General features: G+C 44.1%; 1 protein-coding gene across 4 annotated transcripts; it reads right to left on the bottom strand.

Moving 5' to 3' along the window:
• Positions 1-11347: 11347 nt before the first annotated feature.
• On the bottom strand, positions 11348-98479 carry LOC122946141 (glutamate receptor ionotropic, NMDA 1). 4 transcript variants are annotated; one of them, XM_044305525.1, is made up of 21 exons: positions 98222-98479; positions 73534-73668; positions 73267-73443; positions 59807-59869; positions 58867-58967; positions 54465-54586; positions 54160-54334; positions 51860-52004; positions 51131-51214; positions 50546-50687; positions 50339-50466; positions 48945-49109; positions 46465-46583; positions 46030-46142; positions 44854-45002; positions 33621-33778; positions 32724-32885; positions 28838-28947; positions 26190-26335; positions 21313-21423; positions 11348-11416 (listed from the first exon to the last, which is right to left on the bottom strand). In XM_044305525.1, the coding sequence occupies exons 1-21, from the start codon at positions 98477-98479 to the stop codon at positions 11348-11350; spliced, it is 2832 nt and encodes a 943-aa protein (XP_044161460.1). The 4 variants fall into 4 exon arrangements, with proteins under 4 accessions (XP_044161460.1, XP_044161462.1, XP_044161461.1 ...); XM_044305527.1 differs by lacking the exon at positions 21313-21423; XM_044305526.1 differs by lacking the exon at positions 59807-59869.
• Between the last annotated feature and the right edge of the window lie 11850 nt (positions 98480-110329).

The raw sequence follows: 110329 nt of genomic DNA, 5'->3' as shown, positions 1-110329 counted from the left end.
TTTTAAAACAGGGGTGTGCAGCCTGGGGACCACATGCGGTCCATGATGCTGTTACATCTAGACACAGAAAAGCATGTTTTTTTTTTCCACCCTTGTAATACAACCACAGATTTTATGTTTCTAGGCCTCCTACATGCGGCACCTAGAATTGTTGTCCCAGACTGTCTGAAAGGCCATTTAAATGAGCATTGATCAACTTGTATATTGCCGATCACTGCTCCTTATGGACCCGGCATCGGCTTGTGTAAGAGGAACCTGAGCTTTGGCAGCATAGACTAGGACTGTGATGCCTTACAACTCCCAAGATGTACACTTGCTTGGCTGTTCTCCTAAGAAATGAATGGAGCATACTGGGAGTCGTAGTCTTACCACAACTGGAGTGCCATAACTTGACTAGGGTGTCAAAAATGAATAGGGACATTATAATTGTTTTCTATTCCTTTTTTTTATTATTTCATTTTCCCCATAGTTTAAGATATCATTTATGTAAAAGAAATCGGTACAGGAAATAAATACATGAAAAATAATATTTTACAAGAACTTTATTTATAAATATCCTTTAAATAATTTCACACTGAGCGGCTTATACAGAAACGCTTACCCAGAGAATCGAATGACCGAGCACTCAAGAAGATCAATTTGTAAAAACAAATTATAGCAATATATATATTTATATCTGAAATATTTAGAAACGTATATCTGACATCACCCCTCTTACCAGAAACTCAAGCCTGGACTGATGGCCTACTACTACCTGTGGCTTGCCAGCAGTTATGGAACCACAAGACCCATCATGTCCTTCCACACAAGGACAGGAAGTGGCTTGTGGTTCTACCACAACTGACAAGTCAGAGGTTGAAGAAGCCCGATTTAGTGTAAATCTTCTCACCTCAGGGAAAATGACCCATCATTTACAGATTTACATGCCCTAAACCATCCATAGAGTGTATCTGCAATGTATGTAATTACACATATGGTAGATGACAATACTGCGCATGCACACATGTATATTGTATGTAGTTCAGTGCATCATCACATGTCATTTCCTAGTAAAAAAAATAAAAAAAATATTTTGAGTTTTTTTGGCTTCATTATATTTCTCACAGACTAATCTATAGTTAATTATAGAGAGGAAATGAGGCATATGATGGTAACACATACAATATAGTATACAGTGTAGATAAATAATGCAATAACTTAGCATATCTTAAGAAAAACATCAGCAAACTAATATAACGTATTTAATCAATAAATACAATAGAAGGGACTAAAAGCATCAATAATATCGATACGGCGATCAGTACGTGTATCGTTATGACTGATGACAGGAACGTATGATTTAGAAAACCCTTAGGAAGTCCAAGCACCGGTCAGTGGCCACAAAGAGTGTCTCTTGCTCTGGAGGACACGGCATGTCTCTGAATTACACGGACAGCCTATTGATTTCATTAAGAACTGTGCAATACTTCATTTCACCAGTGGTGGCACTGCAGGGAAATTGAGCACTTGTGGGCAGTTCTCCTGTAGATCCCAGCTGATGGCTGAAGGTCTCAAAAGCAGGACGCCATGTAATTGGCTTAAAGGGGCATTCTTGTTATATTAAGCTACTATTAGATCAGTGGGTCACCACGGGGTACAGTGCTCCCTATCTAGCGATCGGTGGAGGGTCCTACCACTAATAGTTATTTCCTATTCTGTGGATAGGGGATAACTTTATATAACCGGAATACCCCTTTAAGTCCTTCCAACAAAACCGGTCTGTCCAAAGCAGTAAACCCCTTTTACTGAAACACAACTGGTCACGGCGCAGGAAGTCTCCTGGTCCGACCCTCTGGACTACATATAGTATTTTATTCACTGCACCGTCAACCGGATTTGCATGTAAATGAATCATATCTTAAAAAAATTGTCAAAACAGGCCGGACATTTGTGTATAGCACAGATCCGAATCTCCAGTACAAAGAAACTGTCATAATGGAAGGACCTGCCTCCAGGAAAAATGGTTATCTTTTGGACCAATTGTATAGTACTCAGGTATATAGCAGTGCTCGGCTCGATCTACCACAGTTCCATAGATGTGAATGGGGTGGTGGTGAAGCATGAACACTACCACTCCATTCTCATGGGGACCTCAGGTGCTGAGATCTCCGGGGGAAAGTGTTCTTTGTAGGAGACCCTCCCTTTAATTTTCTTGCCGAGTGCTTTATTCATAATTTATCACTACCATTTACCTAATGTACATTACAGTCCGACCAAAAGATGAGCACTTTGTCCCGGTTTAGAAAAAAAATAATCTGCTCTTGATTGAGGGAAAAGTTGCAATACCGGACCTAGCCCATGGACAGACGTGGCACTGTTTCTGGGAAACCCCTTAAAAAAAATTAGGAGTAAGGGAGTTTTTCGGGATTCTTATATTGATGGCCTATCCTCAGGATAGGTAATCAATGTCTGATCGGTGGGGGTCTGACTGCTGTCACCCCTGCCAAACAGCTGTTTGATAAGAATGTGGCCCTCGGTGAGCGTTACAGCCTCTTCCTAGGTCCGTGACGTCATCTTACATAGGTCACATGACCTAGTGAACAGGACTGAGCAGCAGTACAAAGCACAGCCACTATACGACGTTCGGCGCTGTGAGGAGGGAGCAGCGCTCAATGAAGAGTGCTGATCGGCAGGGGTGTCGTGAGTCGGACCCTCACCAATCAGATATTGATGGGCCATCAATATAAAAATCATAGTAAACCCCTGTAACGAAAAGGATCAATATTCAGGGGGAAAGCTTTTTTTTATCGATGTCTAATTGCCTAGGAGTAAAGGGACAGACTTAATAGAAACTATTAAAGCTACCAGATTGAACATTTAAAAAAATGTTGTATCGCCTTTTGACCCTTTTTATGCAAAATCTAGAGGAGGAATAATGTAATAAATGCTATTTAAAATATATAGGTAAATGCACCTGTGGCATCATCTGCTTTGTGAGCTATGGTATGCAAGAAAGCCAGTCAGGAGATGAAAGGGTGAGCATACTAATACTGGGTCAGATGATGAAGTGACTGAAAAATAAAATTTTTAACCTCCCGATAAATGAAAGCTGTTATACAGACATCAAATGGGTGAGTACAAGTTATAACACTTATGTCGTGAAAAGTTAGACATACATGACCGTCTTCTTCCTGCAACAGCGCCACAGGCTGTGTGTGGTATTGCAGCTCAACTCCGTTCACTTCAAATGGAGCTAAGCTGCAATACCAGACATGGCCTGTACACAGGTGAGGCGCTGTTTCTGGAAGAAAGCAAACATCTTTTTTTCTATTTCTGTACAAACCCTTTAAAAACATATCTATATAATAACAGTAATATTAATATAATTAGTCAGACATGTTGACGTGCACTTGTATAGGTTATATTACACATCAAATGACCATAATGTTACAGAAAATGGCTTCTAACAAATCAAATACATTAAAAAAAAAAAAATAATAATTAAAGGGACTGGCCCGCAAACACCATCCAAGCACAGTGCTCATCTATCTCCGGAATAGGGAATGGAGCAGTGGTCATGAATGAACACTCTACCGATATATTAAGGGGTGCAGGGACTCTTCAATCAGTCAGACCCCCCCAGCGATTAAAGATTTATCAGATAAATGTTTGTGGGCCAACCCTCCAATATTAAACACTTCATTGGAATTGGACTGTTATATGCCAGATTATCCGAATCAGATGCAAAAATATTTCACTGGAAAAATATCCATACAGTCCGGCTTTCCCTGAAATTGTCATACTGTTCTGTTACAGTGCAATGGAGATGAATCCTATATACTTATGAATTGCATTCCCGAGCTGAAAAGATGTGGAGATGAACCAAAACATGGAGGACCTCATGTATCAAAATAGCCAAAAAGTTGCTCTAAGCAAAAAGTCCATGAGTATTTCATTTTTCCAATGTAATCCAAATGCCATCTGGTTCACGTTTCTTCTTTTGATACATGAGGCCCATTGATGGTTTTATATCTGAATATATTTGGGTCCAAACACCTTCCAAAAAATTACATACGATCTAGGGATGAGCAAATCGATTTGTCTCAATGGCAAGAGCTCTTCACCTGTCCCCAAGTCGAAGAAGCACCCACCTGCCCGTTGATTGACTGGGCCTTACACGTAGCTCGACCCTGTCCTGCTCAGAGTAGCGACACAGGCACCAAAGCTCAAAATTTAGCTTCGAAAGCAGAGACTGCCCAGAAGTTTAGTGGCGCATGCGCAGTCGGTGAGCTGGTGGAAAGCTTTGGCTAAAGAGACAGATCAATTTGTTAGAATTGATTCGCTCATCTATAATAATGGCCTAACCCGACGGTTGGGTTATATTAAAATTGTGGAGTATGTAATTCAATGGAGATGGCCCACTAAAGGACAAGACGATCCCCCAGTGACACACTAGTGGGGGCCCTTAAAGTCCAGCAAAAGGCAACCTCATTTGGAGGTGACTTTGGAGCCAATCACTTCCCTTCCATTCGGACGTGTTGGTTCGTAAATAACTTTTTGGACCTTATGGTTGCTACGTCCTGTGTGTAATGATAACAATAAAGATTATGATGTCATTCAAATGAGTACGTGATGGAAAGTGGCTCAATCATGTCCTCTGGTGGGTCTAAGGAACCCTAGTCCATTTTTAACAACATTTCCATTGGTAAATTGGGGGCATTTAAGGCCCACCGCTGAGAAAAGCTCAAACCTGCCCTGGAATGCCCATTTCTGGCCTGGGTTTACAAAGGCCTGGGGCAGGACGAATTTAGTGACAATCATGGCAAATTTGGGACTATGTATATTATTTAATACTACACATGGTTGCACTGGCCCACCAACGGACTTGAAGGACCTCTAAAAAGTTCTGATATAATAAGGCCCTGGCAAAAATGAGGGTCCAGCAGTAGACAACCCCATCAAGGCTGGGCTGTTATGTTGTGACCACAGCAGAAACCATGCTGACCTAAAAATTTGAGCCATTTTCAAATTAATCTCCACCTCTGGCTATCTCCGTCAGTCCCATAGAGACTGAGTGGAGTTGCAGTGGGCATGCTCGACCATCGTTCCATTGGAACCCCCCGTTTTCGTGATCAGTTGAGCCCCCGCAATCAGACACTTACCCCCTCTCCTGTGGCACAACCCCTTTACCAATTTAAACCCCCCTTTTGCCACAACACAAGAACCCAGCCTAAAACATAACAATGGAACTGACCTGTAAGAAGTAACCTATTAGTCCCTATGGATTATATGACCCAGAGGGTCTTAGGTAATTCATTGCGGGCAGGCAAAAATTTTGGTTAAAGCATGACTTGGCGCCTAGAATCATATCCACCAGTGGAGCTAGGTCTGACATGGTTTGCTGAATCCAACCCAAAATGCACAATATTGAGGTTCACCACACAAAGTCATTGATTTTTTAAAAAATTTCACTAATTTTATGAATGGCTGTGAAGCCTATATATATGTATTAGAGATGAGCGAATCGAAGTTGACGAAGTGGAATTTGATCCAAATTTCAGGAAAAATTTGATACGCAGTTATATGTTCTAAAGCCTTTTTGAAGTGTATAAGTAAAAAAAAGAAAATATATTTGCCGTTCAGTGGTGCAGTTATATATTCTAAAGCCTTTTCTGTTGTATATAAGTGGAAAAAAAATAATAATATATATTTGCTGTTCAGCGGTGCAGTTATATGTTCTAAAGCCCTTTTTTGTGTTTATTAGTGGCACAAAAAAAAGTATTTCCGTTGTGTGGTGAAGTGAGAAAATGACAGCCCTTTTTGGCATGTATTAGTGGGAAAAAAGGGCTGATTAGCCGTTGTGTGGTAAAGTGAGACTTTTTTGGGGTGTTTTAATTTCCTTTTTATTTATTTATTTGATCTAACAGTATGTCAGACAGATAGTGCCAGGCCCTGCCCAGGGGAGTGGCAGAGGCCTAAGTGTTTCTGGCGCAGGCAGAGGTCGCAGCAGAGTAAAGGGGCGTGGCAGCATGAGTCACAGCGAGAGGCCTGAGCTCCTGGTGTCATCTAGCGGTTGTGTCTTGACCAGCAACCCAGCGGTTCTTGAATGGTTGACTTGGTCATCCACTTCGTCCCAAGTGACATCAGACACTCCCAGCCAACAGTCATGGGTTCGTCAGACAATTTTATCCTTTTTGAGACATTTAATAAATACTTTTTTGTTTTCATTTTAACATCCCCAATTTACATTTAATGAAATACTAATTTAAGGGTGACGCATTCCTGTATTGGCGTGTTCTGCCTAGTGTGAATTTCGTCAGACACAACCCTTAGTTGGCATGGCCCGGAAGGGGGCCCTGTGCCCTCACCTGTCCTCAACCTTCCTCTGTCCTTTTCTGTTCCCTCAGCCAGAGAAGTATTATATGCTGTGGGCTCAGCTCCACTATACAGCGAGGACGAGCTACTAGAGGACAGTCAGCAGCTACTGCCTAGCCAAGATATGGAGGAGAAATCCGCTGCTTCCTCCGCTAGGCGGGCAAGTAGTGGTGAGGAGAGTGGCGTGGGAGCTGGTGTTGCGAGCGGTGAGGCTCCTGACCCAGAGACCGTTGAGGAGGACATCAGTGACATGCAGACAGTACTCGATGATGATGATGTAGCTGATCGCACTTGGGAGCTGGGTATATTAGGGGTTTCATTATCATCGGGAGAAGAGGGTGGCAGCTTGCCCGTGAGGCAGCTGCAGAGCCAGCAAGTCGCTAGCATAGCCGGGAGTCAGCAGGGTGGCAGCAGTGGGAGGTTGGTAGCCAGACGTGCTCGGGGTAGACCACCCGCTTCGCAGGAGCCTAACTGCCCGGAAAGTAGTGGTGCAGGAGTTCACAGAGGCAGCGGTGGTAGCAGTCAGTCAGTGTGTAGTGTTGGGGGTAAAATCACCTACTTGGTGGTGTGGCGGTTTTTTGTTAAGCCGCCGGAGGAGTTGAACATGGCCATATGTAGAATCTGTGGGCAAAAGGTGAAGCGTGGCCAGGGTGCCAATGTTGGCACCACGGCCCTGCGTCAACATATGCAGCGTCACCATAAAGTGGCCTGGGAGAACCGTGGCTCCGATGTGGTGGTCCAGCCTGCCGCAGCAACCGCTGCATCACCCAGTGGCACGCACCCGGTATCAGGCAGTCAAGGCTTCACCACCTCAGCCAAAGGGAGCTGTCTGTCCTTCCCATCATCTGCTGGTCCTGAAGCTCCTGCTCCTCCTCATCAGTTATTCCATCAGCAATCGATCACTGAAGCGATTGCCAAGAGACAACAGTATGCGTGCACTTATCCAACGGCGCAGAAGCTGAATTTGCTCCTGTCCAAGTTGCTGGTGCTGCAGTCTCTCCCTTTCCAAGTGGGGGACTCTGCACCTTTCAGAGAACTGATGGCTTGTGCCGAGCTGAGGTGGAGAGTCCCAAGCCATCATTTCTTTGCCAAAAAGGCAGTACCAGCCCTTCACACACTTGTAGAACAGAAAGTGGGCCAGTCCTTGAGCCTGTCAGTGTCTGCCAAAGTGCACGGCAGCGCTGACGTGTGGAGCTGTAACTACGGTCAGGGTCAATACATGTCCTTTACGGCCCACTGGGTGAATGTGGTTCCTGCACAGCCACACCAGCAACTTGGCCAGGTGATGCCGCTTCTGCCTCCACGTTGTCACGCACGCCGTTGGTTCTGCGACAATGTCCGCCTCTGCCTCCTCATCCTCCACCATGTCCTCAGCCTCCACTGCAGGGACAAGTCACAGTGCTCCTCCAGCATACCACGTTTCCACCCGTTGGAATTCCATCCTCCATATGTTGGACCGATAACACGAACAGAGAAAGGCCATAAACGATTTCTTGATGATCCAAACGGACAGGAGTACTCCTCTCTGTAACTTCGATGTCAGCCAGTGGCAGCTCATGCGTGACACCTGCCGTTTGCTCAGGCCCTTTGAGGAGGCCACGTTATTTGTCAGACGCCAGGACTACGGGATGAACAACATCATTCCACTGCTTCATGTCCTGGAACAGATGCTGGTAAATCTGGCTTGTCAGGGGAATGGAGATGTGGCGCCTAGATCGCAAGGCCACATGAGCCCTGTGGGGGCTGAACAGGAGGAGGAAGAGGACATTGGAGCACAAGCAATGTGTAGCCAAATGGGTGGTTTTTCTACTCAGCTGACAGGAGAGGAGGAGCAGCCAGGGGAGATACAGGGCGATGAGGAAGACGAGGCAGAGGACCTAGACACACAGTGGCATTATGCAGTGGAGATGGAGGCAGCGAGTCCCCTCCGAGTCACTAGCACAAATGGCCCAATGCATGCTCACTTGCGTAGTGACAGCCGAATTGTCACCATTCGGCCGAGGGATGACTTCTGGCTCTCCACCTTGTTGGACCCTCACTACCGGTCCAAAATGGGGGCCTTTTTTACACCCACTGAGAGGGAGGATAAACTGAACTACTATAGAGACATCCTGTGTAGTGAGTTGGCCGCTGCATATCTGCACCATTGTCCATCCTCTCGCAGATCTGACCGGGGGGCCCTCTGCGCTCACGTTCCTCTGCCATGGCTGCTGTGGCAGGGCGGGGGGGTAGGAGCAGTTCCAGCTCCATCAGCAGCAACTTGAGTCTAGAGTCGCTGATGAGCAGCTTTCTTCACCCGCCTAGTGAATAAACTACTCACCAGCAGCAGCAGCTAGACCTGGAGCAGGACCTGAACCAGCAGGTGGTGGCATACTGGGACAGTACCCTGCCACCCCACATTGAAGATCCGCTAGACTACTGGGCAGCCAAACTGCGGCGGGGGCCATAGTTACCCCAAGAAGAACTCGTCTGTCCACCCAAAATGTGGAGAGACTGACCTTTGTCAACATGAATCAGGCGTGGATCAGCCAGGATTTCCAACCACCAATGCCTGATGCATCAGACTAGATCATCCATGGTGCCACACCAACACTTTGACAAAAGGGACCGGTTTCTTCTGGCTACCTGCCTCAGCTACTATTCTGATTCTGCCACCCGCCTGATGCCACACATCTGATGCCAAGTGCTCCTTTTTTCACCCACTATCTTCAGCTGGTAATCGTATTGCCACCCACCTCCCCACTCTGTCACCAGGTCAATGAGTGGTCTCCTGATGCTGCTGCCACCTCCTCACTATGTCACCGGGTTACTCTGGGGTGTCCTGATGCTGCTGCCACCTCCACACTATGTCACCTTGCCACTCTGTGGTCTCCTGAAGCTGCTGCCACCTCCACACTGTCATTGTGCCATTCTGTGGCCTCTTGATGCTGCCGCCACCTCCACACTGACATTGTGCCACTCTGTGGCCTCCTCATGCTGCTTCCACCTCCCCACTATGTCATAGGGCCACTCTGTGGACTTCTCATGCTGTTCCCACCCTCCGCACTTCATGACTGGGCCACTATTTTGCCTTTCGACCTGGCTGACATCATTTATTTGACCTTTTCTTCTGATCTGTCGAAAGGAAAAATGAGACGCACAACGGATCCTGTCTGTGTAGCAGCTGTAAGGCCTGTATGGTCCCATCAGAATTGGTTTATGATTTGGTAGCCAAAAGCAGGAGTGGATACAAAACACAGAAGACATGCAAATATTCCATTCATGTGTCATTTCTGTTTTGGATCCACTCCTGTATTTTTGGGCATTAGCAATACTGTTGAATTACTGACCAAATGCTGATCGAGTGAAAGTGGATGCTCCACAGACAGGATCCATTTTTTGTGGGTTATTGTTCTGACGGATCAGAGGAAGGGCAAAATAATCAGTGACGTCACCCCAACCTTACTGCTGACCCCCTCTCCACTCTGTCGGGGGGCTCTACTTGTATAAGCGTTTAATATGACAGGTTCTGGAGACGTCTATGTGGAATCAGCTGACGACGGTGTAAAAGGAGTGCGCTTCTTCTTGACGCTAACATCGACCTGAGGTATTTTGTCAGTTTTGGCCCCGTGACTGCCCAAATAAGTGAAATGTGCAGTGATTCTAAGAGCGACGCCTGTCATCTGCATGTCATACGGACTCGCATTGTTATTTCACTACCACAGCAGACTCCCTATGCGTGTTACTGCAAGGCACAGTGTTCTACACCACTATACAGGCTCTCTGTAGCCCTGAAATAGCAGTTTTTATAACGATTCGCCGCAAATAAATTCGGATCAAAACAAATTCGGCAAACCAGCCGACTCAATTTTTTTTAAAAAATTTGCTCATCTCTAATATGTATTAAAAGATATATTAAGTGAAATGGAAAAATTTCTGTTATAATATGGCAATATTCCAGCTCATGTTTACAGGTAATCAATGGAGGTCGCCATGTTGTAGTCTGGACTAATACTTTATGCAGAGAGTGAGACAAGTGAATCAATTGGTAGCCTTCCCGTACACCTATAAATACAAATGGCTGCCACCAGCGTGGGCGCCTGCAGATTGGATTTAAATTTATTTGCAAAAGAAAAAGAATGTACTACTTAAAGGAAACAAAAAAAAATGGCTGCTTTCGTCCAAAACCAGCGCCACATCTGTCCACAGGTTGTGTATAGTATTGCAACTCATCCCCATTCACTTCAATGGACCTGAGCCGCGATACCAGGCATAACCCTGGTGTGGGGCTGTTTTTTTGAATAATGCAGCCATGTTTTTCTAATCCTGTACAACCCCTATTGAAGGGATTGTTCATAATTTTTTTTAGAACCAGTGCCACCATATCCATGGGTGACGTTTGGCATTGCAGCTAGGCCCCTATTCAAGTAAATAGGACTGAGTTGCAATTCCAGAAACAGCCCATGGACATGATGTGCGCTGCTTCCGGAGAACCCAAAAATGTTAAGACGCAAAATAAAAACCTAAAAGATAATAGAAAGCATTCACATTTCGAATAATACATGTGCAGAAATACACATTCCATGCATATTGAAGACATTTTTGTTGTTGATGGAATAAAAAAAGAGGCAGATGATGATAAGCAGTACGATAATAACACAGATTTAGCAGCAAAAAGGAAATAAAAAAATAAATAAAAATGTTTGAATATTGTTCAACTGTCCAATTTTTCATGTACAGAAAAATAATTAGGAAAAAGGGCAGAGAGAAGGGTTCATTTATTAGGTTGGGGGGGGAATGAGTTCATTTCTCTCCAGCAAATGTTTGAAGTGTAAAATCCAACCATCGAGCCAGGTGTAGTGGGCAGAGGGGGGTGGGATATTTGGAGAACATGCAGTCCCAGAGTCCTGTTGTGGCCTCGTTCTTACCAGTTATGCAAATGTGAATTGCGTTGCTCTTAGGTCCATTATATACCATCCACAAGCCAGAACAGTCACTGTCTCTCTTCTTTGTACTACACCACAGTGCTAACAGAGGGATCGGACAGATTTAGCTGACCCGTGATGTCAGTTGGATGGTATTGCTGTAAAATACAAATATACAGAAAGGAAAGGTGAGGATCAACCTGGGCCAAGCCTGGACTCTGCCGTTGCAGCTTCTGTTTCATTCTGCAGAGTTTTATGTCTGTAAAAATGACAATATGTTGGGCCAGTTATATATTCAGGTGGCTTACTGGCTGCTGAGAACATTTGTTACACTGATAACGATATACAGGACACACATTGGAGTTTACGGTCATATATTTGATCTGTATTACAGCTGGAAGATGTAGGTGTAGTAATGTATGGAGGGTGCAGGATGTTGTCATAGAAATTAGGGTACTTTTACAGTAGCGTTTAAGTTTTCCGGAATTGAGTTCCGTCATAGGGGCTCAATACTGGAAAAAAAATGCTTCAGTTTTGTCCCCATTTATTGTCAATGGGGACAAAACTGAATTAAACGGAATGCTCCAAAATGCATTCCATTCCGTTTAGTTGCGTTCCCATACTGAAGAGCAAACCGCAACATGGATTTTGCTTTCCGTCCTGGGGACGGATCCGTTTTCTCTGACACAATAGGAAACGGATCCATCCCCCATTGACTTTCAATGGAGTTTATGACGGATCTGTTAAAGATAAAACAACCGGATCTGTTCATAACGAATGCAGACGATTGTATTATCAGTAACAAAAGCGTTTTTGCTGAACCCTGTCGGATCCAGAAAAAATGCTAGTGGGAAAGTAGCCTTACAGAGTGTATCCAACCCTGGTACTGCCTAAAATGTCGACTCCTCCCAATCCCAAAGCTGAATACTAAAAACAGATTATGCTTTCTCAAAACTTCAAGAACATTGAGAATAGTCCTTATAAATAAGAAGTTTAAATATATTATTCAGTAGTCTCAACAAAACAACAATGTTTTCATAAGATAATTGGGTGCTTTATGGCCTATAAATGCTGTAAAATAACACAAATATAACTACTAATTTACTACTGCTATGTACAAGAATATGACTACTATAATACCGCTCCTATGTACAAGAATATAACTACTATAATACTGCCTCCTATGTACAAGAATATAACTACTATAATACTGCTCCTATGTACAAGAATATGACTACTATAATACCGCTCCTATGTACAAGAATATAACTACTATAATACTGCCTCCTATGTACAAGAATATAACTACTATAATACTGCCTCCTATGTACAAGAATATAACTACTATAATACTGCTCCTATGTACAAGAATATAACTACTATAATACTGCTCCTATGTACAGGAATATAACTACTATAATACTGCTCCTATGTACAAGAATATAACTACTATAATACTGCTCCTATGTACAAGAATATAACTACTATAATACTGCCTCCTATGTACAAGAATATAACTACTATAATACTGCCTCCTATGTACAGGAATATAACTACTATAATACTGCCTCCTATGTACCAGAATATAACTACTATAATACTGCTCCTATGTACAAGAATATAACCACTATAATACTGCTCCTATGTAGAAGAATATAACTACTATAATACTGCTCCTATGTACAAGGATATAACTACTATAATACTGCTCCTATGTACCAGAATATATCTACTATAATACTGCTCCTATGTACAGGAATATAACTAGTATAATACTGCTCCTATGTACAAGAATATAACTACTATAATACTGCTCCTATGTACAAGATTATAACTACTATAATACTGCTCCTATGTACAAGACTATAACTACTATAATACTGCCTCCTATGTACAAGAATATAACTACTATAATACTGCTCCTATGTACAGGAATATAACTACTATAATACTGCTCCTATGTACAAGAATATAACTACTATAATACTGCTCCTATGTACAAGAATATAACTACTATAATACTGCTCCTATGTACAAGGATATAACTACTATAATACTGCTCCTATGTACCAGAATATATCTACTATAATACTGCTCCTATGTACAGGAATATAACTAGTATAATACTGCCTCCTATGTACAAGAATATAACTACTATAATACTGCCTCCTATGTACAAGAATATAACTACTATAATACTGCCCCTATGTACAGGAATATAACTGCTATAATACTGCTCCAATGTACAAGACTATAACTACTATAATACTGCCTCCTATGTACAAGAATATAACTACTATAATACTGCCTCCTATGTACAAGAATATAACTGCTATAATACTGCCTCCTATGTACAGGAATATAACTACTATAATACTGCTCCTATGTACAGGAATATAACTAGTATAATACTGCTCCTACAGTGGGGGAAATAATTATTTGACCCCTCACTGATTTTGTAAGTTTGTCCAATGACAAAGAAATGAAAAGTCTCAGAACAGTATCATTTCAATGGTAGGTTTATTGTAACAGTGGCAGATAGCACATCAAAAGGAAAATCGAAAAAATAACTTTAAATAAAAGATAGCAACTGATTTGCATTTCATTGAGTGAAATAAGTATTTGAACCCCTACCAACCATTAAGAGTTCTGGCTCCCACAGAGTGGTTAGACACTTCTACTCAATTAGTCACCCTCATTAAGGACACCTGTCTTAACTAGTCACCTGTATAAAAGACACCTGTCCACAGAATCAATCAATCAAGCAGACTCCAAACTCTCCAACATGGGAAAGACCAAAGAGCTGTCCAAGGATGTCAGAGACAAAATTGTAGACCTGCACAAGGCTGGAATGGGCTACAAAACCATTAGCAAGAAGCTGGGAGAGAAGGTGACAACTGTTGGTGCGATTGTTCGAAAATGGAAGGAGCACAAAATGACCATCAATCGACCTCGCTCTGGGGCTCCACGCAAGATCTCACCTCGTGGGGTGTCAATGGTTCTGAGAAAGGTGAAAAAGCATCCTAGAACTACACGGGAGGAGTTAGTTAATGACCTCAAATTAGCAGGGACCACAGTCACCAAGAAAACCATTGGAAACACATTACACCGCAATGGATTAAAATCCTGCAGGGCTCGCAAGGTCCCCCTGCTCAGGAAGGCACATGTGCAGGCCCGTCTGAAGTTTGCCAATGAACACCTGAATGATTCAGAGAGTGACTGGGAGAAGGTGCTGTGGTCTGATGAGACCAAAATAGAGCTCTTTGGCATTAACTCAACTCGCTGTGTTTGGAGGAAGAAAAATGCTGCCTATGACCCCCAAAACACCGTCCCCACCGTCAAGCATGGGGGTGGAAACATTTTGCTTTGGGGGTGTTTTTCTGCTAAGGGCACAGGACAACTTATTCGCATAAACGGGAAAATGGACGGAGCCATGTATCGTGAAATCCTGAGCGACAACCTCCTTCCCTCTGCCAGGAAACTGAAAATGGGTCGTGGATGGGTGTTCCAGCACGACAATGACCCAAAACATACAGCAAAGGCAACAAAGGAGTGGCTCAAGAAGAAGCACATTAAGGTCATGGAGTGGCCTAGTCAGTCTCCGGACCTTAATCCAATCGAAAACCTATGGAGGGAGCTCAAGCTCAGAGTTGCACAGAGACAGCCTCGAAACCTTAGGGATTTAGAGATGATCTGCAAAGAGGAGTGGACCAACATTCCTCCTAAAATGTGCGCAAACTTGGTCATCAATTACAAGAAACGTTTGACCTCTGTGCTTGCAAACAAGGGTTTTTCCACCAAGTATTAAGTCTTTTTTTGTTAGAGGGTTCAAATACTTATTTCACTCAATGAAATGCAAATCAGTTGCTATCTTTTATTTAAAGTTATTTTTTCGATTTTCCTTTTGATGTGCTATCTGCCACTGTTACAATAAACCTACCATTGAAATGATACTGTTCTGAGACTTTTCATTTCTTTGTCATTGGACAAACTTACAAAATCAGTGAGGGGTCAAATAATTATTTCCGCCACTGTATGTACAAGAATATAACTACTATAATACTGCTCCTATGTACAAGAATATAACTACTATAATACTGCTCCTATGTACAAGATTATAACTACTATAATACTGCTCCTATGTACAAGAATATAACTACATTTCCATAAGATGTAAGTGTGTAATGTCTAACATACTTGTTGGATGGTTCCTCAGAGTGATAGATAAGATGTCTATACACACTAGATCTATGTCGACCAAACTCTCTGATTTCGGTGAGTTTTCCTACCATCTAATGTGTATTGGGGCCTCCTGACTCTTCTCTGACTGCTGATGTCAGGGAGATGAGCGTCACTGTTTGGGGCGGCAGAAACTGATGATGGTAAATAGCACTCTGAATCTCTATTGGGTAATCTTCCAATTGACAGAATAGAAATGACTTTTCCGTGGAGGACCTGTTTCCTTTGTGCCTTGAAGTGTGAACAAAGACTGTCTTAAAGGCGGCTTTACACGTCCTGATGTTAAAGCCAATTCCTTCCCGACAGTCGGCTGCTCGTTCAGTGGAGGTGATCGCTGTATTTACCTGCGGTGATCTCCTTCACAGTATGAGGACAAGCGGTCGCTATTGATACCCCTCGTCCTCGTATAGCTGCATTGTTTCTGGTCAGCGGATCGCTGTTTAGACCGCACGATGATTAATGTGCCTGCACGAATGACAGGATCACCCACGAACCGTTTCTGCGGCACATTTAGATGGACAGATTGTTGGGAACGAGCGTTCGTAGGTACGATCGTTCCCGATAATATGCCCAAATATTGGGCAGTCTAGAAGGTACAGTGGAGCCACTGTAAATGTGTTTTCAAGGTGCATCTTCCTGGAAGGGTTTATTTAATGGATGTCAAAGTCCATTGCTCTTGAGCAGCTCCAGGCAAATCTTGGTATGTATTAGGGGTCTCCTAAAATCTACCATTGATGCTTATTTGACAGGTAGATTTTGATTCCTGTCTATTGTACACTTTTATAGTAATAAGATATCTATTTTTTATTTTGCTCCCCTGCTTGTTATCTTGTGTTTTACCGTGTTTTTTTATACTCCATTTACCTCCAGAGCAGCATTCCTAATTCTGCTGTTTTTTGTACAGTACAATGAAGAATGGAAGCTCAGATGACCATTTAGACAAGGGTGACTGCAACCATCGACATTGCCCCGATGTATCTTAAAAGGTAAAGTAACTTTTTCACATAGTCTTATTCATTAATATCTACAGTTCGTTTACAGATGCATTTCTCTCCGTAGTAACAGACTACAAACAAACCCTGTGCAGTCTGATATTGCAGTCTTGTGTCACCTCCTTCCACCTGCCTCCTCATTTACTGTCTGAGCTTTTCAAGAGGAGATCAGACTACACCGGGTTTGTTTGTAGTCTGTAACCATGTCAACACGGTAGATTTTTAATTCCGATGATTTTTTTAAATGTTATTTTAAATAGATTGAAACAATCAAGAAATACACATGGCCTGTTATATATTATGTCACATCCAAGTGTGGATGCAGAAGAAGGTCGAATGCAGCTTTGAAGGTGAATAGAGCAGCATTTTCCTGAGGTGTGTACGCAGATTTAACTGAAATGCTATATGTTGAGGAATGCACTTTGATTAATCTTTTTATTTTATTAATTTTGATGGACTTAGGGCTATTTGTGAGGTCTCTGTGTGGTAGAAGTTACAGGGAGACTTGGATATTCAGCATCTGCCTTCCAGTTCTTTTCTTATTTCTATCTAAAATAGAAGGTTAAAAATACAACCGTCCTTCATTGTGCCGCCTCGGCAGGGGAGGCTTTGTCCTGCCATCTCAGCGCAAGGCGAGAAAAAAGCTGCAATGTGTTAGAAGATAAAGCGCCATTGTGTGCCGGTCTGATCTGTGCACGGTGTGTGCCGTGTACGCTCTGCGGCCCTCAAAGCACACGCTCAGTATGTGGTTGTGTTGCTGCCGCCTCTGCCTGACTATGTGTAAGAACTACAAGGTGACACTGACCTGGCAGTAATAGATATGGAATCAGGATTAAAGGGAGTCTGTCACCAGCTCAGCTGAATGTAATGATACCTTTCACTTAGCGAAAAGTGCTTTTAATTAATATGCAAATGAGCAGTTAAGTGCACAGAGGGTGGGACCAAGCCTTGCTCCTCCTGCTTTTTCTGACAGCCCCTCCCCCTGTTTCTTGATTATGCGGTTCTCACCAAGCTCAACGGCCCTAATGCTCTGCCATTTCTATGTGGTAATGAGCTGCATTATGGTGGACATATGTTGAGTGAAAGATCTACCCTTCCTCAGGTGTCCTACATATTGCTGCAAAACCTCATATATCTTGCACACAATGAGAGTGAAAGATAAATAATCTATGCTATGAGGCAGTGGTCTCCAACCTGTGGGTGGTTCTCTACAACTCCCAACATACTATGTCAAAGAGTTTCACCACAGTGAAACAGTCACAGGTTGGAGCCAAAGGAAGGATCATATTGATTGGACTGAGGTTTTTCCAATATGGTGGAAGATCTCAATGTGTAGTTGGCCATCAGAAGTGACCCTTATCTCTTCTTGGGATATTTTTTTTATCACAAGTTACAAGGGTGTCCAACCATGACATGCACAGTGTTCATATGACCCATTTTACAATGCATTCGGAAAGTCTTCAGACCCTTTCACTTTTTTCTCACATTTTGTTATGTTGCTCCTTGTGCTAAAATGTAAAAAATAAATCAAGTTTCCCCCATCATTCTGCACTTAATGCCCCATAATAAGAAGGTGAAAAAGAGAATTTTAGAAATTTTTAGCAAATTTGTTAAATAGGAAAAACTCAAATTTCGCCTGGACATAAGTATTCAGACCTTTTGCTCTAACTCTTGACATTTAGCTCTGGGGCCTCCCATTTCTCTGGATCATCTTTGAGATGTTTCTCCACCTTGATTGGAGTCACCTGTGGTAAATTCAGCGGATTGGACATGATTTGAAAGACACAGCACTGTCTATATAAGGTCTCACAGCAAAAATCAAGCCATGAGGCGGAAAGAACTGCCCGCAGAGCTCAGAAACATGATCTTCCTGAGGTACACATCTGGGGAATGGGATGAAAGCATTTCTGCTGCACTGAAAGTTCCCAAGAGCACAGTGGCCTTCATCAGGACCCAACTGCCCATAGACTGTACAGGGAAATTTACCAGTGGGCTGATGCTTACGCTGCCGACCAGGTACATTCATTAATGCTAGGAGCATCAGACGCCCTCCTGAATTCAAGTACTCAGCACAATGATACAGTTGAATACTGCAGCGGGGTGGCAGTATTTTTTGCTGCACTGCAATATTGCTGGCCTCATCTACTTCTGTTGTCCTTTCCTACTTGCATTGCTCCAACTTCTTTTCAGTTTGGACCCACCTACAACATTAGGCTACTTTATTTTTTATTTTTTTTCAGGGTCTCTTTTAAGTTCTCAGTCCATCCCTGGCCTTCATAATTCTTAAATGGAAGAAGTTTGCAACAACCAGGATTCTTCCTAGAGCTGGCAGCCCCACCAAACTAAGTAATCAGAGGAGAAGGGCCTTGGTAAGAGAGGTGGCCAGGAACCCAATGGTCACTAGCTTAGCTACAAAGATTCTGTGTGCAGATGGGAGAAACTTCCAGAAGGTCGACAATCACTGCAGTCCCCACCAATCTGGGGGACTGAATACTTATGTCCTCAGTAAAGGATTTTTTTCTGTTTAAATAAATGAAACTTGAACATTTTATCACCTTCTCATTATGAGGAATCGGGTGCAGAATGAAGGTGGAAAACTGGATTTATTTTTTATTTTAACACAAGGCCAAATCATAACAAAATGTGAAAAAGTGAGAGTCTGAAAACTTTCCAAATGCACTGTTTGTTGTCTTTGTACTTATCTGAGGATAAAAATCCTTGAACCGCTGAACCACGAGATAAAATAATAGATTCATTTACTGCGCTGATTTATCTTTAGCCTTAAAACTGGATATCTTTAGATAAGCCATATATACATGACATGTCAGTTAGTTATTTTTATCTAGATATTCTAAACTCTCTGGGACATCAGAAATCATTAACATGGCCATACATATTAGATAGAACTATGTTGATGGTTGAAAAACCATTGATGCTTCTACACCTTCAACATCTCATGTATATGGCCACCTTTAAAAGATGTGATTCCCGTCAATGTGCCCATATGCCTGTCAATAGCTGCCACTCAGCCAATAGCTTTTCTTCCTGACTCCCAAATACACCATGGGCTCAGCAAACCATGCATGTATTCTTAATGGAGAGAGATAGTACAACTGACAACTCTGGCGGTGGCGGCTTATCTATCTCTTGAGAACAAATGATTGGAAGCTGAAATCCCACATGCCTGATCCTTCTGTCCTCCAACATCATCTGTCAGGGTGAATCAGCACATCCCCATACAAATTAAATGGAATGATTTAGAAGAACAGTCCTGGACAGTTGATGTCTGTTGTAAGCCTTGTTCCGGGCCTAAAAGAGTGGAGCACAAAAGGGAAAATCCTGGTCTCATGCTCCGCCCCTGTAGAACCACAAAAGGGAGAATCCTGGTCTCATGCTCCGCCCCTGTAGAACCACAAAAGGGAGAATCCTGGTCTCATGCCCCGCCCCTGCAGAACTTGTACTAGGTATAATATATAACTTTTTGCCCAAGTCTTCCCGTAATAATAAGTCACTCATCGGTGACCAGATATCTACATAACTTTAGGGTTGGATGAGACCTCCACTACCCTCTCTCAATATCCACCTATTAATTACAACAGTCGATGTCTACAGTCTATTGTATCCAATGGAGGATGGGGAAAAATTAACGTGAGATATCAGTAATAGATGTAACTGTAGAATATGTTGGAACGTTTTGCAAAATTATGTTCTAATGGTGCAGCCTACATCAGCGCCTGGTTACCCATTGCCTAAGGTGATTTTTATGGTAGGTAGGTTTAGACAGTATGTCATAGTGTGTGTATGTATATGATGTATACAAATTGATTAAACTGTGACGATATACAAGGTATACAAACCTAGCACATGGTACATCCACACAAAAAAAATTAACATTGGTTTTAGAAACAAATTTACCCTAACGAACTGACATTTATAAAAACACAGTAAAAACCAGTAACATACAGTTTGACAATTCTGATTTTGTACAGTATTTTTGTGTTGGTATTAATTACCCTATAAAAATAGTTTTCTTAATCAAGCAAATTGTTGCATTTGGAATTAATGGAACACATCTGGAAGGGGTTGAGAGTTAAAGGGGGGGGTCGATTTTGGGGTGTGTGGGTGGGGGGGGGGGGGGTCTCTTCAGCAAGGTGCTGTCATCACAAACAAAAAGAGTACACAAACTTGTGACACAAACATGACCCTTAGTGATGTGAAACTTTGCCAAAATAACAAAAATATAGTGTGTGTCCAGAAAGCTTACAACAACGAACAGGAAGGAACACGTAAAAAAATCATAAAAATAAAAGTAAACACCAAAAAGTCTCGGTAAAAGATCGGCACCAATAAACGCAAAGAATTTTCTTAAATTTTTTAGTTTTTTTTTAAGAATTAAAAAAATTATGCCATTAGCGGTGTCTTCAGACTGACAAAAAATTTATAGATCGGCTCCATGTTTGATGATGGAGCCCAGAAAATTTAAATTTCCTTAGATTTCGATGACTGACTCTTGACAAAAACATGGGGCTGGAATGTACTTGCATGTACAATGCACAGCTTCTGGATGGGCATTTGGCAACCAATGAAATGGTAGAAGGAATTAAGAAACAGAGAGAGAGAGAGAGCCAGAGACAAAGACGAAGAATTAGAAGAGAAGATTAAGAGGTTGAGCCATATAGAAAAGAGAGCAAGCAAGAGACAGAAAGTAAGAGAAAGCAAAGCTCTTCCTCTGAGAGTGCAAGCAAGAGAGAGAGATAGAGAGAGTAAGAGCGAGAGAGTAAGTCAGAGAGAGAGAGAAAGAGAGCTGAATTCTTCTTCCTTACCGTGTCTTTGCAGGACCTACGTCTCTTGAAGCTGGAGGCCAGGGTTGAGGTGATGGACCTAAAAGAGGCTTTCTTTTTAGGGTCAGGTTCTGCTCTACCACTTTTTCTATCCTAAAATGAATATGTATAAGCAATTAGATACCTAATGTGCCTCTCTTTCAACTACCTCTATACCGAATATAGTCCAAGGTGACAAGAGGTTGGCCTATCTCTTAAGACTCTGTATGGACTATGGTCTAAGGATTATTGTCACCTAGCTACGGTGGATTCATGGTCAAGGAGGACATGTCAACAAAATGGTCACCAGTTATATAGTAGAAGGTTTACTAGTTGTACTGGGTAAGATCCACCAATGTCTTCTACAGAACTTGGAGTCAAAGAAGGAGTTGTGTATCTACATCTACTTTGCTTAAACATGGGCTTTGTTAATTAGGGGAAAAAATTCCTGAATTACATACATAATGCTCTACTGGGCGATAGTTAAATGCCAATTTAAGTTACGGTGACCATGGACAGTGGCAGTGGACTCTAAGTGCATCTATTAGGGGGTATAAGGACTGTGTGGGTGTCTAGAGAAGGTTAGGCTCTTTAAGCTGGAGGCAATGTCACAAGAAAGATAGAAGACGGCATTAGAAAGCAGCCATTGTATGAGATTTCTGTAAAAAATGTAGTCAAAAATTTTAATGGTGCATTGGCGCAAAGCGTTTTTGTTTGTTGTTTTTTGTCCAAAAGCAAAAATAAATAAAAAGAAAGAAAAATGAAAATAATACTTTCTAAAAAAAAAAAAAAAAAATAGCAAATGAAATAAGAGAAGCATTAGCTATTTTTGACATTGCATAAGAAAATGTTGTGAAATCATAAAAGGTGGGAGAGAAAAGAAAAAGATGAGGCTTGTTCTGTTATACCAACACTGAGTATAACAAAAATTTATTCCATAGGTGCCCAGGCACCATCAATGGGATAAATTTTGGGATTTGTTGTTTTCCTTTTCGATAGGCATGCACAAATGGGGTTTAAGCGGGATGGATGGCATGGAATGACTATATTTTGCTCCATGTATTATCCCAAATCCAAATTTTTGCTTAAACAAATAGATTTTTTCCACTTGCCTTCCTTCTAGTAACGTGACAGACTTTTGTTTTCTGAAGTTCCCACCTGTGGAAAGGTCTCAGATTGTAAGATTGTTTTTATTAATTTTTTTTCACAGTCCCCACAGAGTGACATGCACACGTAACATGTACAAAAAAAAAATTTCCCCTACGTTGACACGGGGCGCAGGGGATTTCTAGAAGGTTGGCAAGTGAAAATTGTGGTGCTCGTGACAGTCTAGTGCCCCTGGCTGGCAGACTTCTCCCCGAACGAACACGAAGGGAGAGAGTTCCCGAGAGACCAGACACCAGAAATTAAGCTCTTACCATCTGTAGTTAACAAGCTGAAATTTTTGGGGGGGAGGGGTGCAACAAAATTGAAAAAATATATATATCTGAGAAACGTTCCGTATCGGGATTGAAAAATAACATGTACACCTATAAATCTATATTGTTTTTGCTGTTTTTGGATTTTTCACCATGATCTGACCCCCAAGTTTCTGGAAAAATATAGCTCGTGTTTCTTGTACAACTTACAAGATTGATTAAGACATTATAAAGGATCTACGGCACTAATTAATTTTCTCTTCGTCTGTATTTTAAGGGCAAGGCTCCTTCATACAGGATCCAATGGGAAGTTTTTTTTTATCTTGCTAGATTTCGATCAACTTGAATGCCATTTCTCTTGGATCCTACTCTGTTCTGAAAGCAATATATGCTATATCTAACAAGCAAAGGCTAAAAAACAAAAAAAAAAAAATTACAAAAATTCTGGAATTTCACATACGGAGTCCTGACCCTCAGGTTGTGAACCTCCATCCAGATGTCACAGGGGTGCGTTCTTTAGTAAAGCATGGAAACTAGAGAGAACCATTTGTTTTGATGGCGGCTCCCCCCTGAGGACAAAAGGATCAGGCATGTTAAAATCCAACTATCTGATCCTTGTCTCCCTCGACAGCGTATGTCAGGAGGACCTCATATACATGAGATGGTTGGTTGGTCCTGCTGAAATCAGAAGCTCCAGCCAACATACATCTAATGTGTATGGCAAGCTGACATTTTTATGACTGTCCCCCAATTGTTTTCTCAGACAATACTATGTTTTTTTTTAAATATTTACCCAGTTGTTATAACCCCCTCCCACCTCTAAATCATTGTCTAGGTCTCCCAGGTCTGCAGGACCTCACAGAAAGAGCACATGCACCACAATAATTTATATGAATTCATCTTGATTATGTAGATTGCAACTGCACTTTAGTTTTTTTATAGTATTTTTTTATGTTTTTTTCACAAACCTGTTTTGTTTATTCATTCATATAAACTTTTTTTTTTTATAACCAGCATCTGTCTTCAAATTTTTTTTACCAGTAGATTAACAGCAACATGGCAACTAATCATCATGTATCATACTACAGGACAGACATGGGTTCGTTATCCATTTGTCACCAACATATGGGGAGGTACTGGTGGACTGCGCGGACTGTTGGTGTTTGACGAGCCTCAATATCTTGGTGACTCAGACACATGGTTATGTGATAGCCATGGGGCTTGTGTTTCAGTGTGGAACATGGAGGTTGTATGGAAAATATATGAAGTTGTATGAAATAGTAAAGAACCCATGTGGATGCTGTAGACCATCAGGAAAGTGCAGTCCAATATAACATCAATGAAATGGATTCACTTGGTCACGTTTCTTTGTTGCCCCGGCTGAAAGGGAAGGGTTAGTCCAACATCACATTCAACAGAATATGACTTCCTGTATACGCACACATATATAAATAGTATTTCCTGCTGATACAAAAGACAAAAACTAAAACTGCAGTATTGCATTTTAACAATAATTTTTTTTTATTGAATATTTTGGGCTTTTTGCCATACATGTAATATTATAAGATATAAGATTATCCAAAGGTTGCCTTTAGTAAATCTAATAGGGTCTCTGATAATCATGACTTCCATCCAAGCCCCTCAGAAATTGTGTCCCCCTGCGATGTAACATTTTATCACCCTATATTCAATATGCAAAAACAGATGGCGATCAGGGTGCCCCAATTTATGGGGTTTCTCGGCGGGAATGGATGCATACATGCTTTTGCTAGGACTACCTTGAAAACCAAACCACAAACTTCGAGTGGCTTATGTAAATTCCACCCAAAAGTAGGCTTTCCCAAGCTGAGTTTAAAGGCTATGTACACCTTTTGGGGGCAATTTGTTTTATTATTATTGCATTGTACTTATTTTGAGGTAAAACATTTTTTTTCAATTGATCTTTACTAAAAATATGGAATTCTTTTTTGTGTACAGAGCTGAGATGCTCTAGTAGCAGCCTGTGGATTTTCTGTCCTTTTCGTCATTTGGGGAGCTGACAGGCTCCTTATCACTGCTCTCTGACATTATAAACACTCATTAGAGCTCAGTTTGTATCTTACTGATAAGAATGTGGCTTAAATAAGTGTTTATGACCTCTTAGTAGTTTAGAGATAAGGTTTATTAGATGACCGGCACTATGTGAAAGTACCAGTCACACAGCTAGAAAAACTGTTAAATCTTTGTGACAGAATGGCTCAATATTTTTTAATAAAGGCCAATTGAAAATATGATTTTTATCCAAAAATTTTAAAAATGCAATCATACACAAATATTGCCTCTGAAGGTATACATAGCCTTTTAAATTTCTTTATTTTTGCAATTCAAATTTTGGCAACAGTGAGGATGGTACTAAAGAGATTCTGTCAAGATGTTTCCACCTACATTTTCCAAGCTCTTTCCATTCCCCCTATTCATTAGCAGAATGGGAACAAACCAACTTTCAGCTGACAATCTTGTTGCTATGGATCTACTGCCCAGCAACAAGATCATTTTGTAGAAGGTTGTCAAACAACATCTCCCTAGAAACCAGTCTGGCTTAGTTCACTAAGTTCTTCAAAAAGGCCAGAGATGGAGAAGTAAGAATTTACAGTGTTCACAGATATGTTCCTCTTAAGGTGGCCAAACACATTCAATAGCTGTTGCCTGAACAATGGTTCAGCCAACAGCCATCTCTAATGGCTCCCTCAGAAACACATACACGTTCAGCTCAGCCGAAGGGGGGAGTGGAGAAGGCCTCAGCCAGACACCTCTGGTGGCAACTTATCTCCCAGGAGAACAGAGGGATCATCAGGCAAATATATTCACTTTGCCTGGACCTTCTGTCCCCCAACGATATCCGTCGGGAGCTCCAATTAGATTGTCAGACAAACCTGCCGTTCTTTGGGGGGGTTCGGCTGCTAAATGTATTTAGGTGAAGAGATCCTCCTCTCAAGGTTTGGGAAGTTTTTGATTTATGTCAAAGATTAGAGCAATAAAAAAATGTAGGGCGTAATATAAGACAGTCTGGTTGTTAGGGAACAGCTGCTTGGCAACTTCATATAAAATATTGTTGTTATTTGGCAGTAGGTCCATAGCAACCAGTCTGACTAACAAAACCCACTGCAGTTTTAGTATCTTGTTTACACAATGGTCAACAAATGCCATTTCAGAACAGAAGAAATGGACGACAAGAATGACCCGCTCAGTGTTAAGAAGATTCCATTGTCAGCCATCTTCTGACACTGACCCAGTCATCCCACACGCAAAATATGGCGAGAGAACCAAGACATAGAAGAATGGTCACACCTGAGAATACACAGTGAGATGGAGAAGGCTTAATGTAGACTGGACGAGACGTGGACTATGGTGAAGAGTCTGCTCTCTGACAACGAAACGGCAAACGCACCTGTTGGTTAAGTTCTCTAAAACGTTTTGTCATACCTGCAGGTTTTTTCGCCAAACGTTAACGGCGGCAAAAGCGAGCTGCATCTGCTTCCTCCGAGCATCCTTGTGTCGTTTGTAGGCAATCTCAATAAATATCAGGAAGATCCCGGCAACAATACCGCCAGCAACAAGCATGAAGACACCTGGGGGGTGGAATCACAGATAAGGGAAAAATTATTTGATAAAATTAGAAGAAAAAAAAATGTTCAGAATAAAATACAAAAGTATTACTAATTTACTATTTTTTTTTTTTTATTTCTTCGAATTTTCTGGTATTCAGCTATTTTTTGTTAGTTCTAGGATAAATTACGAATTGTTACTAATTTTTACACTCACTTTTTCTTGGTAATTTTCATATTTAGTCCGCTTTTTGAGGGTGGATACGAATTGTCTGATCGGTAAACTTTTATGGGGTCATTTATCAAACTGGTGTATAGTATAACTGGTTTAGTTGCCCATAGCAACCAATCGGATTCCAACTTTAATTTTTGACAGCTCCTTTGGAAAATGAAAGTTGGAATCTGGTTGCTATGAGCAACTAAGCCAGTTCTACTTTACACCAGTTTTATAAATGATCCAATAATTTTTTTTTACATCCTCGTTGCTCCCGTTCTGATGCTTCGTCTTAGTCTCTACTAGGGCTGCAGTAAACGAATATTTTTGTAATCGAGTATTCTATCGATTATATTTCTCGATTCATCGAGTAATCTAATAAGAAAAAGCTACTTAAAAAAACGTACGTAATTAGGTATGTATAAAGTTATTGGTTTGAAGGGGTTAATAACTTTATACATGCCTAATGCCAAGGTGCTTCCATTAACCCCTCCAAACCAATAACTTTATACATGCCCATTGGGTTTGGAGGGGTTAATGGAAGCACCTTGGCATTAGGCATGTATACAGTTATTGGTCTGAAGAGGTTAATGAAAGCACCTTGGAGGTGCCTTCATTAACCCCTCTCTAAACCAATAACTTTATACATGCCAAGGTGGTGCTTGCAGCCTCCATTAACCACTCTCTCTCCATCTGCCTCCCCCCAGCCTCTGATCTGCTTGCCCCCAGCCTCTGATCTGTTTGCCCCAGCCTCTGATCTGGCTCCCCCCCCCCCCCAGCCTCTGATCTGCCTCCCCCCCCAGCCTCTGATCTGCCTCCTCCCCCAGCCTCTGATCTGCCTCCCCCCCAGCCTCTGATCTGCCTCCCCCCCAGCCTCTGATCTGCCTGCCCCCCAGCCTCTGATCTGCCTGCCCCCAGCCTCTGATCTGCCTGCCCCCAGCCTCTGATCTGCCTGCCCCAGCCTCTGATCTGCCTCCCACCCTCCCCCCAGCCTCTGATCTGCCTCCCCCCAGCCTCTGATCTGCCTCCCCCCTCCCCCCAGCCTCTGATCTGCCCCCCTCCCTCCAGCCTCTGATCTGCCCCCCCTCCCTCCAGCCTCTGATCTGCCTCCCCCCAGCCTCTGATCTGCCTCCCCCCAGCCTCTGATCTGCCTCCTTCCAGCCTCTGATCTGCCCCCTCTGGTAACGCAACCCCCCCCCCAGTATTAATCATTGGTGGCAGTGGCCACAGGGTCCCCCTCCTCCCCCCCATCATTGGTGGCAGTGTCAGTTCCGATCGGAGCCCCAGCAGTGTAATGCTGGGGCTCCGATCGGTTACCATGGCAGCCAGGAGTCACGCTACTGAAGCCCTGGCTGCCATGGTATGTTAGTGAGCAGAGAGCAGCGCATTATACTCACGTGCGCTGTGGCCGCCGGTCGCTCCTTCTTCTGTCTGTGCGGCGCATTGCTAATGCTTACAGCATTAGCAATGTGCCGCACAGACCTATGAGAAGGAGCGACCGCCGGCCACAGCGCACGTGAGTATAATGCGCTGCTCTCTGCTCACTAACATACCATGGCAGCCAGGACTTCAGTAGCGTCCTGGCTGCCATGGTAACCGATCGGAGCCCCAGCATTACACTGCTGGGGCTCCGATCGGAACTGACACCAATGATTGGGGGGAGGAGGAGGACCCTGTGGGATATGGCCGGCACATTCATTGGTGGCGCAGTGGCCACAGTCCCTCCCCTCCCCTCCTCCTCCTCCTACTTGGTCTTCAGCGGCAGCCGCGCACAGTGGGGAGGCAGAGACTCCCTCCTCCTCCTCCTCCTCCGCTGTGCCGGCCGGCTCAGTCCTGCCTCTCTGGCCTCCGGAGGACACGGAAGCGGTGAGTGAGACGCTTAATTTCACTCCCGCTCCGTGATCACGTGATCTAAACGATTCCTCGATGCAGGGAAACTGCATCGATGAATTTTTTGACTCGATATAATCGAGTTATTCGAATAATCGTTTCAGCCCTAGTCTCTACTAACTGCTGGTCCCTCTTGACACAGAAATGGGATGGCTCAGCCAATCACTGTCATAGGAGGGTCATCGCTTCGGCCAGTAATTGTCCGGCAGTCTCATATCCTGTGTCAGGAGGGACCAAAAAGTAGAGACCAGTAGGGGACCCAAAAAGCATCAGAACAAGAGTGGCGGGGGATCTGAGCCTTTATTTTTATTTTTTTATTCCTGCTGTACTGTAAAACCTTCCTGCTCCTTGTCTGGCCGGTTGACCGAAAGCCTAGCTAGGACTCTGCCTTATGGTTATCCTCCTCCCAGCATATCACTTGCCTGCCATGTTCTCAAAGGTGAGTGTAGCTGGGGCATTGCTGCGAGAGTCACATTCCTGATACCTGACCCATGTCTTATCAAGATCTTCCATAAATCCATTCTCATGTGATCTAGAAAAGGAAATTAATAGACAGTGAGAAACCGCTACCATTTATTACTAGTAGATGACGGACACAAACCATAAAGTGCTGCCATATTATCTGTACTGGATGCATAAAGACCTGTGAAAGAAATCCCTAAAATGTTATTTGGTCCAACTAAATATTAAAATGCAACACATATCACAGTAAGAAAATTGTACAATGTCAGGTTCTGCGTGGTATACAGTATTACAGTAATTATAGTATTTTATAGTATAGTAGTAGTTGTATATAGCAGACAGTATTATAGTAGTTATATTGTTGTACAGAGGGCAGTATTATAGTAGTTATATCCTTGTGCATAGGAGCAGTATTATAGTAGTTATATTCTTGTACATAGGAACAGTATTATAGTAGTTATATTCTTGTACATAGGAGCAGTATTATAGTAGTTATATTCTTGTGCATAGGAGGCAGTATTATAGTAGTTATATTCTTGTACATAGGAACAGTATTATAGTAGTTATATTCTTGTACATAGGAGCAGTATTATAGTAGTTATATTCTTGTGCATAGGAGGCAGTATTATAGTAGTTATATTCTTAACCAAATCTCTTTTTATTGAGAAAGCAAATAGTTAAATAGTGCAATAGTATGACAAACGCCATACGCAGATGACTACAGACAAATGCATCAAATACAATCGTATTCAAAACATATGAGGGGGAATGAACACAGATAAACAAACGAGAGTAACAGACAGGAATAAGAAAACAAACATGAGAAGGAGGGGGGGGGGGAGGGGGGTAGCTACAATACTGGAGAAATCGCTCAATACGTGGTGGGGTCGCTCAGTTCGCCGGGTGGCGATAGCCCTTACAGGGACTCCATACGTCTAGATAGTAGTTATATTCTTGTACATAGGAACAGTATTATAGTAGTTATATTCTTGTATATAGGAGCAGTATTATAGTAGTTATATTCTTGTTCATAGGAGCAGTATTATAGTAGTTATATTCTTGTACATAGGAGCAGTATTATAGTAGTTATATTCTTGTACATAGGAGGCAGTATTATAGTAGTTATATTCTTGTGCATAGGGGGCAGTATTATAGTAGTTATATTCTTGTACATAGGAGCAGTATTATAGTAGTTATATTCTTGTACATAGGAGGCAGTATTATAATAGTTATATTCTTGTACATAGGAGGCAGTATTATAGTAGTTATATTCTTGTACATAGGAGCAGTATTATAGTAGTTATATTCTTGTACATAGGAGGCAGTATTATAGTAGTTATATTCCTGTACATAGGAGCAGTATTATAGTAGTTATATTCTTGTACATAGGAGCAGTATTATAGTAGTTATATTCTTGTACATAGGTGCAGTATTATAGTAGTTATAGTCTTGTACATAGGAGGCAGTATTATAGTAGTTAAATTCTTGTACATAGGAGCCAGTATTATAGTAGTTATATTCTTGTACATAGGAGCAGTATTATAGCAGTTATATTCTTGTACATAGGAGGCAGTATTATAGTAGTTATATTCTTGTACATAGGAGGCAGTATTATAGTAGTTATATTCTTGTACATAGGAGGTAGTATTATAGTAGTTATATTCCTGTACATAGGAGGCAGTATTATAGTAGTTATATTCTTGTACATAGGAACAGTATTATAGTAGTTATATTCTTGTATATAGGAGCAGTATTATAGTAGTTATATTCTTGTTCATAGGAGCAGTATTATAGTAGTTATATTCTTGTACATAGGAGCAGTATTATAGTAGTTATATTCTTGTACATAGGAGGCAGTATTATAGTAGTTATATTCTTGTGCATAGGGGGCAGTATTATAGTAGTTATATTCTTGTACATAGGAGCAGTATTATAGTAGTTATATTCTTGTACATAGGAGGCAGTATTATAATAGTTATATTCTTGTACATAGGAGGCAGTATTATAGTAGTTATATTCTTGTACATAGGAGCAGTATTATAGTAGTTATATTCTTGTACATAGGAGGCAGTATTATAGTAGTTATATTCCTGTACATAGGAGCAGTATTATAGTAGTTATATTCTTGTACATAGGAGCAGTATTATAGTAGTTATATTCTTGTACATAGGTGCAGTATTATAGTAGTTATAGTCTTGTACATAGGAGGCAGTATTATAGTAGTTAAATTCTTGTACATAGGAGCCAGTATTATAGTAGTTATATTCTTGTACATAGGAGCAGTATTATAGCAGTTATATTCTTGTACATAGGAGGCAGTATTATAGTAGTTATATTCTTGTACATAGGAGGCAGTATTATAGTAGTTATATTCTTGTACATAGGAGGTAGTATTATAGTAGTTATATTCCTGTACATAGGAGGCAGTATTATAGTAGTTATATTCTTGTACATAGGAGCAGTATTATAGTAGTTATATTCTTGTACATAGGAGGCAGTATTATAGTAGTTATATTCTTGTACATAGGAGGCAGTATTATAGTAGTTATATTCTTGTACATAGGAGCAGTATTATAGTAGTTATATTCTTGTACATAGGAGCAGTATTATAGTAGTTATATTCTTGTACATAGGAGGCAGTATTATAGTAGTTAAATTCTTGTACATAGGAGCAGTATTATAGTAGTTATATTCTTGTACATAGGAGCAGTATTATAGTAGTTATATTCTTGTACATAGAGCAGTATTATAGTAGTTATATTCTTGTACATAGGAGCAGTATTATAGTAGTTATAGTCTTGTACATAGGAGGCAGTATTATAGTAGTTATATTCTTGTACATAGGAGGCAGTATTATAGTAGTTATATTCTTGTACATAGGAGCAGTATTATAGTAGTTATATTCTTGTACATAGAGCAGTATTATAGTAGGTATATTTTTGTACATAGGAGCAGTATTATAGTAGTTATATTCTTGTTTATAGAAATAGATAAATATGCTTCTTGCTGAAGAACAGTGATGATAAGTGACATTTAGGCGAACAAGGGTAGACAAACCTGTTTTGAACAAATCAGATAATGCAGAACTTGCTTGACTGGTCTAAGGAATCTATTTCAATTCCTAGGAAATTTTAATACTGTCCCCTCCCTTGTTCATTCAGTGCTCCCTATTTTTCCATTCCAGGACACTTATTAAAATCAATAGAATTTTCACTTCACAGATCTGCTGCAAATTGAAAATTTAGAGGGGGCTCTAGGCAGAGGTCTGTCACCTCAGTGTAAATAAGTTGTCAATGTAAATGAGTTGTCCAGTCTTAGAAGTATTAACATCTCTCTGAATTTTGGAAAATGTGCTTGCTTTGTTCAAATTTTTGCCTAATTTACATAATTTTGATATGGACATTGACATCCTGTGATTAATTAAAGGCGACTGATCTAAAATGGTTTTACTATCCCATTGTCCTGCAGTCAATCTGTTACACGGGCCTAGACCCCCCCCCCCCCCCCTCAAGAGTCTGACTGGTTGAAAGCTCTCATTGGAGAAGCTCATAGTTGTGAACCCATCGGCATCTGGGGTGTGGGGCTTTAATGTGTGCAAGTGAGATTAAGCAGGGATTAAAATGGGGACCCATTTTATGGCAATTGCCTCATCCCCACACCGTTATTCGATAACACTGCAAGGTCTATGGAGAGGGGTGTCCTTCAAAAATTCACAATATTCAATAATAAAGGTGACACCATAGCATCCATACAGGCTGCCCCAAAATCAAGTGTCGTGTATTGTAAACTCAACATCACATCTGAAACGCCCCCATTTTTAAAAATAAAATCCAGTCTGGAACATACTTGAGAATATTGAGGGACACGTTCTGCTTCCAAGGACTGTCCTTCCTCATACCGATACCAAAACCAGAACGGAAGAACAGTTCTCCGGTAGTGACGAGATCGCACTTCTGAGAAGCCTCAAATTCCAGCACGGCAGAATCCCAGATGAAAGCATGGAGTTTACTGAGAGAGATAAGAAGGATGACGTTCAAGGATAACTCCAGGCAGAACATCTTGATACCCCATTTTTTTTTTTTTAGAGGTCCCCATAAATGGTTGTGAGGACCATTTGTGCATGCTGGGACTGGACTAAGACTATGAAATGAAGACATAAGTAAAAAGGAATAACAACAGAGACTGAAGTTAAAATTTTGGACCCCGATGAAAAATGCATCCCATCCCCACCAAGTACCATTCATAATACTGGTGTCTATGTGGTAGAGGGGCCTTTGGGCTGGGTGTGACGGCTAGGCCACTGGATAGCAGATGTTTTGGCCTTATAGACTTGAGCTATCCAATATTATTCCGCAGGGTATGTATTTCCTCATATAATCTTACCAGGGGTGAACATTTGCTTTAGATTATCAAAATCCAACATACGCCTTATTATATAACATCCCATGACATTAAATCACAATTTCATCAAGAACCGTCAACGAGATAAACATCTAAGTAGGTGGAGTGGCGTTTCAAGGGCACTAAACGGGAATCCTGGAGCACTGCGCCCACTGGAGGACACACACAGACATTACGTGATGAAATGACATCGTGGTAATGTCTAACATTTCTGTAAGCGGCCTGTTATAAACCTTAGCGAGAAATGCAGTTAGGTTACATTCCTCTGTGACACAGAGAGCCGGAGTGGCTGCAGTTTGTCTGTGCAGCAGTTGTTGTTTTTTTCCAGAGAGGGCTACTTACTTATCCCGCACGGCCTGTATGGCTTCGGCCGCACTCTCGTAGTTATGTTTCTCCATGTGCCGATACATTGTGCTCAGCTCCACCTGCCTCCTGAAGTAAATGTCCACAGAGCTCTGCTTGACCGTGGCATAGATGAACTTGTCACTGGGGTTCCGAAGCTGCAGAAATAATAATTAATATGAAAAGCCGAAATGGCTGCCGTATACTAAACAAAAAAAAAACATGGAGCTGCTCCATTTAACTTTATGGACTTCAGGAGGTGGACATGTGTACGGAGCGAGACGGGTGTATGGAGAAGTCAGGAGGAACAGACAAGCGTTCAGGCAACAACTGTCTGTAGTATATGGCTAGCTATATACTGCCCATACACATGCCTGATTCTTCTGTACTCAGTGATGATACTATTTCTTCTTATGGAGAACCCCTAGTAGGCGTAAGGAACCTTATAGGCAGTGTCGGACTGGGGTACCTAGGGCCCATCAGTAATATGTATTTTGGGGGCGCACCATATGGATACATTCAAATATAAATAATTTAACAAGTTTTTTTTATATGAACATAGGCTGGTTGAATATATGTATGTAGTGCAGTAAGTCTACTGTGTTATGTGCCACTTGTGTAGGGGGTGGGAGACTAGGGGCCCACCTTGCTCAAGGGCCCACCGGGGGATTCCCCTGTACCCCTGTGGGCCAGTCCGAGCCTGCTTATAGGCCAGGCCATGCTCCTCTGAGAAAAATATATGCAAATTACCTCTGTTTTCAAAAATAAAAAAAGATATCTGAGCCTCTAATGCCATCAGATGTATCCTATAAATCAATTTTCGACTTTTTAAACAGGCCTTGAGACATAACTTAGAATTATAGCTAAACCAGCACCTCTTCTGCAGACAGCTGTTTCTGAGTGACTGCCACTCATCAGTGCAGAGCAGAGGGAACTGGCTTAAAGGGGTTGGCTCATCTCGCACTTTTCGCTAGGATATGCTACTAATGTCTGATAGGTGCAGGTACCACCTTTTGGGATCCACATCTATCTCTAGAACGGAGCCCCCAAAGTGAAGGAGAGTGCTCCCTGCATGCCCTTCTATGGGAGTCCCCCAAAAAAAAAAAACAGTTAGTGCGCTCGGCTATTTTCTGAACTCCCATAGAAGAGAATAGAGAATGCACCGCACAAACGCACCCTCTCCATTCACTTTTATGTGAGTTCCACAAAAGAACAAGCGAGTGCGCTCATCTATTTTCGCAACTCCCATCGAAGGGAACGGAGAATGCACAGCGCAAGCGCAGCCACCTCTCCTTTCTCTTCTATGGGAGTTCTGTAAATAGCCGAGCAGGGATTTCCGCATTCCCATAAAAGTAATTGGAGGTGTGCCACGCTTGCGCGATGTGCACTCCTTCACTTTCGGGGCCCCGTTCTAGAGATAGATGCAGGTCCCAGAGGAGGGACCCACACCTCCTAGCGATATGCCACCAAAAGTGTGAGTTGAGCCAACCACTTGGATCCTGACGAAGAGCTGTTAAGCCAGTTACCTCTGCACTGATGAGGAGCAATCACCCAGAAACCTCTATCTGCAGACCAGGTTCTGGCTTAGCTAGAATCCTAAATTACTGTGTGTCTCAAGGGTGGATTAAAAGGTCGAACATTATTTATAGGATAGCCACCTTGCATTTTGAGCCATGGTAGCTCAGCTATGTTTTTCTTTTTGGAAAAAGCTAATTGCATACTATTCTCAGAGGGGACGAGCTGCTGCCAGACACATTCAGGACACACATGTATATGTATGGGGCGGGTCAGGAGAGCTAGCAAAGGTACTATTATATATGACTGGTGACCCATTAATGTGATGCTGTTATTATTTACTGGTCTTTAATTAAAATGCATTATGGTGAATTGTGACATGTCCTGGAATAAGGACATAGGTGACATCTGAAATGCCTAAGCATGCATGTACTGGAACGTAACATACAGCAATAAAGATTAGAAGGATAGTATAGAAGCACTAGTGGATACAGGAGCAAGCCGTTCTAACATCTGGGATAGTGCCACATAGAACAATGTCTGGAACAGGTTTAGCAGGGACTACTGTTCCTCTGCAAGAAACCAAGAATATGAGAGTAAGGCCTCATGCACATGACTGTTGACAGATGGTGTCTGTGTGCGTTCCGCAATTTGTGGAACGGCACGGACAGCCATTGATATAACTGCCTATTCTTGTCCGCAAAACGGACAAGAATAGGACAGGTTATATTTTTTTTTGCGGACCATGGAACGGAGCAGCGGATGCGGACAGCACACAGAGTGCTGTCCGCATCTTTTGCGGCCCCATTGAAGTGAATGGGTCCGCATCCAAGCCGCAAAAACTGCGGACCAAAACAACGGTCGTGTGCATGAGGCCTAAGTTCAAAAGATACACTGGAAATTCTTAGTACATTTTTGGAGTCTGATAGCTGTCCTGTTAATCAATTTGAACGATGTCGATGTATGTTCACTTCTGTATTCGGCGCAGGTGCAGTGAGTGAAGGCTCCTGCTGCCGGCTTCCTCACTGTGACGTAGTCGGCGCAGGCAAAGTGAGGAAGCCGGCACCAGGGGCGTGGCCTTCACTCACTGCGCCTGCGCCGAATACAGAAGTGAACGGCGCAGGCACGGGATTTCCTCAACGATGCATGGAACTTGGACATTAATCAAGAGAAGCGGGGCGGGTAGAACGGAGGACCTGGGCGGGATACATGGTTAGTTTTTCGAGCCTCTAGGTGCTGAATCTATGCCCACATAGCACCTAGAGGCTCAATAGCATATTGTAAAAGTGTGTATTTTAGCAGAACGGCTGCAGGGACAAATGTAAAAAACACAGTTATGTAGTGCACACATCGCTAATGTCAGTCAGCTACATAACACAAATTCTGATGGTAGAAACCCTAAAATCCAGGGTATAGAGACACAGATTAAAGAGTACTTGTGTAGTGTACGGGAGAGTAATACCCCGTCACTACTGAAGGGTCACTTGAGTATTGTCGTTCCCCCGGTATTTAAGGGGAGGTTGGTATAGAATATCTTATAATGTCATGCTATGTATTTTCCTGTTACTGTGAAACGTGCATTTGCAGGCCGGCTAGGGTGTAGTTCCAGCTCTGAGTCACTAGAGGGAGCTAGAGAACCCTAGGTTATATAAGGCCCAGTCAGGAAGTAATAGCAGGAGACAGACTGTGGGAGCAGAGGTCAGAAATGATCCTGTGTCTGAGAGAAGGCCAGGCTATGGGCCTGTGAGAGCAGAGCAGGCCTGAAGCCTGCCGGCTAGGAGAGGGTAGTAAAGGCCCTGTAACCGGGTTCCGGATCCAAGGAAAAGGTTCCCCTCCTGAGTCACCATCCGTTCAGCTGAAGCAGCATAAGTGAGCCACAAGCCAAGACACAGATTACCACAGAGGCCGATCAGATAAAGCGAGAGGTACTCAAGATAACAGAGGAGGTACTAGATAAGGACAGCTTCAAGGGTACGCCAGATAAAGGGCATTAGACCTTGGAGGAAAGTCACATGTAGCGGGACCAGTCAGGAATAGTGTGCAAGCCGCCTGTACTGCATCTCCTGTAATCAACACTCTGTATAATTCATCGCTAAGACCGGCCTTCCTGTAATGTCAAGAACCATCTGTATTCTTCTAAAACCAACCGTCTTTTATGGAACTGTGCACTACCAGTGTCCGTGTATTATCCTGACTGATATTCAGTAAAAGTTCCAGTTTTTGTTGGCTATCCTGTGCTTGCTTCATTCTTCCACCATACTTTACACGGCGTGTCACCGTTTAATTGACACTGGCGTCACGAACTGTTAAATACCTGCCTGTTCCAGTATTTGCCCCAATTGAAGACGACAGTGGATCCCAGGTTAGTGGTCAATCTGCACTACAAAGCCCAGCATACACTACTGACCCCCTGGGACACTGCATCGCTCTTTTTGGCGTCACGAACAGGATACGCATACTTCTACAGTGCAGAGAAGTGTGAACTGTGTGCTTTGAATATTCCACCACCGTATTACAAAGGACTGTAACCTTTATTTCTGAAATCTGTGGATTACAATTGCGCCTGGGAGGAATCAAAGACGCTATACTGTGTTGCGCTACCCCCAGAGAGAAAATCGCATTTGTGGACTGTGTTTTACTGGACTTTTCATCATCCTGCTTGCTGTCAGTGAATTGCAGCATCAGGAAACCTAAAATGGCCGCCGGCGCCATGAGGCTTTTTACTGCGCCATCAGGATGTGCAGAGGCGCGAAAACTTGGCGCCGAAACCTTCCAAGAAGAAGGAGGAGACGATTGCCCTGGAGCGCCACCCACCTTGAGGAGTGACGACGCGGCTGACTACTTTGAAGAGTTACGCCTGGGAGGCGGGGCTCAGATGGAGATAGACTGGCCCAGCGTGTGGGAGGAGTCAGAGTCGATGCAGCAACCAGGAAGAGAAGAGATGGCGTGCGCTGCAGAGAGAGAGACTGAGACCACGTGCGAGTGGGGCGCCACTCCACCGGACTTTCCGGAGTTGGGGCCGTGGGATCCTCTAGCCTGGACGGCTACCCCCTGGGCCCAGGCCATGGATCTAAGCATCACCCGACCTGAGTCCCCACCGATCCGTCGCCGGCATGCAGAATGGCCGGCTATTATGGAGGAGCTGAGAGCCGCGGTGGCGAAAAAGAACACCAGCCGGAAGAAGCGGTTCGAGGAGATGGCTAAGTCCATACAGGGAGACTCCTTTCCGGGTAAGCCCCAGCTAGAAAGGCGCCGCGGGATCGTGGTGTCCTTTGATAAAGAGAAAGGCTATGGGTTTATCCAGGAGTTGGGGACTGGCCGGGACTTTTATGTCAACCGGCGATCGGTAAAACGGCACTACCTCCCAGAGCATCTCCACAATCTAACTATGGGGGAGATCATAGAATACACCCCTGCCGAAAGTCTAAGGGGCCCCTACGCCACCGCAGTGACTCGCCCGAAGGCGCCGGCTGAGAACTGGGACTCTGGGAAAGAGAGGTCAGAGCCAGTTGAGATAGTGAGAGCGCATGTGGACAAGGCCCGGACCACCCATCTACAGAACCAGACCTACCTCAGCCCCGACGTGTTCTGGGAGCCCATCGTGCTGCAGGGGCTGGAGGAGCGGTATCCCCCTCCGGATGCAGTGAGACGAGAGGAGGAGAAAGAGCGACAGGACAGCTGCCGGAGAGCAGAGGAATGGGCTGAGGCCCGACGCCAAACCGCAGCTGCCATTGTTACCCCAGCGGCCGGACCCCCTGGACCTCCGGTAGATCCGACCACCTGCACTAAAGCGGAACTAGAGGCCCTGCGCAAGCGGGTGTACTGGGTGGCGGACCTTGGCTGCGCTGGAGGCGTGCAGTGGTTTCCATTCCCGAGGACGGAGGCTGAAATGGAGGCCGTGAAAGACAAACCTTCCCCTCTAAAAATTGTCAGGGGAGACGGGTTCCAAATGTGGCCGTCCTTGCCAGAAGAATTGCTGCAGGTTCCCTATGTCGACTCGTCATCTGAGGAAGAACAGGACACTCGTCTGTGAGTACATCTGCCCTCTTGTCCATCTTCTTAATGGCCGTTTGTCCCTCCATTTGGCAGAGCTGGTGAAGCTCGCTGCCAGTTACCCACGGCCGGTGGCATCCTAGTTAAAGAATGTGCCACTGAGTATCAATGCTTCCAGTTGCCTTTGTTTTGTTTGGGACATCCGGTTCGCTGCTACAATCCCAGTTGTGCCTTATTTTGCACTATTTTTCCCTTTTCACCCCCATTTCAGGTTGAAAAGACATTTTTATGTCAGCAATATTTTAAAGGGTAAGCAGGACTTGCCAGGATAACATGGCCCTGGTATTGTCAGAGTCCTGTATTGTCATTTTATATATGTGCTGCTGACAGTATTTAATAACCGGTTTTCTTATTCAAGTATATGTGCCCAGAGATGGACTTCCTATGTGCAAGCCTCTGAGAGGTTAATTTATCATGGACTTATTTATTATCATGGACTATCCTGGTTCTTTCAACATCCGCTGTGCCAGGTCAGCGCCCCCGTTCCACTCACTATCCTGTGAAAAAGAGAACGACGCCCCTTGTCACCGCACTTCACCATTGCCAATTGGGTCTAATAAGAGTGTAAATGACATATCTGTATGCATGCATGTGTCTTCCTCTATTTCAGGTCATGATTCCAGTTGGGCGGGCCCTGATGGAGTACGAGGTCGTACTCAGCTTAAAGCAGCGGGGTATGTAGTGTACGGGAGAGTAATACCCCGTCACTACTGAAGGGTCACTTGGGTATTGTCGTTCCCCCGGTATTTAAGGGGAGGTTGGTATAGAATATCTTATAATGTCATGCTATGTATTTTCCTGTTACTGTGAAACGTGCATTTGCAGGCCGGCTAGGGTGTAGTTCCAGCTCTGAGTCACTAGAGGGAGCTAGAGAACCCTAGGTTATATAAGGCCCAGTCAGGAAGTAATAGCAGGAGACAGACTGTGGGAGCAGAGGTCAGAAATGATCCTGTGTCTGAGAGAAGGCCAGGCTATGGGCCTGTGAGAGCAGAGCAGGCCTGAAGCCTGCCGGCTAGGAGAGGGTAGTAAAGGCCCTGTAACCGGGTTCCGGATCCAAGGAAAAGGTTCCCCTCCTGAGTCACCATCCGTTCAGCTGAAGCAGCATAAGTGAGCCACAAGCCAAGACACAGATTACCACAGAGGCCGATCAGATAAAGCGAGAGGTACTCAAGATAACAGAGGAGGTACTAGATAAGGACAGCTTCAAGGGTACGCCAGATAAAGGGCATTAGACCTTGGAGGAAAGTCACATGTAGCGGGACCAGTCAGGAATAGTGTGCAAGCCGCCTGTACTGCATCTCCTGTAATCAACACTCTGTATAATTCATCGCTAAGACCGGCCTTCCTGTAATGTCAAGAACCATCTGTATTCTTCTAAAACCAACCGTCTTTTATGGAACTGTGCACTACCAGTGTCCGTGTATTATCCTGACTGATATTCAGTAAAAGTTCCAGTTTTTGTTGGCTATCCTGTGCTTGCTTCATTCTTCCACCATACTTTACACGGCGTGTCACCGTTTAATTGACACTGGCGTCACGAACTGTTAAATAACTGCCTGTTCCAGTATTTGCCCCAATTGAAGACGACAGTGGATCCCAGGTTAGTGGTCAATCTGCACTACAAAGCCCAGCATCCACTACTGACCCCCTGGGACACTGCACTTGTAGACTGGTGTGATTAGGGAATGTGTATCCCCCCTACAATACCCCCTTATTTGCTATTAAGAAATGGACAGAAAAGGGAAAACCAGCAACATACAGAATGGTCCATTATTTGCGTGCCATAAATAACTGTATTAGAAACGCCAGTGGTGCCAAATCCTCATACTCTGTTATCACAGATCCCAAATTCTTCAGAATGGTTCACAGTTCTTGATTTGGCTAAAGCTTTCTTTTTTTTGTTCCCTTGGAGGAGGGCAGCCAGGTGCTGTTTGCATTTACACATGACAGGCGGCAGTATTGCTGGACTTATCTTCCACAAGGAGCAAAGAATTCACCAAATCAATATAACTAGTGATGAGCGTCCAGTAGACTTATTCATTAAATACCAGATCCGTCTTTCCGGTATCATCTGGAATAACAGATCCGGTAGTTAATTTTTTCAAAGCTAGAAAGAACTGCGCATGCGCAGACCGGAAATACCAGATCCGTCTTTCTGGACACTTGGTACCGGATCCGGCATTAATACATTTAACGTTTTGGCAAGTGCGGTAGTGTTCCGGAATTTTGTCCGGAAAAAAATACCGTACAAGGGACGGAACGGAAGACATTCTCGGATTGCTTTCCATTCAGAATGCATTTGGATAAAACGGAAGCGTTTTTTTCCGGTATTGAGACCCTTTACCGGATTTCAATAACGGAAAAGAATAACGCTAGTGTGAAAATTTTCTAACACCTATGTCATCTGTGTAATTATTTCCAGGTCCTTCACAAGTGTGCATTTACCTTACTATCTTGAAACAGTTTTTTTCATTAATACGCCTGGTTCACCAGCAGGTGGCAGCGTATATGGCAGAGAGAGAGACTGGAACTCTCAACATTCTATTTTCCCCACTTTGGGCAGAAGTGGGCCAGTCCTGCTTCCTACCAGAGGGGGCGGGTTGAAGTTTAGACTCGATAGTGGAGCTGAGAGGACATGAAAGACGTAACAGCAAGAGGAAAATGTTCTCCGGCTGCAGCAGAAGTTTCTCCAAAGGAAATAGCTCGTAGAGCCCCTTGACTCCTTGCTATATTAATTACTGAGTGTCAGGAGGGGAACAACAGCCAAAGGCCCCCCCATCCAGGAATACCAGAACCGACCAAAAGTCCAGTAACCAGACCCAAGCTGAGTTTAGCACAGCAGAGAGAGAAAGCAGACTTATCAAGTGTGCCTGCCAGTTTATGCCAAAGCCTGCTGGAACTAAGAGAGAGCCTGAATATTGTTTAAATGCAAGTTTACCCAAGTAAAGCTGTTGAACTTTATCAAGGCCTGGACTCGACTTATTCTCCACCATTACTCATCCCCTTTATTGTTTCAGAGCAACCCTGGGGAGAGACGGAATCCAGGTAGGAGCACCGTGACACATAGAGACTATTAAGGCCGCACCACACCACTTGACATTCCTATCAACCTGGGACACGATCGGCCCTGAGGGGGCCAAATGTCACATGGAATTAAACATTTATCAAAGGAAAGAATCATCAATCATAGAGGCACCCTTACCAAAAAATGCAAAGCAACGCCGAACCTTTTCGTGTCTGGTTACACATTGCAGACAGTGGATACCTTCAGCATCAACATTTATGCAACCGCTGTATGATGCTCAAAGCAGACAACCATTTTCCCTAACCCCAGAAGAAGTGGCAGCTATTAATCACCTTAAAGGCTGTATTATATCTCCACCAGGATTGGGTCTCCCTAAGTATTCCAAACCATTTTTCCTTTTTATCCCATGGACACACAAAAGGAGACTTAGAGGCCAAGGTGGCAGCAAAAAGCATGAGTTTACCAATCCTCACATCCACTGGCAGAGAGGCCAAATGATAACCAAGTGGTGCCAGTTTTTCTTGCAGTGTTAGTGCACTGAGATCCTGAAGACGCAACTTGGAGATATGCAGAGACTCCACGCTGGGAGGCTCAGTTAATCTGGACAAGACTGTCCAGTTGTATTTGGATGGGCATCTATTTTGTCTGCTTCCCCTGGGTTTCCGACTCCTGGCACCCCCGCCGATCAGCTGTTTCAGGAGGATGTGGTGCTACAGTGAGAGCTGCAGCTTCCCAAGCACAGCGCCGTACATTGTATAGTGGCTGTACTTGGTATTACAGCTCAGTTCCATTCACTTGAATGGGACTGAACCGCTCCTAGGCCACGTGACCGACGAATGTGATGTCACTGGCCCAGGAAGAGGCCGCAGCGTTGTGACCTCTTCAAACAGGGAGTTGGACCCCCACTGGCCAGGTATTTATGACCTATCCTGAGCATAGGGCATCAATATTAAACAACCAGAAAACTTCTTTAAAAGGGAGCCTGTCACCAGAATATTCACTATTACACTGGTCACAATGCCTTGTGGGGCTAGCTCAGCTGAATGTAATGGTACCTTTCACCTAGCAATCAGTTGCTCCTTTATGGAGAAAGAGTACTTTTAATCTATATATAAATGAGCGGTTAGGTGCACCAAGCCGCTCTGTGCACTCCTGCCCCTCCGGCTTCCTCTGCCAGCCCCTCCCTCTCCTTCCTGATTGACAGGGCCAAATAAGCAGACTATGCAGGAACCTGGCCCCATCCATCAAAAAGACGGAAGGGCTGAGCAAGGGTGGACAGTGTTTTGGGCCCGCCCTCGGTGCACCTAACTGCTCATTTACATATGGATGTAAAGTCAATTTTTTCTAGAATGATACAACGGATCGCTAATTGAAAGTTATCATTACATTCATCTCAGCTAGTCCTACAAGACATTTTGTCTGGTGTGACTGCAAATTTCCTAGTGACAGACTTCTTTTCTTTGGAACCATTTTTTCTATTTATTTTGGGGCAAAGTATGTTTTTGTAATAGTATTTTTTTTAAAATGTTGCTTAGTTCGGCTTGTGCTCTAATTTGGTCATAAATCAGTTTAAATAAGTGTTCAGGAGACGGATTTATCCCAGAACATCATTCTGCAGCTGCTATGTACTGTGAAACGCGGAGGCTGCAGAAGCCAAAGGAACCAACAATAAAAAAAAAAAAGCCTATTACACAAACATTTTTGTAGCCCAAAATACATCTAAAAAGTCAGTAACAAATTTGGCTCCGACGTACAGGATGACATACGGAAGATAGGATGGGCTGGGCACATCTCAAGTCCAATGTTTCCTATGGAGTTCATGTTTCAGTGTGAAATAAATCCGCATAAGGAGATAATATGTGAGGTTTATCTGATCCGCAGTCATATTGTAGTGAAGAATAGTGTTCAATAATGCCGCCACACCTTCCTGACATTCTGTATCAGGCAGTGACAAGGTCTCTGTATACAGCCTAACTGCAGACATCGCCCGTCACGTTCTCAGATGTTCAGGAGGCCACAGATGCAGCACTGCAGCCATAATTTCATCCACTGTGCTATTTGGATAAGATCCATAGCTGTGTTCAGCGTTGAATAGAATATGTAGCAAGCAAAAAAGAAACGGCTCACTGTCTGGGGACACTCGGGGCACTTGTCCATAGTCATGTTCGGTGCACAGAGATGCTGAGACGGACCCCTGGGGTATATTGCACCCTTGGAAAGCTAGGTGCTGGACATCCCCTTCCTCCAGATGTTTCATGGATACAGTGACAGAAGGAGACTTACACAGAGCAGAGCATCCAGAAAAGGGAACCAATGATTGGGATGTTAGTGTACACTTCATGTATGTGCGGTGGCTGCCATGACAGTTATCCATGTCGGAGACCAAGATAACGCAGCTTTTATTAGTTGTTTTAATGGGGTTATCCCATGAACAGCATTGATCACCCCAGTGATCTCGAGAAAAAGGGGTCCCTGAGCCCCCTGTCCGAATGGAGCGGTAGAGAAAATGTCGGGCCACCTCTCCATTCAATCCTATGGAAGGCTGTCTACATCGGTTCCCAAAAAAGTGTATGGAGCTCAAGGTGTTCCCCACCGTATGCCCTGCAGTCTTATTCTGGTGTCCTACATGAAGCTACTCACCCGGGGGTCATTTATCCCTGTTATCCTTTCCTCAGGTCTGTCCAGCACCAGGAAGGCAGCCAGGTTAGCAGTGTAGGAGGCTACGATGATCATAGCAAATCCAGCCCACACCATGCCCAGGATCCGAGCCGAGAAGCTTCTTGGTGCCCCTGTGGAAGAAGAGGCCATTAATCACTGCCATGTGACTGATATTGATCCATCTTGGGGGTTAGCTGACCGTGCATGTGGTCATATAACGCAGATTACAGTTTATTAATTCAGAGACTTTTATGGTGGCTTCATGACCCAGATTTTGGCCTGTGGCGTGGATATAATGAGCCTCACTGTTCACTCCAGCTTAGACCTGCGGCCTACGCAGTTGGCACAATATACTGACGCCATCGTGCTGCCTGTGTCATGTCCAGGACAAAAGCCGCTATGCTCCATGGTGTTGGGCAAGTGGTTTTTGGGGGGACTCAAAGAGAGATTTTTACTGTGTAGGGCACAAAGAGGGTAACTATGACTGTGGAGGGGAAAAGTTGGTATTAATGTGCAGGAGCACAAAGGAGGGCAATATTAATGTGGGGCAAAAAACAGGAAATTTTACTGGGTGGGGATGGTATACATTGTGGGGCAAAAATGTGGGCACTAGTGCACTTACTGTATGTCTTAGGGCCTACACCCGTGATCCTTTAAGGGGCTGTTCCGAGACAGGCAGGGGTCCAACTCCCAGCATCCCCAACGATCAGCTGTTTGCAGAGTCTGCGACGCTCCGTGAGCACCGTGGCCTCTTCCTAGGCCAGTGACGTCACATTCATCGATCATGTGGCCTAGTGGCAGCTCAATCCCATTCAAGAGAATAGGGCTGAGCTGCAATACCAAGGATAGCCACTATACAGTGTAAGGTGCATGATGTGAAGAGGCATTGGTGCTCACCAGAAGGCAGCAGCCTCCTCAAACAGCTGACCGGTGGGGGGTGCCAGGTGTCTGATCCCTACTGATCTGATCTTATCCTGAAGATTGGTCATCAATATCTAAATCTCACAAAAAAGATCTGAGTAGTGCCCCTGGGGGGCGGGGGGAAGGGGGCGCGATAATGAGCACTAGAATCTACCCAGGGGAAAATGTGGTCCATCCCAAGTCACCACTAATGATGAATACTTTTACATCTATCACACAGGTCTACGTTGAAGTCACCTTCTCCAATTCCAGAGTTCAGCAGGACACCCCAGGAGAACCACATAGCAGAAGACAGTGTGAGGGCATCCTCCTCTTCCTCCTCAGTGTTCACTTTAAAACGGCCAAATGGACTGGGAGGAAAGGTAATGCAATGGGTAAGTCAGGGTATGCGAAGCACGTTCATAATGAAAATATTATGCTATTAATCGCTGTACTAAGGTCATAGAAGATACAAACAACTCCAGACCAAACCCAACCAGGAATGGTGTGATATGTTGATGCTCAGCTTCTAAGGCCACATTATCACATTTATCACTACCTCTAGAGTCCAAGGTGAAACGATAACAGGGATCAATGACCGTTAGGTCAAAACTATGAAGTTATGTTACCAGCGCTTCCTACAAGTACAGTGAACAGATTGCCAGAGAACAGAAATCATCTTGTAGGACTGACCTGAACCGATCCAGTAGATACAACATAACGGCCACCACATGTACAGAGAGTCCGACCAAGAGCCATAGAGTACTCTGGAAAGGCTGCATAAATGAATCCAGTGTACTCCTGGGGATTTCCTGTAAGGACCCAAGAAAATATACTCATTATCTATATTACTATAAAGGAGATGCATAGGTTGTACTAGCATAGTCCGTACTGGAGGTGGTGTATATCTCACTAAGATTGCTCAGATGGGTGAGGTAAAAAGAATCAAGAAAGTTGTGTTGTTTCAGCAAATTGTAGCTTTCTGAGGAATTTTTATTCTACAGTATTTTATGGACTGGATTTTAATAGAATGGCATGCAGGTTGGTAGTGGGACATGCCATTCCCCCCACACTCCAGTAAAAGATATTCACCCAGCCTAAGAAGAACCCAGGTGTAGCTGCTGGGCTCATTACTGTGAACAGCTGATAGGAGGGGGTCCCAGGTGTCGGACCCCAACCAATCAGACACTAATGACCTGTCCAGAGGACAGGTCAAAAGTAAAAAAAAAAATCTTGGAAAGTTAAAGGGGTTCTGCACTTTGTTTTAACTGATTATCTATCCTCTGGATAGATCATCAGCTTCTGATCGGCGGGGGTCCGACACCCAGGACCCCCGCCGATCAGCTGTTTGAAAAGGCAGCGGCGCTCCAGCAGCGCTGCGGCCTTCTCACTGTTTACCGCCGGCCCACTGACGTCACGACTAGTATCAACCAGCGTGGGCGGGGCTAAGCTCCATTCAAGTGAACAGAGCTTAGCCCCGCCCACGCTAGTTGATACTAGTCGTGACGTCCGTGGGCGGGCGGTAAACATTGAGAAGTCCGCTGCGCTGCTGGAGCGCCGCTGCCTTCTCAAACAGCTGATCGGCGGGGGTCCTGGGTGTCGGACCCCCGCCGATCAGAAGCTGATGATCTATCCAGAGGATAGATAATCAGTTAAAACAAAGTGCAGAACCCCTTTAAGTATGCACCCCATTGAGTGATTTGAGTAAAATACCTGAAAGCTGAATGTTTAGATTTTTGACATTTTTCTCTTAATATTTGACATTTTTTACATTGCTCTTTTTACCCTACAAAATGAAAGTTTTTCTTTACTTCTTTGCTATGTAGAGTTGTTTTTGTCTAGATATTCACCTGGTAGTTACACACACAAAGAAGTCTATATAAATTGTATAAACTGCACTTTGCTGGTCCTGGAGAAGGCCTTGAGTGGGTTGCCCCAACCCCAATAGACATTCTCTTGGGCTACGGACATTATAGAAGAAGATGCAACCCCACTCAGGACTCTACTGTAGTATTAGCCGGAGCAAAGGGTTATTGGAAGGATTGGTTCATTCGAAGTTTGGTGCACTTGGCACTGATTCCTCTGTAGAAGTAGGTCAGTGTAGTAGACCTTGATTTGAATGGAGCAGTAGAGATCATGCATGACCACCAGAAGTTCAATCCACACCGATCACACATATCCCTTTAAGTCTTATTGCTATGCAACACAATTGATAAATGGGAACTTAAAGGGGTCCTCTCACTTCAGCAAATGGCATTTATTATGGAGAGAAAGTTAATACAAGGCACTTACTAATCTTTCATGATTGTCCATATTCCCTCCTTTGCCGGCTTTATTAATTTTTCTATCACATTATACACTGCTTGTTTCCATGGTTACGACCACCCTGCAATCCATCAGCGGTGGTCATGCTTGCACACTATAGGAAAAAGCACCGGCTCTCACGGTCCCCGCCACCAGAGAGGCCGACACTTTTTACTATAGTGTGCAAGCACGGCCACTGCTGATGGATTGCATGGTGGTCGTAACTATGAAAACGAGCAGTGTATAATGTGGTGGAAAAATGAATCCAGCCAGCAAAGGAAGCAATATAGAGAATCACAATACATTAGTAAGTGCCTTGTATTAACTTTCTCTACCTGATAAATGTCACTTGCTGAAGTGACACAACCCCTTTAACTTTCTCCAGTTGATAAATGCTGAAGTGACACAACCCATTTAAAACTTCATAAGCCCTAATACCTCTGAGCTAGTGTGAGAAGTTACCTCCCGGTACAGGCTACATTGCGGTACATGCCATAAATATGTACAATGCCTCCGTTCTCTCCTGGCCGATCATCACTACTGGGGCCCCATAGATCCTACCCACCGTGACTCCCATAAAGTGGACTCTACTGGTTTCAAAGATTCTAAATCCCAAGGGCCTGTATAATACAGAACCCGACAAGACAGCTTCTATAGGGCCAAAGAAGAAAGGGGGACCAAGTCCATTTGGTCTATGGGTAGTGTAAACCTGGACATGGTAAATAAGTCAATGGAGAGTGAAATTGTAGGATGATTAGCGTGCCCCAGACCGTTATCTTAATGAGCACCAGGAGAGGACCAGAAATTGCTTTAGTTCTGGGGACCCACTCTCCTCTATGTCCACCCCTGCTATTTCCTACCCTACATACCTTTTTCACAAGGATGGTCAGCCCCTGGTACTTGAAGGGCTTGGAGAATTCGATGTACTGAGCGCGCTCGTTGTTGATGGTCAGCGGGGCGACGATCATGTCGGCTTGTCCGCTCAGTAGCTCGCCCATCATCCCGTTCCATTCTTTCTTATTACTGTTATTAACCTGAAACAAGACGACTCACACATTTTACTCCCGTTCCCCGGGCGAACGCACTTATCAGATTAATCTAAGATGATTACAAAGGGCAAGTTTATACCATTAGGAACATCTGACAGAAAAGAAGAGGCAAAGTGAATTTGTCAGGTATTATCCCAGATTAATCTGCCAGCAGCTGCATGTAATCTGACAAGTGGATGAGCCAGAGGCATGCTGTCCCGCTCGGCCTGAGGGCTCAGACACTTCATTGAGCCAAATGCCCTCACGCAGCTGTTCTTCACAAGTATACATGGATATAGGCCCAAATGCGCGCATGATATATATTTGGTTACATCACCTGGTTGCACCAACGGGGTAGGGTATAAACAGGGTCCAATACCTTACCTTGGGCCGCCCCTATGAGGAGCTTTCCCCGATCCTGGCCATAGTAGACGTGCAGATGCTAGGTAACCTGGAGAACTTTCCTCTTCCTGCATCTAGGTGTGTGGTTGGTAGACAACAAGCAACCCCTACCTCTTTTCATTCTCAGAAGCCCCATCCAGGCTGCTTTTCTCAACCAAGGTAACCCTGAAATTGACATCCCCAGTGGCCTATTTTAACTTAGTTCCGGCCTCTGGATGCAGCCCGATCACTACTCTTCCGATACACTATTGTCTCCAATCTAAAACTACTCCAAGTGTCACAACCTGGGGATTAAAGGGTGACTACCACCGAATCCCTTAGATTGCACACTTTGCTTTAGCCAGCGCAAATCGGATTAGAGGGTCCATCCACGGCAGGGAGGAACCGATCGTGGACTGGCCATTAAAAATCATGAGGCTCTTACTAATGACCAGGGGGTAATTTATTAAACAGAAATATGCCTAAATTAGGCGTACTTCTGGCGCAGATTGTGGTGCAAAGGTAACCGCTCACGCCAGGTCTAAAAAAATGTGGGCGTGGAATGGGCGGGGAAGGGGATGGGCCAGCACCTGTTTTAGGCGTACAAAATGGTCTAAATGTAAGACAGCAAAGAGCTTAAATGTTTTTCATTTATAGTAGGTATACCACTTTAATATAGAATAATCCCCATTTTGGGTAGCATGTATCATTTGTTTCCAAAAACGCCCACTTTTGCTCATATTTGCATAAGGTCCTCCCCTGCGGTACCATTCAGTGAAAAAGGGGCAGTTGCGTTATTTGGTGAATATGTAAAATGTACAAAATAATGGACGCAAATAATGTAAGCAACTCACCCGCTCCTGGGTGCCAAACTTCCCATCAGCCACTAGGTGAAACTCGTAATTGAAATTCATCTCTTTGGCAAGTTTCAGCAATAAGTCGATGCAGAAACCGTAACAGCACTGGGGTACGGTGGGGCGACCTGATAACAGAGCGATGGAGATCAGAATGTGGCATAAGGATAATACTATCAATTACAGATCTGAGTCACCGAGGGAAGCCTCTACCTGGAATGGTATCATTGGGTCCTGAACATGGGACCTTTTTTATGAGGTCCCCGGTTATGGCATATTCCTCCCTGCAGGAGCCGTCCGGCAGAGCTGATTTCACATACACAAAGGGTTCCTGATGAATGGTAACTATCTGTGGGTGAAACAGTGAGGAACAATTGAAAGGGAGAGTCCTGGCAAAGCTGATTCTCTGTTATGCCTAGTGCGGGTCAAAGGGGGTGGAGCATGACCTAAGTGTTCCTTGGATTCCCTGTGTCATGCTCCACCTCCTTATGCCCTGGACAGTGAATCAATTTTATCTGAAGTGTTCATCATGCTTTTTTTTTAATGTTTTTGAATAAAAGAATTGGAAACTTTTTTTTTCTACTTGGATTATCTTGCACAAGTCAGCAAGTGTTTCCTGCACCGATGCGTTTGGGACACTCAGTGGAGATTATTAACTGAAGTGTCAGTGGGCTCCACAATTTTTGGGACATAATATTTTATCATAATATATTAGTGTTAATGTAAAAAGCGGAAAACTCAGGGAAACTACAGCATAACGTGGTATTGCTGAAGGAAAACTTCAACCTTTACCTTTAAATTGGTTGACATTTTGTAACCTTGCGGTTTCTCCGTTTCACCGCCCGGCCAAATGATTTTTCTTTCATTTTGTAAAATCTGGAGGAAAAAAAATAATAAATCACATCATCAACCTCCATCGGCCTAGGAAAGATGAAAGGGCAGAGCAGGAAAAATAAGATAACAAAATAACCAAAGAATATATCTAAGACAAAGACACTTCACAAGAGATGATGAATTATAAAAAAAAATACTAAAAATATATGTAATAAATAAATAGAAAAAGAAGGAAAATGCAAAAATATAGTATTAAAAAATCTAGCTTTAAACCCAAATGTGCAGGGGAGGTTATAGATCCTCAGCAGGGGCGTAGCTATAGGGGGTGCAGAGGTAGCAGTCGCTACCGGGCCCAGGAGCCTGAGGAGCTCAAAGACCCTTGTGCCACATAAGACACTGGCATTATAGAAAGTGCATACTGGTCAATTTACACCTCTGGCTGGAGGGAAGGGGTTAGGTCAAGAATTTGGCATGAGGGGGTGCCCTTTCAATGTTTGCCTCAGGCAGCAGGAAGGCTACGTGCTCCCCTGCCCCTTGCCAACAAGCACTGAGGGACGGGGGCCCAAGCTGAACTCTTGCACCAGGGCCCATGAGCTTTTAGCTACGCCCCTGATCCCCAGATCACCTTTGATTTCAGTATTCTTCTATATTGTATTTGCATAACCCCATGCCAGATTTCCGACTCACATGACTCCCGTTGAAGATGCCGACTTGAACAAGTTTCCGATTCTGCAGATTCATGATGCTATAATTAGCAAATTTCCTGTCTCCGTCCTCATTAAACTCCACTCGTCCTGTTACTCCCTCAGGATACTTGGAAGACATGAGCACCCTATAGCGACAAAATATAGATTGGAAATCATGGAAGGTTTTCATGGTTTGCTGTGTGTTAGGCCTGGTCAATTCACAAAAAGTTCAACATGGTAATTTTTGTAGTAACCAGATATTTCCCCAGGACAATTTTTATACTTGATTTTTATGCACTCCGCAATATTGAAATTGCAACACCAAGAAAGACAAGGTTTTGCAAATCGAGAAAATAGCAGGTGTCCTAATATATGCAGATGACATTTTCAAGCACCTAGCTCCAATCTGTGACATGTGGGAGGGGCATAAAAAGCAGATTGAAAGCAAAGTTTTTTGGCCACATGAAACCTCATAAATCAGATCAAGTCATGTGAGATGATTGTGTGATGTCTCCTGTTCATCGACATGACAGTGATCACCACCTATCACAAACTGAGAGGGACTGAATCCTTGAGCTGAGAGCCCTTGGTTTATCACACCAGCAGATCGCTATGTGCCTAGGCCGATATGTCAGCACTGGTCAACGCTGCGTGTCCCAGTGGTTGGGAGAGCAACAACGGACTAGAATGACAGCAAGGGGTGCAGAGAGTAGAACCTCTACTCGGACAGATCATCTGATTAGAAGAATGAGGCCTAGTGATCCATTCTGTTCTGCAAATTAAATTGGACATCATATCCCAAGCCTAGGGCAGCAAACAGCATGTACACAAACCATCAGAAGGCGTCTGCACAACATTGGGCTACGAGCCAGAGGTCCAGCTACAGGTGATCCACTGACCTCACGCCACTACTCCCAAGGCTATCATGGTGCAAAGCAAGATGGCAATGGAGGCTGGAATGGAGAGCTGTCATCTTCAGTGATTAGTCTCGCTTTTGTCTCGACGCAATGAAATTGGTCTGGAGACCATTTGAGCAATGGCATAAAGAGGGCGTCACAAGGGAATGCCACACCGGTCCTACTCCCTATGGTGTAGGGTGGCATAATGTACACCTTTCAGGTATTAACAGCTCGGCGTTACATTGATTTGGTCGTGGAACCAGTGGTACGGCCATTTCTCCAAAGTGTCCCAGGATCTGTTTATAAACAGGATAATGCAAGGCTTCATGTTGCTCGTACTACTGTGAGCAGCCTGCATTGCCTAAACGTGCTACCATGGCCTACAGCATCTCTAGGACATCATTGATTGGCAATTGTAAGCAGCGGATCTTGATGATTTCCATGCCCAATTGCATTCAGCGCGGCAGAACATTTCTCAGAAACCATTAGTAATGTCACTGATAGAAGCACGTGGATATCTGCACGTGGTGCTCATACTCCATAGTGGATAAATCTAGATGTTTTGAGTATTTTGTTTTCATTTCATTTAGATTTATCATTTGCATATCATTAACATGTCTATCCATCCTGTGATTTCCAGAATTAGTGTTACAGTTTCAGTGTTGAGGAGTGTATGTAAGCCATCCATACTCTTATGTCCTCATGACAACACTTCCTTCCTAGGCTTTGCCATAAGGACCTGATATGGATATGTCAACATCCACATTAATGTCCCCATCGCAACTTGCCTAAATTGTGGTAGTTATAAGGTTGTCTCATGTAGACCACCCATTGTGCATCGGGAACTTGCAGAGGAAATGTAATATTACATGGGGCGATTCAAAATACGGCATAGGAGCTGATTGCAACCAGCTCTGGTTCATAGGACTCTTTCTATGAGGTCCTTGTGTCTTAATAAGGTGGTCTTTGAAATATGTGACCCTTGAGATGCATGGTTTTTGGATCCACAGAGCGGAAGTGTTATCACAGGAAGCATGAATAACCTGACACCAGGGGTGCACCATCAATGAGGCGAGGTGAGGCGTTAGCCTCAGGCAAGATGGGGGGATTATCTGTTTATGTAGTATAGTATTGGGAAGCACAGTATGTGGCGGTGTATTACCCTGTATGTTTTGTGGCTCTGTATGTAATGTTTTCCAAGTATGTCTTTAACAGTAAGGCTGGAGGGAAGGGGTTAGGTTAAGAAATTGGCATTGGGGGTTTGGGGCGCCATTTCAGTTTTTGCCTCAGGCAGCATAAAGGCTAGGTGCACCCCTGCCTGACACTGCTCATGTCTAGTAAGTTACAGAAGGGACTGTCATGTAGGGAGCAGATCCTTCAACCACGGTAGACATATAAGCACCTCTTAAAGAGCGGCCCTGTTTTCCATATGTTGGTATTCCCAACACAACCTCTTGGAGGGTCAGTAATATTTTCCTTCTCAAAAAGTTCATGAATCGCCTGAGCCGCGACCGCGACTGCGTCACTGATATGCGCAGACTCGTTTTTCCCGTTAATTAGCTGGAGACCTATGACTCCTGGGGGAAGAAGAGTGAAATCATTATTAGGAGGCACCCAATGATACTGTCGTTTCCGACCTTCCCATTACGGCCATTGCCTAAAATGCATTTAAAAACTAACAAAATCTTGTTCGCTGCATTACATTACCGTCTGGAGCATATCGCAAGGCACTTCCTGAGATCTCCCGTTCTCCCACCAACCAGACATAGCCGGGGCCGGTCATTTCCAGAACCGCCGCTGTTTTGTATACCGTGCTGGCATCATCCTCGCTGAAAGGAAAGTGACACAAAGATAATATCACCATATCAAGCCATCAGAGGCCCGCCACCCTAGGTGGCATTGACCGTCAGCTCCCTTATCACTTCTGCCATGGCACTGGACTCGTTCGTTGAGTGGGAGGTTGTTGTGCTACAAGTCTCAACATGAACCAAAGGAATATTTACCTTCTATACAAATGAGTGCAAGAGATAACAAAGTGGGTAAACAGGGCACAGTTAGGGTAGAGTTACCATATGGTTTACATCAGAGGAGTGAACATGGAGATGTGCCAGGAGTAGTTGCCATGTTACTCAGGAACATGTATCGTCAGTACATCCAAAATGTTTAATATTGATGTCATTTGGATCTGTCGTCTCTGCAGTGTGGATAGACAGACAGTTTGTGAGCTGCCAACCAGAACAGGTGCAATAGTCATGGATTTTACTGGCTAATAGTGGGTATGGTGCCACCCAGGAATATATTGAGCTAGTACAGATTAATCTGTCACATAAAGAGGACGGATAGATAGATAAATATGAGATAGATAGACAAATAGTGTCACGGCCTTTGGTGTGCGCCGTGACACGGTTGCCATGCATGCTGTTGCCAGCGGCAACCTGTTGTGGTTACAGCATGTAGGTGCCTCCTCCTTTCTCCTTGGGCCTTCCCTGTCTTATGCCGGAGGGTTAATTATCTAGGTGGTGGGGATTTAGCTGTGTCCTGGGTGTGGCCAGGAGGTTTATTTTACCTGTGGCTTCCAGGCTGGAGTCAGTTGTACTCCAGCCTTGTTTGGTGATGGAGCGCTGCTCCTTTCTTGGGTTAACCTGCCCAGTCCTTGAGGAACCGGTAGTCTCCTTTTCCTGACCCCTATGCTGGGGTTCGTTAGAGTCAGTAGGGCCCAGGTTCCAGTGTATGAGTCCTCCCACCATTAGGGGGCGCTCATACGGTCAGGAGATCAGGGCTAGGATGAGGGTTGCATTGGAGGTTTTAATTTTCCGCATCCTTGCTTACAGGCCTGGTTACTTCCTGTATTCCTTTCATTATATGGTGGGGGGTTTCCCCTACTCCCCACCGTGACAAATAGATGATAGAGACAAAGAGAGATGGATAGATATAGAACAGATAGAGAATGGAGAGATAGACAAAATTAGAGAGAGATGGTGAGAGATATGAAATAACAATAGAGAGATATGAGATAGCTATGGGGTGGATAGAGAAAGAATAGATAGATCGATAAAGATATTAGAGAGATAGAGATATGAGATAGATAGTGGAGTGCCGTGGAATATTTTTATTTCTGCATTTTTGGAGATTGGATCACTTCAACATCCGCTGGCACCCTTCTGCTTTTTTGGACGTGCAGTGCCGTTCATACTATATTATAGATAGACAAATAGATAGATAGATAAATAGATAGAAGAGAAAAGAAAAGTAGCAGCACACAAACTTTTTATATGGGGGTGCAAACAATCCTCCTAGGGGACCGGAGACCAAGGCCCCAATTGTAGACAAAAAGAGAAGAGAAGGCAGCACTCCAGGTAGTAAGCAAAAGTGGACGATTTATTCACCCAACCAGCAGCAACGTTTCAGCTCTCACAATGGAGCCTTTATCCAGCTGCTGGATAAAGGCTCCATTGTGAGAGCTGAAACGTTGCTGCTGGTTGGGTGAATAAATCGTCCACTTTTCCTTACTACCTGGAGTGCTGCCTTCTCTTCTCTTTTTGTAGATAGATAGATACAGGGGTGGGATTCAAATTTTTAACAACAGGTTCCCTACTCAAAAGCGGACACGCGACATCACAACACGTTTACATATACAGTACAGACCAAAAGTTTGGACACACCTTCTCATTCAAAGAGTTTTCTTTATTTTGATGACTATGAAAATTGTAGATTCACACTGAAGGCATCAAAACTATGAATTAATACATGTGGAATTATATACATAACAAAAAAGTGTGAAACAACTGAAAATATGTCATATTCTAGGTTCTTCAAAGTAGCCACCTTTTGCTTTGATTACTGCTTTGCACACTCTTGGCATTCTCTTGATGAGCTTCAAGAGGTAGTCACCTGAAATGGTCTTCTAACAGTCTTGAAGGAGTTCCCAGAGATGCTTAGCACTTGTTGGCCCTTTTGCCTTCACTCTGCGGTCCAGCTCACCCCAAACCATCTCGATTGGGTTCAGGTCCGGTGACTGTGGAGGCCAGGTCATCTGGCGCAGCACCCCATCACTCTCCTTCATGGTCAAATAGCCCTTACACAGCCTGGAGGTGTTTGGGGTCATTGTCCTGTTGAAAAATAAATGATGGTCCAACTAAACGCAAACCGGATGGAATAGCATGCCGCTGCAAGATGCTGTGGTAGCCATGCTGGTTCAGTATGCCTGAGGGAACTCCTTCAAGACTGTTGGAAGACCATTTCAGGTGACTACCTCTTGAAGCTCATCATGAGAATGCCAAGAGTGTGCAAAGCAGTAATCAAAGCAAAAGGTGGCTACTTTGAAGAACCTAGAATATTACATATTTTCAGTTGTTTCACACTTTTTTGTTATGTATATAATTCCACATGTGTTAATTCATAGTTTTGATGCCTTCAGTGTGAATCTACAATTTTCATAGTCATGAAAATAAAGAAAACTCTTTGAATGAGAAGGTGTGTCCAAACTTTTGGTCTGTACTGTACATACACCCTATACATGGTATACATACATAAATACACCATATATACACTACACACACACAGGCTACTTTCACACTAGCAATACCGGGAAATAAACACTTCTGTTTTGTCCCCATTCATTGTCAATGGGGACAAAACTGAACTGAACAGAACGGAGCGCTCCAAAATGCATTCCGTTTAGTTTAGTTGCATTCCCATACCGGAGAGCAAACCGCAACATGTTGTAGTTTTCTTTCCGTCCTGGGATGCGGAGCAAGACGTATCCGGCAAGACCACCAATGCAAGTCAATGAGGACGTGTCTGTTTTCTCTGACACAATAGAAAACTGATCCGTCCCCTATTGAGTTCATGACGGATCCGTCTTGGCAATGTTAAAAATAATACAACCAGATCCGATCATAACGGAGGCAGATGGTTGTATTATCAGTAACGGAAGCGTTTTTGCTGAACCCTGTTGGTGTGGAAGTAGCCTAATGAGCTAAACTATCAGCAGCGCGCAAAGCAATGGAAGTGAACATCTCCAGCTGCCCTTATGTCACCAAAGCACTGGATCGGGACTCAGCCGGTGACATGGTTCTCCGATCCAGTTGTAATTTTAACAACCGTAGAACTGGAGGGAACTGGCAGAATCCCATGCCTAGATAGATGAAGAGAGAGATGAGATACCGGATGGATAGTCAGATTAGAGAGAGAGACAGAGAGATGGAAAGATGATAGATAAATATGATAGATAGATAGCAGGGGCGTAGCTATAGGGGGTGCAGAGGTAGCAGTCGCTACAGGGCCCAGGAGCCTGTGGGGGCCCAAAGACCCTTGTGTCACATAAGAAGACACTGGTATTATAGAAAGTGCATGCTGGTCAAGTTACATCTCTGGCTGGAGGGAAGGGGTTAGGTAAAGAATTTGGCATGGGGGTGGTGGGTGCCGTTAGGCAGCATGAAGGCTGACGGGAAGGGGGGCCCAAGCTGAACTCTTGCACCCGGGCCCATGAGCCTTTAGCTACGCCCCTGATAGATAGAATATGCAAAAAGAAACAGCAGCACAGTCCAGGTGTAAGGGTGCAATTCCTTCTGGATTCCAGACAAAGATTCCATATACAATATTCAAAGAATGAATGATGAAGCAGCACTCCAAATTAGGTGAAGGGTGCCTGACAAAGGCCTCATTGAGCTGGGCTGAAACGTTGCTACTTGGGAATAAACGGGTCTCACACCCTTCACCTACTTTGTAGAGCTGCCTAATTTTTTTTTTTTTTTGAATATCATAGATAGATAGACATAAATATGAGAAGAATTTTACAACCAATGGGAAACCTATTACAATATTAAGGATGTGCTTAGATAAAAAAAAAGAAGAGGATAAACACCATAAGGCATATCATTCTAGCCAACAATAAACTTGGCGCTCTGTGTAGATTAATGCTGTTATACCATTATCAGAATATATTTCAATAAGGGAATAATCTGAAAATAAAAAAAATATTCAAAAAGTTCATCGGGGGAGATCTCTGCATGTATGCCTGTCTGGACTTGACCCCAGGGCATTTCCTGTGTATAGAAAACAAATGTCAGACAGTACAGAGGCCAGGGTGTCCTGGTCGCCAACTTACCTAGCGGAGAGGATGATCACTCTGGCTTCCAGTCCTTTCGCTTCAGTCAGAAGAGCCGTCACATTTTTGGTCCCAGGTTCAAAGTGAAGAACTTTTTCTGCCTGTGATTAGTGTGAGCAAATGGAATTAGCACGGGTAATACATACCTTTCTGAGAGTGAGCCATGCTATCTAGAGAAAGAAGGTTACACACTCTTATCACAAGTCAAGAGATTTTTTTTTTTTTTATCTATGTCCAATATTTTCTTTAATTATTTTTTCCTTTTCTTTTTTTCTTTATATTTTTTCCTTGCTTTCATTTTGCACTCTGCATGCAAACTGAAGTTCGCCAAGACCCAAAAAGAAAAAAAAAAGACGTGCATTTTATAAGATATTAGGTTAAAAAAAGGTCTGGAAATGCATAAAAAAAAAAAAAAGAAAATCCAATGAAGTGTCCTCTTCCCAAAATCAAAAAACCAAAAAGAATATATCGCAAATAAAAAAAGAGAAAAAAAGTTTTTTTACCTTTGAAGAATAAAAGTGAATATTTTATACTGTAGAATAAAATCTTCCTTATTTTTTTTGAAAAATAATGATAAAAAAACTTGCAGGTTAATTCATTGGTTCACATGCATTCCTAACAAACTTTAACTGCTGGAGGTGCCCACAATTAATTTTTTCACATAATTTTTTATTTTTCATTTTTTTATTTTATTTTTTTGCTAGCCCCTCCAGCATCAAAGGATAAACAGAGTTCACTGAAGGGGGCAGGCTCAGCACTTACATTTCCCATTGTCTTGTCCAATCCATTACCGGATTGCACAAAAATAGCAGACAGTCACGGACCACCTAAGTTAGGTGGGGGGCAGGAGGAGGAATTTAGATTGTATCGTTTTTGGTTTTGGGGTGTCTGTGACTTAGTTAGAACCGGTGGGCTACGTGCATTTTCCATGCATATATACCTTGGGTCCACGCTTGTTGTCATAGGAAAGTTGTTCGAGGTTTTCATAGTTCCTTTTTTTACTCTGATGAATAATGTGCACAGAGAAAATATGTAGACACAGAAGAATATTATAAACAGTTGAATATGGTGTGTAGAAAAGCAAACCAACATCCACCTCATTTCTCCACCTCTGCTAAAGGGTCACAATAACACTGGAGCTTGCAAAAAAAACATGTGATGTATGTCAGTGAATGTAGACCGCATAGGCAGTGTTGCTACTGTACACAGAGGGCCGAGGCTAGTGAAACCTTTTGCGTTAAAATGCAGCCCGATCTGCAGCAGCATGTTATAGAGCAGGATGAGCCGAACAAATTGATATATATATTTGTAGGAAAAGATTCAGTAGAACCTGTAATATATTAATTTAAACCTCTGCCCATTCTTAAGAGTCCAGGGGGCAGGGAGTGGTACCACCCACTGGACTCTTAAGCCCAGAATGATTAGAAGCTTTATGACAGGTTCTACTGAATCTTTTCCCACAAATATATATATATCAATCTTCTCAGCTCTTCCTACTCTATAACATGCCGCCCACAGATTGGAGTGCATTTTTAACGTGACATTTAATGAAAAACTATAAAAAAACAAAAACAAAATGGAGGTATTTTGTCACAGCTCTACATTCATTTCTGAGCTTAAAACTTCAGAGGTCAAAGATAGAAATATTAATTTATTTTTTTGTTTCTATATCGCAAGACCATGGGTGGGGGTGGGGGGGGGGGGTACGAGGACATTGGCCACCGCATTATACTGTGAGAAGGTATTAGGACACAGGGCTAAGATAGTAAGATACCATTCACATATGTCAGATTTGATACGTATTCCGCACAAATATCCACATCAAATTCGAAGACAATCCCACGCACGTGAATAGGGTTTCTCCAACAGAAAGTTTCCGGGCCAATTTTTGGTGGAAATAACTAGTGTGCTTATTTTAGGCAGAAATGCCAAGGATAACACTGGTGCTAATCATAGAGCAAATTCAATGCAAACCCACATTCAAAATCTGAGGGTCAGCCTTAGATTTCTGCCATGTTGGAATTTAATGCTGATATGTGAATAGAGCCTTAATGGCTATGGACACCTTTGGGGGCAATTTTTTAAAAATTATTGCATTATACTCATTTTGAACTAAAATAATTTAAAAATGTCTTTTTTTCTGTACAGAGCTGAGATGCTCTAGCAGCAGCCTTTGGATTTTCAGTCTTTTCGGTCAGACCAGGAGCTGACAGGCTCCTTATCTCTGCTCTCTGACCTTATAAACACTCATTGTAGCTTAATTCTTATCTGACTGATATGAATGTGGATTATATAAGTGTTTATGACCTCTCAGTACTTTAGAGATAAGGTTTATTAGATGACCGGCACAGAGTGAAAAAGTGAAAGTACCAGTCACACAGCTAGAAAAACAGTTAAACCTTTGTGACAGAACGGCTCAATATTTTTTTTTAATAAAGGCCAATTGAAAAAAATATTTTTAGCCAAAAATGAGTAACATGCAATCATAAAACAAATTGCCTCAGAAGGTGTACATAGCCTTTAATTTAACATTGGCCCCAGATGAGGGCCATGCTGTGCCCAGGGCCCCTTTGTACATCTGGGATGTTTCAAAAAAATCTATAAATTATCTTTACTGATGGTCAAAATGCAGAATGTGTGTAATGGGGGGAGCGTCATGAAAATGGAAGCCAGATTATAATTGCTTGCCTCCTCATCCCCTATGGATATGCAATAATAATCCTGCCAACATCCTCACCATAGATACGAAGCAAAAATTCATAGAATAGTGTCCATTTTGTGAATATAGATGATTTTCAAAAATATAACATTTTTAAAAATATTTATAAAAAAAATCTAAGAAATTTTCCCCATATTTTTAATACTTGTGTGAATGTAAAATATCATGATAAATATCATATATGCCCATCAACCATAACACTGAAACCAGGTGACGTGAATGGCATTGACCTTTAAAAAAATAATTAAAATAAAATAATTGTAAAAAAAATGCAATTTTTTGCATATATTTGCCAGCAATTTCTCCAGTTCGGCTATGTATCAATAGATCAGTTGAAGTAATGCAAGACATTTTTTTTATGGATACCTTAAGATATATTGCACAGTTTTTTGGGTTACTGTGATTTGACCTACAGTACAGACAAAAAGTTTGGTCTCATTCAAAGAGTTTTCTTTATTTTCATGACTATGAAAATTGTAGATTCACACTGAAGGCATCAAAACTATGAATTAACACATGTGGAATTATATACATAACAAAAAAGTGTGAAACAACTGAAAATATGTCATATTCTAGGTTCTTCAAAGTAACCACCTTTTGCTTTGATTACTGCTTTGCACACTCTTGGCATTCTCTTGATGAGCTTCAAGAGGTAGTCATCTGAAATGGTCTTCACTTCACAGGTGTGCCCTGTCAGGTTTAATAAGTGGGATTTCTTGTCTTATAAATGGGGTTGGGACCATCAGTTGCGTTGTGGAGAAGTCAGGTGGATACACAGCTGATAGTCCTACTGAATAGACTGTTAGAATTTGTATTATGGCAAGAAAAAAGCAGCTAAGTAAAGAAAAACGAGTGGGCATCATTACTTTAAGAAATTAAGGTCAGTCAGTCCGAAAAATTGGGAAAACTTTGAAAGTGTCCCCAAGTGCAATCACAAAAACCATCAAGCGCTACAAAGAAACTGGCTCACATGCGGACCACCCCAGGAAAGGAAGACCAAGAGTCACCTCTGCTGCGGAGGATAAGTTCATCCGAGTCACCAGCCTCAGAAATCGCAGGTTAACAGCAGCTCAGATTAGAGACCAGGTCAATGCCACCCAGAGTTCTAGCAGCAGACACGTCTCTAGAACAACTGTTAAGAGGAGACTGTGTGAATCAGGCCTTCATGGTAGAAGATCTGCTAGGAAACCACTGCTAAGGACAGGCAACAAGCAGAAGAGACTTGTTTGGGCTAAAGAACACAAGGAATGGACATTAGACCAGTGGAAATCTGTGCTTTGGTCTGATGAGTCCAAATTTGAGATCTTTGGTTCCAACCACCGTGTCTTTGTGCGATGCAGAAAAGGTGAACGGATGGACTCTACATGCCTAGTTCCCACCGTGAAGCACGGAGGAGGAGGTGTGATGGTGTGGGGGTGCTTTGCTGGTGACACTGTTGGGGATTTATTAAAAATTGAAGGCATACTGAACCAGCATGGCTACCACAGCATCTTGCAGCAGCATGCTATTCCATCCGGTTTGCGTTTAGTTGGACCATCATTTCTTTTTCAACAGGACAATGACCCCAAACACACCTCCAGGCTGTGTAAGGGCTATTTGACCATAAAGGAGAGTGATTGGGTGCTGCGCCAGATGACCTGGCCTCCACAGTCACCGGACCTGAACCCAATCGAGATGGTTTGGGGTGAGCTGGACCGCAGAGTGAAGGCAAAAGGGCCAACAAGTGCTAAGCATCTCTGGGAACTCCTTCAAGACTGTTGGAAGACCATTTCAGGTGACTACCTCTTGAAGCTCATCAAGAGAATGCCAAGAGTGTGCAAAGCAGTAATCAAAGCAAAAGGTGGCTACTTTGAAGAACCTATAATATGACATATTTTCAGTTGTTTTGTTTTTGTTATGTATATAATTCCACATGTGTTAATTCACAGTTTTGATGCCTTCAGTGTGAATCTACAATTTTCATAGTCATGAAAATAAAGAAAACTCTTTGAATGAGAAGGTGTGTCCAAACTTTTGGTCTGTCCTGTATGTGTTAGAAACAGAGAAGAAGAAGAAAGGGTCCTTCATTCATACAGTTATACAGGGTGGCCCACAAAAAGTGTATGTAGTATCTACCAGCATAATCGGACCTGCCCAGAGATGCAGAGACCTGGACGGGGACCACTTTCAGCATCTTCTGTGACATGTGGGTAATAAAAAATAAAAATAAAAAATCCACTTGCTCGTTCATCTTGTCATACTATTGCTGGAGGCAGGCTACTTTTCCTGGGCCACCCTGTATTCAGGATTCAGTGGGAATGCACTTTTAAAATTTTATTGTGAAAAATATATATATTTTTTTAAGTATTTGTTAATTATTTTTTATTTATGGTAATTTTTGGGCACATATTTTAGTGTCTTCACTTTTGCACACAGTTAAAAGGCATGATTAAGCGAATACGAACCCATATGTACATACTTCAGGCAGGTTAAAAGATATAATTGGATCATTTTTCACCCTAGGGACGCAAAATAGTTTTTTAATAAGCTCATACTGAAGGTTGAAGTGTTATATGATCTGTTAGCTGAAAAATAATATCATAGATATTGACTGGAGATTATGAAGAGTAAATATTTGTCTGATGCGTTGCACTGATTGTACTCCACACATGTTTACTGCATCAATTTTTTTATTGCACAGTTTATTTTTGTATTTATGTCCATCCTATTTTCAAAGATAAAAAAATCTAAAAAACAGAAAATGCTTTTTTTATTTAAAAAATTGCTAGTTAAAACCGATGATCAGAGATTCAATTTGGGTTCAATTCGGCTGAATCAGTCAAAAAATTCAGTTCTGAATGAATTTTAATTCAAATTGAAATTCCTCCAATCAGCCTGAAAATTTGTGTATGGCAGGTCTCCTAGGATTTATATGTTCTCTCTCAATCTCTTAATTCACCTGAATTTTTACAAAAGTTGTGTTGAATCCGATTCATTTGCTTCTCTATACCCATGAATTCTAAAGTAGAAAAGAAGTCACCGGTACATCTCCAGTCACAATCTCGATACCGACCAGCAAGGTTTTTCTCCTTCAAGAGAAACAGAACATAGTGCAATACCCAGGGTGTTTAATATTCAGTAAGATTTATTGTACTTACAAACATCGATTGGTAACAAGCGTGTATAGCTGCCTGACCCGGGTTTTACCTATGCTTCATCTGGGGCGTTACCAATGGATGTTTGTAAGTACCGGTACAATAAATCTTACTGAATATTAAACACCCTGGGTATTGTACTATGTTCTGTTTCTCCTGAAGGAGAAAAATCTTGCTGGTCGGTATCGAGATTGTAACTGGAGATGCACCGGTGACATCGTGGAATCTCTATTTGAATCTTCCTGTGAGTGAAACACCAGCCTGTGGAAGCCTAGCGCGGACCCATATATATGTACTTTGGTTGTCTTTCTGGAGAATGGACTTACTCCAATTTTTGGGACTGCTGCTTTAAACTGTTCCTGACACCACACAGAAATTCCTTTTGTGTCTAAAGTAGAAAAGAAGTCTAGAATAAAAAGTATACAACTTTCTAAAAAAAAAAGCATAAAAAAATCTAAAAAATTTAAAAAAAATCCTTAGTAAAACATGAATTCATAAATAAATAATAAATAATTATATTATTTGTAAATAATAAATATATAAATAATAAATGATTATATTATTTTAAAAATAATATAATATTATTATGTTATATTATTTTATAAATAAAAAAACTGGAAATAGAAATGCAATACATTGTATTGTATTGTAGAGCAGGAGTTTATAAGTAAAAAAAATCTACAATAAAAAATTTAAAACTTCTGTAATAGAAGATTAATTTATAAATTAGACATCTTTTAAACAATAATAAAAAATCTATAGTAAAATACATTTATAAATAAAAAATTGGAAATAAAAATGCAATGGTAGATTATGGTAGATTTGGTAGATTTTTGGGTAGATTTTTTGGGTAGATTTTTTATTTATAAACTCATGCTCTATTATAGAGCATGAGTTTATAAATAAAAAAAATCTACCATAAAAATTTAAAAAATTCTGTAATAGAAGAAGATGAATTTATAAATTAAAGAAGTCTTTAAAAAAATAAAAAAAGTTTATAGTAAAGCAGAAATTTTTAAATCATTACAAATCTAAAATAAATATGTAAAAAACAATTCCATAACACATCAATTTATAAATTAATGAAATCTTTTAATAAAGCTACAATAAAGCATGAATTTATAAATTAATACAAATCTAAAATAAAAATGTAAAAAACATTTCCATAATAAAACACAAATTTATAAATTAATGAAATCTTTAAAAAAATCTATAATAAAGCTTGAATTTATAAATTAAAAAAGTCTAAAATAAAAATATGAAAAACATTTGTATAATAAAAAATACAATTCCTATAGCAAAAAAATTAAAACAATTTCTAAAATATTAAAATGACTACTTTTTATTATTTATAGAATATAATATGGTTCCAAAGATCACTTGAGATATTCAGTTTTTGTCCCCGATTTATATTGAACTTTTTTTTTTATTCCGTTTTTTTTTTATGCAATGAACTTTATTTCGATGCAGTGTGTGCTGTGTGTATGATACATGTATGTGTATGTGACATTTGACATATGAATTAGCGTCACTTGTCTATCCTGTTGTACAGGGTTTATACAGAGGGATCCTGTTGTTTTCACAGTTGTAACGACTCCCAAACAAAGAACTGTTACCAGGAGATGTCAGACAATGGTCATCATGTGTATGGTACATAAGCCTATCCCTCCAGCAGGATTACTACCGCCTAGATCCTTTCTTCCATTACCTATTTATGTGGCTCAATATATGGGACTGCTGGGGGTATCCAACCAAAGAAACTTGAATACACATTAAAATTTTTATCAGGTTTTCTGGCTTTCTATAAATAAAGTTAATCAGAGGTGTAATTTTAGGTTGGGGGATGACAGAATACAGCTTATTATTGAGTTCAATATGAACTGTATAGATCTGTCTTCAGTAAGCTCCCCCTAGTGGTGGCTACAGGCAGCCCAAATATTAGCACCATGTCTGTGCAATTAAGAAACTAATCAGCACAGATTCTGGACCTTCTAGGAGTAAGAAACTGAAATCACAGGCATCATATTGATGCATCTTTAGGCCGAGATGTTGATCTTGTAGTTCCCCATATGTAGGCATGACCAGGGGTGCACCTAGACTTTTTGCTGCCTGAGGCGAAAACTGAAACAGCGCCCCACCCTCCCCAATGCCAATTTCTTAACCTTACCCCTTCCCTTCAGCCCATGGCCCTTCTGCTGCCCCCCTCTTGCCCCTACCTGGTGCTGCCTGAGACAATCGCCTCACCTGGCCTCATTGGTGGTGCACCCCTTGGTATGACTTAGAGCCGCACATTACTTTTCCCGCATTATTTCAGCTATATATTTAATTACATGTCATTTATAGTCAGTCTTTCTCCAGATCAAGCTTTTTCTTTATCACACTGGATTGCTCCAGGTTAAGAACAAGACAAAGTCGCCATACTAGTCAATCAAGGCATTGTTCTTGTGCAGTCGACACATTATAGAGCACAATACCAGCCTGAGGGGCAGAGGACACTTACGTAACTATACCTAACAGAAGATCTGCAACCAGCGCCATTGTAGTCCTGTGAATGTGATGCTAGGGGGTGCCATTAAATCCTGAAGAAGCAAGCTCCATACCCTTGATTCTTACTCTGTTCTTAAAGTGGTTGTGTAAAACCTGGAGCTTTGAGACCACCTGAATTGGACTGAGTTGTAATACCAGGCACCCCCTTCTTGGCGGTACTGAGTGGGTGAGAGGAAGGGCATGCGTGGTGCCTTACAGCCCTCTGATCAGAAAATGCACTCACTAGCTGGTCTCCAGTTAAACATTTTGTCATCTAAAGAGGTCTGGAGCGACCTCATCAGGACCCAAATAAAGACCCCTATGTATTCAAAAGCCTGATATCCCCTCCTAATGATAATGCCCTGGGAGTAGATGGCCTGCCAAGGAATACAAAGACCTATCGTTAACGGAGTTGCTTTCTACACTGCAGGTGGCCTTGGAAATGGGGCGTTACCTGACTCCATGAAGGAGGCGATTATTGTAATTATACCCAAGCCTGGTAAGGGCCACATCATCCCTGACTCTTATCGGCCGATATCATTATTATGTACTGATGTGAAACTTGCAGCTAAAGTTTTAGCAAATAGGCTAATAACGCATGTCCTGTGTCTTGTTCATGCAGATTAGACAGCGTTTATGCCTGGAAAATCAACCGCGACCAATTTACAGCGAGATTTTCTTAATTTGCAGGTGGGGAGGAGATAGCTGGAGGGGTGCTCCCAACTTGACCCTGCCAAGGCTTCTGACAGTGTTGACTGTGCATCAGGGGTGCACCTAACCTTTCTGCTGCCTGAAGGGAAAACTGAAGCGGCACCCCCCCCCTCCCCCCAATGCCAATTTATTAGTCTAACCCCTTTGCCACAATGAAAGCGCTCATTGCTCATAGCCCTTCGGTTGCCCCTTCTTGCCCCTACCTGGTGCTGCCTGACGCGATTGCCTCACCTGGCCTCATTGGTGGTGCACCCCTGGTGGGCGTACTTGTGGTCAGTGCTTAAGAAAATGGGTTTTGTCCCTCAGTTTAAAGTGTGGGTCCATGTAGAGTTCACCTATTGCACGTATACGGACAAATGGCGTGCTGTCCCCTTCCTTTACATTACAAAGAGGTACTAGGCAGGGTGCCCCCCCATTCCTTTTACTCTTTGCATCAGCCGTTGAGCCTTTGGCTGTTCTGATCCGCAATTCACATGATATATTGGGCTTTCCATATGGTTCCTTAGATAAAAGGAATACATTGTACGCCGATGATCTGCTTTTTATTTATTTATTTTTTTACTAACTTGGACCGGTCACTTCAGGTAGTTATGTCCCTAATAAGGGAATTTGATGAGTTTTTCAGGACTCACTATACATTGGGACTTATTGGTGCTAATGCCATTGGGACCAATTCCTAGCTCTGCCTCTATAACTGCCCCATCTATTCCCGTTGTTACATCACTCAAATACCTGGGAATAAATATTTCTCCCCGACCTTTATAATATATTGATTTATTCCTGCTCCCTTTAATTGAACGCAGCCGCCATAAAGTAATACATGGTGTTAATTGCCCCTATCGGTGACTGGTAAGGATGGTCTTAATGCCCCTGTTTCTTTATATATTACATAACTCTCCTATATGGATTCCAATTATACATTTGGACTTTACAGCAGAATAAGGAGAACGGTGGTTTAGGAATCTGCTACGCTTTACTTCTTGCAGCTCAGTTTCAGCATCTGAAGGGATGGGGTAGAGGGGAGCCCTCTTATCACAGAAGAAATAAGTGAGTATATGGATGGTGGGCGGCCTCCTCTTTATCTTTTGGAACTTTGGGCCCAGATTACACCACCAGAATTGACTCCTACTTTGGACCTTATAATTAGGGTCTGGGATAAGGTTTAGGTTCTGAAAGGTAAGGGTGGTCACACTAAGGGTGTTTGCCCTATGGTATAACACTAACTTCTCTGAATTTGCAAAACTAGGAGAATTCCCCTTATAGATGTGAGCGGGAATATACACAGTTATACTCATAATATCGAAGGGGACCACATTAAGAGTTTTGACTGTCTTAGACAGTGCCGCATCGTGCCTTTTACCAGTGGATATGAAAAGGAGGTACCATATCAACAGTTAGAGGAGGACGTCTACTTAGAAGTGGTTGCAAATACAGTTTCCATCGTGTGAGAAGTATAAGCTGCAATGTTCAATATAAGTATTATGCGCTCCTTAATCTGATTTATTGAGGCCAGTGTCCCCATTACCTTTAATATAGTTGCCTGATATTTCCTCAAAGGGGTTCTCCAGGAATAAAAAAAATGAGAATACTTAAATATTATTTTATAATAAATATATTCACAAATACCTTTCATTAGTTATAATGGCTTGTTTTGTCTAGGGAGCAATCATTAGGACAAATAAAATGGTCGCCGTCTTATCAGTACACACAAAACCTGTCCTAATCACACAGGAGGACAAGTTACTTCACCACAATGAGCCACAGAGCTGCCTCTTCCTCCTTTCTGCTCTACTTGTCAGGAATCATGATCCTGAATACAGGTGAATCTCTGTGGGAATGGAGATGATGAGGGGACATGAGAGGAGGGTGAGGTGTGGCTAATGAGCAGCAGCACTTGTTTACAGTCTCTATTACCACAGTCTGTCCTGTCCGTCCTCTCTGTACTTCATGTCTCCTCATGAACTAAATTCCCCAGAGATTCAGCTAAAGTTCTTATCTGTATTCCGGATCATAATCCCTGACAAGCAGAGAGGAGGATGAGGATGAGGCAGCTCTTTACCTCAATGTTGTGAAGTAACTTGTCCTCATGTGTGATCAGGACAGGTTTTGTGTGAACTGATGGGACAGTGGCCATTTTATTTCCCCTTATGATTGCTCCCCAGACAAAACGAGCCATTATAAATAATGAAAGGTACAGTATTTGAGAATATATTTATAATAAAGTAATATTTAAGTATTTTCATTTTCTTAATTCCCAGATAACCCCTTTAAGGGTAGTTGACCCCTTGGCAAAAATCCCCTGTCTTATGTTACAACTACGGAGGAAAGTCCGCTTTAAATACCAATTACAAAGCCCAATCTCACCTATGCTTCTGATATTCAGAAACCCCCTGGATTATCACTAATGACGTTTGTTTGGTGGAACCATGCCAAATGACTTCTTGCTTAATTGTAAACTCATGTCCAGACCATACTTTCTTTCTACCTTTTCACCCCCAACAACCGAACTCTTTAGAATTACCCAAGTCTTCCACTTCTTATCCTACCTGATCCCAACGAATGGCTCAGCAGGGTACCCAATGTTTGAGCTTTATAGAGGGGCATTCTCACCCTTCTTTTCTCGTTTTAAACTTAGAGGGGTTGTCCCACAAAAAAATATTGTACAGTTTTCAAACTAGCACCTGGATCTGAATTATTTTGTAATTGGGGTTAGTATAGCTATTGAGTTATTCAATAAAATGTATCTATATTGCGCCACCGGCTGCTTTAATTGTTCCTTATTTCTTTAACCTACTCACTGAGAAGGCCGCACATGCTCAGTTTCATCCTTCAACTGCCACCTGAGCTGTGATAGGGAGAGCTGAGACACGCCTCCTGAGCTGTGATAGGGAGAGCTGAGACACGCCTCCTGAGCTGTGATAGGGAGAGCTGAGACACGCCTCCTGAGCTGTGATAGGGAGAGATGAGACACGCCTCCTGAGCTGTGATAGGGAGAGCTGAGACACGCCTCCTGAGCTGTGATAGGGAGAGATGAGACACGCCTCCTGAGCTGTGATAGGGAGAGATGAGACGCGTCCCTTAGCTGCAGCAGAAAAGACATGCCCCTTGAGCTGTCAGCTGAATATAAATCTGGTAGAGCAATGAATAGGGAGATCTCTGGACCCATGTGAGGTACAGGGCTGGTTCTAGCTTTGTTAGAAAGAGATTTTCATGTACTATATGATGTCTGATATTCATTTTTGTACATTAGTCATGGGGTATCCCTTTAATAGAGACCTCTCTAAAGATACTTCCCTGAGTTTTATGGTGCCTTCTTATTGATCCAGTGGTTTCCATTTGATGTTTTAGGGGTTGCCAAGAAATTGGTAACACCCTCCATGTCTGGTGGACCCCCCCTTACCCCTTTCCGGGGAGTATTAGCTTAAGACCTTACAGGAAAAATTACCGGTGGGCTGATGCCCAGGGGGCAGCCTGAGCTCTCCTCATGGCCGGCCAGTGGAAGTTTTTGGTGATGTATTTTATGCTTCTGGCAGCAGTATTTTGTGATGGACTGTGGTATTTGGCTCTGTTGGGGTGGTATAATGTGCCACAATATGGTATTGCTGGCCCTAACTACTTGTGTTGGCCCTGCCCTCCATCAATTTGGACCTGGCTACAAAACGGGGCCACTTTTCATTAACTCGTAGTGCAGGTTATGTTCCTATTGTTCTACATATGTTCTGTTCTTTGACTTTATGCCTCTTCGAACTATGTTCGACGTTCTCCACTAATATTGGAGGCCTATGTTCGCTATGTATTCACTCACATGCTTTGTGAACTTCTCCTCTTGTTGCTATTATGCCAATAAAACATAGAAAGTAATTCCCATGTTTCTTGTGAAAACGGTACGTACTCCCTCGGAGGTGGGTCTTGGGGGGTTTACCTTGTGTTGGATTTGTTCCCGTTTTTGTTGTATGTCTTTTTTTCTCTTTCTGTATACACTGTTAAAAACTAATAAAAAATCAGATTTAAGAAAGCCTGCTATCCTCACTTTGGGTTAGTCTGGAAACTAGACTTCATCAATTTTAGAAGTTGCTGGTCCAGCTTAAATACTCTGCACTCTTTAAATTACTGTGATGTTCTTATTGACCTAAACCTCTTACCAGTCGCTCCTTATTGTCCTCATATAAAATTTTGTGTCAAGATGCCATGACACAGGCGGGTTAGATACAAGAGAGATGGCCCAAAACAGATATATAAATTGGGCCTCTTCCCTGGGCAACATGGCTATTGGGGCCTAAGGGAAAGGTCCACCATAGCCATGGGGAAGGGTGATGTGGACAAAACTAGGGCAAACCTCTAGGGTAGGGGTCAGCAACCTCCGGCACTCCAGGTGTTGGGAAGCTACATCTCTCATCATGCACACTTGCTTGGCTTTTCTCTAAACTCCTACACAAGTGGAAGGAGCATGCTGGGAGTTGTAGTTTCACAAGGTTGCTGATCCCTGCTCTAGGGCCATTGTAGTCAACTGTATCTGCATCCGGAGGGCAAGCAGGGGTCCAGACATTTGGCATCCATGGTCCAGTTTTGGACCTTGATCTGCCAGTTGAGTGCCCCCGCTCTAGGGCATACATGCTCTTAAACATGTGCCATGTATCGTTGTCATGTATGTTAGGTCATGTAATGGCACATGGCCTCAGCAGCAATCTAAGCCTGTAACACATCTATATAATTTTTGGGTTCCCGTCCTCTATCCCGAATTGAGCACAGTGCATTTCCTCAGGGAGCTGGGCAGCCAGCCAGGGGTTTCCAATCTATCGCATGGGCAATGTCAGCAAAAGCCATGTAGACAGCATGTCGGATGAAGATGGTGGAGCAAATGTCGATGACGTAACAACAAGAGCTCGCCTGAGAATCTGCACTGTGCGGAAGTAAACTCAAAAAGTTCCATCACAATTTTTGTCTTCTCTAGCCAATCCACAGAGCTGCCGGCCACAGGTGTCGGAAAAGGTGTTCCTGCCATGTTACGCCAAGTTGCAGTATGCTGGTAGTGGTGGTGGTGGTGGGTTGTGGTTAGATTTGCAAAGCTCCAGGTTATTCCCTTGTATTGATTGACTTTATCGTAGGAGATTTGGCCTATGGCAAAGCACGTGAGATGAATTCTAGTACAACGGTTTGTGCTAGTGACACACTCTAGATGTATAAGCACAATGCTGTCATGTTACAATGAGAAGAGAAACATGTCTTAACGTATAGAAAGAAATCTACATACAGGTCTGAGGAACGTTAACGGGGTTATCACAAAAATCAACGGGAGGTCCCCATACTAACCTTGGATTCCCTTTCTTCCAGCAGGGTCTCCAGCTTCTTTTGGGCGGCCCGACCTTCGTGGTCATCGCTCACTATGAGGATGACGTGGTTCCAGCCGAAAATACGCATCATCTCAAACCATACAAGCGCCTGATGGGAGTATGGAGGAACCGTGCGCAGGAAAGACAAATGTATGCTCTGGAGTGGAGGACGGAGAAGAACACGGGTCATCCACAATGGTAACCCTTCTTATGTTGATACATTACACGTGTGGTACATATGGCATACCTTATCAGAATAGATAGACATCCTGGTTGTCAGACCGATGACTGGGATCCGGTAGAATCCGGCCGTGTATGAGACTGGTGTTGGCGTCAGGTGATCAGTTGGTGCCGGAGGGTGACTGACCAATATTGCATAGACCTGGGCATAAAAGAATTAGAAATACGGTGTGAATAAGTGAAGTATATACAGTTATATAACATAGATCCACTATCCAGGGGCTGCGTCCGTGCTCGTTGCAAAGGAACACAGGTGAGAGCTGCTAACACACCGGTTTTTGCAGTTATATAACATAGGTATATATGAACCTGCTCCGTCACTAACTGATCAGTAACCTTCCGGAGTCTACCCATTTCTTATATACATATATATGTCCTATATAAGCTCACCTATGTCCTGTATATAATATACAGCGTCTCCTCCCATGTCCTGTATATAATATGCAGCGTCTCCTCCCATGTCCTGTATATAATATACAGTGTCTCCTCCCATCAATAATGGCGTAATTTGAACCCAAAAAATACTAACATTACAAATCAAAAGTAGTGATTGGTTTCACCTCATATATCACAAGGCGTGCGCCACTTTTAAAATGTGACTTTTTTATAATATAAACCTATTTCACTTGATTTGCGACATATTGATGCCAAAAGCACTAAAATGCAACTTTTTAAACCAAAATGCGCCATTTCAGCCATCGCTGCCAGACCACACTTGCGACTTCTGTAGCATATTTGTGACCTTTCCAGTTTTGTATCAGACTCAGGAAATGTTTGTTATTGTTTTGTTTTTGTTGAATGCTGTTTAGCTCATCGCATGCTGGTTTATACTTACCTGTCACTTGTTCCCCCTATGAGTTTGTTTTCATTTCATAAATGCGACTTTTTGACAAAAAGTTGCATCTTTCTGCCATAAATACGACTTTTTACACATAACACCACCACATAAGCCGGCTTAATTGTCTGCAACAATTTGAACCATTTCTGCTGATAAGAGGATGATAAATGAGGCGTAATATGCGCCAATTTGATGGCCCTGCTCACATTGACATTTATCACAAATTTTTGGCGTGATGCATTCTTTATGGTGAAAATTCTAGAGAAAACTATATAACGATATATTTAGCGCAAATCAATACGCCATTCACTTTGGCGCATTTTATTCCATAATTTTGTAGCAACGTCTCCACTCATGTCCCGTATATAATATTTCTTGGTTGTCCTACTGCAGCTCAGTCACAAATGGGTTAAAGCCCCCTTGGTCCAACTAGACAGACAGGTTGATAAGCAGTAATGATCAGTTAAGGCCTAGTTCACACTTCCGTTATTTGATCAGCTATTTCCATCAGTTATTATGAGCCAAAACCAGGCTTGGGTCAAAGACAAAGAACAGGTGCAGATGTTTCCATTACACCTGATCTCTGTGGAGGCTTCACTACTGGTTTTGGCTCACAACTGCAACCACACTGAAACCAGTAAAACCAATAAGGCTGTCGGATCACATCACGTGCAGCCAGTCTCTTAGATCTTCTGACACTTGTCACGTTAGAGACCGTGAGAGTAAGTAAGGAAGACAATGTCAGAGCGGTCTTTCCTGTGCTGCTATATGCTACCTAGCACTCCATGGCTGCCGTTCTCTAGGATATGTCTCCATTCTGACTATGTTGTGGTCACCTCCAGAGTTCTCATACTGTGAATGCTTCTTATAAGATGTCTGGCTTTTATGGAGACTCCAGGATGAGGTCTTAGAAATTCAGACACTGCAGGGAATGCCAGTAACCTTAGCGTCTGATGAATGATCCTTAGGAATGCTATGCCATACACAAAAACGGACTTCATAATTTATTAGAGTCCGTTAAAGATGTGTAGGAACGGACAAAAATGTGCAGAATATGCCTAAATGTGACAGACTGTTCCCAAAAACTGAGGAGTCTTTCCTGGTCATCCAGTACTGGATGAATGACTGAAACAGGCAATTTAGATAGGAAAAAAAAAATCTTAGGCCTCACCTTGTGCGGCCTATAAAATAGACCTGACATCTATTTCTGTGACAAAAGGACTACAAATCTGGTTGACCCAGTTGTGTCAAGATGTGTAAGAGAGGCTGCCTAGAGGAGAGCTCTTCCAGAACTTACCTGTTCTAAATTTCACATCAGGGTACCTCTGTGACCCTCCTATGATCATTGTGAAATTTTCATCTGGATTCTTGCCACTCATTTGGATCAAACAGTGGGCTGGCGATGTATCATTCAAGAACTATCTTCTGCCAATCTGACATTTCACCCAGGTTTGTTGGTTGGTTACCAAATTTTAGAGCCTCTGAGCAATGGTAAAGGAATCAAGTTGAGACACTACGAAGAGTTCCCTGTTAGATGCTTTCAGGGACAAAAAGAAGGTCTTCTATGTAGAGGCAGATCTTTGACAACAGGAATATGGGGTCCAGACAGGGTCCAGAATGGGAAATTTCTCTACTGTATGTTCCAGGTGCAGGCCTCTACATGACTTTGGTGCTTTGTTCCGCCGACCGTAGGACATGGTTTAAACTACGGCAACTCTCTTAAGACCATTTTCCACGCCATAAACTGGCATAGAACATGGTAAATAAGATGGCCCAGCTGGCCGTCCCTCTTCCCCGTCCGTGTCAGGCCCCCTTTTTCCGCCACCACAGAAAAGTGGTGTGAGTGGGTAAAAAGTCACAGATTTGACTGCAAATCCCTTTTGCGACCAAATCTGCGACAAAAGGCCACTACTAGATGGGCCTGGTGTAAGCCCCTCTATTGAGAGGAGGAACATTCTAGAGATGGGGCAGTGTAGTCTAAGACATAAGTGAGAACAGATGCAAAATGTGGGAGCTGATATTTTTTTTTAACAAATCTCTTTTTATTAACGATTTTCATATAAAGATGACAACGGCTAACTTTACAATCCCAGTAGTTGCAAAAGTATTACATAGCAGAATCAGAAATTCTGACTTTTTAATCGATGAGGGACGATTACAGCATCCTACATCATACAAGATGATACATTAAAACTGGGCCGCATGAGCCTACAAAACTGAAAACAATGGTACTGTGAGACCTTGCATTACAAAGGTGTTAAAGGTATAGGAAAATAAATAAAGCTAGCTGTCACTGCTGATTAGAATGCTAATTAGAGTGAAATGCTAGAGGTTACAACTTAGGTGTATGATAGTTCAAGAAGGTTAATATCTAATTCCTCTTCTTTGGGTCTCTAAATGTTCTCCATGGACTCCACACTTTCAGAAACTTGGAGTGAGATCTAGTTGCCCATCCTGCCAATTCTTCCATCAGATCTATCTGATAAATTTTGTCATACCAATCCTCCAGTGATAGAGGAGAGGTGTTTAACCAGTTAAGGAGAATAAGCAGCCTGGCCGTCTGGACTAACAGGGTTGGTAAATCAGCCAATGGTGGTTGCCATTTCTTTGAAGAAAACCACAAAAGTACAGATTGAGGAGAGAGCTCAATCGTGGAATTTTGAGCTCTACTTGGTCCCAGAAGGGGCGGATCAGTGGGCAAAACCACATGATATGACCTAATGTACCTTTCTGCGATTTGCATCTCCAGCACAGATCCTTATTTGCAATGCCCATTTTGAAGAGCTTAAAAGGAATCATCATACCATCCAGTCATGGTTTTAAAAGAATGTTCCTGTGTATTTATACATCTGGAAAAACCATTGGATCTCAGAAAGATCTGATCTACTTCTTGCGGGGTGAAGGACCTATCCAGGTCCTCTTCCCAAGCTCTTATGAAAGCTGGGGTTACTTCACCTTTTTTGGAAAGCAACCATTTGTAAAGGAGCGAGATACTGTGTCTTGGAATTGTATTATGAGATGTAAGTTGTTCAAACCAAGTGGGGGTAAAGGCAAGAAATTCCCGTCTTTAATGAATCTGGAGCAGAGGGACGAGTTATCACCTGTGGATTTCAAATCCGCTAATATGGAGGATAGAGGGACACCGTCCAACTTGCTCCAAAATTGTGGAATGTGGGACAACTCTGTATTTAACAGGAAAGGGATTGCTTTTGCAGGTAAGTTATTTGGTGGGTTCCGAGAAGAGCTTTACTTCAGATTTAATTCTGTGGGTGTTCAAGTAGAGCCCTTTGGATAATCCCATTGGCGCTACGTTTTGGGTACCAATGCACCAAAGCCCAGCATATTGTTTCTCTGACAATAATTCTAGCTCGATATCCGAGCCCAATATTCGGTATTTGGGGATGCATAATTGTAACCATCATTTTAACTGTATAGCTTTATAGTAGTGATTTAAATCTGGTAACCCAAATCCGCCATGCAAGCGAGTTCAAATTAACCTATCGTGAGCTAATCTAGGTTTTTTGTTTTTCCACAGTAAGGAAGTAAAAGTCTGTTTGACTCGTCTAAAAAATGAGTGGGGGAGGTGGATGGGGACCATTTGAAGAAGATATGGCACTATGTATGTCTGTAGCAAATTATTTTGGCCCATCCAGGACACCCATGGGAGAGACAGCGATTGTAGCTGATCTTGGATCTTCTTCAGAAGGGGTAAAGTAGTTAGAACTGAACAAGTTGGCGGGATTGTTTGTAAGTTCTATTCCCAGATAAGTAAGGGAGTCCATGATCCATCTAAAGGGGTAAGATGTTTTAAGGTGGTGCATTGTGTGGGACGATAGCGCCACGCCCATAGCCACAGATTTAGTGTAATTGATTTTAAAGTTGGATAGGGATCCAAAGTTGGAAAAAGGTCCAGGAGCTTGTTTGGGGTTTGTTATCATTAGCATTAAATCGTCCGCAAAGGCTGCGCATTTGTGTTCTATTTTGTTTATTGATAGGCGTTGGATCCGTAGGTTATCCCCGAACGCCTGGCGCAATGTCTCCCTCACTATTATGAACAGAGACGGGGATAAGGGGCACCCCTGCTGGGTCCCGTTAGTGATGCTAAACGGTCTGGATAGGGTACCATTGACCCTCACCCTAGCGCTAGGGGCCTGATACAAGGACATGAACGAGTCAGGAACTCCAAACCTGTGAAGAGTGCATTGGGTGTAAAGCCAATCAACCCGATCGAAGGCCTTCTCCGCGTCTGTGCTTAAGAGTACCAGAGGCTGTGAGTTATATTTGTCCCATTAAATAGCATTAATAAGTCGACAGGACTGGAAATTCCCTTCCCGGCCTGTTACAAAGCCCGCTTGCTCTTTGTTAATTATCTGTGGAATTATAGTATTCAATCTAGATGCTAACAGTTTTGCCCATATTTTTATATCTAGATTGAGCAAAGAAAAAGGCCAATAATTGCCACATTCTCTCGCATCTTTGCCCTTTTTGGTTATGGTTATTGTGGCCTCTAGCGTTTGTTTTGGGGGGGGCTTCTCCTTCCGCCAGGGCCTGGCATCACTTTGTTAAATGCTGGGATAAGACTGGAAGAAGTTTCCTAGAATAACCTAACGGTAGGCCATCCGGGCCTGGGGCCTTACTTTTGATTATTTTTAGAGTCTCATCTTCTGAGAAGGGCTGTATTAGAGAGGAGCAGTCTTCAAGTGAGGTTGTTACAGGAGTGTGGTCAGAGATTGTAATGGGTCCTATGGAAGACTTTTTTAGCATTTCTATGTGAGGACTAGACAGGAAAATATAATCTAACCGCTGATACGAGCGTTGTACTGCTGAATAGCATGAGTAATCTTTCACCAATCTTCAACGTCCTCCAAGTGTCAATTCAGGCACCTCTCCTAGTAATCTCTGAATACCTCCCAACGTTCTTTGTGAGATTGTGGAACTTCCCAGTGTCGTGTCAATGCTCGGATTTAGAGACATATTAATGTCTCCTCCTATTATTTTTATCCCTTCAGCAAACTCTTGAAACTTGGCCAGAGTCGACTTGAGCCAGCGATGTTGTCTGATATTGGGGGCATATAGGCCGGCAAGCGTTACTAATAGTCTGCACCAATATGAATCTGCCGTCGGAGTCTTGCTGAGCTACCACTGGTACGTTTTTTTACTGATTGCGATACTAACACCTCTTGCGGAAGAGCTATATGTGCTATGAAACCACCAGAGAAGTGCACATTGGATATAAATGGGATTTTTCCCTTCCTGAAGGAAACATATGTCGCTTCCAATTTTTTTCAGAAGTGTGGAACCTTGGGATCCTTTTTGGGGCGTATTGAGCCCTCTAACATTAAAGGTGCTTATCTTCAATTCTGCCATAACAGTGGCCTTAGTGTGTAAGGAATAACAAGCAAGGTGTAAGAACCAACATTATAACATTTGAGCTGCAAATATAAAAACCACGTGAGCTTAGTACCTGGTGGGTGAAGGTACGGCATATAACAAAAGAGGTAAGAACAACAAAACATAGAAAGTGTACCCAGGTGGCATTGGTACTATACCCCTGTGTAATGATAGATTCACAGAGACATCCTAACCCGTGCTCTCCACACCCGTGCTTCTGTTATCTGTATGCCTGTCTAGTCAAAATATGCTAGTGTGACGCATACAGATGGCAGAGATTAAAGCTAACATGAAAAATGCACGTCTTCAAAAGTAAAACGCAACTTTCACCACTCCAGCTCTACAGCCTGCTGCATGGATACTCAAATGTGCACAGTCACCTATACCTAATTGTCTGACTGTAGTAGGTTACTGCCTCAGAAACCACTAGACCTTAATAAGTGAAAGTGGTGAGTCACTTCTTTAACTGGTTCCAAGGTGTAGTAATCTTGAGTAACATGAGGCCCGGAGTGTGTTGCAGTCTAATGAGTTCAGGAGCTGTCTTTCCGCCCAGTTGCTTTTCTACTGGTGAAGGGTTTACGCTCGCTAACTTGCTCCCAAGCGTCTGGAGCAGGAAGTTGTGGTAATCTTGCGACTGTACTATCCACTGGCAACCAGGAGTTCAACGAGATTGGAGATATGTCCAGGACTTTCCACGCTGCAGGCAGATCTCGTGGTGAACGGACAGTACAGCGATGTCCGTTGTTGGCAAAAGTGATCCCAAAAGGATAGAGCCACATATATAGTAGCTTATGATTTCTCAGGTAGTCTGTTAGCGGTTTTAAAACCCTGCGTTTGGCCAGGGTAGAGGAGGATAAGTCCTGGAACATTAGGACCTGTGAGTCGCCATATTTGATTTCCACCTTCTTGCAGGATGCTTACAAAATGGCTGCTGTGTCTTTGTAGCTTAGGAGGCCACATATAACATCTCTGGGGGGGGGGGGTTCCTCATTTATGGGAGTGGGGCGCAGGGAGCGATGCATTCTCTCAATGACAATACCTGCAGCCCTCTCCTCTCCCAGTAGATCCGCAAACATTGCCTTGCCGGCCTGTTCTACTGGAGCTACTGACTCAGCAAGCCCTTTAAATCTAACATTTTCGGTGTTTTTGCTTGGAGACAAGCCATCTAAACTACCGAATGCTAGGTTCAAGTTAACCCAGTTCATCTTGCTTGCTGCAAGGATACATATTGCCTCCCAGTGGCGTACCTCTAATCTGAGCTACCAAACGGTGATTGATAGGGTTAACAGGATCTACCAATACGAACGGATGTCAGCTATCCGCTCCGATACATTTCCCTTATTTGAGAATGTCTGGGAACCTTGGTCATCTTCTCCTCACTCGGCCAACCTTTCGCTCTATTCTGAGCTTTGATAGGTTACGGTATATTACATAAGCAATTATGGGATGGAAGTAAATATGGGCCTTCTTCTTGTTGATCGCCATCCGAGACTTAACTTATGCAATTTTGAACTGCATGACTGCTACCCCTGACCTCTTGACATTTTCTTTATTTTTGATTATTATTATTTTTTTCTTTGTCTTTCTGTTTTTTGTATTATTTGTTTACACCTACTTGACTGGACGCTGCGTCCTTTATTTTATGCACAAGTACTGTGTGCCTTATTATTGTGAAAAACTTTAATAAACATCATTGAAACATAAATCTAACATTTTTCCGCCTACTTCTATTTTCTTGATCTTCAATCATGAGGAAAGCATGATTCAGGGAGTCTATCTGTGCGCCCATTACATTTATCATGGCTGTGCTGTGTGTCTCTGCCGGGCTTCTAGCTGCTCCACCCGATTGCCCAGGGCACGCATATCTTGCCTTAAATTACGTACCTCCTGTATCAGCAGAGCCAGGGCTTGTGACAGCATTTCTTTGAAGAAGGCTTTTGTGAGTGCTTCAGTGTTTCTATGTATTCAGAGTCTCCTACATCCTCCTCCTCTGAATTCCGCTCTGTAACTGCGGGCGCCATCTTGGACGCGCGAGCAGGGGATGATACCGTTCTCTTATTCAGGAATCTATCCATGTCTGCCTGACTTTTCTTCGGTCCTGGAAGTTTCAGGAGCATTCCTGGATCTGTCCCTACCGATTTTTCCCATCTTAGAGCTATGAGTCACGTGCTAAGCAATGAAGCACGGGTACCTATGGAGAGAGCTCTTTCTCAAGCCTCCATCTTAAACAGTGGCTAGGCTCCGCCCCCCGTGAGAGCTTATAGTTAAGCCTGTCCTGGACCTCGGTACCATCCAGGGCAAGGAAGAACATACTAGAGCCTGGTCAGTCTAGTCTGAGACACAAGTGAGGACAGATTTAAAATGTGAGAGCTGACGTTCAATCTGTCCTGGACCTAGGTACCAGCCAGGGCAAGGCAAAAAGAAGGACTTTATCTACTGGAGAAGCAGGCCAGATGAAAAGAGGGAGTATAGAGTCAAAGTCATTGGAGAACTGCTGTCCTAAGAGGACCACCAAATATCCATTGCTTTGTGTTGAGGAGTATTCTTCTGGTGCCTTGGCCATCTGTGTGACTGCACTGCCCACATCGCTTACTTAAAGTGTAAACTTGCAGGATCAGAACTAAGGGTGGGTTTGCATCACGTTTTTCCCAGTCCTGTAAAAAGCATATTTTTTTTTTTTTTACAATGGAACTCTACACTGTATGGCATCAGTCTGGGGCATCTGTTTAACTTATACATTATTTTCTGACATTTACTTTCCACTCTGTTGGTTGCATCGCTTTGCACAAAGTATTACACCCCATGCCTGGATGTTTAACTACAAGCTAGAGAAGTGCAGCGTGACAAAGGAGGAAGACTGCTTTAAAGAGACACTTTAGTCTATCAACTACCTGTGCAGCTGTGAAACCTGTAACATCTGTGGAAAGTGCATTTTATGTACCAACTGCCAGTCCACTGCATGCTAAGGACGGTCCTGATTTGTTTGAATTTTAATTCTCCAGTAAAGAACTGTTGTGCTGCACAACTGCCTCATCACTGCTTCCTGCACCGTTACGCTACAAATTTTTGTGCTGTTATGAACCGGGACCTGGCACTGTGCCTCAAAACTGTCTATGCCAAGGGCACCTCAACTGTCATCAGGCAGTAGAACCTCAGAACTAGAGTGTGTCTTGAAGGAAAGAAAGGTTCACCTTTGCCATCACTGCCCAGTCCAGGCGAGCGACAGAGTGAGTGAGTATGGCGACCTCCATTCCTGCTGCTATCACTCCTATCTTCTCTGCACAGGGCTCCATCAAACACTTGGGTCTCCTCAACAATAAGTAAAATGTATACACTCAAGTTCAGAAAATTTCCAATAGATGCCTTTTTCTCCCAACACAAGCAATAATCCAATTGTTCTTCATCTTCTCCAAGGCTTCCAGATCAATTACAAGGAGTCACGGCTAGGTGCAACTCAACTTTGATTATAAACTCTCATCAGCTAGCTATAAAGTTGTCATCAGAGAAGAGAGATGCAATCCCGAAGGGCACAAGTCACAAGAGCCTAGACAAGGGTTTGTTGGGTGTATCTATAAACTTGCCAAGAGCTGAAGTGGGTGCCGAAAACCCAGCATCTGCTACGTGATAAAGCTCAGATTCCGCCGCCCCAGAAAGTCCTCATTATAGATGACTGCCTGGAGCTGTGGTGTTCATGTAGACAGATTGTGAGTTCTAAACATGCTGCACAAGAAGAAAGGGTTGTCATCCATCCTGAAAGATCTCAGGGCTGTCAGACTGGCTTCAGCTCACCTCCGACCATACCTGCCCAACCACCAAATGCTTGTTCAGTCAAACTACTTATCAAACGTTTATATCAACAAACAGGTTGCAAGGAGCCTCATCCAGAAGATTGGAGCCTCAACTCTACAATTTTTTTGAAAAAGTGATGAAAACCAACTCTGGATGTCACCGCGACAGAGGGAAATACTAAGGTACACAACTTTGCTCTCTGTATCACTCTCACCATGCTCTACTGACAGATGATCTGTCAATTAGTTGGGAAGAGAAGCTAGTGTATTTAAATATTCCCATTTCCTCCATCAGTGCCGAGACTGACCAAGAAGACTCTGGCTATGACTTCTGTCCGCATCTCTATTCTCCCATTCTGTCCCTCACATGGCCTGGTTCTTGCTCCTCGGGTTATTCTTGATGGGCATTTCCAGGGACTGGATCGGTCTTCCAGGCATTCTGGACTTTCTCTTCCAAAAAGGGTTTCCTCTTTGAAGCTGGAAAGGGCAACCTGTTAAACTTAGGATTTCCACTGAGGTTCTTGGCACTATGTTAGTTGCCTGAAAGACTACAACATTTTTACGGAATAGATTCAATAATAATTGAAAGGTGCAGTTCACCACCATCAACGCAAAGTTCCAAAGCAAGGTTTTTATGTTGTCACGGCCTTAAAAAAAATCTCAGTCCAGCATCCATTGTCCTGAACCTTCTTGTGTCTTGTCCACAGTGTTAGCTGTGCTGATGAAACATCAGTTTAATCTATGGGAAGACTCTTCAGGATACCACTGTCAGAGGAGAAGTCTTAACATATAGCCAAAAGACTGATACCTTCAGAAAATCTGAGACCCTGCTTCTTCAACATCAAGGGCTCAATAAAAGCCAGAGAGCAAGTAATACCACTAGCTTGGTGGATCAGGGGAACTACTATGAAGTGCTACAAGCTTTTTCATGTAAGAGCGCACATCACCTGCTCCACCGCTACCTCCTGGACTGAACTGGGGCGTAATCCACTAGAACAAATTGGCAATGCTGCCACATGGTCAACATCTTCACCCTTAATGAAGAATCACAGGCTAGACATTGCCACTTCAGAGGGCACTTGAAATGGCATCTTCTATCCCACCCTCTTGAACACTGCTTGTTAGGCCCCATTCATGCTTGTGCTGCTGTAGGATGTTTAGGAAAATGAAAATTTACTTACCAAAATCGTCATTTCCTGTAGTCCGTAGGCAGCACAACTCACCCTCCCTTCAATAAATTTATAAAAATACACTGGCTCCTTCCTCCTACTCAGCTTTATTGGGTTCATGGTGATTGATTATTTGACTAATCATTACTGCTTATTAAAGTGTCTGTCTAGTTGTACCCAGGGGGCTTTAACCCATTTGTGCTTGAGCTGCCTACGGACTACAGGAAATGAAAATTTAGGTAAGTACATTTTCATTATAGTGTCTCCTCCCATGTCCTGTATATAATATAATACAGTGCACAGTGCAGTATACAGTGCAGTTGCTTCAGTGTGATTATGGGGAGATCTATAAGGCTATGTTCACATTTGCATTAGAGACTCCCCACAAAATCTGCCAAAATTTGAGGCAAGAATAGTGCAGCGTGTCAATGGGGAGTAGAACTGTGTCAGTGGGCTTGGTATACTCTGTCCTAATGGGACACGGCTGTAATGACGAATGCTATAATATGGTGCAGCTGCTTGTTCATTATGTGCAGTAATATAGTGGAGATCGTAGGACTGTGATGGCATGATATAGTACCCCCCCAGATATGCCGCATTTGGGTATTTGGTTGGACAGAGATGTAGATTATCTCCTTCCTCTACATCATATTCATTACTTATTGGGCCTTTTTCGCCTCACGATGAAACTACTAAAATAGTAGACGAGACGCGTCGAGGGTGATGTCTGCGGGCAGTGGCGCTCTTGTCCTGAACATGAGTGCAGTATCCGATGACATTCATCTATATTGACTGAGCGATGTTCCTGGAGATTCACTTACAAAGGTGACATTCTCCGGAATAAATGTTGTACTAGAGCACCCACTGCACTGGCCATATGGTTTTATATGCTTTTTAAACCATGTGTGTGTGTGTATACCGTATTTTTCACCCTATAAGACGCACCTGCCCATAAGACTCACCTGGGTTTTTAGATGAAGAAAATAAGAAAAAATATTTTTCATCACTGCTCAGCTCAGACCCCCAATGTTTAATAAGACCCCCCAATCAGACCTCAGATTAGACCCCCAGTGTTAATAAGGCCCCTATTAAGACCCCCAATCAGACCTCAGATTAGACCCCCAGTGTTAATAAGGCCCCTATTAAGACCCCCAATCAGACCTCATATCAGATTCCCAATTTTTAGAAGAACCCGCAATCAGACCTCATATCAGACCTCCATGTTAGTAAGCCCCCATGTGAAGCAGACCTCAGATCAGGCCTCCATGTAAATAAGTCCCCCAATCAGACCTCAGATCAGACCTCCATGTTAGTAAGCCCCCATGTGAAGCAGACCTCAGATCAGGCCTCCATGTAAATAAGTCCCCCAATCAGACCTCAGATCAGACCTCAATGTCAATAGGCCCCCATTGTTAAGCAGACCTCAGATCAGACCTCCATATTTATAAGACCACCATATTAATCAGACCTCAGATCAGAGAAAAACAAAATAATCTAGCTTGCTTCTCCTGCTCCAGATGCCACTGCTAACATCCAGCTATCTTCCTGGTGTTCCTGCTGCGCTGTGCCCCGAGGCTGTACTGCGTGAGGTCCCATAGTGCGCCAACGTCCTTATGCTGTGCACAGGACACAGCACAGCGAGTGGCCGTAGAAGACCAGGAAGCGGTGAGCCCAGGATGCGTTTGCATTCACCGCTTCCCGATCCTCTTTTGGTGACCCCTGGTCAAAATTACCGTTAAGCAAGTTGAAGATGAATTGATTTCGAAATGGCATAAAGTTAAAGATGAAACACATTTTCCAACATTTTATGCACTGTCAGGGTATTATTTTGGTTTTCTACAATTTTAGGGTGAAAAAAGGAAAGGAGTACCTTGTAAAAGTATGGGAACCCAAGGAGATTTCAGCACTTAGAATACTTTGACCAAGGTCTCAGACCTTAAGTAGCCTCTTAGGGTTAAAGGGGTGTGAGGATTTCCATGGGTGTGAGGATTTTTTGCCGTTCTTCTCTGCAGATCCTCTCACGTTCTGTCAGGTTGGATGGGGTCGTTGGTGGACAGCCATCTTCGGGTCTCTCAAGAGATGCTCCATTGGATTCAGGGCTCTGGCTGGGCCATTCAAGGACATTCACAGAGTTGTCCTAAAGCTGCTCCCATGTTGTCTTGACTGTGTGCTTAGGGTCACTGTCTTTTTGGATGGTGAACCTTCGGCCCAGTCTGAGGTCCAGAGCTCTGGATCAGGTTTTTATTAGGAATAGTTCTGTACTTTCCTCCATTCAGCTTTCTCTTCACCCTGACCAGTCTTCCTGTCCCCCCAGCATGATGCTGCCACCACCATGCTTCACTGTAGGGGTGGTATTGGGCAGGTGATGAGCGGCACCTGGTTTCCTCCAGGCATGATGCTTAGAAATGAGGCCAAAAACTTCAATCTTGTTTTCATCAGACCAGAGAGTCTTGTTACTCACTGTCTGAGGGTACTTTAGCTGCTTTTTTGTAAACACCAGGCGGCTTTCCTGTCTCTTTTAGTGCGGAGAGGCTTCTTTCTGGCCGCTCTGCCATAAAGCCCAGATTGGTGGGTGCTGCAGTGATGGTCGACCTTCTGGAAGTTTCTCCCATCTACACACAGGGTCTTTGGAGCTCAGCCAGAATGACCATTGGGTTCTTGGTCACCTTTCTTACCATGGTCCTTCTCCCAATTAATTAGTTTGGTGGGCGGCCAGCTCTAGGAAGAGTCCTGGTTGTTCCCAACTTCTTCCATGTAAGAATTATGGAGGTCCCTGTGCTCCTAGGAACCTTCAGTGCCATAGACATTTTTTGCCCCCTTCTCCAGGTCTGAGCCTCCATACAATCCTGTCTCTGAGCTCTACAGTCAGTTCTCTCCTCCTCATGGCTTGGTTTCTGCTCTGATCTGCATTGTCAGCTGTGAGACCTTATATAGACAGGGCTGTGTTTTTCCAAATCATGTCCAATCCGCTGAATTTACCACAGGTGACTCCAATCAAGGTGGAGAAGCATCCTAAAGATGATCCAGAGAAATGGGAGGCCCCACAGCAAAATGTCAAGTGTTATAGCAAAGGGTCTGGACTTGTGTCCAGACCAAATTTTAGTTTTTTATTTTGCAATAAATTTGAGTGCAGATTGAGGGGGGAAATTTGATTTATTTATTTTTTATATATTTTTTTAGCACAAGGAGCAACATAACAAAATGTGAAAAAAATTAAAAGGGTCCGAAGATTTTCCACCTTATTTTTGCATAAATGTTTCATGTGCTGCCAGCCCCAGAGCAGAGGAGCGGAGGATAGGAGTAGTAGTGGCTCTGGCTGCAACAGTTATTCCCAGTGGCAATCCTCACAATATGCTCCCTAGTGCCAGGGCAGTGATAGGAGAGTACACCCCTTCTTCCCTCAGGACACACCCTGATGTTGGGGCTTCTGTCTGATGCTAGTTATGAGTGTTTTTTTATTTTAACTAGTGTGAGTATATAGCTTGGCCTGCTCCCCCTCACTCACTGAAGCCATCTGGCACCAGGAGAGAGATAGTGTGTGGACTCTCATTGCAGTCCTTGGTGGCCATTTGGCGCCGGGAGTGGTGTGGAGTGGGCCCAGCATGCATGTTGGCACCTGCTTTCCCAGGATATAATGGAGGCCATTTTGGCACCAAAAAATGAAAGAAATTCAAGCGGGCCCAACATGCATGTGGAACCTACACTTGCTGAATTATATGATAGCCGTTATGGCACATAACAGATAGAATTTAGTGTTAGGAACCCGTCTAACTAGAGATCGCCTTGACGTGCGGCAGACGGGCTCAAATACTTTTGTACAAAATGATTTGCCAAGCATCTCTAACTTATTAGTGTAGCATTTGCAACTGTGACGCAATTTTGTACTTTATTTGGTTTGCAGTGAGCTGCTGCATTGTATGTCTTGTTTAACAGTCTTGTTCTCAGCCATAGCAACGTGCTCCTGCGCTTTGGGATGTGCTGACTGACCCCCTTTTTCCTTTGTAGTTATGAGTGTTGTACAGGTGCAAGGCAGGAGATGTAGGTGCAGTGGCCGGCGAATGGTGCTGGAGTCAGTAACCGGGCCAGATGTACAAAATAAACAAGTCTCTCTTTACTAAAGTGAAGAACAGGAGTTGTAGTACATCCCAAGGTGTCAAAACACAGTTGCTAACTATTCATAGTGTAAATCTTCCCAGATAGTGATGTATGGCTTTAAGCAAGGTTGGGGGTGGTAGTACTCCTCATCCCTATATTTTCAGTATCTCTCTGCAGGATCTAAAGCTATAAGGTTCTTGCAATATTGTCACAGCTGAGGGGGTACAGGATTAAGATATGGCGGGCCAGGACCGCATCAAAGTGTGGAAGGGTGTATTAGCAATGTCCCTGCACTGCAGTAAGGTCACCTTCAGCCTTAAACAGCAAACACCTTACTGACTGACTCCAATGCAGATTTGGGACCTTTTAATTCTTTCCCTCTCTCCCTGGAGAACTGTAAATAGAGATGGTTTTCTTCAAGGAATGAGCACATGTAGCTGCTCTCACTTCCTCAGCTTCCTGCAAGAGAAGCGTCAGGAGTGTTAACCCTGACTGACCCATACAAAACTATGCAGGTGCAATACCATACATCAGAACATCATACAACACGAAGCAATTTGCAAGTACCCTCTTCTGGGTTACTGCACATGTGGATACAATGTTTCCGGCTGCATGATCACTGCTATGCCGCTAGCTGACGCCCTGCCTGACCTACTCACCACCAAACATTTTTATATGTGGTAGAAGTTTCTCTGGCGCTAGTGTGACTGTGAACGGCCGCCAGCACGTCGGGATTATTTATAGGGTTAGCCACTCCTTTTTCGGGTGTGACCACTGGGGTGGCGCTCTAATTGGATTATAGGGGTGTGTTAACTCTACACACCTCCACTGGGTCACCACATCCCCTATTGAGCATTCACGCCCAACCCGCTTATAGCGTCGTATGTTAAAGGGGTTATTCAAAGCCTAAAACATGACCCCCCTGATGATGATGTCTGTATCGTTAGCTTTTTATGGTTTGATTATCAGTTTTTTACTGTGTAGTTTTTTTCTGGACCAATTTGTTTAGTACTTTTCACTTTTTGCCCCATTTTTTCCCCTGATGAACCAGCTACTGGGAAAACGCATTGGGAATATTTAGGGCATTGCGAGGGCGAGATAGGGCAGGCACGGGACCACAGGCCACCCACCATCAGGGTGTTCCTGTGGGTTGAGGCATTAGTTAGGGATATATTAGGGTTTTTTTCCGCCCTAGCACACATTACCTGCCCTCCCTTCTGCATACATTTATATATGTCTGTGTTCTTTTGGTCCATCATGATCGATGTTTGTTACTCTTTAGAGGTATATGAAGTGATTTTATATGAATGTGGTGAATTAAAGTTAAGTTTGAATTCCTAGCTTTCTGTGACTTCTTTGATATATAGCAGGAATTTTCTAGATGAGTATCTAATCAGTATTAAACATTCTAGTTTGATTCAATTACATTATCGCCAATCTGTGTACACAAGGGTTTTAAGACCACATTCCCTTGATCATGGGGGTCCCAGCGGTCAGACCCCCATCAATCAGACACTTATCACCTGTCGTGTCATAGCTGTTGGACCTTTTCACATTTTCTATCCTTAAAGGTTTTCTTTGGGTGTAAAAAAAATTGAATTAAAATAAAAAATCGGGCCCAAAATATGTGTCAAACTAAAATAGAAATGCTTGCCTGTTAAAGGGCCAGTGTCCACTTCTCTAGTTCTCCTCTATCCACAGGATCAGGGGGATAACTAAGTGATCCGTGGGGGTCTGAACGCTGGAGCCCCCACTGATCCCCCTTCTTGACTGAGTGACAGGTGGAGCATATCCCCTGCCTCTCCATCCATTCTCTATGGGGTTGCCGGAGATGGCGGAGTACAGCGCTGGCTAATTCCAGTGGTCCCAAAGAGAATGAATGGAGAAGCAGGGCGTATGTGTGGCCTGTCACACCATCAGAAAGGGGGAACAGGACCCGTTCCTGGGATCAGTGGGGGGTCGCAGAATCGGATCCCACTAATCATATAGTTATGCCCTATGGTGTGGAGAGGATAACTTGAAAACCCTGCACAACCCCTTTAAATCCTCCACCACCAATATCTCTTTACATGGCAGCAGTGATGCCTGTAAATACGTAATATCATCGCTGCCGCCATGTAAACCGTACGTGTCAATACTGGAGAATGTGACGCACTGTAAAGAACCTTTTGGGCATAAGTCCAACCCCCTTTGCAGGTCACAACCTTTAACAAAGCCCAAGCAAAGGCGCTAGAGGAGCAACGTGAGCAAAGGGCAGAAACGGAGGATCACAACTGAAACAGAGGCATTAGGGTCGCCTGAGGCAGGATGATAGTGGGGATCCTGGAGCAGGGGTAACTGGAGAAGAGGCAATATTAGCAGTGCATTGAGAGTGGGGGCATTTATGGGGGTGCACCTAAAGCAGAGGCAATTAGGGGGGCAACTGGAAAAGATGCAATATTAGGGGTGCATTTAGAGGGAGGCATTGGGGGACATCTGGAGTTGGGGCACTTATGAGGGTGCACCTAAAGCACAGGCATTAGGGTCGCCTGAGGCAGGGTAATAGTGGTGATCATGGAGCAGAGGTATTAGGGGGTCAACTGGAGAAGAGGCAATATTAGGAGTGCATTTAGAGTGGGGGCATCTAGAGCTGGGGCATTTATGGGGGTGCAACTAAAGCGGAGGCATTAGGGTCGCCTGAGGCAGGGTAATAGTGGGGATCCTGGAGCAGGGGTATTAGGGGGGCAACTGGAGAAGAGGCAATATTAGAAGTGCATTTAGTGGGGAGAGTGGGGGCATTGGGGGGCATCTGAAGCTGTGGCACTAATAGGGGTGCACCTAAAGCAGAGGCATTGGGGAGACCTAGAACAGAGTCCCCCAATGCCACTCTGAACTCTGCAGAGAGCAGCAAACATTCATAGATCTGTGTCTGTTATACACAAATCCCCTGTTTCCCCCTTACAGCCTCCTACAGCTCACTACTGTCACACACCTGAGACATCAGCCCAGCCCCGCAGAGGAGTCCTTCTCTCCAGCAGCCAGTTTTCTGACAGCAGGGAGGGCAGGAGGATGGCCAGACATGTTCTCTCCTCCTTCACAGCCAGCAGCCCCAGAAGTTTAGAAGATACAGCGGGGCCTCCTGTACACCAGTGCGATACTGCCACCTAGTGGTTACAATAATTATCTCTCCTGGCAAACGAGAGAAATAATTACTCCTCCATCCTATCTCCGGGTGCAGGAGACTGGGGGCCTACCGAGGAATCCCCCACATCCCCGGTGGGACAGTCCTAGCCTGGTTTCAGCAAGCTCTCTGGGTACAATGGGTCCAGCGAGCACGCTGATAACCTCTAGTAAAGCTGGATCCAGAGGGCTCCAGCAGGTTGTTCTCTGTCGGCAGTGGCGTTGCTACAGGGGGGAAATTGCCCCCCCCCCAGGTTATTCCTTGCCCCCCAGGGTGCCCCCCCCCCCCCCCCCGCTGATTACCCAAGGCAGCTGTGCTGCCTCTTGAGCCCCAATGGCCGGCGAATACTAATGAGCGCTTCTATTATGGAAGCGCTCATTAGTACCGAAGGACCACGAAGCGGTGAACGCTCTGTACTTACTGCTTCCTGGTCCTCGGCTGTCGTCTGTGCAGGGCTGCGCACAGCGTGAGGGCGCTCTGTGACCTCACGCTGTGCGCGCCAGTTCAGAGCACAGCCGACGGAGGAGGAAGAAAATTGCGGGTGGCGCCCAGGAGCAGGAGAGGTAAGTGTTTTTTTATTTTATAAAAATGAGGCTGCTGGGGGCATAATGGTGGCTAATGAGAGGCATAATGGGGGCTAATTAGACTATTAGAGGCAAAATGGGGGCTAAAGAGGCATATGGGCTGACAATGGGGGCTAATAAGAGGCAGCATAATGGGGCTAATAAGAGGCATAAGAGCTTATAATGGGGGATAATGAGGCATATGGGGTGATGAGAGGCATAATGGGGGCTAATGAGGCATATGGGGGCTAATAAGTGGCATAAGGGCTTATAATGGGGCTAATGAAGCATAAGGGCTGATATGGGGTCTAATGAGAGGCATGGGTGCTAGATATGGGCTAATGAGAGGCATGATGAGGGCTAATGAGAGGCATAAGGGCTGATATAGGGGCTAATGAGAGGCATAATGGGGGCTAATGAGAGGCATAATAACAGTGTCATCCACAGATGCCCCATAACACTGTGTAATCCACAGATGCCCCCATAACAGTGTGTCTTCCACAGATCCCCCATAACAGTGCGCCTGCGCACTGAGGAGAGACAAAAAGTAGGGGAAAGAATCAGCGGAAGCAAGCAGAGGACGGCACAGCAGACGACTGAATAGCTTCTTTTGTAAGTAAATTGTTTTATTATAAATGTATCCCTGCAGACCGCAATACTCTCGTATTTTGTAATCTTATTTATATATACTTATTTAGTTTTTTTCAGTATTATGATTAAGTGGTGAAAATTAAAAAGAGTAAAAGAGGAGTGGACTACAACTCCCAGCATGTCCAGGATGTTATTATGAAACACAAGTTGACATTTCAGGGAGAGGTTATAAGAGGAGAGAACTACAACTCCCAGCATGCACAGACTGTTATTATACAGAATCAGTGGATATCATAAGAGGAGAGAACTACAACTTCCAGCACGCACAGACTGTTATTAAAGGGCATCAGTAAACATTACGTGGAGAGGGATACAGTAGGACAAAACTACAACTCCCAGTATTAGGATGTTATGGCCAATACCAGGACACCACTCACCTCTCCTCCAGGCACACACAATAGTTCATCCCCACCTAGTTTCACTACATTTTCCTCTCCACCACTGAGCTCCATCTCCTTGCCCTGATCACATAATGATGACATCATTACAGGTCCTTCAGCTGTAAAACTACTGACTCTGTACGGCTGCCCTGACTGCAGGCTAATGACGTCACTGCAGGTCCTTCAGCTGTAAAACAATTGACTCTGTACTACTGCCCTGGTCACATGATGACATAATCACAGGTCCTTCAGCTGTAAAACTACTAACTCTATATGGCTGCCCTGATCCCATGCTGATGACATCATCACAGGTCCTTCTGCACAGCTAGCTATGCAAGTGTAATTGGGGGCAGTGCTTTCCTGCAGGGCCGGGCCCCCTTCCACCATGGGCCCCATAGCAGCCGCGGAGGTACGCCACTGCTCACTAATTTTATTGTCTGACATGGACCCCACAGATGTTCACCACTGCCACCCCTGGATTTTACCAGTCATATCGTTCATACATTTTTTTTTTACAATTTTCAGGTCCCATGGAAAAAACCTCAGGTTATGCTTGCCCGAATAAACTGAGGCCACTAATTACCCTCCCGATGGAATACTTTCCTAAATATCTGCATCCCAGATATGAATTTATTAATAGATGAATTTTTAAAAAGTTCTTATGTTCATCGTTTCATGTTTTATGACTGTCCTGCCACATAAAGCTGTTAATTATCGGGATATGGGCAGGATCTCGAATAACTGAGTCGTTCCAATACACTAAGCGGTTTTCTGAAACTTCAATGCTAATGACCTATCCTCAGGATAGGCCCCAGTATCTGATCAGCGGGGGTCCGACACCCGGGACCCACACCGATCAGCTGTTTGAGAAGGTAGCAGCGCTCCTGTGAGTGCCGCAGCCTTCTGCAGCTTTTTCTAGGCTGAGTGACGTCATGTTCATCTGTCACATGGCCCCATAGAAATGAATGGGGCTGGGCGCAATACCAAGCATGACCACTATACAATGTACGGCGCTGTGCTTGGTGAGCTGTGAGAAGGCCGTGGCACTCACAAGAACGCCGGTGCCTTCTCAAACAGCTGATCAGTGGGGGTCCCGGGTGTCAGACCGCCACCAATCAGATACTGATAACCTATCAGCCGAATAGAGCGCCACCATGGTGGTCACGCCCACAAAAGGATGGGTTAACCCTATAAGTAATCCCAATGGGCTGGCGGACGTACACGAGCAGGTCAGGCGGAGGCTGTAACTAGCGGCACTGATCCTGCAGCTGGAAACACTGCAATCCCAGAAGAGGGTGCTGGTAAATTATTTTGTGTTGTATGATGTTCTGATGTATAGTATTGCACCTGCATAGCTTTGTATGGATCAGTCGGGGTTAACAATTTCGACTCTGCCCTTGTAGGAAGCTAGATGATGGACTTAGGTCCACTCCTAGTTCGCTCCAGTGTTTGCTGAGGAAGTGAGAGGAGCTCACTGCTTGGCGTGCATCCAGAAAACCATCTCTACAGTTCTCCAGGACCCCCGCCGATCTGATTGAGGATAGGCCATCAATATTAAATGCCTGGAAAACCCCTTTAAGGCCGATGGAGACTTTACTGCAGCGAGAGGGACATTGCTAAGACAAGTCACAGTCTGGTCCACCATATCTCAGTCCTGTAGCCCTCAGCTGGGAATTATAGTCAAGTTTGCAAGAACCTTACTGTCTGCATAGATTCTGCAGAGAAAGACTTTGGAGAGATAGAAGGAAGGAGTACTACAACCCCCATCCTGGCTTATATCCATAGATCGCTATCTGGGAGGATTTGCGCTAGAAATTGTTAGAAACTGTGTTTTGACACTGTTGGATGTACTACAACTCCTATTCTGCACTCTAGTAAAAAGAGACGTTTATTTCCTACATCTGGCCTGGGTTCTGACTTCAGCACCATTCGCCGGCCACTGCACCCAACATCTCCTGACTTGTACACCACACCAAGGTCCAACCTCAACTACCATCAGGCAGGAGCCCAACATCAGGGTGTGCCCTAAGAGAAGAAAGGGTGTGCCCTCCTATCACTGCCCCTGCCCTCAGGATAAGTCTTCAATATCTGATTGGTGGTGGTCCGACACCCGGGACTCCAGCATTCCTGTGGGCACCGCGGCCTTCTCTCTGCTCACCAAGCACAGCGCCGTACATTGTATAGTGGCCGTGCTTGGTATTGCAGCTCAGTCTCATTCACTTCTATGGGGCTGAGCTTCTCCTAGGCCACGTGACCGATGAGTGTGACGCCACTGGCCTAGAAAAAGCAGGGAGAAGGCCGTGGCACTCACGGGAGCGCAAATGCCTTCTCAAACAGCGGCGGGGGTCCCGGCTGTCGGCCCCCCACTGATCAGATACTGATGACCTATCCTGAGGGGAGGTCATCAGAATAAATATCTTGGAAAACCCTTTTAATGTAAGTCTGATCCTAAACCAGCCACAGACAGGAGGCACGGATCGTCACTGCATGTGCCCTTTGCCCCGCGCACCCTGGCGCGCCCCATGGGTGGCATTCATCTCGGCGGTATCAGACATTGACACCACATTATAGCATTTCGTTCACCGCACACTCAATAGAAGGAATTCCCTTCTGAGGAGACGGTAATGGACGCCTGGGGAGCCGGGAAGACAATTGAGTGGATTTCATTAGGAAGCATTACCAGATGTCAGGAAATTTACTGACGATAAGATCAAAGGACATTTCTACCAATCAGTCTGACACCTCTCATCACCATGTGCTGGGGTTGTCACAGGACGACAGGTCACTGCCCCTCACATGAGCATCCTGAAGTACTCTGTGCTGCTGGGAGGACCCCCGCTCATACTGCTGTCAGAATGTCAGTTCCAACACATCTTCTTTCTCCTCCTAATATAATGACACTGAACTCTACCAATGAAGCTCTCCCCTCTCCTGAAATACTCTGTGCTGCTGAGTGACCCTGCTCAGATAGATAATCGATAGGAGATAGACAGACAGACAGACAGATGTACACAGCCGTGTCTCTTTCTGTGGTGTGGCGCACTCTCCATCCACTTGTCGCAGGGCCCCCGCCATACACTGCACAGGCTCCGGGGTCCAGTCATTCATGTTTGGAGAAGTCGCACCCTTTCCCCATCCAGTGATATGAACCTCGCATTCAGAGCTTCCTATGGGGTGAGCAGGGACCTGATGCGACATTCTCCGCGACCGCCGCGGGTGTTGCCGCTCCCCTAGCACAGGAGACACACTCAGCGCTGCTGTGCAGGGATCCGGCTGCAATGCGGAGGAAGGAGAGTCATTGGGATTCAGTGAGGAGAGCGGAGGAGGAGTGTGATACAGCCTTCCATACAGGTGCTCCTACAGGTAGACTACATTCCCCAGCATGACTTTGGCTGGCAGGGTATGCTGAGGGTTGTAGTTCCACCACAGGCTGCCATCCAGTAATACACCAAGTAAAACCAACATTCAGTAAAACCAACAAGAATCAGGATGAGAAGCTTCAGGCGCCTCCAGGATTGAAGGGAGGGGATGTATAGCCATGTATATGGTGGAATTAACCCTCCAGACACTGCGGGGCTGGTGGTCTGATGCTTACAGAAGAGCTGTACACCAGACAATGGGGGCTGTTAGACTGAGTTCACACTTCAGGTATTTGGTCAGTTATTTCCATCAGTTATTGTGAGCCGAAACCAGGTGCAGGTCAAAAACACAGAAGAGGTGCAGATCTGTCCATTATACTGATCTCTGTGCTTCACTTCTTCACTTACTGAAGTGTGAACTCGGCCCTAATCTGAAATACTGAGGATAGTCCATAGTCCTCATACACATATATCTAATGTGGTGTATACTGAGGATAGTCCATAGTCCTCATACACATATATCTAATGTGGTATATACTGAGGATAGTCCATAGTCCTCATACACATATATCTAATGTGTTGTATATTCAGGATAGTCCATAGTCCTCATACACATATATCTAATGTGATGTATACTGAGGATAGTCCATAGTCCTCATACACATATATCTAATGTGATGTATACTGAGGATAGTCCATAGTCCTCATACACATATATCTAATGTGTTGTATACTGAGGATAGTCCATAGTCCTCATACACATATATCTAATGTGGTGTATACTGAGGATAGTCCATAGTCTTCATACACATATATCTAATGTGGTGTATACTGAGGATAGTCCATAGTCCTCATACACATATATCTAATGTGATGTATACTGAGGATAGTCCATAGTCCTCATACACATATATCTAATGTGGTATATACTGAGGATAGTCCATAGTCCTCATACACATATATCTAATGTGGTGTATACTGAGGATAGTCCATAGTCCTCATACACATATATCTAATGTGGTATATACTGAGGATAGTCCATAGTCCTCATACACATATATCTAATGTGATGTATATTGAGGATAGTCCATAGTCCTCATACACATATGTCTAATGTGGTGTATACTGAGGATAGTCCATAGTCCTTATACACATATATCTAATGTGGTGTATACTGAGGATAGTCCATAGACCTGATATATACATAGTCATTAGCCTCCAATGATTTGGTTGCCTACGTGATGCCCATAACCACTATTGTCTGGACTTCCACCCAATGCCCATTCCCTGCCCACCCTTACCTGGCTGGAGATGAGGTCCTCACATACAGACAGTGCCATCTGGATGGCGTTGGGTCTGTGGGTGACTGAGGTGGCGTTGAGCTGGATCTTCCAAGTGCCATGTCTCTTGTTGGCCTGGTTCACTGCCTCTCTAAATATCTGTTCATGTTTTTTGGTGCTCAGAACCGCCCCAATATTCACAATTTTGGGGTCACATCCGGCTCTGGCAAACGAGAACAAGAATAGAACGGCCAAAAGGAAGAGGCGCATTCTGTCCATGGATTTTGCACACCCCGGTTGAGCCAACGTCCTGAATTTGGGGGGCTCCCCAGCTCCAAACAGGGTGAAGCTGAGATGCCACAGTCTGGGAGAAACCTTGGTTTTCTGCAAGATGGAGGGGTGGGCTGTGGGTGGAGGAATGGTAGGAAATGATGAGCCGAGGTCCTGATCATCCACAGGAGAGGAGACCATGCATAAATGTTCTTTCTATGTGGAGATCTTCCTTACTGATGATTAGTCTTGGTTACTCCTCATCCAGATCTCAGGTGTCTCCAAGGAGGTGATGTGAGATGTCAGTGGTGAGGTCTACAGATGGTTGGCATGGACAGGTGACGTTGTGAGGAGTTTGATGGGGTGTGAAGATGATATTAGGGGTGACGGTGGCAGGGACAAAATGCTGGGGTGCTATGAGGGATGGTCACACCAGGGTTGTTGGAGAAGACCTCTGTCCTTCTGCCTCCAGAGCCTTCATCCTATGGAGGGGGCTGCCGACGGCTGCTGTCCTTGGTGCTGAAATGAGAGCTGCGGCTGATTCCCTCTCCTCTGCAATGACACAGTCTCCACCAATGGAGAGGAGGGGGGTCTCTCTCCCAAATAACAAACCCACCCACAGACCCGCTGCTACATTAACCCCTTCTGCGCCAGCTGTCATTGCTGCGTTCCTCTCCATTGTCTTAAACAGTGGAGAATATTCGGGTCAATGGGTAATTGGAACAAGTGTTTGTGATTCTCATCTTCTCCTTTCACCTCCAAAGCAGGGCTGGTTTTAATTCAATGGAGCACAGTGTTATATTGCATCATATTGACCCCCGGCATCCAGGCCGGAGGGGACGCAGACCTATCTGCCCAATGTCCGCACAATCTCGCCTGGTTAACCCTTGCCATGCTCAGTGTTGGATCGCAGTGTGTACAGATGAGTACATGGGTGTAGGGGCTGCACCGTGAGCTAAAGATGGACGTTGTCAGATACAAGAGTCTTTAATGGGGGGCTGCGGGTGGGTACAGTCCTGAGGACGGCCACCTACCCACTTCTGTGGTAGAGGAAGCCCTGGGCTGCATCACTGGTGGGTCTGAAGAACATGTGTGCAGCACAGAGTATATTATCCCTATAGACAAGGGAATTCGGTACTAAAGGGGGGTTCTTCTTTTACAGCCACTAGTGGAGGTCTCAGGGCTTAGACCACAAGCCACCTGCCAGTGATTTCCTGACAGTCCTTAGAAAGGACTGTCTTTGTTACTGATGTAGGCAGAGCCTTGTGTGTCCTTTGTGGGTGTTATGGGGGCACTGTGGAGGTCACTGTTATGGGGGCACTGTGGAGGTCACTGTTATGGGGCACTGTGGATGGCATTGTTATGGGGGCACTGTGGTTGTCACTGTTATGGGGGCACTGTGGATGTTACTGTTATGGGGGCACTGTGGATGTCACTGCTATGGGGACACTGTGAATGTCACTGTTATGGGGGCACTGTGGATGGCACTGTTATGGGAACACTGTGGATGTCACTGTTATAGGGACACTGTGGATGGCATTGTTATGGGGGCACTGTGGATGTCACTGTTATAGTGGCGCTGTGGATGTCACTGTTATAGTGGCGCTGTGGATGTCACCATTATGGAGGCACTGTGGATGTCTCTGTTATGGGGGCACTGTGGATGGCATTGTTATGCAGGCACTGTGGATGTCACTGTTATGGGGGCACTGTGGTTGTCACTGTTATGGGGGCACTGTGGATGGCACTGTTATGGGGGCACTGTGGATGTCACTGTTATGGGGGCACTGTGGATGTCACTGTTATGGGGGCACTGTGGATGTCACTGTTATGGGGGCACTGTGGATGTCCCTGTTATGGGAACACTGTGGATGTCACTGCTATGGGGACACTGTGGATGTCACTGTTATGGGGGCACTGTGGATGGCACTGTTATGGGGGCACTGTGGATGTCACTGTTATAGTGGCGCTGTGGATGTCACCATTATGGAGGCACTGTGGATGTCTCTGTTATGGGGGCACTGTGGATGGCATTGTTATGCAGGCACTGTGGATGTCACTGTTATGGGGGCACTGTGGATGTCACTGTTATGGGGGCACTGTGGATGGCATTATTATGGAGGCACTGTGGATGTCACTGTTATGGAGGCACTGTGGATGTCACTATTATGGAGGCACTGTGGATGTCACTGTTATGGAGGCACTGTGGATGTCACTGTTATGGAGGCACTGTGGATGGCATTGTTATGGAGGCACTGTGGATGGCATTGTTATGGAGGCACTGTGGATGTCACTGTTATGGAGGCACTGTGGATGGCATTGTTATGGAGGCACTGTGGAGGTCACTGTTATGGGGGCACTGTGGAGGTCACTGTTATGGGGCACTGTGGATGGCATTGTTATGGGGGCACTGTGGTTGTCACTGTTATGGGGGCACTGTGGATGGCACTGTTATGGGGGCACTGTGGATGTCACTGTTATGGGGGCACTGTGGATGTCACTGTTATGGGAACACTGTGGATGTCACTGCTATGGGGACACTGTGAATGTCACTGTTATGGGGGCACTGTGGATGGCACTGTTATGGGAACACTGTGGATGTCACTGTTATGGGGGCACTGTGGATGTCACTGTTATGGGAACACTGTGGATGTCACTGTTATGGGGGCACTGTGGATGTCACTGTTATGGGGGCACTGTGGATGTCACTGTTATGGGGGCACTGTGGAGGTTAGTGTTATGGGGGCACTGTGGAGGTTACTGTTATGGGGGCACTGCGGAGTTCACTGTTATGGGGGCACTGCGGAGTTTACTGTTATAGGGGCACTGTGGAGTTCACTGTTATGGGGGCACTGTGGATGTCACTGTTATGGGGCACTGTGGATGTCACTGTTATGGGGGCACTGTGGAGGTTACTGTTATGGGGGCACTGTGGAGGTTACTGTTATGGGGGCACTGTGGAGGTCACTGTTATGGGGGCACTGTGGAGTTCACTGTTATGGGGGCACTGTGGATGTCACTGTTATGGGGCACTGTGGATGTCACTGTTATGGGGGCACTGTGGAGGTTACTGTTATGGGGGCACTGTGGAGGTTACTGTTATGGGGGCACTGCGGAGTTCACTGTTATGGGGGCACTGTGGAGTTCACTGTTATAGGGGCACTGTGGAGTTCACTGTTATGGGGGCACTGTGGAGTTCACTGTTATGGGGGCACTGTGGACGTCACTGTTATGGGGGCACTGTGGAGGTTACTGTTATGGGGGCACTGTGGAGTTCACTGTTATGGGGGCACTGTGGAGTTCACTGTTATGGGGGCACTGTGGATGGCACTGTTATGGGGGCACTGTGGATGGCACTGTTATGGGGGCACTGTGAAGGTCACTATTATGGAGGCACTGTGGATGTCTCTTATGGGGGCACTGTGGAGTTTACTGTTATGGAGGCACTGTGGAGTTTACTGTTATGGGGGCACTGTGGATGTCACTGTTATGGGGGCACTGTGGAGGTTACTGTTATGGGGGCACTGTGGAGGTAACTGTTATGGGGGCACTGCGGAGTTCACTGTTATGGGGGCACTGTGGAGTTCACTGTTATAGGGGCACTGTGGAGTTCACTGTTATGGGGGCACTGTGGAGTTCACTGTTATGGGGGCACTGTGGACGTCACTGTTATGGGGGCACTGTGGAGGTTACTGTTATGGGGGCACTGTGGAGTTCACTGTTATGGGGGCACTGTGGAGTTCACTGTTATGGGGGCACTGTGGAGTTCACTGTTATGGGGGCACTGTGGATGGCACTGTTATGGGGGCACTGTGGATGGCACTGTTATGGGGGCACTGTGAAGGTCACTATTATGGAGGCACTGTGGAGTTTACTGTTATGGAGGCACTGTGGAGTTTACTGTTATGGGGGCACTGTGGATGTCACTGTTATGGAGGCGCTGTGGATGTCACTGTTATGGGGGCACTGTGGATGTCTCTGTTATGGGGCACTGTGGAGTTTACTGTTTTAGGGGCACTGTGGAGTTCACTGTTATGGGGGCACTGTGGATGTCACTGTTATGGGGGCACTGTGGAGTTCACTGTTATGGGGGCACTGTGGAGTTCACTGTTATGGGGCCCTGAGGATGGCACTGTTATGGGGCGCTCTGGATTTCACTGTTATGGGGGCCCTGTGGATGGCACTGTTATGGGGGCACTGTGAATGTCTCTGTTATGGGGCACTGTGGATGGCACTGTTATGGGGGCACTGTGGATGGCACTGTTATGGGGGGTGCTGTGGCTATCACTGTTATGGAGGCACTGTGGAGTTCACTGTTATGGGTGCACTGTTATGGGGGCACTGTGGAGTTCACTGTTATGGGGGCACTGTGGAGTTCACTGTTATGGGGGCACTGTGGATGGCACTGTGTAAGATCCCCAGCTAGATTCCAGTCACACAATGTGGAGGGCGCTGCCGCCTCTAGAGCCAGAAGCAGAAGCTGCAGGTCACTTTCCAGGTGGAGTTTTACGCTGACAGATCGGAGACTTGCTGATATCTTCCCTCATTGGGTACACTGCAACCCCTTGTAATGAGGCGCAGTGCAGCTGGAAATGCTGTGCTGAGGGGGCGGGCTCCTCATGGGCAGTGCTATGTGCTCTGACCAATCAGATGTCTCGGCATGAGGAAAGCTACTGCCGCTGCCTCTCCCCTCCTCACGGTCTTCTATATTCTGAGGTTTCTGATCAGCTTGTAGGCGGCTGCGCTCTTCAGTATGAGGTAGATGTGCCTTAGGGTAAGTGCTTCCCCTTCCTCTCGGGCTCACAAGGGGCCCCCGAGATCAAACCCCGCCACATCAGAATGGCGCTGCTATCAGGGCCTACATGTAATGCCGCCCTCTCTAGACAGACGCGCACTTTTTCTCAGCTCAAAGTCAGTTGTCATGGAAACTGGCTTAGAACAATACAAGCGCTCCGTCTTCTCATAGAAGGAAATTATAGATTATATTAGGTGATGGGCATTATTTATAATGTAATCAGCCCTTAAATGTACCGCTAATGCTGGCATGTCCTGTCACACTTAAAGAGTATGACACCTTTGGGGCAGTTTTTTTTTTTAAATAATTGCATTTTACTCATTTTTGGCTTACATTTTTTTTCTTTTGCCAGTTGGTCTTTTTTAAAATGTTCAGCCGTTTCTGAGTTATAGGGGTTAAAAATCAGTCAATTTGGAATCTGTCACTTTCTCTTATCTCTGATCTCTTGACCCCATAAACATTTATTTAAGCTATATTCTTATCAGTTTCATAAAAATAGAATTATAGTGAGGTCCGGAGATCAGAGCTACACATGAGCCGTCAGATGACGAGATTCAAAGAAAACAGAAAGTGACAGCTTGCAGACAGAGTGATTTTTAACCCCTGTACCTCAGAAACGGCTGAAAATTGTTAATAGAGATCAATGAAAAAAGTTGTTTTTTTTTGCCCAAAATGAGTAAAATGCAGTCATAAAAATAAATTCCCCCAAAGGTGTCCATAGCCTTTAAACCCCGATCATGCGCCCCAAAATGCCCAGGCCCCTCACACAGGTTATACAAAACGTGGGGGCAGCCAATATCAGGCCACGACAGGAACGAGCCTCCCTATCGTCACCTGGGAGTCCCCGTCACGGCCTGCTATTGGCTGACCAGCTGACCCCCCTGTCGCCAGATGTTTTGATCCACTTGAGGGGGAGATGTAGAGGCGGCCGTGCGTGCATCAGGAGCGACGCTGGTGCCGGGAAGCAAGGTAAGTATAACCTATGTAAGGGGCCCAGGCATTTTGGGGGGCATTATAGGGGTTGGATAACCCCTTTAAGCGAAGTGGATGAGATTTAAACAAGTGTTGCACCACCGCCACAGCCGGAGATGAAATAAGGCCAGCCGATCATTTTTGCCTCTCCTCCCTGCAGTTTTCCCCTCTGCCCATGACATGCTGCGTGCTGCTGCTGCACAGGGTACGCTCTTTCACCTCTCCTGTGCATCACACTTGCATCTGCAACTCTGTAATTTTGGAATCCTTGTGTTAATCCGACCACGTGTCCTGATGACAAGGATATGGGGTGCTGTGTGTCCTTAACTCGGCCACTTGGGGGGTGGGTCTCTATGGCAGGTTTTACTAGCAGCACTTACTCTACAACGTGTTACCTACGTGACTTGTGGATGCTGTGAAGAGTAGTCCGTGTCGCTGAACTCGAGTAACTCCTGACAGTGTCAGCCGGTGCTTGCAGAAGTTGAAGCAGCTTCTCTATTTTCTGGTCTAAAGTCAAGATTGTAGGGCGTGACCCTTATGATGTCACCACCCCGTCTGACAGAGGCTTTACTCTACTCTACACCTGTATTTTCATGCCCTGGGGGCGGCCGTCGCCTGTCAGGTTTTCACTTTCTACAGATACGATGGTTTAGTGCAAGGGTTGTAGGGCTAGAGGACCCCTTTACAAATAGTTGCACACCCCCTCTATCAGCCAGGTGGATTACTGAGTTCAGTAGATTCTGCATTCCCCCCCTTGTAACCGGCTCTCCTCCCCCACGCAGTCACATCTTGTCAGGGGCCCCCATGGTGCTGATCTGCCCATGTGGGGGGCCCCCAGTTTGGCTGCAGTGACACAATAGCCGACCGTACGAGATTTCTCCTCATTGTGAAGAGCTCGTCTACAGAAGCGCCGAGCGCCGCTCCCCCTCCCTGCACAATGAATGCAGCCGCTGAGCTCTTCTCTGCTCTCGTAAAGGCTCCCGCTGGGCGGCGGTTGTCGAGCGCAGGGTGCCGGCCGCTCCGAGCCTTGTGTACACAGTGGCACGCGATGTCAGGCGCTGCGCCGCACGTCCCTGCGATACTAAAGGGGAAGCGTCTACATATATACTGTTATCAGTGCCATGACAAACTCAGCTCTGCTATATCTCTCAGTAAGCCTGATAGTCCGGCACAGAGCGGTAATATCACCTGAAGCAGAGGGCATGCCCGATCACATCGCAGAGGCACAAGGCCTCGTGCGCCTCCTAGGACAGGGCATCACCCCCTCACAATATGGCCGCCCGCGTCCTGCATTATTATCTTTTCTCATCAAAAATCGCTGATTGTTTCCACCGAGGCTTTGTATCTGCTCGCTGACTGCTCCATCTTGTTTCCTAGCAACCAGCCCCATCTCCGTAGCAACCGCATCATTTGATGGACTGGTACCCATTAGCTACGAAAAGATGAATTTCTCCTAAATTGAGCCGTTCTGACCCAGTTCTAGATATTTTATGCATAGCGGATGATTTGGGGAACATGGTCACAAGTATAGCGTGCAGATGTAGCAGAGCTGAATTTGCAATTAGACCGGCTGATGTATGCATTGTGATCGCTCTCTGCGGATCAGCAACCTCTGGCATGCAGGTTGCTGTGAAACTACAACTCCCAGCATGCACACTGGCTCGGCTTTAACTCCCATAGAAAAGAGGATTTATGGGAGTTGTGGAGTGCAGGAGGGTGCTGATCCCTGTGTGCTAGATGGTTCAATGACATACACAGCTCTGCTACATCTCTCGATGCGGGGTAAATAAAGTGCATGTGAAAGGGCTATTAAAAGGTGGGGGTCCGACCTCTGGGACCGCCACTGATCCGGAGAATGAAGAGGGCGTCGCATTGATTCACAGCCGTGGCCTCTTCCGTTTCACCCCTGCACAGCGGCGCCCGTGCCATTCACTTGAATAGAGCTTGCTGCAGTTCCCCTGCGGGTGGCGCCATGTTGGGAAAGCCGATGTGTAGGATCAATGGGGGTCAGACCTCCACTAACGATAACTTAGGGAAGTAGCGGCAATCTCCCCTGCAAAACAACAATCAACAAACCTAAGGGAAGCTCTGCCGGTATACAGCGATGTAGCAGAGCTGAGTTTGTCACTTGGCACGACTCCCAATAACACTAAGGGGTATATTGTTTTCCTTAGGACAGATGGTAAACCTGATTATCAGCAGACTTATCAGAGAGGACTATCAAGGAGCAAAGAAGAACCAGTTCAAGGACAAACTCAGCTCTGCTACACCGACAGTTCACGTCTTCACTCTCGACCTATGCCTTGTATCTCATGGGTGAAGACCTCGTGTACAGGGAGGGGCGGCACCTCTCACCTAGTCGCCGACTACTTTACAAAGCGGCAGGAAATGAGGTGATATAAAATCATATCTGGTGCCGCTTATCCCACAGAGGCGGTCACCCACCCAGTTTTCCTGGAGCACGTCACTGCTCAGGGAGAAAGATTAGCTAAGGAGGATCCTGGGAAAGTTGGATTCCAGAGTTTGTAGTGCCGCTTATCTCCATACCTCATAGACGTTAGAGCATTACTGCAGCTGTAGATCTGCCGCTTATCTCTATGTCCCATGTTAGAGCATATCTCCATTCCCTATGTTAGACCATTACAGCAGCTGTAGATCTGCCGCTTATCTTCATTCCACATGTTAGACCATTACTGCAGCTGTAGATCTGCCGCTTATCTCTATGTTCCATGTTAGACCATTACTGCAGCTGTAGATCTGCCGCTTATCTCCATTCCACATGTTAGACCATTACTGCAGCTGTAGATCTGCCGCTTATCTCTATGTTCCATGTTCGACCATTAATGCAGCTTTAGATATGCCGCTTATCTCCATGCCCCATGTTAGACCATTACTGCAGCTGTAGATCTGCCGCTTATCTCTATGTTCCATGTTCGACCATTACTGCAGCTGTAGATCTGCCGCTTATCTCTATGTTCCATGTTAGACCATTACTGCAGCTGTAGATCTGCCGCTTATCTCCATGCCCCATGTTAGACCATTACTGCAGCTGTAGATCTGCCGCTTATCTCTATGTTCCATGTTCGACCATTACTGCAGCTGTAGATCTGCCGCTTATCTCTATGTTCCATGTTAGACCATTACTGCAGCTGTAGATCTGCCGCTTATCTCCATGCCCCATGTTAGACCATTACTGCAGCTGTAGATCTGCCGCTTATCTCTATGTTCCATGTTCGACCATTACTGCAGCTGTAGATCTGCCGCTTATCTCTATGTTCCATGTTAGACCATTACTGCAGCTGTAGATCTGCCGCTTATCTCTATGTTCCATGTTAGATCATTACTGCAGCTGTAGATCTGCCGCTTATCTCTATGTTCCATGTTAGACCATTACTGCAGCTGCAGATCTGCCGCTTATCTCTATTTTCCATGTTAGACTATTAATGCAGCTGTAGATCTGCCGCTTATCTCTATGTTCCATGTTAGACCATTACTGCAGCTGTAGATCTGCCTCTTATCTCTATGTTCCATGTTAGATCATTACTGCAGCTGTAGATCTGCCGCTTATCTCTATGTTCCATGTTAGACCATTACTGCAGCTGCAGATCTGCCGCTTATCTCTATTTTCCATGTTAGACTATTAATGCAGCTGTAGATCTGCCGCTTATCTCCATTCCCCATGATAGACCATTACTGCAGCTGTAGATCTGCCGCTTATCTCTATGTTCCATGTTAGACCATTACTGCAGCTGTAGATCTGCCGCTTATCTCTATGTTCCATGTTAGACCATTACTGCAGCTGTAGATCTGCCGCTTATCTCTATGTTCCATGTTAGACCATTACTGCAGCTGTAGATCTGCCGCTTATCTCCATGCCCCATGTTAGACCATTACTGCAGCTGTAGATCTGCCGCTTATCTCTATGTTCCATGTTATTCCATTACTGCATCTGTAGATCTGCCGCTTATCTCTATGTTCCATGTTAGACCATTACTGCAGCTGTAGATCTGCCGCTTATCTCCATGCCCCATGTTAGACCATTACTGCAGCTGTAGATCTGCCGCTTATCTCCATGCCCCATGTTAGACCATTACTGCAGCTGTAGATCTGCCGCTTATCTCTATGTTTCATGTTAGACCATTACTGCAGCTGTAGATCTGCCGCTTATCTCTATGTTCCATGTTAGACCATTACTGCAGCTGTAGATCTGCCGCTTATCTTTATGTTCCATGTTAGACCATTACTGCAGCTGTAGATCTGCCGCTTATCTCTATGTTCCATGTTAGACCATTACTGCAGCTGTAGATCTGCCGCTTATCTCTATGTTCCATGTTAGACCATTACTGCAGCTGTAGATCTGCCGCTTATCTCCATTTCCCATGTTAGACCATTAATGCAGCTGTAGATCTGCCGCTTATCTCCATTCCCCATGATAGACCATTACTGCAGCTGTAGATCTGCCGCTTATCTCTATGTTCCATGTTAGACCATTACTGCAGCTGTAGATCTGCCGCTTATCTCTATGTTCCATGTTAGACCATTACTGCAGCTGTAGATCTGCTGCTTATCTCTATGTTCCATGTTAGACCATTACTGCAGCTGTAGATCTGCCGCTTATCTCCATGCCCATGTTAGACCATTACTGCAGCTGTAGATCTGCCGCTTATCTCTATGTTCTATGTTAGACCATTACTACAGCTGTAGATCTGCCGCTTATCTCCATGCCCCATGTTAGACCATTACTGCAGCTGTAGATCTGCCGCTTATCTTTGTTCCATGTTAGACCATTACTGCAGCTGTAGATCTGCTGCTTATTTCCATTCCCCATGTTAGACCATTACTGCAGCTGTAGATCTGCCGCTTATCTTTGTTCCATGTTAGACCATTACTGCAGCTGTAGATCTGCCGCTTATCTCCATGCCCCATGTTATACCATTACTGCAGCTGTAGATCTGCCGCTTATCTCTATGTTCCATGTTAGACCATTACTGCAGCTGTCGATCTGCCGCTTATCTCTATGTACCATGTTAGACCATCACTTCAGCTGTATATTTGCCGCTTATCTCCAGTCTCCATGTTAGACCATTACTGCAGCTGTAGATCTGCTGCTTATTTCCATTCCCCATGTTAGAGCATTACTGCAGCTGTAGATCTGCTGCTTATTTCCATTCCCCATGTTAGAGCATTACTGCAGCTGTAGATCTGCCGCTTATCTTTGTTCCATGTTAGACCATTACTGCAGCTGTAGATCTGCTGCTTATCTCCATTCCCCATGTTAGACCATTACTGCAGCTGTAGATCTGCCGCTTATCTCCATGTCCCATGTTAGACCATTACTGCAGCTGTAGATCTGCCGCTTATCTCTATGTTCCATGTTAGACCATTACTGCAGCTGTAGATCTGCCGCTTATCTCCATGTTCCATGTTAGACCATTACTGCAGCTGTAGATCTGCCGCTTATCTCTATGTTCCATGTTAGACCATTACTGCAGCTGTAGATCTGCCGCTTATCTCCATGCCCCATGTTAGACCATTACTGCAGCTGTAGATCTGCCGCTTATCTCCATTCCCCATGTTAGAGCATTACTGCAGCTCTGCCGCTTATCTCCATGTTCCATGTTAGACCATTACTGCAGCTCTGCCGCTTATCTCCATGTTCCATGTTAGACCATTACTGCAGCTGTAGATCTGCCGCTTATCTCTATGTTCCATGTTGGACCATTACTGCAGCTGTAGATCTGCCGCTTATCTCCATGCCCCATGTTAGAACATTACCACAGCTGTAGATCTGACGCTTATCTCCATTCCCCATGTTAGACCATTAATGCAGCTGTAGATATGACGCTTATCTCCATTCCCCATGTTAGACCATTAATGCAGCTGCAGATCTGCCGCTTATCTCCATTATCTGTACTACAGGGGGACCATGAAACAATGTATTCAATTCCTCACTATTTTCTAGATCTCTGCTTTCTTTTACTGAATGGAAACACTGGGAAGTAAATTGTGCCCCACAAGTATTAAAAATAAAACCCAAATCTGCTAGATCCCTGTAAAGGTTTATTCACACGTTGCAGTTTTTGCTGCGATTT

Source organism: Bufo gargarizans, chromosome 9 (genome assembly GCF_014858855.1).
Source record: "Bufo gargarizans isolate SCDJY-AF-19 chromosome 9, ASM1485885v1, whole genome shotgun sequence".
Classification (NCBI taxonomy): Eukaryota; Metazoa; Chordata; class Amphibia; order Anura; family Bufonidae; genus Bufo; species Bufo gargarizans.
The sequence above is the reverse complement of the archived record's forward strand: the minus strand, read 5'-3'. Positions and strand labels throughout refer to the sequence as shown.

Bases quoted from the DNA above. Each gene is read 5' to 3' on its own strand.
- LOC122946141 (XM_044305525.1), bottom strand. From the start codon at position 98,479: ATGGACAGAATGCGCCTCTTCCTTTTGGCCGTTCTATTCTTGTTCTCG. The intron at 21,424-26,189 runs GTATGACAAAAC...TATTCATTTTAG, and splicing joins TTTGGCGAAAAAACCTGCAG to GATAGAAAAAGTGGTAGAGC. The intron at 11,417-21,312 runs GTAAGGAAGAAG...TGTATTTTACAG, and splicing joins GTAGGTCCTGCAAAGACACG to CAATACCATCCAACTGACAT.